This window comes from Acartia tonsa, chromosome 13 (genome assembly GCF_053477335.1).
Source record: "Acartia tonsa isolate MP-2025a chromosome 13, ASM5347733v1, whole genome shotgun sequence".
Lineage (NCBI taxonomy): Eukaryota > Metazoa > Arthropoda > Copepoda > Calanoida > Acartiidae > Acartia > Acartia tonsa.
This window is the reverse complement of record NC_137272.1, coordinates 42,298,239-42,442,417: the sequence shown is the minus strand read 5'-3', so window position 1 is coordinate 42,442,417 and position 144,179 is coordinate 42,298,239. Positions and strand designations below refer to the sequence as shown.

The 144,179-nt window shown below is 34.2% G+C and overlaps 9 protein-coding genes and 1 long non-coding RNA gene across 11 annotated transcripts; 1 reads left to right on the top strand and 9 right to left on the bottom strand.

Annotated features, from left to right (window-relative positions):
* Nucleotides 1-54,434: 54,434 nt before the first annotated feature.
* Nucleotides 54,435-56,827, bottom strand: LOC145335505 (uncharacterized). Its single transcript, XM_080181286.1, has 3 exons — nt 56,374-56,827; nt 56,073-56,140; nt 54,435-55,722 (listed from the first exon to the last, which is right to left on the bottom strand). Exons 1-3 carry the CDS (start codon nt 56,388-56,390, stop codon nt 55,475-55,477), a joined length of 333 nt encoding a protein of 110 aa, XP_080037412.1. The 5' UTR covers nt 56,391-56,827; the 3' UTR covers nt 54,435-55,474.
* A 418-nt stretch (nt 56,828-57,245) lies between these two features.
* Nucleotides 57,246-61,142, bottom strand: LOC145304625 (uncharacterized). The gene is made up of 4 exons (XM_080146547.1): nt 60,054-61,142; nt 59,697-59,828; nt 59,082-59,192; nt 57,246-58,886 (listed from the first exon to the last, which is right to left on the bottom strand). Exons 1-4 carry the CDS (start codon nt 60,134-60,136, stop codon nt 58,802-58,804), a joined length of 411 nt encoding a protein of 136 aa, XP_080002673.1. The 5' UTR covers nt 60,137-61,142; the 3' UTR covers nt 57,246-58,801.
* Nucleotides 61,143-61,165: 23 nt separating this feature from the next.
* Nucleotides 61,166-64,720, bottom strand: LOC145335314 (uncharacterized). The gene is made up of 4 exons (XM_080181049.1): nt 63,532-64,720; nt 63,113-63,199; nt 62,292-62,633; nt 61,166-61,977 (listed from the first exon to the last, which is right to left on the bottom strand). The coding sequence occupies exons 1-4, from the start codon at nt 64,718-64,720 to the stop codon at nt 61,166-61,168; spliced, it is 2,430 nt and encodes an 809-aa protein (XP_080037175.1).
* A 769-nt stretch (nt 64,721-65,489) lies between these two features.
* LOC145304624 (uncharacterized) lies at nt 65,490-67,871 on the bottom strand. Of its 2 annotated transcripts, XM_080146546.1 has the most exons (3): nt 67,068-67,871; nt 66,560-66,757; nt 65,490-66,149 (listed from the first exon to the last, which is right to left on the bottom strand). In XM_080146546.1, exons 2-3 carry the CDS (start codon nt 66,728-66,730, stop codon nt 65,523-65,525), a joined length of 798 nt encoding a protein of 265 aa, XP_080002672.1. In that variant the 5' UTR covers nt 66,731-66,757; nt 67,068-67,871; the 3' UTR covers nt 65,490-65,522. The 2 variants fall into 2 exon arrangements, with proteins under 2 accessions (XP_080002672.1, XP_080002671.1); XM_080146545.1 differs by having other exon boundaries at nt 66,560-67,871.
* Nucleotides 67,872-67,959: 88 nt separating this feature from the next.
* On the bottom strand, nt 67,960-69,491 carry LOC145304623 (uncharacterized). The gene is made up of 3 exons (XM_080146544.1): nt 68,876-69,491; nt 68,425-68,648; nt 67,960-68,217 (listed from the first exon to the last, which is right to left on the bottom strand). The coding sequence occupies exons 1-3, from the start codon at nt 69,082-69,084 to the stop codon at nt 68,075-68,077; spliced, it is 576 nt and encodes a 191-aa protein (XP_080002670.1). The 5' UTR covers nt 69,085-69,491; the 3' UTR covers nt 67,960-68,074.
* A 213-nt stretch (nt 69,492-69,704) lies between these two features.
* Nucleotides 69,705-73,408, bottom strand: LOC145304621 (uncharacterized). The gene is made up of 6 exons (XM_080146541.1): nt 73,299-73,408; nt 72,638-72,753; nt 72,199-72,373; nt 71,179-71,731; nt 70,804-70,959; nt 69,705-70,383 (listed from the first exon to the last, which is right to left on the bottom strand). Exons 1-6 carry the CDS (start codon nt 73,324-73,326, stop codon nt 69,792-69,794), a joined length of 1,620 nt encoding a protein of 539 aa, XP_080002667.1. The 5' UTR covers nt 73,327-73,408; the 3' UTR covers nt 69,705-69,791.
* Nucleotides 73,177-75,488, bottom strand: LOC145304622 (uncharacterized). The gene is made up of 3 exons (XM_080146543.1): nt 75,083-75,488; nt 74,403-74,729; nt 73,177-74,148 (listed from the first exon to the last, which is right to left on the bottom strand). The coding sequence occupies exons 1-2, from the start codon at nt 75,235-75,237 to the stop codon at nt 74,423-74,425; spliced, it is 462 nt and encodes a 153-aa protein (XP_080002669.1). The 5' UTR covers nt 75,238-75,488; the 3' UTR covers nt 73,177-74,148; nt 74,403-74,422.
* Nucleotides 75,489-75,647: 159 nt separating this feature from the next.
* LOC145303948 (uncharacterized) lies at nt 75,648-79,876 on the top strand. Its single transcript, XR_013873876.1, has 5 exons — nt 75,648-76,411; nt 76,810-76,877; nt 77,107-77,174; nt 77,604-77,722; nt 78,508-79,876. It is a non-coding gene; the product is annotated as an uncharacterized LOC145303948 (long non-coding RNA).
* Nucleotides 79,877-91,141: 11,265 nt separating this feature from the next.
* On the bottom strand, nt 91,142-97,049 carry LOC145304578 (uncharacterized). The gene is made up of 10 exons (XM_080146495.1): nt 96,903-97,049; nt 95,807-95,856; nt 95,523-95,600; nt 94,924-94,974; nt 94,468-94,546; nt 93,893-93,959; nt 93,189-93,264; nt 92,112-92,210; nt 91,961-92,018; nt 91,142-91,672 (listed from the first exon to the last, which is right to left on the bottom strand). The coding sequence occupies exons 1-10, from the start codon at nt 97,025-97,027 to the stop codon at nt 91,648-91,650; spliced, it is 708 nt and encodes a 235-aa protein (XP_080002621.1). The 5' UTR covers nt 97,028-97,049; the 3' UTR covers nt 91,142-91,647.
* Nucleotides 97,050-99,721: 2,672 nt separating this feature from the next.
* On the bottom strand, nt 99,722-104,577 carry LOC145335032 (uncharacterized). The gene is made up of 7 exons (XM_080180714.1): nt 104,503-104,577; nt 103,886-103,997; nt 103,043-103,134; nt 102,635-102,773; nt 102,302-102,421; nt 100,531-102,103; nt 99,722-100,336 (listed from the first exon to the last, which is right to left on the bottom strand). The coding sequence occupies exons 1-7, from the start codon at nt 104,541-104,543 to the stop codon at nt 100,194-100,196; spliced, it is 2,220 nt and encodes a 739-aa protein (XP_080036840.1). The 5' UTR covers nt 104,544-104,577; the 3' UTR covers nt 99,722-100,193.
* Nucleotides 104,578-144,179: the final 39,602 nt, after the last annotated feature.

Here is a 144,179-nt window from a genome sequence, read left to right as displayed (position 1 = left end):
AGATACACAGACACATAGACATCCTGTTACTGTAGTAAAAGGATTCCTGAGAAGGACAACATTGTCAGTTCAGTGGTTGCTGAGATCTTAAGCTTCAGACAGACAAAATTAAATGAAAATTAAGCCCCGCGGCTGAATTGACGGCTGAGGCTTGTACTAATTTAGCACCTGCGGCTGCGGCTGGGGCTTACAATATCTCAGCCGCGCGGCTGTGTCAAAGCTGCGGCTGAGGCTGCGGCTTACAAATATCAAGCCGCACGGCTGCGGCTGCGGCATAATCATAACTTTGCAGCTGCGGCTGAGGCTTTCTTGAAGCCGCGCGGCTGAGTTTGGCTGCGGCTTCAAATTATTAACAGCCGCGCGGCTGAGTGTGGCTGAGGCTTCCCCAACTAAAAGCCGCGCGGCTGATTGCGGCTGAGGCTTAGAGGGGCGTTGGCTGAATGAGGCTCAGTGCGGCTGAGGCTTAATGTGGCTGAATTGGAGTTTTGTGGCTGAGGCTTACAGTGGCTGAGGCTTACAGTGGCTGAATGCGGCTGAGGCTTACAGTGGCTTATGTTTTCTTTAAGCCGCGCGGCTGCGACTAAGGCTGAGACTTATTGGGTGGCTGAGGAAGCCGCGCGGCTGATTTTGAGGCTTCTCGTAAGCCGCGCGGCTGATGGTGGCTGAGGCTGAGGCTGCGGCTGCGGCTTCCGAACCCTGCCATGATCCAACTCTACTACTCTATACAATTTATTTAATTTTCTATATTTATTACTTTGCTTCCTGTTGATGTATCATTCTAACTCAATTTGCATAAAATAAAAACTTTACAAAACTATTAATATTAATATGATAAACAACTTTTGAACCATTTAACTTTTATGTATGTCAGTTTTTTGATGAGCTGTTTTTTTGTTTCGTTTATTCAGATGTCATTATATCTTTTTGTCAATGTATGCATGTAATGTAGTTTTCTGTCTGTGTCTGTGTGTTTGTCTGTCTGCGTGTCTGTCTGTATGTCTGTCTGCCTGTTAGCTCGTCTGTCTGTTTATCTGTATGTTTTTCTGTCTGTCTGTTCGTCTGCATGTTGGTTCGTCTGTCTGTCTGTGTGGCTGTCTGTATGTTTGTCTGTATGTTTGTCTGTATGTTTGTCTGTATGTTTGTCTGTATGTTTGTCTGTATGTTTGTTTGTCTGTATGTTCGTCTGTCTGTTTGTCTGTATATTTGTCTTTATTTCTGTCTCCCTGTTAGTAAGTCTGTTGTCTATCTTTTGTCTGTTTGATTTTCTCTCTAACAAACACTTATTAACCTCTTTTAAATAGAAATCATTAGACCCTTTTCGATCTATAAATTTGACAGGGGAATATTTTGAAATCCTGATATAATTGTTTAATTTGAATATGAATTAACTCTCATTAATTTACTGTTTTAAATTGTTCCCCTTTCTTTTGGTATGGAATTTAAGTGGATTTTTGTTCACTAATTTGACTAATTTGAAGAAAAAAATCGCAACTTCACCAAAGCTGAAAGAAAACTATTAAAAATAATATTTTGACACTTTAATGAGGAAGGTTGAAAAAGCACGGGCTAAAAAAACTGGTTTTAATCTTATGATTGTACATTTCTATATTCGTAGAAAGCTGGATATAATACGATACTAAACATAGTTTTTTCGTATGGATGAGAACCGGTTCCTATCCACCGGATTCGAATGAATACGAGAAATTATTATCTTCTATTTAATTTACAAAACAAAAAACTATCAATTAAAGTATTGTACTACTAGCCACTCAAGTGCACAATAGGCTATTTATAATCCACACTATTACAGTAATTTAAATGCTTTTGTTAAAAAGTTATAATCCCTAGTAATTAATGGATGTTTAAGTAGTATCTAAATTAAAAATTAACTTATTTTATTTTAACATTGTTAAATTCTGAAAATATAATCTATATGGTGCTCAAAATAGTTTCAATGTTTCTTTTTCTGAAAATCTCTAAAACTGCTTGCAAGTAAGCTACATAATGAACAAAACACTTTAAAAACTTATATTTGTTTACAACTTTGGGGGAGAGGAAAAATTATATCCTATTGCCCCATCTCTGAGTACTTACAGTATAGAATACTTTTTTTGCTGAATAATTCAAATGATTTTTACAGGTGATTTAATTTTCCCTAATATATTATAATTTTTAATGTTACAAAAAATATAACAAAAAAGTTGTTTTCTATTTAAAAATATGTAAATAGGCCAAAATAATTGCATCTGCTGCTTATTATTTTTAGAAAAAAAAGTATTTATACAAAATAACCATAATTGTAAAGAATATGGATGTTTGTCTGTGTGCGTTTTCGTGTCTAGTGAAATCTTGAAGATGTGTCTTTTCAAAAGGCTTCATATTGGTCATCAAAAGTATGTAGTAGGACAAAGACTATACAGTATACATATACCCATATAAAAGCAAAGATTTTCTATAACTAGGGTCGGTCTGTCTATCCGTTCGTAAAGGTTAGCTTTTGTCGTTAATTAAAGGAGGGTTAGAATGGGGTGCTGCCACTTTTACCACTAGCAAAAATACAACCACTGTGTTTTTGATAAAAATTGGGTGTGTTTTTGTCAATTTCGTTTTTAGCTGTGTTTTTGGCAAGATTTTTTTTTCCACTGTCAAAATTACACCTTTACTACTGTCATAAACACAGTTTTACTGTCATTTTCACACCCATGAAATTCAATGAGCTGTCAAATTCACAGTTTTGATGACAAAAATACACATAAATATTTTTACATTATTATAAGTATTTTAACCAAGTTGTAATAACTTATAACTATTAATGCCTATAGTTAAATTAATTTACACAACAATAATTTTGTAATGTACCTTTCCACTTTTAAAAGAGGCGAGTGGTTTACTCTTTTGACATTGACATAATAGAAATCATACATAATATTTTAAATTATGTTAGTTGTAAAAATGCATAAGGTATTAAGTATAATTATAAAATTTTATGTAAAATTAAAAAAATAACTATTATATACAATACTATTTAATAAAGGATATGAATGTTTATGAATACACTGGTATGTAAACTTGAATGTACCATTCAAGTTTCGCCTCTTTTGAAAGTGGAATGGTACATTTATACAAAAATCATGTCGGCCATTATGATATCATTAACAAGAGAGGGGAAAAATGAAATTATACATTACATTTTTTATAGTATCAATTTCTAACTTTGAATACTGTTTCCTGTAATAGTTAGCGAAGCTTCTCTATAGTTGCCATCAGAAAGTCCTTACGTACAATTTAAATTATAATATAACATTATAATTAGATATATTATATTATTTGTTAAAACTTATAAATCAATATTCTGCTCATTAAGTTCAGTGCTAATGTTCTTTTGTCCTACCGTTTGATTTTAAGGCTTTTCTCAAACGGGAAAGGAGGCAGTTTCAGGTGATATATCCTTGTCCTACCCCATGAATAGATATTCCCACCAAATGTCGAGCATAATTGCTTTTTAATATTTTTAACACTCTTACATTAAAACAATAAATACTTCATGGGGTTTTTGCAGGGATTTAAAAGGATAAGACAATGGTCGATCAAATGTTGTACATCCCTAATAATAATACATAAAATTACCACCTCAGTAGATTACAATTAGTGGTTGAATACTCAACTTAATGAGCAAACCAATCAAAATTCAATAAAAGTCCTTAAAGTTGTTTAGCCAACGAATAAGAAAATTTTATTATAAAACTTTGGGGACTGCTGTAATAAACAGCCCAAAGTCTCCTCCCTCCCTGAGTTTTTGTTTTATTTTAGCTTCTGTTTCATGTGAAAAAAAGTGCTAGAATAACATATCACATGAGGATTGAGGAGTGGACCTATTTTGGCAGAGATCTTAAGGGATAAGACAATGGATTATAAATTGGTTTTCATCCCCAACGATGATGAACAAAATTGCCCATTATATAAATTAGAATTATCGGTTGAAAAGTTGGGAATCAACCAACAATTGTTCAATAAAAGTTACCAAAGTCTTTGGTCCAAAAAAATAAGATAACTTGATTATAAAACTTTGGCTACCAGTGCAATTTATAGTCCAATGTACCCTTCCTCTCTGGATTTATCCAATGATAAGAAGACAAACATACCCCCCCCCCATAAAAAAACATTTTTTTGATAAAAAAGGGATAAAATAAAATGTTATGATGACAAAGACAAACATAACTCTGGGTCATAGACACTCTACCATTGTAGTGAAGATTTATTGGTATTTTTCATATGACACACAGTGGCTTAAAGTCGGTTAAAAAGTTTCCCTAAATTATCCAAAAAGTTGTTTATATTTTCCCGAAAAGCTAAACTTAACTGCATTTCATTTTTCTTAGAAAGCTTAATATTGGTCCCAGGCAGTTTTCAGGCTATTCCTCAAGATATTTTTTCCTGAGAACTTATTTAACACAATTCAAGATTTTTCCAGTACATGTAAACATTAGAAAATATAATAAACAATTTCAATAATTGCCAAAAATTATGTTTTTACAAAAAGCCTTGTGTGGATGTTTTTGGCGGGGTGCTCATGAATGCCGCGGCATAATATATTTGGACTTGATTTATCACATCATAAATCCTGGTATGCTGACAATTTTTCACAATAGATACTCTTCACAGAATACTGGTGGAGTTAATCAGTTGGAAATAGCTGTGAATTATTGTTATTTGTGGCTAGTTCATTAGAACATTGTTTTTTTCATAACCTAAATCACTTTAATTAAACCATAAAGGCTTTATTATATACCCACAATATGCCCTCCCCCCCTCTTATTTTTGAAATAAATTGAAAATTAGGGGTTAGTTTTTGTCTAAGCCTATCCCCTGTGGAGGGGCCTTACCCAACCTAACTTGACCAAAAAATAAACAAACAAACGCCCCCCCCCCCCATTTTAAATTTATCTTAAAAATAAGGGGTGGGTTCAGTTTTCCACAAGACACTTATAGGGAATACGCAAGAAATCAATTGAAATTTTTTAACTTAGAGAGGGTTTAGAAGCAATTTAAAAACTTGATGAAAGCAGTAAATGAATTACCAATGAACTAGCCTATTATAAATATTAAAAAGAATAATATCAACACCTGCTCATAAGTTTCTCTAAAGTGATCCAGAGTTATAAACTATATTTATATAGGTTGTTCATATAATACAACAAGTTCTTTCATTGCATTTTTCAGAAAGTTCAGAATATACATTAAATAATTTTCAACTGTTTCAGTGCCAAAGACTTTATCCTTAAATAATAATAGACCAGAAGAGAGTGATAAAACATTGAACTATAAATTTTTGTATGGTCCAAATTACATTAAATAAAATTATTCCTTTCCCTGTGTGGATTTAAATTATTGGTTTAAAAATTTAAAAACTACAAGTTAAGATTCAACTTAACAAAACTCAATAAAAGTACCCAAATTTAATGAGTTTAGTGGGAAAGATAACGTGGTTATAAAACTTTGGGTACAAATTAATTTACTGTCTATTGTCTTCTCCCTTCTCCTTGACAGTTATTTTGCAAGGATCTTAAGGGATAAAACAATGGTCGATACATTGATGTACATCCCTAATTAAATTTTAAAATAAATCATTAGAACAGCCTAAGAAAATCTGTTTTTCATCTAGCTTTGCTGCCAATTAATTCATTTGGTCATAAATAAGAGTTTTCTGGATCTTGATTTACAATTGTCACATTTTTATTATTCAGTATTTAAGAAGAATTGTCATTTTAAATTAAGAATTTTTTTATTTGTATTTTTTGTGTGGATACCTATTTATGCTAACAACACAACACTAACAACTTTTTTAATAATCTTTCATACGCCAGAATAAATTTCAGTTATACACACACACACACACACACACACAGATGATGCCATAGGGGAGGGAGGGGACATTGGGCTGTTTGTTACACTAGTCCCAAAAAGTTTTATAACAGCGTTATCTCAACCACTTTGTGGACTTTTATTGAATTTGGATTGGTTGGTTCATTAAGTTGAGTGTCTCCAAACGTTTCTATAACCAATTGAAATCTACAGAAGGGATCTTTTTTGTGTATTATAATTGGGGCTGATCATCAATTTATCGGTTATTTTCTTATCCCTTTAGATCCGTGTGATTTTATACACTTTTTTAGGGGCGGGTGGATTGGCCCTGAGAGATATATAAAAAGATAAAGAGGGAGGGGCCAAAATTATATTAGCACTTCATAAAATGATTTTTAAAGGTTTTATCAAACGTTAGTTTTGAATATTAAAGAATTTTAATAAATGTTGATTGGGTTGTACAAACCAACTGTGTCAAAACTTTTCTACCAATAATTGTTATCTGCAGAAGGAGATTGAGCCATCAAAATGATTAAAATGGATACAATCCTTTTTTAGTGACTTTACAAAGTGTCAAAAAAATCAGTTATGTAACGTCATAAAAATAAAGAATGAGAGGAGAAGTGGGAAAGAAAACACTTTAAAAAATCCTTCATTTTTATGACGTTACATAAATATTTTTGTTATTCACTTTGAAATGTCACCTTTTTTATCTTTGCCCTTATCAATAAATATATTGATAAAAGATCCAAAAAATGAATTAAATACATTTTATCCTTTTTCTTTGTAATCTTAAGAATATAAGTATTATTTATTTTTTCCTGTATGTAAATGTGTTGATTTTATCAGGGAGTTAGGGAGGGAACAATGGATCAAATATTAATTAATATAATTATAAGAGGTGATCAAGTTTTATTTTTTTAGTGATTAATTACAGTATGTTTACTATATTGTGATGTACTGGTAACCTTATTTTCATGTAAATGCTTTTTTTTCATAAAACTATCTTTTTAAAATTAGATAACCATGAACACACTATTTTCTTCAGATTTTTTGGATAATTCTGGTTTTCATTGCCTTTCAGCAAAAACTCTCAAACTGAATTTTCCCCTCCCTTACTCCCTGTGATTTTATCCCTTTCAAGAAAGCTGAAAGGACTTCATAATACCTTGACATGTAACATAGAAAATACATTAGATTTGATTCAGCCAGAAATAACATATACATACATATATGTAGGTCAGAAAAGAATGAATCAGGGACCTAAAGGGATAAGACAGATGGCAGATAAATTAATGTACATCCCCAATGATGATTCACAAAATTACTCCTTCTGAATTAATTGTTTTCGAAGCCATACTGGAATACCTATTATATACAGAAAAAAAACAGGGAAAATTAATTTGTATAGAAAACCGGAAGAAAAATGATACAATCATTACTTGGTTATTTTTATTTGGTAGCGAAGATGTTCTATTGTGTACTTTGTCCGTCTGTTGGTTTTTTATTCGTCCAACTTACTAAAACTAATTTGTGTTGTTAGTCATTTATAAGAGTTCTTAATTATTCACTTGCTTCTGCATCGTTAGCTACAGACAAAAAAGCTACTTTATATCATAAAATTTTTTTGATGAATACAACGGCATATTATTTAGATCACCTAATTATAGGAGACATTGGGCTGTAAATTATTGTGGTACCCAAAGTTTTTTCTTTGAGTACCTTAATTAAATCTTGATTTTTAAGTTAAGCAGTGTTCAAAATTTAATTTGCAGAAGGGGTGCTTTTATTTATCAACAATTTATTTCTTATGATCCGTGGATACTTTTGTCCTTGTTTGTCAAAGAATTTAATTAAATACTGTATTCCCTAATTTTAATAGTTAATACAAATGTTTTAATTTTAATATATTACACCAAATGTTTTTGTACAATATCTATCTATCAATCTATCTATCTATCTATCTATCTATCTATCTATCTATCTATCTATCTATACATCTATCTATCTATCTATCTATCTATCTATCTATCTATCTATCTATCTATCTATCTATCTATCTATCTATCTATATATCTATATATCTATCTATCTATCTATCTATCTATCTATCTATCTATCTATCTATCTATCTATCTATCTATCTATCTATCTATCTATCTATCTATCTATCTATCTATCTATCTATCTATCTATCTATCTATCTATCTATCTATCTATCTATCTATCTATCTATCTATCTATCTATCTATCTATCTATCTATCTATCTATCTATCTATCTATCTATCTATCTATCTATCTATCTATCTATCTATCTATATATCTATCTATCTATCTATCTATCTATCTATCTATCTATCTATCTATCTATCTATCTATCTATCTATCTATCTATCTATCTATCTATCTATCTATCTATCTATCTATCTATCTATCTGTCTATCTTTTTATCTATCTATCTATCTATCTATCTATCTGTCTATCTTTTTATCTATCTATCTATCTAAAATATTTTTTCTTTCCCAAACAGCCGGCCTGTATAATTTACATTTATATTTAATTTGAAAATTTCATTAAGGTTGGCTAATGATTTTTTTCTACAGTTAAAAATGATTTAAGTTGAAAGATTGGGGGTAGGACATGAGATATACAATTCAAGTATGATAAACGATCAAATTCGTTGTTTAAGTATATATGATTTTTTAGGGTATATTCAGAAAAAAATATTAGGATCTTAAAGGATAAGACAATGAACAATAAATAGTTATACATCCCAAATGATGTTAAACAAATTTACCCCTTATGTAAATTAAAGTTATATATCAAAAAGGTTTGACAATGAATGTTTAATGAAAACCAACCAATCAGTTTATTATACAAAAAAATATATGATAGTTTTTTAGATTACTAGCGGTTGTGCCCCTAGCATCTAGGGGAAAGATTCATGTGTGATGTCATAAAAATAAGTCTATTATCCATCTCTTTTTTAGGGGTTTTCTTGCCCATCTCTCCTTTCATCCTTGTTTTAAGACGTATTCTTATGACGTCACAAATGACACTTTTTGCTGTCCCACATCTAGCCGCCCAATATTTGAAAGTTTAGGGAAACAAAGAAAAATAGTCTAAAACCATCCCGGACATATGTGAAGCTTTCCAAAAATTCAGAACCCAATCTGCTGAGTAGTTATCGGGAATATAATCTACAGACAAAAAAACGTATCGATCCTATGAAACAATTGATGTAAAATATTCTAAATAAATATACAGAGACATTTCTGTTCTAGATATAAATCTATCTTAGTAATGAGATTTTCATCAAATATTTTATTTTGGATCAAATCTGTTATTCGCCGATATTAGTAATTAATTGTTGTATTAGAATGAGAATGGACTAAGTCTTTTTTTTTAAATTTTACTTAAAGAAAATAATTAAAAAGTAGCAGTAAAAAGTTTCTAGAAAAGTTTCTGTGGTGCGAATGTCGGGGGTGTCAACACCCCCCTTAACATTTGAAAGAAAGTTCTTTTTTGATCCCTATTGGTTTCACCCCCTAGTGGATCAAAATGCACGCCATACGACATAACTAAATGGTCCTAGGACAAACGCAGGGGTCCAAAACGCAGGAGTGGACACTCAACCTAACCCATTTTAGTCTATTGTTTAGATTTTTTTAATGCTTAACCCCGGCGGGGGGCTTATATGTTCATTCATTGCATAACTTATCCTAACCTAGTCTGTATATATAGAAATACTTAATCAAATTAATACTTTAACACTCCTGCGTTTGTCCTGGAACCAATCTAACAAATTTTAACCCCTAAATTGAATTGGATCCCAAATCGGCCAGGACAAAACTTCCAAAATATTTCTATTTGACATCAATTAACCAAATTCAGATCAAAATACACTTTTATTCCGAGTCTTAATTGGTTACAGATAAAAGTATTTAAGTTTATCCTTATATAAAAGTAATAGGATGTCTATCTAAGATTGGGTCTGTCTGTGTGTACCAAAGGATCTTGCTAACCGCTGAACCGATCGGGTTCTCATTAACAAGGTAGTTTCTCATAGGTCCCGGGAAGGTGTATAACTATTTTGGGGGAGGGTACCACCACCCTCTTTAGAGAAATAACAAAAAAATCGATTTTAACAAATATTCTAGAGACTTGAACGAAACATAGACACGAAAAAAAACATTTAAAGTGCCACTAGAGGCCTCTAGGGGGCGTAGCCGCTAGTACCTATCAAAGTTTATCTGTGTATACCAAAGCATCTTGCTAACCGCTGAACTGATATGATTCTTCTTTACAGTGTAGCTTCTCAGAGGTCCTGGAAAGGTTTATAACTATTTTGAGGAAGGGTTCTATCATCCTCCTTTAGAATTTTCTAGTGTAAAAATTAAATAGAATAAGTTTTGTGACTAAAATAAAGAAAAATAAAATAAGTTAATTTGATGGTAATTTTATAATGTATAATAACACATTAAAATAAATGATAATGATAAGTTAAAATTTGATATTATATAAATCCACTTTATACTATAGTACCGTTGTTATCATCCATATAATAAAGTAACGGGATGTCTATTTGTCTATGCATCCGTTTGTCGGTTTGTCTGTAAAAAAAAGATCTCGCTAACCGCTGAACCGATCGGGTTCTCTTTAACAAATTAGCTTCTCATAGGTCCCGGAAAGGTTTATAATTATTTTGGGGCAGGGTACCATCACCCTTTAGTGGCGTAGATGCTAGTATTTTTTAAAGTAATAAGAAGTTTTATCTGTCCGTTAAGATTTTGGTAACCAGAAAAACGATTGATATCTCATTTTATGAAAGCTACTTGTCTTTTAGGTACTTTAATTTTTATTTAAACACTTTGGTATGGTTTTAGACTATTTTTCTGTTCCTTCATTTAGGAGGGGGTATTTACCCCCCCAAACAATTTTAGGGGGGGTAAATACCCCCCCCAAAATAAAAAAATTTCTAATAAAAAAAAAATTTTGCGCGCTTCGCGCGCATTTTTAATACTATATATTTAATAAAATTTAAATTACCCCCCCAAAAAATTTTACCCCGGGGGTAAATTTTGGGGGGGGGGGGGTAAACTAAATTTACCCCTGCCAACAGATTTCAGGGGGGTATTTCCCCCCCAAAGCAAATTTTACCCCCGGGGTAAAAATTTTTGGGGGGGGGGGGTAAAAAAATTTGCGGCGCGCATCGCGCTTCATTTTACCCCCCCTCAAAAAACGAATTACCCCCCCCTTCAAAAATTTTTACCCCCCCCCAAAATAAAAAGCTTGGACGCCCCTGCCCTAGATGACAGTGTCTCAACCACTAGTTTAATTATGAAACATAAAAGTCATTATTAGTTTTAAAACAATATCTAATTCCTTTTGGTCGACATAAAGCATGTTAACACAATGTTTCTAGGTCTAAATTGTTGATTAGTATATATGAATGAAAGTAGAATGAATAGACACATTTTAAATGATGTTCCATATGTATCAAAGTTTTAATTATATTATAAAATTCAAAATTAGGTTATTAATAAAAAAATTTAGTAATATTATTAAAATATTATCTAATCTTCTAGGCGTAGCAATTAAAAAAATAAAACTCTGTCTGTCAGTCTGTCCTAAAGGGAATGTTATAATTTCAGGGAGGGAGGGGACATTGGGCTGTTATTTACGCTAGTACCCAAAGCTTCACGGCCACGTTATTTTATTCGTTGGCTCAAAAACTTTGGGTACTATTATTGAATATGGTTGAATGTCAAAACGTTTCAACCACTAATTGAAATCTACAGAAGATATAATTTTGTTTGTCTTTATTGAAAATATACATAAATTTATCGACAATTGTCTTATCCCTTTAGATCCCTTATTGTTGAGATTGTAGTGAACTGACCAATGCTTTTCTTAAACTTTATTTGTCTGTCTTTTTGTCTGTTACGCTTTGCTAAAACTTGGAAAAATCGTCAAAACGTCAAAATGAGACATAATACTATTTTTAATGTTTTATTTTGTGAAACATACATCTGTAGGTTGTAAAAATATCATTATTTTAAATGTCAAATTTTGCAAAGTGTATCAACATGAAAATAAAAAGGCGTGCGTTCCCGTCCGCATAGTGTTAGATATTTGCAATAGAAAACAGCTTTGTTAGATGTTCAGAGGGTATGTTTTTAAGAATAAGAATCAATAAAAAAAACAGCCGAAAGCCACATTAAGGCTTCAATTTTGTAATTTAATAGTAAAAAATCTTCCTGGAACCAATGTGCAATGGAGAAATAAATCGGTTCATTGGTTACTAGATCTTAGCGTAGTCCAATTATTTCTACTTCGTGTAATATAGAATTGGGTTTGAATAATTTGATTATTTGAAACATGTCCGGAAGTGAATGCGCACCAAATAAAATAAATATGTTTTTGCTAAAAAAAATCTTTTGTGAAAAAAAGGAACTTTGATATTTGTAGAAAATTGTAAACGCTACTCTTTTCCTCGAATACTTCAAGATGATTTATTTTATCAAGGTTTTAGTAGGCCAGAAGGGGTATGATTTGGATCATAAACAGAAATAAATCGTAATAACAAACACAATTGGACTTAAAATTACTTTTAAAAAGAAAAAACAAAAATTATGGTTGTAATTATTTCTAAAGATGATTTCTCATAGTAGGGCGGAAGTACCCTCCACGAAAATAAGTAAAACCCTTCAATTAACTAGGAGAAGCTACATTGTAAAGGAAAACCATATCAGTTTAACGGTTAGCAAGATTTTTTGATACAAACAGACACACACACACACAGATAAAGTAACAAACATCTTGTTACTTTTTTATTAGAATAATTTAATTGCAAAATTTGATTAAATTTTTGTCCCTCGACCTATCACTTTCATCCCTGGCTTAGATGTGGACGTTATTTGCTGAGTGCATATACTTCCGTTAATGTATTAGATTATCATATTATCAGAAACGCAAATTAGCACAAAAGCACAATCTCCGCACTTTGCACTTACATCCTTTCAAAATAAGTCCAAAACGGATAGCCTTATCTTTAATTTGGCCATGTTAGAATTGCCCTATAGATTCCAAATTTGGCATAATGATCCCTGTAAGATTAGGTGAGGTTTAGAAAGCTAAGCATTTCTATAATGATTACCAGAAAATCCGTAGATTAATTTGAAACATATTGATTATTGGACAACAAATATTAAATGATTTGATTAAAAAATTTAAAATTTTGGAGAAAAAAATATTCCTATGACAGCCAGAAAGTCATCTCTGTAATCCATTCTTAAAAATGTAAGTATGTCTTGAAAAAGTATCCTGTATTTAAGCAATGTTGCAAAGTTTGTTTAGACTTTTAGATTTTTATTCATGATAATAAATTATGGCTCTCTAAAAGTTTTAATGTTCATTTGTCCTATCGTCTGATTTTATAATTGTGCTTTAATGGGTGTTTTCATCCTTGTTTATTTACTGCGAATATGAATTAAGCGCGGAATGGAATGCATACCGTTATTTGCAAAATTTTAATATTGTTTTATTACTATCTAATTAATATTTTATTATTTTATAGTACTTTATGACATACATATTATGATTAGTTCTTTTAGAAAAGGTAAAAAACAGATTTAAGCTATTTATGAAATATCTAAAAAAAAAACATAAGATAAAGTTTAAATTTAAACTTCAAACCTTTGATTTATATCATCATTTGTTAGTTGTTTAGGATGAAGGCTTGAGATATACTGACATGGTTTTTGCATTAAGATAGGATGGTGGTGTATAACACCCCTCCCAATATGTGTTTTTGTAGTACCTAACTCTTTAAGGAGTTGATATTCCCCATTTCAAACTGAAGAAGACAGTCTAAAACCTGTTAATGACCTATAGCCATCTTACCGATATCTTTATGGAAAGTTTCAGATCATGGAAAGAAAACGAAGTATCGAGTATCATCGTATTTTCACAATAGCTTTTCTCCTATTTATAGCCCCTGTGGGGCAAACATTAAAATTTACCTAACCTAAAATAACATATCAAAAGCTACTGTGAAAGTACGACGAAACCCGCTACTTCGTTTTCTTTCCATTATCCAATAATTCTAAGCACACACACATACTGTTTCGGTACGCATGCCTTGCCGTACACGAAATCTTAATCTCCAAGCCCTCCGAATGACCAACATGTGAATGTTTACAAATGTGTATTTATTACCATGAAAACGGTGAATCTAAAACAAAAATATAAAGATTAATTACATAGCATTAATGGTTTATTATTTTTGTATATCGAGGTTGCGTGATTTCAATTTAATTAAAAATATAAAATTTCTAAAAAACTTTAAATTGGCACGAAACATATTAAATAGCATCAGAAATTGATAAATTTAGATTCAAATGATCAATAAAATTAAGGAAAATATTCGTATGTCAAAAGTTAGCAGTTAAATGGTCTATTTGTTGAAAAATTAATGTTTTAAATTTCTTCGTAAAAATATACCATACTACACTTATTATTAAGAATTAAGATAAATTCTTACCACATTATGATGTCAAACTAAGCAGGAAGGCTTATTTGAGATCTTCCACGGATTAGAGCGCATGTATATCCATCCAATACATTATTTTTATTCACGTAGCTCTTCACATGGGAATCAACAAGGAAAAAATGTGCGCGCCTTTGTTTGTTTACAAGCGAAGCGCGGAGATAGTTAGGAATGCCGCGTAACACACTCATTCTCTGGTGTAAGGAAAAGGGAATTAATGGGTTCGAACTTGCCAGGGAATACAAGAAAAATCATTCCAACACACACCCGTCTAGTCACTGGGAATCGAACACAATAACTCATCTTAACATCATGCGTGCAGACAGTGTCCACAAATCACAATCTCATAACGCATAAATTACAAGAGTTTAAAATGGCATGGCCATCAGGCCTAAAATTAATTATGGTAACTTACGAACACCACAATAACTCAAACCGACTCCACTACCACATAAGGATAGGAATAAGGAATGGGAAAAGCATTCAACATTCATGAAATGCACATTTACCACTCACACATCTCATTAATCATGGCCTCATAATCTCAATTAAAGTTAGAATTACAGACCATGTAATTGCGAATACATGAATTAATAATCAATAGTACCTAAACTTTGATTAGGTACCTACATAATAATAGGCAAATGATTTTTATATTAAAAATCGCATCAATAATTAAATAATCAACTCAAACTTTTAATCAAAGAAAGAAAGATTAAATAATGACATTTTTTCTACTAAATCTTTTTGCTAGAAAAGAAAAATAGAATTTTCATAAAAAACTTCTCAAAATTAAGCATTTTCTCCAGCGGAAAAATACTCGGGCTTACATTTAGACATTCTTAGATAAAATAGGTAAATCCTTAAATCTAACATGTTTAATAAAATAGATACTTAAATCTAAATAAAGTATGACTGTGAAAAAAAATCATCAAACATCGGAAAATTAAAATCTCATAATTTTAAATCTTCGTGAATCAAAATTGCGTAAAATAAAATTGCAATTGAAATATGCAAATTAAATTACCAAAATAAAACAAAAGCTCAATTATAAGAAAAGAACTTCTCTAAATGCTGAGTTTGCAATTTCTCTCTGTTTTAAGAAGAAAGCAACTTGTACATATTCATACAGTCAAAATTAAGGCAATTTGGGGCCTCAGTTAGAATGAACCCCTCAAGATACAAACTAACCAATCTTTCAAATATTAATAATGCCATGTTCCAGCTATCCTGACGGACGTTATGTCTTTCCATCACAATTTTTTGATACTGCATAATTTCCGACAGGATTTCTGGCGCAGGGCTCCATCAACTGAAAATAAACATAATTAGTGATGTTTAAATCAAATCAAAAATTAAAAGAATCATGAATAATTCAAGAAACTTTAGAATCATCAATCAAAGCAATCAAAATAAAATTATCTTATGCTTTAGTTTTGCCGTTCTGTAGTATGTCTGGCCGAGGTAACAGAGCTAAGATACACTATAGAGCGGTCTTATTAAGCTTAAATCTTTGAACTCAAAGAATCTACTTAATTCAAGACGAAAAAAATCTGCATTTTTCTTTAGGTACATCGGTTAAAAGGTAAATAGAAATAATTTTAATATATATGTAATATTAAATTATCTATGTGATTATAATAAATCTTAAAGAAATATTTGTATGATGTAAAAAATTTCATTGTGTTACTTTTTTATCATATCGAATTTCAATTAAACAAGGATAAAAATGTTCGTATTTGCGTAGGTACCTAGGAAAATTTCCGCGAAAAAATCCCTGGTCCCGGAAAGACTTAAATCATTGAAAAAACTTGCGTAAACGTATAAATAACTTAAGTTTGCATTTCAAATGAAAAATCTTGCGTCGATTTGAAAGTTTAAACGAAATTGAGTCAAAATTTGCGTTTTTTGTCTTTCGAAAAAAAAATCTGATAAATCTACCGTAAAATAAAATTCAAAGTTAAACAAGAACGATACTTATACTAAACTTTGGGTAGATTGATCTTGAGCAGACGTCTTGCGGAAGTCTCGTTACTCGTGGCGGCTGCGTCATCTGATAATTTGAACTTGCAAACCACGGTCCTCCCACCTGGGCGCACTTCTTCCACACGCCCCAATCTGAACTTCTTCATCAAATTTGTGCTATCGTCGATCAGCACCACGTCTCCCGGCTCGAGCAGCACCTTGTTGCTGCGCCACTTGACGGACTTGAGTAGCTCAGGCATGAGCTGCTCCTTGTACACCTGATGGAACTGACGGGTCAACTCCTCCAAGTTCTCCAGCCTCCTGGTGATGGGCTCTTTACAACCTGTCTCAAAGGTGCAGATTGCATCGTTGGTCCTGCCGCCTAACAGATCAGCAGGTGAAATTATTCTCCAGCAATTGACGTCATCTCCTTGGGTGGCATAGGTCAATGGCTTAGAATTCAAGACTCTTGCAGTCTCAGCACACAACACCAATAAATCATTGAAGGTTACAGTAGCACCAGCCAACTTCTTGTTCAACACACGCTTGACCAGCCCAACCTGCCTCTCCACAGTACCCACGAACGAGTGTGCTGCGGTGGGCACCAGATGCCATTCAAAATGCATTCGGGTATCCTTCAAAAGTTCATCCATAATTCGCTTGGCACCGGCCATATTGGTGCCTCTGTCTGTGGTAACCCTTCTAGGCATATTGTAAAACGCCTGAAGTTTTCTCAAGCCGACCAGCACGGCTTCAGTTGAATAATCAGTCAACACATCAACAAACACAGCCTGTGTAAATCTACAGGCCACAATCAACAACCAAACTTTGTACTTGGTCTTGGAACTCCTGGTACCAACGCCAGGCTTCGTAACTTCGATCGGCCCCGCAAGGTCCATATGCACCTCCTTGAAGGGCACAGAGGGCTCGACACGATCTGGCAGAATATTAGCAATTGCGGGACTCGAACGCTTGGCATATTCAATGGAACATGCAGCACAACTCTTGACCACTTTCATAGCCTCCATGCGGCCATGTGTGATCCATGCATACCTGCGGCTTTGCGCCAACGTCTTACGATGGCCTCCATGCCCCAATTCATCGTGGGACTGTTGAAGGATGAGCCGCGCCAGCCTGTTGTGGCGGCTGAGCAAGACAACACCTGGGCTGTCCTTCAGAATCTTCCTGGGGCCTCCAGCAGCGGCCTCAAGAGCCTCATCTCCTCTCCCGGACATTTTCAATATTGTAAATGTCCTAAGAGGATAACATCCATCATGACCCACAATGGGCCAACAAACCTGGACCTTGTGATGATACGGTTGAAGGGAGTCAAATTTCCCCTCGGCGTCCATGGTCATCTCCTCCTCTTGGTTGAAGGAAGTCAAAAACAGGTCACAAACAGAATCCATGTATGTATTTGTGAAAGTATAGTTCTCATAATACTTAGAACTATCATTGTTGCTAACACCATCCTCACTTGCTGCAACGCCACGTTTCTTGATAAGCAGCGTTTTAAAGCAGTTGGCAGCCTTAAGAACTGCGGCCACAGTCCTCCTTGCCTGCCTGTAGGTCCTTCTTGCCAGAGACCTCCAAAAATCATTGTCCACTACCTGTGTGAACATTACCTTGAGCTTCGCCATCTTGGGATTTAGCTCGCTCTCGGGAATGGATGCATTTACCTCACCCGCCGTCTTAACGGGCCACTGGTCCTGTTCCAGGCGCAACCAGCTTGGACCTTCCTGATATGTAGATCCAGGTTGTACATCCTCAATCGTACACAAACCACGCGTTGCCAGATCGGCAATGTTGTGCTGGGTTGGAACCCATCTCCAATCTTCAGGGCTCGTCAACTGTTGTATCTCGGAAACACGATGACTGTTAAAAACATTTAACATAACACTGTCACTGGATAGCTGAGCTAGGGCGCAGCTGCTATCACTAAAAAATACTTTGCCAGAAATGTTGAAAGGTAGGGCTCTGGCAACAGTATCCACAAGTCTTGCCAAAATTAGACAACTAAGCATTTCTAACCTTGGTATAGACTCAATCTTCACTGGTGCGACACGTGACTTGGCGCAACACAAAACTACATCATATCCTCCAGGAACTGGCCATCTCAGGTAGGTGATGGCTGCATAGGCCTGGTTAGATGCATCGCAGAAACCAACAAGCATTGGAAGCCCCAACGGCTTATCAGGAACCATCGAACGTCTGAACGACACATTTCCAAGTGCCGAACGGTCCTGGAGGCTGGACACGAGCTCCGACCTCAACTCTCCAGGTATAACATCATCCCAGTTGCATCCATGTATGCAAACTGAGCGTAGACAAAGCTTGGATTTAAGCAGCAATGGCGCTGCTAGACCCATTGGGTCATAAAGTTGTTGCACAATTCTCCAAACTTCACGTTTAGTTATCAACTCAGGTAGACTTCTCCAGAGGTCCTCCAGATCCAGATCCTCCAGTAACTTTCTACCCTTAATCTTCTCGCCGTGGTTGGCTCTGACAGGTAGGAACAACTTATCCTGTTTAGGGTCCCATACAAGGCCCAGAACTTTTACACTGTCAACATCATCTCCAGAATAAACAACAGATTTAAACTTGAAATTGCCAGGTGCAATCATATCCTCCAGCTCTTGGACCAGCTGGACAGCTTCAGGTTTGCTGTTATGACCGCTCAAACAGTCATCCACGTAAGTACAAGTCTCCAATTTGACCGATGGAGGATCTTGATACAAAATAAATTTGGAACTGAGTGGTTGCTGAACATCTCTCCACACATCCTGCTGGGCTACAACGTCACAACCTCTAATCTTCTCAGATCCATAAACATCTTGAACATCCTGCTGGGAACGTCCACCAAAAATACGACCAGTGAGTCTGAGGGCGGTCACGGCCATATCTCCAGCCAAGGCCTCACCAAAGTTGATGGTTTTGGTAAGGTAGACCTCTGGCTCTCCATCAACTGTATCAGCGAAAAAAACACGTTTCAGCTGAGAATCTTCATAGGTAGCTAATAATGAATTATAGAACTTCTGAATATCAGCCACGAATGCACACTTATAACTTCTGAACCGGATAAGATTGTGCATCAGAGTATATAATGGAACTGGGCCGTCCATCATAATACTATTGAGGCTTAGCCCCTTGCAGCAGAGGCTAGAATTGGCGCATATCCTTAAGGGCGTGGAAATAGACTCTTTATATGCGCAGACTAGGCTCGAATAATACACGGGCTTAGTATAAGCTAGGTCTTCTGGCGAAGCTTTCTGATACACTCCACGAGACACAGCTTCTTGAAACACTTGGCAGAAGGTGCTGTATTCACCTTTTTTAATCATTCTCTGCCGGTCACGTAAGCAGATCTTATAGGCCTGCTCTGAATTGTCAAATAACACACTTGGCGGCTGCTTGTAGGGATATGAGGCCGTCCAAATATGGTTCTCAAGATCTAATGTCAGACCTTCTTCAATCAGCTGCCGCTTACGCACATCCAAGGCGGACTGCCCGGCGGCTATGGCGGCGCAATGACGGCAGTTCTTACAACCGCTGCACATTGATGGCGGCTGTATTCCCAAACTCTCAGTACTCAGGAACTCCATCTTGCTGACCTCCAACTTCACAGCTTTACAGGCGACAGGATTAGCAACAGTCCTGCCATCTGCAGACACAACTAAATAGCCTGTACCAAATAAGCTTCTGTACAGTCTAGAATCACCAACCATTTTATCTGCACACGGGAACATAGCTGGTGTTAAATGGCCGATTAAAACATCAATCTTGCCGTCGACCATAGAAAAATTATCAGGCTTCATGTCGAAAATGTCGGCGGCGGCTGTAGGATCAATAGAACGCAACCCTTCTTCAGTACCAATGCTGGGCACTACCGCCGCCTCCAGAATATGTGAATTCCGGTTGCGGTCAACCAAACAAATCTTGACTGTAGGACATGCTTGGCTCTTTCCATCTGCCAGAGAAATAGTAGCTGTGCGACCAGTTGATGGCAACTCTAACTTCTTGGCAATGCTTCTAGAAATCAACGTCAAATTTGCTCCACTGTCCCACATGGCATTGACGGTGACTTGACGTTTGTCAGCCGCCAACGCCGGGACCTGCTGCAACATCAGCATAAAATTGTTCTTGCTAAACAATTGTGATTCATACACTCCCGCAACTTGTCCACTAGCAACTGATTCATGTAATAATGAATTATGAGGCTGGTTGCAACTGTCAATGGTACAGCTGCCAAGCTTATCGGCTCTGGGACAATCGGCCACCCGATGCCCTTTTTGTAAGCAGAGCAAACAGGCGCCTATCTTCTTGATGAAGACTTTGCGTTCAGGAACAGACATATCCCTAAACTTGGAGCACTTAAACAACAGGTGATCAGAGTTACAACCTTCCGACGGGCAAGGCTGTTTCTTCTTGGTCTTAGCTGGAGACCCAGGTTTACCAACGGCTGTAGCTGCGGCCGCAGGATTACCTTTCTTCTTGGAGGGGGTGTCTACATCGATTGAACACCTCATCAAAATGGCGCCACGCTGTTCCTCTACAATCTTCAACAGCTTAGGAATATTTGGGGTATCCATCGAGCCCAACGCCAGGTTGAGCTTGTCCTGGAAATCACGTGGCAACTTTTTGGATAACATTTCCAAAAGAATAATGGTCAACCACTGGCTTGTGGTGACTTCCTCATCATCATCATCTTTAGTCAGCTGCTCGAGCTGGCTAACTGCACCACCAAACTCTGCTAAGACTGTCACAATCTGGTTGGAGTCCGACGGTTTAGGCTTCTTCTCCCATTGGTTGAAAAGGCAGAGCATCTGACGTGTTTTGGACTTAAAACGTGCGTCGAGGTAAGCCCATTGAGATTCATGTGATTGAATCTGAATTAACTGAAGTCTCAACTCTTTATTTTTGCAGACCTTTTCACTGCTCAACAATAACTGTAAATATGACGGGTCCTGTCCTACGGTAAGCTTTTTAAAATTGTCCTTGAAACTTACGTAGGCTGACTCTGAGCCGTCAAAGCTTGGAAGAAGACGTTCGTCGACACGATTCATATATCCTGGCATGAACATAGAACCGGTGCCGAACTGTGGTGTGCCAAACGGCGACACAAATGGCGATGCTGTCGAAGCACCCGCCGTCGTTGTAGGCGGCTTCACAGGTTCAAGCTTAACCTCGGCCAGCCGTTTCATCAAAGCAGACAAAGTGTTTATAATTGGTTCTGGTAAGGGAAAGTATGACCCTTTAATAACCTTCACAATCTTTAAGCAACGATCATATAGTTCAGCCTTATGGTCAGGCAAATTATCACCAACTAAATCAACAACACTTTGAATGTCACTAAGCTCCTCCATAGCATCTAGAGCATCTTTCAGAGCGTTATAATCTTTTTGCACAGTAATTATATTAGAATAAATGTCACTAAACTCCTCAAGCTCTTGGATTCTCACACCAAGCTTGCTAAAACCGACCATAATGCTATCGAATGTCTCGAACTTGTCATGGACAAGGATTGACTCCTTAGTGAAATGTCTAACATCAAGCTCTGAAGATTCACTGACCAACTTCATCACTTTATCTAGTTCACTGGTTAGGGCCTCGACGGCTGGGCGCAGCCGTAGTCCCAGTTGAGCGCCTTTATTCTTTTTAGGACCCATGATTGTCACAATAATTAACTGTACTGATTACGATTATAATAGTGTGTGGTAAGGTATCACAACCAACACATTCACAAAACTTCACAGATATTTTCTTAGCCGCATCTGTTCTGTCTCGTTTTCATTGTTTCGGTACGCATGCCTTGCCGTACACGAAATCTTAATCTCCAAGCCCTCCGAATGACCAACATGTGAATGTTTACAAATGTGTATTTATTACCATGAAAACGGTGAATCTAAAACAAAAATATAAAGATTAATTACATAGCATTAATGGTTTATTATTTTTGTATATCGAGGTTGCGTGATTTCAATTTAATTAAAAATATAAAATTTCTAAAAAACTTTAAATTGGCACGAAACATATTAAATAGCATCAGAAATTGATAAATTTAGATTCAAATGATCAATAAAATTAAGGAAAATATTCGTATGTCAAAAGTTAGCAGTTAAATGGTCTATTTGTTGAAAAATTAATGTTTTAAATTTCTTCGTAAAAATATACCATACTACACTTATTATTAAGAATTAAGATAAATTCTTACCACATTATGATGTCAAACTAAGCAGGAAGGCTTATTTGAGATCTTCCACGGATTAGAGCGCATGTATATCCATCCAATACATTATTTTTATTCACGTAGCTCTTCACATGGGAATCAACAAGGAAAAAATGTGCGCGCCTTTGTTTGTTTACAAGCGAAGCGCGGAGATAGTTAGGAATGCCGCGTAACACACTCATTCTCTGGTGTAAGGAAAAGGGAATTAATGGGTTCGAACTTGCCAGGGAATACAAGAAAAATCATTCCAACACACATACACAACACATCCAGTTAATTATATCACACAAAATAACCTCAAGTTCCATCGGGCATAGTCCCTTAAGGTGACAACGCCTCTTAAGGGGCGTTTCGTCGTATATTCACAGTAGATTTTCTCCTATTTCTAGCCCTTGCAGAAAGCTCTAACCCAGTGGGCAATCACCTAACCTTACTTAACCTAAAATAACCTATCAAAAGCTACTGTAAAAAAACGACGAAACGCTCCATTAGAGGCGTTGTCACGAAAGGGAATATACCCTTCTATCTTATCCTTTTAAAAGAACCAAGCTTGCTACCCCCCAAAATATTAATAACAAGAATGACAACATCCATAAAAGCGAATCTCTGAAATGGAAGGAAAAACAAACATTAACACATGTAGAGTGTCAGAACTGAATGAACTGAATAATAATGCATATTTCTATACATAATTGTAAGTAAATTTGTTGCAAAACTGATTAATTACATGCTACTGTTTAAGGACATACTGACGTTTTAGGACTTGAATATAGAGATTCTTCGCTTATAACACTATACCTTGTTGTAATAGGAATCAGTATTCAAAAAATCAGATGAATAGGATAATTTTAACATTCAAAAATTTGTTGTCAAATATTAAAAAATCAGCATGTTTAAAATTGACTTACGGACTTACTGGTAACGATTATAGAGTTGATGCGCTTTCTAAATCGTACCTGACTGTTATAGAAATCAGCATGCATAGATTGAAATCGATCAGACAATGTTAACCTGTTTAAATTAACGAAAAGAGTTAACTTTAACGGACGTACGTACGGACGGACGGGCCGAGCCTCATTATAGAAAAGTTTCGCTTTTGGTAAGCATGGTTTCACCATTTAATTTTATTGTGTACTAGTGTATAGATAAAATTTAATACACTTTTTAAACCATAATAGAAAAATGGCCACTATGGTAAAGGGCATTCTAAAAAAATGTTATAATAGTTATTTCTCGCATAGTATTAAAAACAGCTTTCCGCGGATATAAAATGTACAACTGGTTTTAATCTTAATATTGTACATTTTTACATTCTAATGAAAGGGTTAGTTCTCTGTTTAGTACGTTAGTCTTACTAAAACTACTCAAGAAAAGCTTCGCTTTCAGCAAGGTTAAGGGATATTGGACTGTAAATTATACTGGTTGCTAAATCTTTTTTTTATTAAATACGATCTACAATTGCATTGGTTGGTTTAAAACTTTGGGTGCTTATAAACTTGAAGTGTCCAAATTTCAATTTATACATCTAGGATAACATCAATTTTTAATCCATTGTCTTATCCCTTTTGATCCCTGTTTTTTCTAACAAGAAAAGATAATTGTTCCCCGTATTTTTTGTTGGACACCCTTGGTATAGGCATAAAGTTGAAATTGCATGAATAATTGTTAACTAGGCAGAACTAATTTCTAATAGAAAACAACACAAGTTAACTCTTATCTTAAAGTAACAGGATGTCTCTCTGTTTGTACCGAAGGATCTCGCTAACCGCTGAACCACTATGGTTCTCCTTTACAGGGTAGCTTCTCATAGGTCCAGGGAAGGTTTGTAACTTTTTTTTGGGAGGGTAACAACCACCCGCCCAAGAGAAATCACAAAAAAATCAATTTTCTTACGCAGAGAGATTTCAACACAACATAGATAGGTATCGTAGAGACTTTAATGCAACATACATAGATAGGTATCATAGAGATTTGAACCAAAAAAACAAACATTTAAAGTGTCACTAGAGGCCTCTAGTGGCGTAGCCGATAGTATATATATAAAGCAGAGGTCTTAACTATAAATTGAAAAGTTTGTTCACTGGTTCAGAACCAACCAAGCAAATTTTAATAAAGTACACAAAGTTTTTGGTGCAACAAATGAGATTATTAGGTTATAAAACCTTGAGTAATAGTATAATTTATAGTCTATTATCTCCACCCTACCTGTACAGTACATATATCAAGGCAATACGTGAATATTTTGAGAGATTTTCTCATATCCTAATGAAATGTTTCTTCCAGCTGGCTAATCTTAGGTTTCAAACTTTCATAACTTTACAAAGTGTCGCAATCAACCATGTGACGTCATAAAGATGAGGTATTATCCATCTCTTTTTTAGGGGTTTTCTTTCCCACTTCTCCTCTCATCTCCCTCATTTTTATGACTTTAGTCTCTTAAGTTCACTGGTTATATAAAACTTTTTGACCCACACGTTTTATTTGATTAATTAATAAATGAAAATTATAACAAAAAATTCTTAATTATCTTTATATATGAAAAATTCTATATGGTAGGTATAAAATTTTCAACAAAATACTTTCAGAGAAAACGATTTAGGCTTTCTTACAATATTGTCAAAATATTTATTTTATTAAATATTTAGATTTCAATTTTAACAATCATGACCAAAAGCATTTCTTTATATTTTAAATTGTTTTGTAAAGTATTATCTATAATACAAAGTAGCTTGATGTCTGTCCGTCTGTATATACCTTTAAATCTCGGAAATAACACGGTACTAATTTTTATTATTTACCTCTTGGGGCAAAGCCCCTAGAGTCATGGGGCGAATCCATAAAGTCGACGTAAATATTTTAAACTCATATAGTTCTCCTTTACAATGTAGATTCGCATAGGTCCAGGGAAGGTTTATAACTATTTTGGGAAAGGAGTAACCACCCTCCCATTACTTGATCAAGTGTCTCAGAGAGTAGCCTCTAGGGGCGAATAATCTAGACCAATATTCCAACAAGGTGTTACACTTGAGGCTAGCTAAACAAAACTAATTACACATTTTTGTGGGAACACTCCTTGATTAAAATTAGGACAAATTATTGATGTATTAGAGAGAAAAAATAATGAAAATAATTATCCGTGGAAAATTTTCTAATTTTGTATTGGGCACTGGTGTGTATACTATACAGTGTAAGGTTTTATCATAGCAAATTGTGCAGATTTCGTCAGAGAGGTTGGGGACAAAATGGGTAATCTTACTTTCATCATTGTGGATGTATATAAATTTATCGTCCATTGTCTTATCTCTTAAAATTTCTGAATTTTATCTATTTTCTATTACAATAAACTTTTTTTAATATACTGGAATAAATTAGATGAAATCCAATTTATTTTGTTCATTATATACAAAATAAGAGGTAATTTACCTCCAACTTAAAGAGAACCACAAACAAACTTTCTGATAGTAATAGGTTAGGTTTAGAGGATTGTATAACCCCGTAGGGACTAAGACCCATTTATATAAAAATAAGCCAAATATATTTAATGAATTTGCTATTAGCAAAACAAAAATGAAGTTATTTTGTCAAAACATAATTATCATGTATTAGTTAGTAATTATTGATAAATTACAATTATTAAAATCTCAGGGGGGTTATTGATGGATATTTTACTACAAATTTTAGAAATTAAGATTTTAGGAATATATTATATAATATTTAGTTCACATACAATGAATAACAAAAGATTATTTGTAAAACATCATGTTTCATGCAATAAAGTAATCTTCAGTTACAATTATTTTCAAATATTTACAATAATATTAGCATTCATAGATTTTTTTCAATAAAATTTAGAGGATTTTAAAAAAATTCAAACCATAATCATATAATATGGTAAGATTTTGTAACTTAGGATCAAAAAAACTTCAGGATCATTTAGAACATACTTTAAAGAAAAGCTGTGTTAATAATAAATTCCGCCCACAATTTGATGTTGATTTTGTTTATGGTAAATTATGTTTAGTTTGGACAAGTGCCAGAATTTAGTCGATAACCATACAATTTATTCACTACAGATTATATCTACTTCTTTTAGTTATGTTACTTTATTATAAGGATTAGCGTCTTTGCTCCTAGCCTCTAGGGTCTGTGCCCCAAGAGGTAATTTAAAAAAAAATTAAGTACCTCTGGTGTTGCCACCACCACATTATATATTAACTGCCTTAAAAAAAGAAAAAAATATATTTGTGGTCGGGGGGATTTCAATTTTTTTGGGGGGTTGGGGGTGTCACACGCACCAAGAAAATAGCCTAAAACCACCACAGGACTAGTAGGTTCCCTGGAGAGTAGAATCAGATCGGTTTAGTGGTTACCGAGATCTTAAGGGACGGATATACGGACGGACGGACATTATTATACTTTGTATTATAGATATGTGAGCTTTGCTACTTTAAATGTTTTAATTCTTGTTAAAGAAATGCTTTACATGATTTTGGCTATTCATCTTTTGATTTTCTTTTTATTTTTATTTTTAAATTAATGTTTTTTCTTTTGTTTGAAATCTCCAACTCCATATATAATATATTTTAGATATGATCAGTAAATAAAATCACAAATAGAAAAGTATTCATTTAAAACATAGATTACTTTTAAATAGCGAATCTACTCTAAAAGTAATTAAATAAGTCGATTGTTTTAATGCTTTACAATTCGGATAAATTAAATAAAAACATGATTGAATTTTTTTAAGCCGGACCAAAACGAAGCTCTTAATAGTGTCTATAAAAAAATTATGACTTATTAGAATAGTCCATTATTATTCAAATACGTAATAAGGTATTTTTTGGCCTAAAGTTTTAATTTTAGTGCCTTTAGAAAAAGGGATAAATTAAAAATTTTTGGCCGATAAAACCCGAATCATGTTATATTAGAATAATGGACTATTCTAAGATGACGTCATTTTTATAGGCACTATAAAGAGCTTCACTAAAACCAATTCTTTGTCTGGGAGTCCAAAATGTGTTATGAGTTGCTAATATTTTGGACTAAGTCAATTTTTCTACATTTATTATCAATGTCACATCTGACATAACAAGACTTATATAGATTGTTTTTTTTTAAATACCTATTAGTCTATTGTTATGATGCGGTTATTTCTATTATGTAATCGCTAGCGTTAACGCCCCTAGAGGCCTCTAGGGACACAAAAACTTGTTTCTTTTCAATCTATTTTAAAATCAGTCATGTATCAAAAATATATTTTTAGCCGATAAATGGTGTTAGAAAAATGTTTTTAGCTAATTGCAAAAATGTCCGTAGGGCGACGGTTTTTAATTTTTGTCTGTGGAGGGTGGTGGTACCCTCCCCCAAAATAGTTATAGACCTTCCCGGGACCTATGAGAAGCTACCCTGTTAAGGAGAACCCGATCGATTAAGTGATCCTTTGCTACAAACAGACAAATAAACATCCTGTTACTGTATTATAAGGATAAATTATTGTTGGTTTGATTTGACAAACATATCGGAATGAAACAGCAAGGAAGCAAATTAATTGATGCTAATCTATAATTGATTATTTAATAGTTTTTGCCACTGCTTATAGTATTTAAACAAGGCAAAGTGAACCCATTAGTAGGAAAGCAATAAGGGTATATGAACATCATGCAAAGTTTGAATTCGATAGGACAATTTCAACATGCCTAAATTAACTAAAAGAGCTTATTTTCCAATGCGTACGATATTGTTTTAATTTGTCGTTGATATCTCTTTTTTTAAACTAGAAGCAATAATGCATTAATGCAATAATGCTATAATGGCATTTAAATATAATGCTTCCAGGTTTGATTGAGACAATCAGTGGCGTGCACAGAGTTTATGCATGGGTGTAAGAAGCGCACACAAAAATTTTAACATTCAACTTACGCTAAGCTACCATTCTCTATTTTTTTAGATATATAACTCACTCTGACCGTTTATCCATCCATGATTTTTGTGCATCGCTCATGGAATTTGGTATATTTGTTTTTATGAGTGAATATATCTCACATAGCCTTACCCCCATAAATAATATCCAGAAAACAAAGCAATTTTGTTGTAATTTGTTATCTATTGTATGTATGAATACATTTAGACAAAGGATGAAATTTCATAGAGATTCAAAAACCATAAATTTTAGTCATTATTGGGCCTTTTCCCAATTATCGAATTAAATATTCAGTAAACGACATTTTTTAACAAATCAAAACTGAAATAATTTTTGGGTATAGTCCCATTCGTGACAGCGCCTCTTAACCCTTAACGGTCGGGGGGGGGGGGGGGGGGGGGGTCGTTGAACGCATTTTATCTTACCAAAATACTAAAATATCCTCTAGTAGTACATCCTCATATTAAATACAGGTGTTCAAGTCAATTTAAGGTTCCAGGTATGATCCTGCAGGTCCTGATCCTCCAGGTCTCCAGAAATCTTTAAAAGGCTCCTGTGGACGCAATTTTTGACTTAGAGACTTCAAATTTTAAACTTAAGCTTTTCTTATATGTCTACATAACGTTTTAAAATTTCATTTCCCGTTTTCCCGCCGACCGCCGACTGCGACAGCTGGCAGCTGACAAGTACAGCTGCGGCCGCTGAAATTTATATTTTGATATTTCAAATATAAAATTTACATAAAGATAAACATTTTCTGCAAAAAAAATTTTATTCTAGCTTCAAAAATAAATAAATTACAGCCGTTTGAAATTTTTAAGTAAAAAAGGACCTAAAACAAAGGTTGTTAAGTAAAAGGGTGGAGGAAGCAAAAATTGACCTTGACTCACTTTAGGTCGGAAATTTATCATAACACAGGGGACTTGCACAAAAATTTTTAGCCCTCTAGCTCTAATAGCAACTGAGATAATAGGGGGTGGGGGGGGGCATTGACATGAAAGGGAATATACCCTTTTTTCTCTTGGAATTTTAACGTTTGTAGACATGTTTTTTCACCTTTTATCCAGTTTTGATGATTCTAGTGTTATTAAATCTATTAGATTAACATTGTTTGAAATTATGGGCTAGCTACTCGAACACAAGTGAAACCAATTAATCACCATGGTCCATAAATTTTTTTCTTGGGACAAAATCTTTAAATATATTAATAACATTATATTATTTGTATTGCACGGAGGACCTTGGCAGTTCTAAAAATAGAATGAACCATTAACAATCTCGTTTTATATTATATTAGTCCAACATATAGTTACCATGCAGGTAAGGTTAGAGCTTCCCGAAAGGGCTATAAACTAGCCCAACTGGTTACACATTAGTTCGAGGTATTATTACAGATTTCTGATTTTTTCCATTTTATTAAATTTTATAGCATTGTGCGTAATAAATGTAGGCGTATCTTTCTCAAAGCAGTTGAATCAATCAATCTGTGACCAATGGAGAGTTGGATTCTTAAAAATTTGCAAAGTCATTCATTGAAGCCTTTTTACTGTAGTTATTTAGCTTTAGATCCTACTTAGTAGGTAAATTACAATTTTATGCTTGTTTATCCTATGTTTAAACATTTTAAGGCCCCATCTTTGTAACACACTGATAAAAATCTGTTGACTAGTGTTTAAAGTTTAAACCTTCGCTATCTAATATAAGTGAAACAATTTAGGATACTGAATATCAGTTTGTTAAAGCCTTTTTTATGGATTGCACTCCCTTATAAACAAACCGTTTAAGGCCCGAACTATTGTAGCACACTGATAAAAATCTGTTTACTAGTGTTTAAAACCTTCTCTATCTTGTAGTGTGAGTTTAATTAGTAGGCGGAATTCATTTTAAGAGCTTCTTAAAAGTAACTCCAAGACATTAATTTATTTATAATTTTTCTCAAGTTACAAATAGTTACTCTATGAAGCCATAATATAATCACTAGAAAAGTTATTTTCTTGTTGTTTAATGATTTAAAAGGTACAATTTAATATAAATCAATCTTATTTATCAATTACTACTAAAGGATGCGCCTATAAAGGCCTCTAGGGGCACTTAACTGTCGACCCTCTACTATACATATATGATTTTTAGGGTGGAGAGGTGGCTTACTCCTCAGAGTTTTGAGGTACTCTCCCTCAAAATAGCCATGAACCTTCCCTAAGAGAAGCTTCACTGTAAATAAAAACAAAATCAGTCCAGCTGTTGGACTTATAAACATCCTGTTACTTTTATATAAAGATGTATTTACTAAATGAAACTATCGTATAAAATATCAAAATTAGAGAAGGTCCTTTCCTATAAGATGTAAAAGTCAGTTAGTAAAGTAGAATATAGCATCTTGCAATCACTCAATCAATAACATTTATAATTAGCCCTGCAATGTTAAAAATAAAAAAAATTTAGCATCAGATAATGCTATATATTCATTTCATTACTGTATAGCATCATCCCATGCGTTCTAGCAAAAAGACCTTATTACAATATAAGGAAGATTCCAATACTGTATTGAGTAATGGAGTAATATGTAATATTTATTACTAAATAAAGAATGTGCATTTTATAGTATTATCTTACTCTCTATGGAATAAAATTCAATACGCTAGAATTAAGTTTTTAATACTCTGGTTCATAAGTTTTGTTACTCTGTAGGGTAAGAATTGATACTAAAAACATAATATCTCTGTATAGTAATAGTTATTACGGTATGTAGTACTACATGGTGTTATATATTCATTTTGTTAATAAAGCACACTTACGGGTCCAGGTCTAATACAACCCCAGGGTATCAATTGATACTAAATGAAAAAATTATTTTTTACAGTGTGGTATAGTCCCTTTTGTGACATTGCATCTTAATGGGCGTTTCGTCGTATTTTCACGGTAGCTTTTGATAGGTTACTTTAGATTAGATTAGGTTAAGTGATTGCCACGAATGGTTAGAGCCCCTAACACATTTGCATAAGAGATGTGAAGCTTTTCAATTTTGAACACAATTTTATTAGAAATCTAAAAAAGGCCAATTTCCCATGCCTCTTGTTGGGCGTTTCGTTGTATTTTCACGGTAGCTTTTGGTAGGTTACTTAAGGTTAGGTTAGGTTAAGTGATTGCCCTGCAGGGTTAGAGCCACTTACACAATTGCAAAAGAGATGTAAAGATTTTCAATTTTGAACGTCATTTTATTAAAAATTTTAAAAGGCCAAATCACGGAGGGTCCCTTTCCTATAAGATGTAAAAATCAGTCATTAAAGTAGAATATAGCATCTTGCAATCAATCAATAAAATTTATAACTACACTGTTAAAAATAATTTTTTTTTTAGCATCAGATGATACTCTATATTCTTCACATTAATGTATAGTATCAATCCGTACGTAGTAGGAAAAAAACCTCACTACGATACAAGGAAGTTTTCAATGCTGTATCAAGTATTAGGTAAAGTTCTGTGAAGTAACACGTAGTACTAAATAATGTATTTGTCTGTATAGTATTGTCTAATACGCTCTTGGGAATATAATTCAATACGGTAGAAGTAATTTTTCATTGCCCTCCTTCGCAATTGTTGTTACCCTCTATCATAATTTTTGATACTTTGTAGGGAATGAAACTGTTTTACTTTGTATAAAAGATCAGTTTATAATATATGATTATTATATGTACATATACATTTTGTTATATCAACAAACATACCAAGCAGAGCCATAAAACATTAATTTAAATGTAAATTTAGTAAAAAAATTACTTTAAAGATGTTTAGGACTAAACATTATCCTAAAAACTATGGTCAGTCATAATTACAAAAAACAAAACTATAAATCTGAGCATAAATAGTAACATTTCATCTTTGTCTAAAACGACCAAGCATTGAAACACTTCCATGAGAGGTGTGCACGAATGGTGCCTGTTTCAATTATTCTTTACAGTACAGATTCGTACCCTAGAACGAATGAATACTTACTATTTTACTAAACCATTCTCTTGCGTATTGTCTGATACGCTACAGCATATGAAATAGTACTAAATCAAGAAACATTTCTACAGCGTATTTTCCGATACCCTACAACGTATAAAATATTACTATTTTTATAAACTTTTCTACAGCGTATTCTATAGTACCCTAGAGCGTATCAATCGATACTAAAAAAATGTATGGGTTCTGTATAGTAATAATTATTGTGTTATATAGTATTACATAGTGTTATATATTAATTATATAGTTGTAGGGTACTTACGGGTCCAATACTCTCCAGAGTATCAATTGATACTAAATAAAAAAATTATTTTTAACAGTGTATTCCTTGGTATAGTCCCTTTTGTGACATTGCCTCTTAATGTGCCTTTCGTCGTATTTTCACGGTAGCTTTTGATAGGTTATTTAAGTTAAGTAATTGCCCTTCAGTGTTAGGCAATTGGCCCCACAGGGTTAGAGCCACTTACACATTTGCATAAGAGATGTGAAGCTCTTCAATTGTTTTATTGAAAATTATAAAAAAGGCCAAATCACAGAGGGTCCCTTTAATTCATATAAGATGTAAAAGTCAGTTATTAAAGTAAAATATAGCATCTTGCAATCAATCAATAAATAACATTTATAATTAGCCCTACACATGTATGAGATGCGAAGCTTCTATAGTTTATTTTGTTCGTCTCTCTAAAAAAAACTAGCAGCTGAAAATGAAATCTAGAAGCATCTATACGCACTTAAGGTTGGGAGAGGGGGAAGCCGATCCCCCTCAGATGTGATTTTTAATCTTAGTTTTAAACAGTTTAAATTTTTGTTCGGGGCGGTCTCTTCCTCGAAATAGTTTTAAACCTTTTCTGGACCTATGAGAAGCTACATATTATTTGTTGATATTGGTCTTTCTGATTTATTGAGCTTCGCTTTTATATTTTGTCATCCTTGTATATTTATAATTATAGGGCAAATAAGATTTATTTGGCCTATATAATGATAAATTGCAATTTTAGAAGATCTAATAATTTTGTTTTACAGGAAACTGTTATTTTCAAATAAAAATGTGAATTTACAATTTTAAAAAGAAAAGTTAACGTTTAAAGATGTTTCATTATCAAATAAAAATATAAATATGTATAAAAACATATAAAAAATTATAAAAATTTTGAAAATATAAAAGATAAAATAACAAAATAATTTCGGGGGGGGGGGTGGTAATTTTCATTTTTTTCGGTTACGTTCCCCCCAAAAACGAAGGACCACTATCTACATTCCATGAAGAGTAGATTAAATTCGGTTTAGTGGTTATCGAGATCTTAAGCTTCAGAAGGACGGACGGACATCAAGCTACTTTGTATTGATATATTGAGTCAAATAGAAGTCAAAAGAATACAAACATACGAAATAATGCAAGTATAGAGAGCATGCACTTTTAATAAAATGTTAAACATATTCAGCTGAATCTTAGTTTCTGATTTTGTAATGTATAAATCGTTTATACATTATATCGCTTTTCCCTTTGACCGGAGTAGCTAAAAATTGCTTTTGCAATAGTTGGATTATCTGTCGTACAAAATCGGAAATTAGGTGATGATAAACAAATTAACCCTTCATTAGATTAGAATCATTGGATGAAAAGTGTCAGCACTGCTAGGTTGAACCATCCAATTATAATTTGATAAAAGTACCCAAAGTTTTAAATAAAACTTTTGGTACCAATATCCCATCCCACCCTGACAAAATGTAATATACAGGATACATGGCTTAATGTCTAAGCATTATAACGTGAAAACATATCAAAAGGGTTTCTGATCATGGATATGGGGAATGCTAAATGGAAGAAAAACTAATAATGGAAAACTATTATTCAATTTAATTTTAAAAAGTGCAATTAATCATTATTGAGACAAAATGTATTGTTTTTTTCTTGGTGATATTTATTTCTTTGTATTCTATGTACGATTTAAGGAAGACTAGACTAATTTTAATTAAATATATATGCAGATAACTACCTCCCCCCCCCCCTCCTTTCAATACCTTCTTCAGCTACTCGGCTGTATTAATATTCCCGTTACCATTGGTTTATTTTAAAAGACCCAATTAAGAGTCGGTACAAGGTCATTGTTATAGGAAAGTAAAGTTATTTAACCATTTCTCCCTCTAGTGTTTTACTTTAATCTAATTTCCATTGTTCTATTCCTTTAACCCTGGTATTTTTCTGGTTTGTTTTGATTTTCTCATTTATTGAAAATTATACTTTTATTTGATACGAATAGGACATGTTACACAGTGAAATATTTGTGAATTTTTATATTTTTAATTATTTTTATATGTTTTTAACTAGCGGCTGTTCCCCTAGCACCAAGGGTGGTTATGTGTTCAACCAGGGAAGGGAGGGACAATAAAATAGTCTAAAACACTCCCATGACCTATTGGAAGCTTACTTTTAAAAAAACCTTAAATTGGAACAGTAATTGATTGATTGAATTAATTGGTTTTGAGTCTATTTTGGAGTAACGAGAGCTCTTTAAAGCTAAAGCCCCACAGGGTAAAGATGCATTTGTATCGTTAAATTAGGCTTTTTCAATATTTTTGAGGGGGGAAAGAAGGGGTATTAATCAGGGCTGACTAACTTAGCTGTATTGAGTTGCTATTATATTCATAAGCCAGTAAATAAGCCTCAGCGGCATCTATTGCGCTTGGAAGAAGGAAAATCCGCATATCTTAAATTTTGTCGCAGTTATATCCGCGCAATGTGTCTACCATTAATAGATCTTTAGTATAGATGTATTGTATATACAGACAACTACCTCCCTTTCTTTTTTAATTACCTTTTTCATCTGCTTCTAGTTTATTTTCTGCTTCTTGGCTGTGTTAATATAAGCGACACCATTGTTTTTGCACAAGGTTGGTGCGATTGGGAGATACAGTTATTTAACCCTTTCTCCCTCTAATGTGTTTTACTCTAATCTTTCATTCATGTTAAACTTGAAAAATTCTTAAATTATACGTTCAAATTTCTTGTTTCAACATTATTTGTCCACTGTGTGGAGTAGAATGGTAGAAGAAGGAACCGTACACAGGACAAGGATATATAACCTGCCACCCAATCATTGCGACATGCTTTAACATCCGCATTCAACTTATAACAAAGAGAATATTTACTTTAACCTCTACTTTGTCAATGTTACATGTCAAGTAGTTGGTTAAATAGATAGAGGTATTTTTAAAAGCGAAGCTTTTCTATATTAAGGAATGGTCCGTCCGTCCGTTACGTTTGGCTCTTTTCGTTAATTTAGACATGATAGAATTGTCCTATATATTTCAAATTTTCCATGATGATTCCTATAGGAGTTAGGTACGAGTTAGAAAGCGAAGCAACTCTATAATCGTTACCAGAAAGTCTCTACGTCCATTTTAAACATGTTAATTTTTAACTTTTTTAACATTATGATTTTATGTGATAAAATTATCCGATTGGTCTGATTTTTGGATTATTGATTCCTATGACAGCAAAGCACATTGTTATAGGCAAGTCATCTCTATAATCAAGTCCTAAAAATGTTAGTATGTACTTAAACAATATCTTGTATTCATTTTCAACAGATTTACTTACAATTTTGTTGTCAGAGCTTCGCTTTTATGGATGTTGTCATCCTTGTTAGTTATACATTGTTTTCTTATGGAACAAAAGTATTACTAAATTTTACTCATTGATAGAAATTAAAAAGCAATGTTGAAAATTGCTAAATATTTTTTCTTGTACATAACTCCCCAAGACATTAAAGAAAATAAGACAAACTATTTCTGTCAATGGTAAGTGGGTTAAATAAAGCTATACATCTGTTCCATTAAAAAAAAAACACTGTAGAAAAATAAAGAGAAAATCCTTATAATAAAGATGTCTGTCTGTTTGTCTGTGTGTTTATGTGTATGTTTGGACCGAAGAATCTCGCAAACCGCTGAACCGATGTTGAAAATTGCTAGATAATTTTTTCTTGTACAAAATTCCCCAAGGCAATGAAGAAATTAGACATAAAATTTATGTCAATGGTAAGTGGGTTAAAAACACACTGTAGAAAAATAAAAAAAAAGAAACCTTATAATAAAGTAACAGGATGTCTGTCTGTTTGTCTGTATGTTTGAGTGTATGTTTGTACCGAAGGATCTCGCAAACCTCTGAACTGATGTTAAAACTACTAGATAATTTTTTTCTTGTACAAAACTCACTAAGCCAATGAAGAAAATAAGTCAAAAATTTCTGTGAATGGTAAGTGGGTTAAATTAAGTAATATACTTGTTCCATTACAAAAACAAACTGTAGAATATAAAGTGAAAATAGATAGACAATAAGAAATATTACTATTATCTATAATACAAAGTAGAATGATGTCTCTTTGTCCAACCGTCTGTCCGTCCGCCTGAAGCTTAAGATCTTGGTACTGAACCGATTGGATTATACTCTTAGGGAATATCCTACCTGTGGTGGTTTTAAGCTATTTTCTAGGGTACATATCTATTTTTTTAGATACCTATTTGTCTGTTTGTTAATTTATACATCTTGGGGCTAAGCCTCTAGAGGCTACGGGCTATGCCACTAGTATACAAATATAGAAATGGATATATAAACTTATAGAGAACTATTCCCAGGTTTATTGAATAAATTTCGTTTAAATGTGACCATAAGTAAATATTTATGTTCACATAACTAAAGATAGGGAAGGGACAAACCATTACAGAGTTGCCAAATATTTATGCTAAAAATATTTATGATATTTAAAGAACTTAAAACAACAAATAACACTAAATAGTGAAATTCTTTGTAAGATAGTTAAGTTTTCATTTTCATTAAAAAACAATTAATAAATGCTACATATAGGTAATTCAAAATTTGGGGTGCAATCAACATTGTCAAAGTTGGCGACCATGTTCCTCTCTGTGTATCTTCTCTGTATTGAATTTATGCAAAGTATTACAATTCAAATATACTGGGCTTATTACAGCAAATACGAATTTTGCTCAAATATATATTTTTACAGCTTAGCTACTTGTTAATTGGGATTTGTCGGCAGAGAGAGGCAAGAAAAAAGTTTTAAACCCATACCATGTTTTAAATCTAAAAAGAGTATGGCCTAAAAATATTTCAGGAGCTTTAAAAAAATTCCATTCGTTTCAGTAGTTATTGATATCTTATTATTAGATAAACAATATGAAAGAGCATATTGTTTTGTTATGGTTATTTACGTGAATTAGTTTTAAGACATCATTTTTGATAAATGCTAAATGTTGTCAAGCTTTGGCAAACCCAGACCCTCGACCAAAATTTGATAAATTCAATGCAAAATCTATTTGAATGGGAGGGAAAGAGGTACAGAGTTAAAAAAGAGTTTCTGATCTTTCCTATCCTATTTGTGTTCAGATTATATGATGAAGAATTGGTTAGATTTTGCCAGTTTTAATGGTATGGAACAGGGACATCCATGCTTTTTATTCAACTGAAAAATGAATGGTTTTGAGGTTTGAAGGGGGTAATCTAATATATTTTTTAGATCTTTGAGCAGGTTAAAATTAGAGTTTCAATTTTTATTGGGGGTAAACATCACTTTACCCCTATCCTTGGACGTATATGGCATTGAACAGTCAAACGGCGTTAAAAACTTAAAAGTGTGCTCAATGTATGTTAATATCATAATATTATAATTATGCGTTCAGAGTTACAAAGTATCTCTAACCGTCAAGATTCTAAAGTTATTACGCAGTCTAAATTCTTTAGTTGACATCCATACCGCTTGACTCCACACATTATCAAATTCTCTTGTAAGGATGAGGGTAACTCTCCCCTTAATAATTAGTCATTTCCAGGACCTATACTTCAATACAAAGGAGAACCATATCAGCAAGATCCTTCGCTACAAACAGACATCTAGTACAGATATCTTCTAATAGGGCTATGAGAAGTCTATAATAATGCGTCTACATAATGGTTTAGTATGATAATAAACTCTGGGATTAAATATTATATTTAGGGGATTCTTCATAACATTACGAGGAGCATACCAACTCTATAATCATGATCTATACGTACAGATACTTGTGATAATAGAAACTACTTACTAAACCAAATGGGCTCCTATTTACAATGGAGCTTTATCTCATATTTGACTATAATCAATTTCAGCTTATGTAGTTATTTATTTTTTGGTAAGTAGCTTAAGATTTTACTTACTACTTAACAATTTAGTCCTTCGTTTTAGGTAAAACCTCTTATAGGTCCTGGGGTGGTTTTAGGCTATATCCAAGTCTTTAGGTTTTTTATACACTATACTACCCCTTTCAATAAAGAATACATGCTAAGGGCGAATCCGCTAGTACATATTAAAGCAAAAAAAAATTAGTGTGAAGGAACCTTTTAAGTTTTAATGCAAACCTACTAGTATATTTGTAAATATTGTTTAGTAGTTATTTGTATGTATTTACTTGTCCTTGTTAAAATATTCCTAAACAAATATCATATTCATAGTTTACTTTGCAAGGGTCATCAACTTTTAGGCTCATTTTTTTGGAGGAGAGGAGGGGAATTTATAGCTTTTTTGGCCACAACTTTGTTTTGTTTTTATGTAATCGAGTATGGGAAGTAGAAATATTCTGTTACGTATTCATTCGAAACCGATTAATATCCGGTGGATTACAACCGGTTCTCGGTTATACATACGGAAAAATTATGTCTAGCATCGTTTTTTACAAATATGTATATAAAAATGTACAATCACAAGATTAAAACCAGTTTTTGTACATTTTATATCCGCGGAAAGCTTTTTTGTTTTCTCTTTAAAAACTCGCTAGCCACAGAACTGATTGAGTTCTCCATGGAAGCTTTAGATATGTCACGGGGTTATGTTTGGAAATCTATAATTTAAATCTTGGTATGGTTTTAGGCTATAGTGCCATGTATTCCCTAAACATGCAAGAGGTGAAGCTGGCTACTAGTATTTCTATACGTTTAAGTTTTAATTATTTCAAATAAGATATAACAGACACATCCTATATTATCTTTTTTAAACATATTAATTTTTACAAATTAAAAAAGTTCGGGTCAAGCGCAGTTCACGGTTAAATGCTCCTGTAAAGACTGCTAGCTGCCAAACTGCTGAACGAACTTATCATGCCCACACAGCGTTTAAACAGCATAATATGACCTACAAATAATCCTGAATAGCCAAGATCCAACGATGTACAGGGAAAGCTTCACTGAAGAAAAAACGCGTAAAGTAAGTCTTGTTGCGCATTTATGTGCAATGCGAGATAACTGTGCATTTTTGATTAATGGCTATTCTAGATTATATGTAGGCCTTCTTTTCTCGGTTATACGTTCCACTGTTTGGCCGTTAGAACTAGAAGCCTTTAATATTCATAGATTTTTGAAGATATTTCTTACCAGAATTAAATATTTTACTGTGAACTGCATTTGACCCAAAATTTAATTTAATCTAAAAACTAGATTAAAGAAAAGCACGGCTCCTAAAACAAACAAATTTTATTTTGGTATGCTACTTTTAAACAAATAAAACAGACATATAGCTTCAGTTTCATGTATTTATTTTCAAAATAAATAACACTAAAAATATACGAGTGACAAAAATGTGTTATTTTTAGTAAGGAAAGGGATAATATTCATGAAAAAACGCTAAGTCATTTAAATTTAGATAGATGAAAGTAATAGGATGTTTAATTGTCTCAATACCTGTTTGTTTGAAAACAGTAAAAGTGTCTGACTATGACGTCAGAAAAAAATTAACAATTAACCAATGAGAGGCCGCTATATATTTTACCATTGTGAATACTGGCTTCTCATTGGTTAATTGTTAATTTTTTCTGACGTCATAGTCAGACACTTTTAGTGTTTTCGTTTGTTTTTTTAAAAGCCGTAAAATCGCTAGACCAATAGGGTTCAATTTACAGTGAAGTTTCTGAAAAGACTCGAAAAGATTTTTCTTGTTCTTGTGGAGTGTTGCTCCTCCCTCCCCCCCCCCCCAAAAAAAAATTATTTAGGTTATCTTTAAAAGAATAAATCTAATGAAGTGGTTTTAGGTTCCACAAGATCCTTTTTCCCCACCTCCGTTTTGAATTGGATACTATTAAAAAACTAGAAGAAGGTTTTTAACCATATTTTTATAAAACCATTTTGTAGATTATTTTTCCTTTTCCAAAGTTGTATGTGTTGATATTTGTATTAAAACTACGTCGTTCAATCCTTAATTTAAATTCTTTTCTACTTTTAGTACCGAAGCTAATATAAAACTTCATGTATTTACGTCCGTCCGTATGTAAAGTAAACGTGATTTTTGTTATTTGACCAAGCATATACTTCACGTTGTTTTTACAATGAATAGTTGTAACTGGACAAAGTGTCTCAAAAATTATCCATTTGACGCCATAAAAATGAGGGAGATAAAAAAGAGATGGATAATCCCTAATTTTTATAACGTCACAAGGCTGATTTTTTGAGTTATTTAACGCATGGTTTTGTACAGTTTTCTGCTGATAGTAAAATTAAAAGTTATGGGATTGATTTAATTTTTGATACTTTTTTTTCTTTTAAAAATGATGATATAAATGATTTTTTAGTTTTGCTCAAATCAGTTTTATTCCAGAGTGGATATAAATCTGATTCGGACCCATACTGGAAAAAAATAACATATTTATAATGAAATGCTAATTAGTTTGATGATATTAGGATAGACTTTTCCTAAGACTTCTGGAATAAAATGTAAAGATTCCCTCCTATTAGATACTTTATATAACTTTTTCATAATGTCAGTTTGTTTTCAAGTATCATTTATGTATATTTCTCGTATTCATTCGAAACCAATTAATATCCGATGGATTAGAAACAGTATTCATTCATACGAAAAAACTATGGTTAGCATCGTATTATATTCAGTTTTCTACGAATATAAAAACTAATTTTAACCTTATAATTCTACATTTTATATTCGCGGAAAGCTGTTTATAATACAATGCGAGAAATGACTATTATAAGCTTCGCAATGTGCATGTGTTATCATCCTTTTACAGTTCAATCCTTAATTTGAATTCTTTCCTACTTTTTTACAACTTTACTTTCCTATTTATTTTTTGCATTTTACAATTCATTAACTATACATTTTCAATTTCTGTTGATTTTAAAAGTTTTTTTTTACTTTTATTTCAAATTAATTTTTTTTCTATAAACTTTCGATGTATTTATTGCTTCAACTTTCCTATTAATTCACAAAATTTTTTCAACAAACATATTCCTATTTTCCAGTCAGATTTGGTACCTAGTGTAATGGTGAACCCTTCAAATGACCCCCCTCCCCCCCCCCCCCCATTCAAATATTTCATATTTAAAACCTAATCACAAGGACACTCCTATATATCTTATTTAACCCAACCTATCCCAAAAAGTATTACAAAAATTCTTTTTTTTAATCCTATTATAAAGATAAGGGTGGAGGGGGGTGTTTTTAGCAGCTCAATAATTGACTTTTAGAGGGACATTGCTCTGTAACATTTTTAGCTGTTACAAAAAATCTCTTTGATCTATACGTCTTTGTTTATAAAATTATAGAGTAAGGATGTGTCAAATATGTAGGAAAGGATGTAATTAGTAGCGCAGCTACTCTATAAACATATTAGTTTGTCTGTCAAACTAACGTCATCTTAGTTACAATTCAAGCAAGTTCAACAAATTATACATTATAACACTAATAGGTGCTTTTTCATAAACCTACTTCTTGACAACCGAACCAACTACCATTCAGTTTCTTTAAAAACTCCTACGGGGTAATGCTAATAGCCTATGGTGTTCTAGTCTTTACTTAACCTAACCTAACCTTAAATGAGAATCTATAGTATGATTTATAAAATATGTCATTTGTGGTCAAAATACATTATGAGGATCACCGTCAATAATATTTCCATTTAATATTTAGTTTAATAATACACATAATATTTTTATTGTTGCGCTTCTAATGGCTTTTATCATCCCTGTTGTAACAATGTTGATGTCAATTAATAGAGATATTTTAATATGATAACAATATGGATACATATGTTCATTCAATTCCGCAAAGGTACAACATTATCAAATCATCATAATCAAATATTAATATTATGCCTTGAAACTTGGTTTTTCGATGGCCTTATTTTTGAAGATTTAATTATGGATTTGCAAAAAATGCGCAAATTTTTAAAATTCAAACAACGAGTGTAATGATAACTAAGAGAGCCCTTCACTCTAAATACTGTCCAAACATTTAGGGTATTAGGTTTCGTAATATCCAACAGATTACAACCTTTGTCTGGAAGTCCTAACTGTGCATGGTAATGAGTTGCGCCTGTTTTTTGGCCAAGGATTTCTAATAATTTAATATCAATGTCTAGCACCTGACAAAGAAGCAGTAAGGAACCATTTTTAAAGTCTTTAAATAAACAGCAGTTTTGGAAAGAGATTTGAATTCATCACCCTCCCGACGACAGATAAAAAGCGGACGTGATATTTAGCGGATGTGAATATACATCTAAGGTTGCATATGCCCCTTTCAAAAATTTCAGCAAAATATGCAACAAAAAATATTTGTAAAAATATCTAAATAATAAATGATTGACACATTTATATTGTTTCCGAAAAATAAAAAAAACATGATAGATTTTTAAAGGCGAGGCTTTTCTATATTTAGGTCAAAATGTTGATTCTCAGAACGATTAGACACAATTTTTTACAAACCTATAGCCCTGATTCTCTGAAGTTAGGATTCAGATGTACAAAGTGAGATTTCTTTTTTTCCATTTTTAGATTGGTAAACTTCGCACTTCTCAAGGGATATAACAATTGCTTATAAATTAATGTACTTCCCGCAATGATGATACACAAAATTACCCCTTCTATAGATAAAACCCACAAAACAAAATTTATTTAAGTACTCACAGTGGCAAAGTTGTTAAGCCATCAAATAAGAAAACGTTATTGTAAAACTTTCGGTACTAGTGTTATAAACATCCAATTATCCTCTCTCTTTCTAAGGTTAGATATATTTATATGAAATATATGTATAGAATATTATCTTCCTTCCTGCTTATTTACCTCTATTCACAGAGATGTCCTGCTCAGTATCTTTTATTAATGGTACAGAGATAGGTAAATACATGGACCAGGATTATGACAAACAATTTTAAAAGAAACCTCCCACAACCCACTTCTTTTTAACCCTTCTTACCAAATTCCCTTTAGCTATAGCACAAAGCAAGTTTTGCTCAAAAATTCGCCACAAAAATATTCCAATTTTTAGCAATTTCAATTCGAATAAATTTGCTGAATCACAGCATCTGAGTATATAGAAGAAAATTTTTGCAGTTCAGCAACTCTATAAGTCTGTATACCCAGAAATATTCAATACAGGGTGCTTTTATACTTTCAAAAATCTTACTAATCATTAAAAATAATTTTAGGGTACAACTAATTTATCCTCCATAAACTAAACCCTGTATCCCTGTTATACTATGAAATATGATTATTGTCCTCCCTAGGAACTTTGTCATCTTGGGTATGCCACGTGCCTTACAGTGTTTATATAATACACCAACTTTTCATATTTTAGACAGCAATCCGCAGATAGTAAAATGAAAATGTATAAGATTAATTCCAGTTTTGTTTTCCCAAAGAGTTCTAATCCAGTGAATAAAAGACAAACTTGAAAATATAAGGTACAATATTTAATGTTCTAGAGGTTGCACTCATAGCCTCTAATGGAATTAGAAATGGATTTAGGCTATTTTGTTAAAAATTTTAACATCGAGTTTGCCTTTCTGCCATCTTCCTCTTAATTCGAATCACTCAAGTCTTAACTAAACACATTTGGACAAGGGAATTTTTGTCATAAATTTAGGTTGCTAAAAGATATTGGTCAATTCGTTCCTCCATGATGAGGGGAGGGTTTTGGTTAAAGTCAAAAAGGAATGGGGGTACCGCTATATTAGCCAGCTATTAGAGTAAAACACTAGAGGGGGAAAGGGTTAAATAAATTTATGTCCCAATCCCAAGGATGACTCTCAATTGGGTCTTTGAAAATCAACCAATAGTGTCGGGAATATTAACACAGCCAAGTAGCAGAAAACAATTTACTAACAGACGAAAAAGGTCCATTGAAAAGGGGTGCAGTAAGTTATTTGTATATACATCTATACCATAGCCAGATGTAAGAAAATTATATGATCAGGGTATCTGGGAATCTGTTACAATATCCATGTATTCTATATCAATTGCTGTATGGAATAAACACCACACGTGGCCAAGATCATATTTATACTATAGCCAGGATAACTGGGAATCTGTCACAATATCCACGTATTCTATATCCATTGTTGTATGGAATGGAAAAGGGGGGCAGTTAGTTATCTGTACCATAGCCAGATGTAATAAAACTATATCAGGGTATGTAAGAATCTGTCACAATATCCAGGTATTCTAAATCCATTGTTGTATGGAATGAACACCACACGTGGCTAGGATGATATTTATAGTAACCAAATCTGTCACAATATCCAGGTATTCTAAATCCATTGTTGTATGGTATGAACACCACACGTGGCTAGGATGATATTTATAGTAACCAAATCTGTCACAATATCCAGGTATTCTATATCCATTGTTGTATTGAATGAACACCACACGTGGCCAGGATGATATTTATAGTAACCAAATCTGTCACAATATCCAGGTATTCTATATCCATTGTTGTATGGTATGAACACCACACGTGGCCAGGATGATATTTATAGTAACCAAATCTGTGACAATATCCAGGTATTCTATATCCATTGTTGTATGGTATGAACACCACACGTGGCCAGGATGATATTTATAGTAACCAAATCTGTCACAATATCCAGGTATTCTATATCCATTGTTGTATGGAATGAACACCACACGTGGCCAGGATGATATTTATAGTAACCAAATCTGTCACAATATCCAGGTATTCTATATCCATTGTTGTATGGAATGAACACCACACGTGGCCAGGATGATATTTATAGTAACCAAATCTGTCACAATATCCAGGTATTCTAAATCCATTGTTGTATGGGATGAACACCACACGTGGCCAGGATGATATTTATAGTAACCAAATCTGTCACAATATCCAGGTATTCTATATCCATTGTTGTATGGAATGAACACCACACGTGGCCAGAATGATCTTTATAGTAACCAAATCTGTCACAATATCCAGGTATTCTAAATCCATTGTTGTATGGTATGAACACCACACGTGGCTAGGATGATATTTATAGTAACCAAATCTGTCACAATATCCAGGTATTCTATATCCATTGTTGTATGGAATGAACACCACACGTGGCTAGTATGATATTTATAGTAACCAAATCTGTCACAATATCCAGGTATTCTAAATCCATTGTTGTATGGAATGAACACCACACGTGGCCAGGATGATATTTATAGTAACCAAATCTGTCACAATATCCAGGTATTCTATATCCATTGTTGTATTGAATGAACACCACACGTGGCCAGGATGATATTTATAGTAACCAAATCTGTCACAATATCCAGGTATTCTATATCCATTGTTGTATGGAATAAACACCACACGTGGCCAGGATCATATTTATAGTAACCAAAGATGATTTACCTCAGGGATCTTAAGGGATAAGACATTGGACGACAACTGAATGTGTTAATCCCCCATGAAGATTTACAAAATTATCCCTTCTTTAGATTAATAAAAGTTATTTGACAAGTTTAGAAACTACTTATAGATCGAAATAAATTAAGATGTAATACTAGTACCCAAAGTTTTTATCCATATAATTTATTAGCAAATATCCCACCTCTCCTTGATTTTCTTTAGGGATTTAGTGACAAGACAAACGAACGTTTGAATATTCCAACCCAAAGGTGTTAGATCAGTAATATTTTACTTTTTAAACTCTTATAATATTGTATAATCCAAATTGTAAGGGATATTTTTGACAGCTTCATTGAATTTTATGGTTGTAAAATGACAAGATGGACAATTTTACATAAAAAACACGAGACTGACAAAATCTCACCCCCTTTTTGTCAAAAACACAGTAACTATACTTTTGCTAGTCGTAGAATTGGCAGCACCCCAAATAATATCCTGCACTACCTCTTCTATATAAGGGAGTTTTTTTACAATTTACCTATCCTTATAAATCTTGATTTACTCACACTCAAAGATATTCTCTTATTCTTACTGCTGTGCAGAAGTGTTCAAATTATTACGCAAACTTTATTGATTTAATACATACTAGCAACTACTTCCCTATTATCTGGGGGATCTATTTCAGATAAGCTATAAAATTAAATGAGAGACTTAAATAGAATAATACATAACCATCCTAGACCTCTGTGAAGCTGGCCTAAAAAAAGATTACTCAATCGGTTAATTAGTTATTGAGATCTTAAGTTTTAGACAAAAAACTCTTACTATTTTATAGAACCTAGCAACGGTAAGGCCCCAAAAGAATCTAGGGGTGGGTTAGAGATTGGTAGAGAAAAGTAAAGATTCTCTTGGAAGGTTGGTGGTGCCCTCCCCCAAAATAGGTATAAACCTTTCCAGGACCTATCAGAAGCTACACTGTAAAGGAGAAACATATCGGTTTAGTGGTTAGCGAGATCATTTGGTACACACTGATAGATAGACAAGTCAAAGTCAGCCTTCCTGTTACTTTTTTATAAGGACAATTCTTTGCAATAATAATTGATTTGTTGAGTTTCAATATCAAGGGTTTTTGTCGAATTTATGGTATTGATTAATTAAAGGGATATTTGATTACAAATCATCACTTCATTTTTCGGATCAAGTCAAGCTGAATGTGCCAATGGCAACAAGTAAAACAGAGCGTCCATAAATAACAAAATAAATTAAACTTTTAATATCATATTTAACGTTTATAATACGTTTAAGTTAGTTTGTCTGTGGGTTTGAGCTTTTTTGCTTCGCTTTCATGGATGTTGTCATCCTTGTTATTGATATAAATATATGTATGTCTTAAAAGGGGGCGGAGATGAGAATTATTAAGAGATTAGGGGATTAATGTTTCCCGTAACTGAATGGTTAAAAAAGGCCGAAAAAATTATGGATAAGGAAATGGAAATTTAGAAATTGTTTTATATAACAGATTGGAATTTATTACAAAGGATTATATTAAACAGAAATAAGAATGATAATATTTATAGAAGTTCTGTCTAAAGTCAAATAACAACATGTAATATTGTCATATTTAAAGGTATAAAATCGAAAGTACATTTATTTAACATAAGAAAATTGGCTACTTAATGGACTGACTCTAAATGTGGGGGAAAAAGTTTAAAATGATAGACTGCACGATTAGAAAAAGTTAACTATAGAGTAGCTTCGCTACTTGTATGATCATGACTCAGGATTTAAGAATATTCATTTAAGTCTAATATTTATTATATAGGTTGTCATCTAATTCAAGCTACAAATTTACTACTTTATGTACGCATAATATATGAAATAGCAGTTGCGTCCCTAGCATCTAGGAGCTCTCTATTCCAAGTAGTAGAAAAGTTACGAAAATTAGCCTAAAACCATTAAAATTTCAAAATAAAAGATCTCACTAATCGATGGACTGTTATGATTCTTCTTTCAATGAAGCTTCTTATTGGTCCTTCAAAATACCATGATTTTGTTACATAGTTTGCTTTTTAAAACTTAATGTAAAGGAGATTTTCAGCTCTCTCCTTCCCTCAAATGCCCCTAGAGACATCGAGAGTGGGGCGGGGGTGAAGCCGCTAGTATATATACATAAATTATTTCAAAATTCTAGGAAAAGCATATCTTGATAAGTAAAGCAGAGTATGCCAATATTCCCCCTAGTAAAGCAGAGTATGCCAATATTCCCCCTAGTCAAGTAGAGTATGCCAATATTCCCCCAAGTTAAGTACCGTGTGCCAAAACAGGCTATTGGCATACTCAGCTTGACTTGATCCCATTTTTCTAATTTCAAATATTTATCGTTAGCAAAAATCCACCATGTCCACAGAAACACCTTTTTATTAGAGTGACTCACAAACAAACAAATTTAAAATAAATGTTTATTTGATTCAAATTTTGTATATACATATTTACATATTTGCAGGGATCTCTAGGGATAAGACATCGAACCATAAATTGATTACTTCACATAAAACATTATTATAAACAAAATCACCCCATCTGTTGATTGAAATAAATGGTTGTAAAGTTTGAACACTGCTTAGTTTGGAACAAACCAATCAAAATGACAAAGACTAAATTGTGTCAAAATGATCCAAGTGACGTCATAAAAATGAGGGAGATGAGAGGAGAAGTGGGAAAGAAAACCCCTACAAAAGATATGGATTATCCCTAATTTTTATGACGTCACATGGATAATTTTTGACACAATTTGGTCAAAATGGTGTAGTTTTTATGATAATTTTAGATATTCCTTATTTCTGTGTAATGTTAGTAGAGAATGTATATATGTATGTCTGGTAAATGGCCAGAATGAAAAGTCCACCGTCAGTATAATTATTTGAGAAAAAGTTTGAACACTTCTACCTACCTGGTACCAACCAATCCAGGTTTAATTAAAGTAACCACATTTTTTGAGACAACAAATAAGAGAAAGTGTTTGTAAAGCAGTATAATTTACAGTCTAATATTCCCACCCTTCATGGAATTTTGAAACTTATATTTGGCATTCATTTAGTATTAGAGTAAAACACTAGAGGGAGAAAGAGTTAAATAACTGTATCTCCCCATTGCAAGCACCTTGTGCATTGCAACCTTTCTATTGGGTCATTGAAAATCAACCAATGGTGTCGTTTATATCAACACAGCCAAATAGCAGAAAATAATTTAGAAGCATACGAAAGAGGTCTTTGAAAATGGAAGGAAGTAGTTGTCTGTATATACATCTTTACTATAGATCTGTTCATTTAGTAATAAAATTAAACCTATTATTTGTTTCTCATGAATATGTACAAAATCAGAGGCGTGCAGTATTTAATCTCCTGGCAGAGTAAAGAGGGGTAAATAAATCACCCTCAACAAGGGGATAGTAGACCAAATAATGTCATTTCTCAAGGTTGTACGCCGTAATGCGTCATGTTGGAAGGGTGATGTAAATTTCAGAGCTCAGTTTTCGCTATTTGATTTACTACTTTTCTCTATAAGATAATAGCGATACTTGCAAGATTATTTTAATTCGCTATAATATAAAGCTAAATTTTTCTCAACTCACGAAATCTGAGATCTGAAATTTGCGTCACCCTTCCAACATGACACATTACGGCTTACGACCGGGAGAAATGACATTAGGTGGTCCACTATCGACAAGGGACTACACCAAAAAATTTGCATTCTTCGTGCACTCCCCCCCCCCCTCGCATAATTCTGTACACTCCACTGTACAAAGTGTATTGGCATAACGATTGTGTACACTACGAAGCTACTCTATCTAAGTATAATCAGGGGTTTGTCGTCAGTTCATTATTTGACAATACAAACAAAATACTGGCCAGAAAAAATTGCTTTTAAAATTTTTTTGGCATTAATCAAAGACATGTAATATTCGCTACAAATTATGATAATTGTCCTTGTTATGAAAAAATAGCATTAATATTTAAGTGGTTAATTTTTGTAATACATATTTAAGTAAAATGATTATGGGTTATTTCCTAAAATAACACTTCCTTTCGTGTTCAATATAGCAAGGTTTTAGGATAGGTTTAGTTTTACAATGTGTTCGCTCGACCATTACGAATATGAACATATTTAGTGATATTTGATGCCAATGATATGCCTTTTCCTCTTTTTGCGTAAGAACATCAATGAAATCATTTTAAAAAATACTCTTACAATCACACCTCTAATAAAGTAGCCGTGGTTTACAGTTTTTATATTTCAAGTTTTTAAGACTAAACCTTATATTATGGACATGGTTATATTGGTTTGATAGATTTTTAGCAAAAGCAAAAAATTAGCATCTACTTTTGTAGCAAATCTATCTATAATACAAAGTAGAATGATGTCTGTCCGTCCGTCCATTCGTCTGTCTGTCCGTCCGTCCTTTCGTCTCTCTGTCCGTCTGTCTGTCTGTCTGTATGTCTGTCTGTCTGTCTTTCTGTCTGTCCGTCCCTTAAGATCTCGGTAACCACTGAACAGATCGGATTCTACTCTTCAGGGAATACCTAAGAGGCTAGTGGCGAAGCCCCCAGCAACTAGATAAAGAATGGGTGGCTAAAATCAAAGACATTAAAAAGGTATGTTTAAGTTAATATATTAATAATAAGAGTAAGGGGAATGCATTAGCTTAGAAACAGGTAACAGATTCTGATACCATCATCATCACTATTGCCATTTATCTAGCTCTAAGTAGAGCATAGGCCACTGGTCTTTAGAGGGGGTATCTTCTGAGGCAACTCTGAGAGATGAGATTTGCTCTCTTTTCAGTTGATGTAGAAGTTCTTTCCTCCAGATTGTTTTCAGTCTAGCTGATTTAATTTTCATAGGGATTTCACATCCAGTATTGATTAGTAATATATATTATGATCTTTACTAGCACTTACAAAAACCAGCTCAAAACTCAACACTTAGCGCATCCGCTCGTTATTGGGGAGGGGATATGTTTGAACATCGGCGTAACACCGCGTCATAACTAAAGACGTTAAAATAGTTCCTACTGATACTATGTCAGGTGCGAGGCATTAATATTTAGAGTAGGGGGAATTCCTTGGCCGAAAACATGTGCAACTCATTACCATGCACAGTTAGGACATCTCAGACAAAGGTCATGCTATCAAAGATTTGGTTGTCTGGTGGTTGTTATAAGGTAACCCTTACAATTATTTACATTTTTGCTGTTTTGTAAAAATAACATATTTGATAGTTAAAATACCCATGAAAATTGCAAATTAATGTTTACGCAAAAAAGTTGGCGTGACATCAACCATATTTTGGTGTTTTCTGAAATTTGCGAATTTTAATTAAAAATAGCAAATAATGATCTTCAAATTTTTTTGAAGTTCCGAAAACATGAGCCTTGTGACGTCAATAGATACATCTATTTTTAAAGGGTTTCCTTTCCCAATTCTCCTCTCATCCCTCGTTTTAGTGTCGTCACAGGGCTAATCTTTCCTTACACTTTGTAGTGCTTTAGTTATTCTATTACAGAAATTTCTTTCGGAAAATCAGGGATCTTAAGGGACAAGTCAATTAAAAGGCGATAAATTGACGTATATCTCCAATGTTGATCAACAAATTAAAATTTTATAAATTAAAATTATCGGTTGTATAGTTAAGACACTGACAGTTTAATCCAACGATTCAAGAATAAATAGAAGTGCCAAAAGTTTTTGGACAGTAAATGTGAGATTAGCCTCTAAAAAGGAAACTAAATGTATTTTTGCTGTAACATATAAACATATTTTTTTGCACATATAAGTGTTATAATTTAGGGCTATTAGTATATTTTATAGGAAAAATCAATAAATATTTTAAACTGACTGGTACTAATTTTATATTATTAGGATGTTAAAATAATATGTTGTTGTTTTTAAGAAACTGTTTTCAAGCTTTAGGGGATGTTTTAAATGAATTACTGGAATAATTGAAACTGTTTACAATTAATTGGTTTATATCGACATATGGCTTTTTATTACTTATTACCAAATTGGAACGGGATTCTCCTTCGATTTTAAGTGATCATCTAGAGAACTCAACGGGATAATCCGCTTGTAATGGGATGCAATACTCAAACGTTCACTGATAGATATTAGGTTAGGTAGGTAACATATAACAGAACCAACCCTTTGATTGTACGACCTTTGTGTGGGAAGTCCTAACTGTACACTGTAATGAGTTACAGGCCAAGGCATTCCCCCCTACTCTTACTATTAATGTCGTATTAGGGTTCTCCTTAACAGGGTAGCTTCTCATAGGTCCCGGGAGGGTTTATAACTATTTTTTAACTGCCCCCCCCCTCATGTTTCTCTAGAGGCCTCTAGGAGCGTAGCCGCTAGTATAATAATAAAGTGAAAGGATGTTTGTCTATTTGTCTGTTTGTACTGAAGGATCTCGCTAACCGCTAAACCGATAGGATTCTCCTTAACAGAGTAGCTTCTCATAGGTCCCAGGAAGGTTTATAATTATTTTGGGGGAGGATACCACCACCTTCCCAGGAGAAGTAACCCCTAGAATAAAAATTACCCCCACAAAAAAAAATTTCAATTTAAGTTTTTAACTAAAATAAAAAAAGAATAAAATTTCTCCCCCCACCATTTTTTTTTACTGTTTCTTTTAAAATCTAAATTAAGAAACTGGGTTATACAGTTCAATTCTCCCCTCCTCAAGTGCCCCTAGAGGCTTCTTAAGGGGGCGTAGCCGCTAGTGTTTCAATAAAAGAACAATAGTATTGAAAGTTTAAAGAAAGAATTCCAATAAAGGCCACCGAATAAAATTGTGCTTAGAATATCAAAATACAAGGACGATTTCTAATATAAGTAGTGCATCAATAACATCCTTAATCTATAATACAAAATAGAATAATGTCTGTCTGTCTGTCTGAAGCTTAAGATCTCAGTAACCACTTAACTGATTGGGCTCTACTTTTTAGGGATTATACCTAGTGGTCCTGTGATGGTTTTAAGCTATTTTCTTGGGGAGTGAACACCCCAATCCCCCACTCCCAAAAAAAGCCCCTAGAGGCTAGTGGAGAAGCCGCTATAGTTTTAAAAAAGTAACAGGATTTCAAACTGTGTGAAGCCAATGATCTTGCTAACTACTTAACCGATGTTGTACTAATTTACAGTGAAGATTCTTATGATCCTAGGGATAGTTTTTTGGGAGGGTACCTCCACCCTCCAAAGAAAATTCGTTGCTAGAATTTAATAATTTCAACTTGCGTCTAATTGCATTACTTAAAAAGTCAGTCATGAATGGATTTCACAAAAAAATGAGGGAAGGGCATTTTAGGTACTGGTAAACCTATAAAATGGTTGATAGAAAAGCTTCTCTTCGAATCTAGCAACCGTGTATTCAACGAAGATGTGTTAAATGATATATTAGATGTTATTATACAAACAATAGGACAATCACTATTAGATAAAAACAAGTGTTCACAAAAAAAAACAAGGATGACAACATCCATGAAAGCGAAGCTCTAAAACGGTAGGACAAACGAACATTAACATTTGTAGAAGATAAATATATAAAAATAAAAACAAATTTTATGCAGGATAATGTTTACATTTTTAGGACTTGATTATAGAAATTCTTCGCTTATAATAATTTACTTTGTTGTCCCAGGAATCAGTATCAATTGGATAATTAGATCACATAAAAATTTGTTTTTAAAACGTAAAAAAATCAACATGTTTAAAACGGACGTACGGACATTTTGGTAACGATTTCTGAATTGTACCAAACTACTACAAGGATCAACATGCAAAGTTAGAAATCAATAAAACAATTCTAACATGCCTAAATTAATGAAAAAGCTAACCGTCTCGGACGGACGGACGGTCGGACGGAATGATCCTAATTATAGAAAAGCTTCGCTTTTAATAACAAGAATAGGTATTAACTATTGGAAAATAAATTAAAGGCTTGAAAGCTATTAAGCGATTCTTACATATATGGATGAACAGGGATCTAAAGAGATAAGACAATGGAAGATAAATTGATGAACATACCCAATGATGATACACAAAATTATACCTACCTTCAGTATATTTAAGATTAGTGGTTGAAATTAATGGATACCAATCAACAATTTAATAAAAGTACCCAAAGTTTTTAAGCTTACCATAACCTGATTGTAAAACACCAGTTTCCCAGGACGGAATTAATACCATAAAAAAACCTAGTTTTTACCACTTTTACGGTAAAATTTTACCAGCCTATACGATTTAAAAGGTGGTAAAATTTTACCGTAATCGTGGTAAAAACACTTTTAGTGGTACTTTCTCACGCTTTTTACCATCGATTTTTACCACAATTATCGGTAAAATTTTACCAGATTTCCGGTAAAATATTACCATTTTAGGACGCAAATTTATACCAGATTTTGACCAATTTTTACCACTTTTTTGGTAAAATTTACCAGAAATTTGCGGTAAATTTTACCAAAAAAGTGGTAAAACTGTTCAACACCTGGTAATATTTTTGCCCTAAACTGGTAAAATTTTACCAGAAATAGGGTAAATATGGTAAAAATTTACCAATAATTGTGGTAAAAACGGGTGGTAAAAATCACGAGAAAGTGGTAAAAAACGACCTTAATTATAGAAAAACCTCGCTTGTACACAAAACGCAAAAATAAAAAAAAAATTGTTTTCATTATTAACTTTATTGATTGAAACACTTAAACATATTTTTTTACATAATGATTTACATAGGTACGATAGCGCGATACTATATAGGTATATATTCACAGAAATTTTCTTAATTAGTCTATAATTCTAGACGTGGTTTAAATGACCAAATATTACATAGTTTTACAGATAATATAACTGCATGTTTAATCGGTTTAAGCTGAGAAATTAACACAAATATACATAGGTTTTAATTGCTGAGATCTGGATTCTAATTGTACTTTATACTAGAACATTTTTATACAAGAAAAATATATTACGAAGTTACTTTCCATTATTAAATTTTCAAAAATTTTGCTATATAGGAATAGCGGTTTCAAATATAATATTATATGAATATTTTCATCGTCAGAACAAAACTGTCAAACTGTCATATAGATTAATGTACGTACAAATTAAAGGTGGTTAAACATATTTTTGACTCAAGATATCTTGATATATATCACTTTTTTATCACAAATAGTTTATATATGATCTGACTGGAAGGACTATTATACATCAGCTTACTTTTGTCCTTCTTTTCTTTGTTTTTGCCTCTTGTGAAAGAAGACGCGGCAGTCTGGGCACATATAGGTGCATTCGATGAGTCTCGTGTTCAATGGCAGCTCGCTTCGGGGACTGCGTCCATGGGCGCAGGTCTTGATTTTCCCCGGTGTTGCACTTCTTTTGCGCCTACTCAGTTTTGATGCTGGCGTGATTGTAGGAGGGGGTGGTTCAAACATCTCCTGCTCATCATCTGACACCCCATACACTGAAATTAAAATATTTTTTAAAATTACTTTTTTTTACAAAAAAATACTTCAATTTTACAATAGTTTTTTTTTCTAGCCTAACCTAACCTAGTGTATTAATAGAAAGAGTAATATTTCTAGTTTTAACCTAGCCTAGCCTAGCCTAGCCTAGCCTAGCCTAGCCTAGCCTAGCCTAGCCTATTCTAACCTAACCTAACCTAACCTAACCTAACCTAACCTAACCTAACCTAACCTAACCTAACCTAACCTAACCTAACCTAACCTAACCTAGTGTAATAATACAATGTAGTACAGAAATGTTTCACTATATGCTTTGGGCACAGTCGCTAGTATAAATATTGTACTATACCTGGGCTTTTTGGTCCTGGATTCTTTATGTTCTCATAAATTATATCAAAATCCGGTTGGTCTTTCATCCTGAAATTAAACAATCTATACTACAAAGTAAAACGATTTTTGTTTGTATGTAGCGAAGGATCTTGTTAACCGCTGAACCGATCGGGTTCTTCTCATAGGTACCGGCAAGGGAAGGGAGTGGCAAAAGAAACTTTAAGGATATACTTCATATTAGAGGGTTTAGCGTACAGAAAAATCATTTACAACACAGTCGCCAGGATAAAGTAGTAAAAACAATTTTTTAAAAATCTTACTTTGCTGGTGTTTCCATAACAGTGACTTCCTTAACCTCGTTCTCATCCGAATTTTCTGGAGAGCCAGCTGCAGCTGTTTTGTTCCTGAATTAAACAATATATATATAATAATCTATTTAAATTAAGTAGTTAACTTTTTGGTTCCACATTTACCCCTTCCACCTTACCCAGCTAGAGGCGTACTTGCTAGTACTCGCTTTTAATAAATAAAGGAACACGTTGAATTTGTCTTTACAGAAAAATCATTTACAACACTGTCGCCCGGATAAAGTATGAAAAAATAATATTAAAAGAAATATCTTACTTTGCTTCTCCTTCCATAACAGAGGCTTGTCCGACCTTCTGGTCATCCTTTTGTGCCGCCGGACATTTCTCGGATTGCTCCCTGAATTAAGCAATCATATTATTATTAAATAGTAAACTTTTTATGGTCCACATTTACCACTCCCACCTTACCCCTAGAGGCATACTTGCTATAGTTTTGTAATATATAAAGGTGAATTTGTCTGTACCGAAAAATCATTTACAACACAGTCGCCCGGATAAAGTATGAAAAAAGATTATTAAAAGAAACTAGTGGCTACGCCCCTAGAAACCTCTAGGGGCACTTAAGGTTGGAAGGGGAAAAATCAACATCTTCCCATTTTCAATTTCAGTTTCAGAAGAGTAAAAATATTTTTTGGGGGAGGGGGTGAAGACACCCTGCACAAAAATAGTTTAAAACCTTTCCAGGACCTATAAGAAGCTTCACTTTAAAGGAGAACAATATCGGTTTAGCGGTTATCCTTCGGGACAGACAAAAAACGCTTACTACTTTATATAATAGGATATCTTACTTTGCTTCTCCTTCCATAACAGAGGCTTGTCCGACCTTCTGATCATCATTTTGTGCCGCCGGACATTTCTCGGATTGCTCCCTGAATTAAGCAATCATATTATTATTAAATAGTAAACTTTTTATGGTCCACATTTACCACTCCCACCTTACCCCTAGAGGCATACTTGCTATAGTTTTGTAATATATTAAGGTGAATTTGTCTGTACCGAAAAATCATTTACAACACAGTCGCCCGGATAAAGTATGAAAAAAGATTATTAAAAGAAACTAGTGGCTACGCCCCTAGAAACCTCTAGGGGCACTTAAGGTTGGAAGGGGAAAAATCTACATCTTCCCATTTTCAATTTCAGTTTCAGAAGAGTAAAAATATTTTTTGGGGGAGGGGGTGAAGACACCCTGCACAAAAATAGTTTAAAACCTTTCTAGGACCTATAAGAAGCTTCACTTTAAAGGAGAACAATATCGGTTTAGCGGTTATCCTTTGGGACAGACAAAAAACGCTTACTACTTTATATAACAGGATATCTTACTTTGCTTCTCCTTCCATAACAGAGGCTTGTCCGACCTTCTGGTCATCCTTTTGTGCCGCCGGACATTTCTCGGATTGCTCCCTGAATTAAGCAATCATATTATTATTAAATAGTAAACTTTTTATGGTCCACATTTACCACTCCCACCTTACCCCTAGAGGCATACTTCCTATAGTTTTGTAATATATAAAGGTGAATTTGTCTGTACCGAAAAATCATTTACAACACAGTCGCCCGGATAAAGTATGAAAAAAGATTATTAAAAGAAACTAGTGGCTACGCCCCTAGAAACCTCTAGGGGCACTTAAGGTTGGAAGGGGAAAAATCAACATCTTCCCATTTTCAATTTCAGTTTCAGAAGAGTAAAAATATTTTTTGGGGAAGGGGGTGAAGACACCCTGCACAAAAATAGTTTAAAACCTTTCTAGGACCTATAAGAAGCTTCACTTTAAAGGAGAACAATATCGGTTTAGCGGTTATCCTTTGGGACAGACAAAAAACGCTTACTACTTTATATAACAGGATATCTTACTTTGCTTCTCCTTCCATAACAGAGGCTTGTCCGACCTTCTGGTCATCCTTTTGTGCCGCCGGACATTTCTCGGATTGCTCCCTGAATTAAGCAATCATATTATTATTAAATAGTAAACTTTTTATGGTCCACATTTACCACTCCCACCTTACCCCTAGAGGCATACTTCCTATAGTTTTGTAATATATAAAGGTGAATTTGTCTGTACCGAAAAATCATTTACAACACAGTCGCCCGGATAAAGTATGAAAAAAGATTATTAAAAGAAACTAGTGGCTACGCCCCTAGAAACCTCTAGGGGCACTTAAGGTTGGAAGGGGAAAAATCAACATCTTCCCATTTTCAATTTCAGTTTCAGAAGAGTAAAAATATTTTTTGGGGAAGGGGGTGAAGACACCCTGCACAAAAATAGTTTAAAACCTTTCCAGGACCTATAAGAAGCTTCACTTTAAAGGAGAACAATATCGGTTTAGCGGTTATCCTTCGGGACAAACAAAAAACGCTTACTACTTTATATAATAGGATATCTTACTTTGCTTCTCCTTCCATAACAGAGGCTTGTCCGACCTTCTGGTCATCCTTTTGTGCCGCCGGACATCTCTTGGATTGCTCCCTGAATTAAGCAATCATATTATAATTAAATAGTAAACTTTTTTTTTGGTCCACATTTACCCCTCCCACCTTACCCCTAGAGGCATACTTGCTAGTTTTGTAATATATAAAGGTGAATTTGTCTGTACCGAAAAATCATTTACAACACAGTCGCCCGGATTAAATACCAAAAAAAGAAGTGAAAAAAATTTCTTACTTTGTTTGTGTTTCCAAACAAGCGATCTCCTCTTCCAAAGAAGCAATTTTTTGCTTTGCTGCCCTAAGGTCTTGTTTTATTTTCTGCATTGTCTCCCATCCATCGTCGTCCCTGAAAAATAAAAAAAAATAATACTAAAGTAACAGGATGTCCGTGTTTATGTACCGAAGGATCTCGATAACCACTGAACAGATCGGGTTCTTCTCATAGGTACCGGCAAGGGAAGGGAGTGGCAAAAGAAACTTTAAGAGATATACTTCATATTAGAGGGTTTAGCGTAGCTGCTAATTTGAAATATCAGGGGTGTATATCCTATATGGGATCCCCTGTTCAGGTGGTGGGGGGAAAATAACTAAAATATGTGTGGTAGGACCAAAAATTTTAGTTCTTTCAATATTTCTCCATTTCCGTCCCTACTTGGTGAGATAAAAATAGGTGGGAAAAAAATACAAAATTTTGTACCATGGGAACAAAATAAATCTTGTGCGTAATGTACACCCCTGAATGAAACTATAATTATTCGCCATAACAATAATGTTTATCCTACTCTTTTCAATCCGGCTACTACCACCTTCCGAACAGAAATAGAATGGTAACAAAAATAAATAAACTTACGTAGTGCAATCCAAAGTTAGGTTCAAATCTTCTGTATCAGACGATTTAGGAGGGGTATCAGGCAGGTCATCCAGCTTAGCAGGCAGCTCAGGCTCAGACACACTCATTTCGTTCTTCTGTTTTTCGCTATCACTGAAATATATAAATATATATTATATATCCCAGGTAATCGGACCTTTGCCCAAAGAAGTAATTACCAAAAAATATGTAATATGTATTTATGTAATTATGTTGTGATGGATTGTCGAATCCGATTCGATGAATGGTTACCAAAATATAGCTAGGGACGGACGGACGGACAGACAGACAGACAGACATCATTCTACTTCGTTTTATACATATTAAAATATTACTCACCCACTTGTGGTTTCCGGCTTCTGTTCTTCGTGCTGTTCGTCTCTCTCTAAGTCGGCTGCTGCTGTGGCTGTCATGTCGGACATTCTATATTAAATTTGAAAAGAAACAAATTATCACTGGTATTAAATTTTCATTAATAAATGTCCAAAAAACTGACGTAGGGAATTTTAATATAATAGGGTGGCCAGCAAGATCACATATTGGTATATCTTATATTGTAAACAAGTATATAGACAAATTTAACATTTACAAAAAGTTTATACAAATTTGAAACGTTCTCTTTTTTAATTACAGCACATAAACATTACGCATTTTACCATGGAAATCTACCACCGTATTAATTAAAACATTCCCTACGATAACTGTCATATATATAATATTTTTATACAAAATTAAACAAATATATAAAATTAACAAAAGCTAGTTCTGAATACTTTTTTTCCTTAGTTTAGGGGGTAAACTACAACTGCTATATACTGAATTACAAAAAATCGCGACAGATTATACAACAAAAAATTTTCAGTTTAAGCTCTTAACTTTAAGCTCATTAAACTTAATTGGTGGAAAGGGGTAGTTTCACAAAATGCATTTGAACTTAATTTTGTGAATTGCATATTTTTCTTTGTTAAGATGGTAAAAGTACGTGGTAGAAAATTTAACTTTCTTCAAATTTATGCCATATAAATAGAGTTTAAACACATTTAAACAGGTTCAAATATACGGTTCACTAAATTAACTTCAAATGCATTTTGGGAAAAGACTCCTTTCTAGATATTATAAAAAAAAATTGAAGATGAAACTTATGAAATCAAAAAAAATTACATATAAATATATATATACGTAAAGTCCTGGAATTATTGGGATTGACTGCGACCTATAATCAGGTCTTCGTCTTGTTCTTCGTCTTGTTCTTCGTCTTGTTCTTCGTCTTGTTCTTCGTCTTGTTCTTCGTTTTCAGACGAAAGTTCCGACGGATAATACTTGTCTCCATTCTGCCAGGGATGTATATTCTACATGGATCGGATGTATAATATTTTTTCCAAGTCTGCTCAGGGATGTATATTATATTTCATTAAATATAAATAGATGGAGGTAAGAAAAAAAGGTAATAATTAAGAAAACTGAAAACATTTGTAAATTTTAAAAATTTTTAGCCGTGGACAAACAATATTTCTTGTGCAGAATATACACCCCTTTCCCGAATCAGCTGTAATGTAGCTGCCAAAGATACCGTAATTGTTTATGTTTTGAGAACATTGTTGAGAACTTGCTCTCTGTGGTGGTCTGGAGCTTGATCTTTTCTTCTTCTCTAACTCATCATCTTCAGGCCTGTGTCCCTGTTCCCACAATCTTTGCTTCTTCATGTTGTCCTTTACTCGTTTGTTGGCATCTCTTCTTGTCCGAGCCTCACCACGCTGGCCGAAATCGGGCAAATGTGTATTTGTTCTGTTCAACATTTGCTGCAGCTTAATTTGGTTAGGTTGCTCACTGAGTTGACTATTACTACAACCTTGCTCTGGACTGAGTTGACTATAACTACAACCTGGTTCTGGGTTTACGTCTTCATCAGGATTTGATGTGCCTGCGCTTTCAGCATATTCCCGGCTTGAATTAATTTGTGCTGTGCTCGTGCTTGCTCTGCTCTGGTTTCTGTACAACACCGCATCAATTTGATTCGTTGATGGAAATGTTGTTTGTTTTCTGGGACGTTTAGGAGCTTCTTTGGTAGGCTTTGGCTTTTGGGCCACTTTTGCTTTTGGCCTGCGTTCTTCTTCTTCTTCTTCACTACTACTACTACTGCCAGTTCCAGTGTCTGGGTCTGATTGATGACCTTCATCTGTATCATCACTCTCTGGTGCTTCTTCTTTGATGTCAGAAAGTAATTCACCTTCTTCTCCATCTTTTTTCCACTTTGCTTTTTCTCCTACAAAGAAATAAAAAATGTTAAAGCAAATGTACATAATTGTAGCTTCAATATTATTTCCATACCTATATGAACATTAGTTACTATTAATCAGATTCAAATGAAAACAAGCAATATTTTTTACCCTATATTAATATGCCAATCAAAGATAAAAGGGGGAATTTTGCATTGGCAGTTGCTTTATAGGGGTACAATATGGAACTGTGAAGAAACGGCGTCGCCACCGCCGAGAACCGCCAATAAAAGCCCCAAAAAAGTGTCACTTTCGCCCACCCCCCCCCCCCCCATTTATTACATTAAGACCTGTAACTTACCGTCAATGTTGATGAGTTCTAAAATTTCCATTTGGTTGTATATAGAAACATTTGAGCCTACTGCAACAACCTCATAATGACCCGTGTGGTTGTGAATTATAATGCCAAGTTTGGGTAATATTATTCCACATGGATGTATCCGAATTTCCTTACTTGCATTGCCGTCATTCTTGCCCTCATTGTCCTCAACCTCCACAATTTCGTCACTCTGGTTTCCGTCATCTTCGTTATCCACCTCGAATGATGGTTCATTGTCCAGCTGTAAACTTTTCTTGGTTTTTGCTTCGGCTTCCAATGCGGTTTGCCTTCGCTCCCGGTTCTTTGGAATGATCGCCACATCATCTAAATAATTATTATAGTCATTATTTCAAATAGTATAAATGTTACCCAACCCCCCCCCCCCCTCCAAGGAAATAGCTTAAAATCACCGCAGGACCAATACACAGAAGAGTAGAATCCGATCTCCAGGATACAATTAATACCATAAAAAACCTAGTTTTTACCACTTTTATGGTAAAATTTTACCAGCCTATACGATTTAAAAGGTGGTAAAATTTTACCGTAACCTCGATCGATTCAGTGGTTACTGAGATCTTAAGCTTCTGACGGCCGGACAGACATTAAGCTACTTAGTATTATAGATAGCGGCTGCGCCCATACAAATTTTAGCCTAAAACCCTGTCAGGGCCTGTACGAAGTTTCCCTTAAAACAAAATTAATCCACAGGGTTTTTATCTAAGACTACTTCTCAACTAAAATATTAATAAACTTAAATTTAGGTGATACAGTTCCTACGTTTTTCAAACTATAAATAACAATACCTTCGGCATCCTCATCATTCTCATCACTGCTGCTTTCCTCCACGACACTTGTTGCCTTTCCAGTCACCTGTCTCTCGTTACTGTTGCCTGTAAATAATTAATTTATACATTAATTTTATACGTTTCCAAACAAAAAGCAAGTACTGAAAACATTTTTTCCACCCCCCCACCCCCCCTACTTGGTTGAAAAAAAAATTTTAAAAGGAAATGTGTTGTAGGAGGGATAGAATAAATAAATCATAGAGTTCTTTAAATATTTTTCAATTTTCCCCCTACTTGGTGAAAAAAAACTAGGGGGGGGGGGGAAGAAAAATTTAAAAAAAATTAGTAGCAGAGGAAAAAAAATCTTGTGCAGTATATACACAATACGAGGAAAGATAAAACTTATAAATAATAATTAATGTTCAACAAATATGTACCTGTGATTGAATTATTTCGTCCATAAAATTCTTTCTGTCTTTGCAGTGGTGGAAAGTTTGGTGGTTGTTCATCATCTTGCATTGGGACTGTATCATCAAGATTTCCCACATTTTGGCCCTCATCGTCTGTTTCAGAAATAATTATCTTCTTCGACTTTTTCGAGCCCTTTCCATGCTTCTTCCTTTTGGAGCTTGTGATGTTTTTAAATACATTTACTTTGGGTTTATTATTGGACTGGCTGTTGACAATTGGATCTTCATATAACCTACGTGGCTTTACTGGGTGCTTTACTGGTTCTGGAGTTACTGCTGGATTCTCCGCGGGTAGTATGCGTAAGTCATTCCCAATCTGATCATCATTTGAATTCATTTCAACGTCGTCGCCTCCGTCATCAATTACAAGCTCCTCACCATTGTTGCTTTCTTCATCAGCAATGTTTTCCATACCATTTTCTTCAACAGCATTGCCTTCAGCTTCATTGTCTTCAACAGCATTGCCTCCATTGTCTTCACCATCAGTGGATACATCAGCAGTGGAATCATCAGCAGTGGAATCATCAGCAGTGCAATCATCAGCAGTGGATTCATCAGCAGCATTCATCTTTCTATTTTTTGAAATTCTAGTTGCTTTCTCACTGGCATTGTGAATCTTTGTCTGTTCTTCACTCATTTCTGGTTTCAAATTGGTTGTGGCGTACGAATAATACATTACAGCTCTTTGTATAACCTTCTTATTACTATGGACTGTCTTGAAAAATTGCTTGGGGTTCTTTGCCATGTCTGCATAATTTTTGATCTGAAATGAATTTCTCGACCCGTCATTGTTTATTCTCAAGTAAATCGGGTTCTTTCCTTGAACTTCGTGGGGTAAGCAACCCATTGAGTGGGCACCTAACATGTGGTAAAATTTCTTGTCTTCGGCTGTAACACCTGGTGTTGAAGTTGTGATTGTCTTCGGTTTAACACGCCGCTTAATTCTTTGTATCTCTGCAGGGGCCAGATAAAATTCACACATCTGTAAGGCTGATCGTTTCTGTGCCTTTTCCTTCTTGTCTTTCTTGTCTTTCTTGTCTTTCTTGTCTTTCTTGCCTTTCTTATTGCTTGTCTCCTTCCTTTGCTTGATTTCAAAAACCGGTTCATACTTGTAGTTTGGGGTTGACAATGCGCGTTCTTGTTTTCGCGTTACCATCCCTCGAAATAGCCTCCAGCAGACAGGATCCTCATTAGCAAGCATATAATCTTCGGCCCTCTTCTTATTTTCACAAAAACCAGTCGCGTCCTCTTGAAAAGTGTGTTCGAAATTGCGCAAGAACCTAGATAAAAAAAGGGTTTATATCAAAACAGTCTCAATATATAACATATAACATATATCAAGAAAAGATGAACTAAAAGTCTTGCCACATAAAAAAATACATGGTACAAAATTGAAATTCTTTGAAACATATGCCATAGAAATGTAGTTTAACAATTTAACAAGAATACAATATGCAGTTAACATTTCGTGAAACTACTTTTTTAACTAAAGAACATTGAAATGCATTTTGTAAAACTACCACTTTCACATTTAATAGACGCGGAATAGATGCGATAAATAATTGAATTACCTACAAGCTTGTATGTGGTTCCTCACTAGAAAAAGGTCGCTTGAAGACACATAGGTTCCTGTTCTCCACAAATTTGGTGGGATAGCTTCATGTAGGTACGTCTCGTTAAGCACTAACTTACAATGATCCAAGAAACGTTCCACTGAAATAATAATGAAATTTTCAATTAACTCTGCATAGGTACATGTTTATTATTGTACCAGGGGTGTATATTCTGCACAAGATTTATTTTCACAAATAAAATATATATATAAAAAGATTATTGTACATGGTCACCTGCTAGCAAGAATAGGAATGCCCCTTTTATTCGGTTTATTTCCCTTGCCCCCACCTCCCTTCTCCCTGTTTTAAACGTTTTCTCATCATGTCAAATTTACAAAATAATATTTACTTACCAGTTTCGTCATCAATAACTTCCGGAGCAGTCCAAAAGGCAGCTGTGATGCGGGCGTCAAAGGTGAACTGCTCGAACACGACATACAAAAAGGTTATGATGTCTCGGCATACTTTCAGTAAGGTTTGCCAGCCTATATCCACTTTCCGTGAGTCTTCGAAATTTTCGATGAAAAAGATAATTTCTTCTCTTCTCATATAACCATCTTTTTCCAAGGGGTCATGGTTCTTTATTCTTTCTCTGTAAAAATCTGGTGAGAAAATCTGGTCCACGACAACATCCTGATTCTCACTAGGCCCTTTATTCGCCTCCTCCTCATCAAGCTCATCCACATTGGTCAGTCTTCTTAGATCAGTCACCAAGGTTTCCACAATTTGGCCGGTTTTCTTCATTTCTGTTTTCAGGGTTTTAGTATTTTCAGCCATATCTCTTGATACACTGTCTTGCAGGTCTTTGATTTCATTCTTCACTAACTCATGGTTTGTGGACGTTTTGTTTACCAAGTTTCTGATGGACGCATTAATGGGCTCTAGTTGATTTTTCATTTGTGAGGTCAAGAAAGTACGTAGCTGCTGAAATTGGTTCTGAATTTGGTTCATAACGGCCCCGGTGAACAAATCCTTAAAATGAAACATATTAAACCACATATTTTCAAGTCTTGGTATTTTAAAAACTACGTGGTAGAAAAGAAGACTATCCACAAACAAGAGCAAGTGATCCTAAGCATCTTCGATCATTTTTGGACTTTGACAAACAAAAAAACTTGGTAAAATTTGACCAACTTTTTGGTAAAAATTGACAAGGTAAATTTTTAGGCTAAGTCCAGATTTTTGGACTTTGACCAAAAAATCAACTTGGTAAAATTTGACCAACTTGTTTGTAAAAATTTACAAGGTAAATTTTTATTGGTCAATGTTTACCAAAAATTTAGTCAAATCTTACAAGTTATTTTTTCCAGGCTAAGTCGATATATATCCTAAATAATTGTAATTTGTATCCTCTGGATGACAAAATGAAATAAAAATAATACCTCGCTTTCTTCCATCTCACCAGAAGGGCCAGATGATCCCTGGGGTCGTGATGACTGGGACTGGGATCGTGATGATGTTGCAGGAGGAACTACAACTCTCGCGGTCCGTTGACTCGCGGAGTGGTGCCGTGCCCGTGGAGATGGAGGTGGGGTAATATTTATTGGCCTCATTGGAGATGTTGTGGTTCTAGTTGTGTTCTAAAAATAATATAGATAATTATTGTAAAGCATTACTTACCGAGGATTATAGTTTTAAACAACACCGGCATTATCCTAATTTTTTTCTTCTATTTTTTAAAACTTTACCCTCCCCCCCCCCCTCTCCCGACAAAATGACTGTGTTAGGTTAGGCTAGGTTAAGTTATATGGTTAGAGGGACCCAATTTGTTCAACGGTTAACGAGATTTGTTGGTACAAACCCACAAACAGACATCATGTTAGTAAGTTTAGTTTAACAACAAAACACCAACAAACCAAAAACCGATAACAATAAAACTTAAAACCCTACCTTTGCTGTTGTACCTTTGCCACCTCCAGTAGATTTGTTGCTTCCAGTTTTGGCACTTGGAGCTTTGGCACTTCCACCTCTGGCAATTCCATTAGGTTTGCCACCTCCAGTAGGCTTGTTGTTCTAAAACAAGAAATAATTGTTGTATTTACAATGCATAAAAAGATATTAGATAGCAGTGGCTACGCCCCTAGAATTTTAATTACTAATATCAAATGTTAAACACACTGTGGAAAATTAATAAATAATTATACTTGGTCAATAATCTTTTGTGGTCTGTTAAGCATGAACCGATAAGGTTTTCCTTTCGATCCGGTAACATGCGAATGTATAAGTTTTTTGAGCGAAGGGTAGCAGCAATTTGTACAATAGTAAATTAGGCCTTAAATATAATTTTTACCTTTACAGAACTAGCACTCTTTCCAGTCCTCGTCATTTTGGGATCTAGCTTGATCAATTGCCAGTCGAAATTACGCTGTTGGATCCAGGTCGTTGGCATGGGCAATTTGCATAGTTTTAAATCTGAAATGTGTAGACAGAAATTAAAATTTTATGTAAAATTAAATTAAATTGCAAACATGTACTCTTTCAAATTACAGACTAGACTTATAACACTTTAACTTCATACCCATCGATGGCCAAAAAGGTAGGGTTTTGCTAAATTTAGTTGAAATGCCTTTTTTAAAATTAGCTATAAAAAATAATTTTAATGAAAAAAATATTTTAAAGTACATTTCACATAAATTCCAAATAAAGAGGGAAGGGCCTTCAGTTGAATTTTACAACATTTTACATACATATTATAACAAAAGGGGGGGGGGGGGGGGGGGAAAGTGACACTTTTTGAAACCAAAACTAAAAGTCAAAGGAACTGAACTAAAGAAACAGTTACAGATCTGTCATTTTGCATGGCAGTTGTTTTATAAGGGTACAATATGGAACTTTTAGTTTTGGTTTCAAAAAGTGTCATTTCCCCCCCCCCCCTTCTCTGCTTTCAATGTACAAAATTAAATTCCGATAGGAATTACGATGGAGACATCTTGATGCAACAGGTGTACGGAGATATGTGCTACTCTGTACTTCAGTAGGTTGGAGGCTAGTTGTGTTGGAGGATGGCTATAGTCTTCGGGATCGTCAGTCTTGCCTACTCCTAATACCAGGGGTGTATATTTTCAGTGTTTAAAACCATAAAACTTAATTCATATTTCCTAGACCCCCCCTTTACCACACTCTCCTCCTGGCATGATAAGAGAATTACAAATAAATTGTGGTAGGTTAAAAAGGAATTAGATGAAATGTATAGTTCATGAAATATTTCTATACAACAATTAATCATGTGCAAAATATACACCCCTACCTATTATTCTGGAATCTTCAGGAAAGGTGTATGCCGGAAAAAATGTCCTCACTTTGTGGACCAACCATACTGTTTTATCACGACGGCAGTCTGGGACAAAGTAGAGGTCTTGGCAGTCTGTATAGAATTGATTACTTTCGAACTTTCGTTTGTTGGCATTCCTTTTTCCCCTGACAGCCAGCTTTTCATTTATGTACGGTTTCACTGTGTGAAATATCAACAATCTAAATATGTCATTTATGTCATTAATGGCTGTTAAACGGAAAGGTATGTTGCTGGTGAAATCGTTATAGCTTAAGTGTTTGATCAGCAATACACGGAAAGAAAGTTATGTTACATTTTTAAAAATTACATTAAAATTTGTAAAGAGTGGGGGGGGGGGGGAGAAGTGACACTTCTTGAAACCAAAACTAAAAGTCAAAGGAACTCAACTAAAAAAAAATAGTATTACCTGTTTGAAACCTCTTTAAGGCCAAAATTATATCCTCGGATGTAAGTTGATATCACATGATTGGCACTTTCGAAAGCATAACAACTGAACGCCATGGATGGTCCAAATCGGCGGACATGTTCCGGCATATGGTAAAGCATGTGAGTATTGTAACTCAAGCACGATTCGCCGTACATCTCCGCCAATTTTGAGTTCAGGACCATTATCATGGTCTTGAGCTCAGCCACACGTTCAGTTGTTATATGCTCTTCGAGACTGCGCAATATGTGGAATAAAAACTTGCATATCAGACGTTGTTCATCTTTAAGATTTGCCAACTGGAAAAAAAAAACATTGTAATAATTTAAGGGAAAACTAGCTCTTTCGCCCCTAGCCTCTAGGGGCTTCGCCCTATATACTTATTGGAAGTCCACCCTCCTCAATAGAAATATATATATAATATAGCACACGTGCGCAAATTTAAAAAGAATGTTATTGCTATACAATATAATGAAACTGAAATAAGCTTTAAATTCTAAAAAGATTATAATATGGTAAAAACCTACCTCTGCATAAAATATCATATGGTAAAAGCCCAGTACTTTGAATTCAGAACTTTTCAAATTGAGGGCTAGCTTCTTCTCTGTCAGGCGCATGATGGACGTACGGGGAACGCGATCAAAATCGCCAACAAGCTTCAATTGATCGTTGATTTCATCTATAATTGGAGTTACTGCAGTTCATGGTAAAATATGGGTGATAAGGAGAAAATTTTCAAAATTTAAGTTCTTTAAACTTTTCAAACTAACACTCTTTTAAGCGGCATAACAAGGCGTACAAATAATGTGTAATAGACATAAATCTAAAAATGCAGAATTTTATCGCAGTGCCGAGAAATGCGCGAAGAAAACACCTATTTTACGCGTCATTTCTTTAGTCAAATGCAGTACATCCCTGTAATTCTCTCCATTTGAACTAAGTCTTCTTCTTCCAATTCTGGATAACTATTACGTCCTTTCTTCAGGTACGTCATCACTTTCTTTACATAGCCCAGGTGCAACGCGTGCATCGGATCACTGGGGGTATCTTGTATTAAATCCAAGCTCGGGTCAAGCTCAGAAAAACTGGTTTTCATGTTCTGATTATTTTCCTCTAACTTGCGGAATTTCTCGTCAGACCTCGGCGTACCCATATTTTGACTGTCACTGGGGTAAAATACATTCATTGATTCGAACAATACCAAGTTCTTTTGACGGAGATAAGTCTGTGAAAAAGTCATCCCTGGAAGGTCACAGTGTGGGCATCCATTTTTTGATCCATGGCCAAGAATGCCGAATACATCGGCTCTCGCAACGGCATCGTGGATGATGGTTCTACATTGAAAGGTATGTCCAGGTAATCCTTCTTGAATTAGTTTGTTGATGAATCGGGTAACATTATCCAGAAAGTTGTAACTGTAGGGACGCCTCCTCGTCTTCTCAAATATGCTGACTGGCAATATAACACTGAAATCCTTGTTGAAGAATAACCTGAAATAATAAAGAAGAATTAATAATAATAGCATTTAATACCTTAGACTTAAAATTGTAGTCACTGATTTATAAAACGTAAAGGCTGGTAAAATTTTACCGTAAAAGTGGTAAAAACTAGGTTTACTTATGGTATTAATTAAGTCCTGGTATACAGTAAGACAGATTTTTATATATGTATGCAATAGAAAAAAGTATCAATTGTAAACTTAGTTTTCTTTCTTATTTGTTTATTGAATGGTTTCCTAAACTTTGGCTTTAAAAATCTGGGCTGTCAATTGATGTAAAACAAATATTTTGATATCCTTTGAAATATAGGCTGCCAATCCTAAAAAATATTTTTTCGAGGGTCATGCTGTATATGAAAAGAACTTTATCCCAACCCAACCCTTTCAAATCCACAATATATTAATTACTTACCTAATCCAGACAGTATAATAGGAGATATGAGATCCCTGAGCTGCTTTCACTCCGTCGCCCGAGATGTCAAAAGTTATATGATCATCAACGGCCTGTTGTCCATTCAACCGTTTAAAGTCTGTGATGGCGTCTTGGAGGATCTCATAGGTAGGGAATCTGGAAAAAGAAATATATTTTTAACTAATAATAGCTTATAATATTGTTCTCAAGTTGTCGCAGGAAGCAATATACCAAAGAATGATCAAACTGATAATTAGAACACTTGAAAGTTTGTTGTTAAAAAAGGAGAAAAATCGACATGTTTAAAATGGACGTACGGAAATTCTGGTAATGATTATAGAAATGCTACGCTTTCTAAATCGTATATAAACATACCTGCACTCAATCAGTGAACCAGGAGCATTTGTAGGATTATATTTGTTTTCTTTGATTTCAACTTTGTATTTGGGTTTGAATAATGTATTATATGACGGAAATTTGAAAATACACGAGCGTTTCAGAATTGCCAGGATGATTCTAACTTTGTTGTGAGAGATGGGGTTGTCTAGAACACAAACGCTTCTGAAATCATTAACAATTTCTTTCTCAAGTTCTGTAAGATGTTTGAAGGGATCCCCGTCATGATCGCCATCAGGTTCGCCATCAGGTTCGTCATCAGGGTCATCGTCATCATCTGGGTCAAAATCATCTTCAGGTATATCAAACAATTCGACGTGTTCCCAGTCCTCGGCATCTTGAATGCTGTCATTGTCTGCATCATTATTATCGTTGGTATTATTGTTGTTAATATTGTCTACAACAATATTAATGTAGTTTGTTTCTTCAGGATTGTTATTTAATCGCTCCAAAACTTGGTTTGCGTAGCATTGATAACATATACTTTCGGTTTCCTTTGTGAAGTTGGTATTGCAGCCTGTACAAACTTTACCTAAAAAAATACGATGTTAAACATGGTGTTTTATAGTTATAAACCTTCCCGGGACCTATGTGAAGGTACCCTGTAAAGGAGAACCCAATCGGTTCAGCGGTTAGCAAGATCCTTTTGAACAGACACACAGACATCCTGTTACTTTAGTAAAAGGATAATGCCGTAAAGAAAAACTAGTCAAATTAGAAAGTTAAAAAATTAAAAATTCCAGAAAAAGTAGATAAATGTAGAGAGTGGGTGAAGGTGGGTTAGGTTAAGGGATCCCATGTAGAATATACACCCCTGGAACAAGGATATCTTGAGACAAACTTAACTAACGTTTGATCAAACCAATTGTTTGAAATTTAGATTGAAAGGAAAATAAAAAACAAAAATTGGGAGACAATGTTTGTGGGAATTTGGACAAACAAACAACAAACAGACAGACCGACATCGTTCTACTTTATATTACAGATATTGTAGGTTACCTTTTGACGATGCAGTTTCGTTCTCATATTCCACATCCATCAAATCCTCCTGCTGTTCTTCTTCTAGTAATGGCTGACTGTCTTCACTTTGTTTATGTTTCTTGCGCCAGTATTTACTTCTGGCTCTCGTTGCATTACAGAAGAGTTTTCTTATGGACCTCAGTTTATGCTGCAACTGGAAAAAGATTACATAATTAGTGAATTACTTATTTAAAATAATATAGGGGAGTTGTTATGGATCGTTATTTGGGCAAGCTACACGTGTCAATTGATTACAGTAAATATGACTATACTGGTGTAAGAGCAAGCATGTTTATAGTGCGCTGACTGCAAGTGAAAAATAGAAATTAAAGTCGAGCATAGATTATACTTTAAGTACAGTAATGAAAAGTAAGGTCTCATCTTAAATATGTAGAAATAATTAGTTGTAAAAAGTCACCTGTACATTTTTCGTCTTATCTCCACTTCTTATACGCTTCAGTAGAGCTTTAGAGAGTGTACCAATCAAATTGTCTCCCATTGCAATAACGTCTAACAGGGGTGTATAGGTAACTCCTGAAATAAGAAGTATATGTTATAATCAGGGATGTATATTCTGCATGGGATCCCCTGCTCAGGGGGGGGGGGGGGGGGGGTGGAAATAAAAAATAAGTGGTTGGAGGAAAAAAAAATGTAAAAATTAAGAAAACTGAAAACATTTTTTCCATTTCCCCCCCCCCCCCCTCCTTGGTGAAAAAAAACTAAAGAAATGTGTGGTAGGAGGGATAAAATAAATGAAGTATAGAGTTCTTTAAATATTTTTCTATTTCCCCCCCTACTTTTTCAGAAAAATCTAGGGGGGAAAAAAAATAAAAAAATTTGTAGCAGGGGAAAAAAAATAAATCTTGTGCAGAATATACACCCCTGGTTATAATAATAAGGTTATTACTTGTTTACATATAACGAAAGAAGGAGAAAGTAAAAAAGGGGGGGGGGGGGAGTGACACTTTTTGAAACCAAAATTAAATGTCAAAGGAACTCACAAAATAAAGAGTTAGAGTTACAAACAAGAAAATACCCTTATTTATTCTTTGATTGTCTATAAAATTAATTAAACTTACCTATCAAAATTGTGATCCAATTATACATACGTCATCCAGCGTTGGTCTGACATTTTTTTACTTTGAAAAAAATAACTATATACAATATATACATAAAATTTTGTTTGTTCCAGTCCTGACCTGGATAATACCTATATAAATTTCCTGCCTTCCCTGAAAAGCCGACGAACGCATATATAATCGAGCCCCACTGGTCGTGACTTTTGCAGAATTCTGCAGTTGCATGGAGTTTTATTATAACAACAATGTTGAACCCAGATAAATTTGTTAATTTGCTATAAAATAAATAATAATAAATAATAAAAAACAACATAACAAAAATATCAAAAAACAAAAACAAAAAATAAAACATATCAATTAAGATCTCCTAGAGAGCTATAGCCAGAAGCTTAAAAAACTGTACACGTGCATACGTAATCGTCGGCTTTAGGGGTAAATAATGTTTATTAATGTTTATATGCAGGAAATTATATATCTGCACGACCAGTGGGGCTCGATCACTGTCACCATGGGTACTTAATTATAAAATATATGGGCGCTGCAATCAAAGAGAGGTTAACGTAAATGTTCTGAAAGAACAAATTGATGTTATCCTCTTAGGAAATACCCCCCCCCCCCTAGAAAAACGGCCCCTGGCCTCTACCTAGCCGTATAACTTAACCTAGCCTAACCTAACCCAGCAATTTAGTTTGGGGGGGGGGGGATGGGGAGTTAAATAATACAAACAAAATTTTCTAAGAGGATAACGCCACAAATTACAATTAAAATTCGCTTTCAGCATGGATATCCGGAGGCTGGATGAAATCGCCGGCGGCGAGCTCGGCTTCTCCTAGCTTCTCCTTTCTCTTCCCTGAAAGGAAAGAACATTGAATTAAAAATGAGAAAACTAAAGCGTTTTTTAATGAAGAAACTCAAAGAATTCTGAAACATTTTTTGGTTAAAAACAATTTTTTCCCCTGCTACAAAAGACAACTAGCCATGAACAAGAGCATGTGATTTGAAGCAACTTCCATCATTGATCCACTTATTTCTTTTTTCCCCCTCCCCTCCCCCCCCCCCCCCGGAGCAGAATATACACCCCTGCAATAATTTCGTAGTTTTTACCTTGTTACTCTGGGTTTTATTTAGAAAAAAGGGCTGACGTTGGTGAGGAAAGGTGCACAGTCGGCTTCATGGTCAATGACACGTCTCTCGGTATCATCCAGGCGGGGTCTCTCGTTCTCGTAGAGATTCTCGGGCATAGGTTCAATCTTCTTTAAGTGTGTCTCTACCCAACCGTGATGGTATAAGAGTTTTACTATTTCAACAGCGTCATCAATGCCACATGATTCTTCTTGAACTCGAATATTTAGCTTGGAGAAGAGTCTCAACATCCTAACCATGAGGGCGTCCCATCTGTCATGCAGCTCGTGGTATTGGTATGGATCCATCCTAATTTGAGGAATGATTATTTTGTTTGTCTTGTTTATTTTTGGGAGGGGTGTGATTAATGTTTTTTAACTTTCCGGTATTTTATTTGTCCTTAAACAAGGGGGGGGGGGAGAAGGCCTGGAGCTCCGGAACCTGGAGGCCTATCCAAAAAATATTAAAACTTGGGAAAATTCATCATATAAGAATGATTTTATCCCTAATAACCTATACTCTCAGTCCAAAGATAAAGCCTATACTCCCTGTTTACGCAAATGTGTCAAAACTTCCCCCCCCCCCCCCCCCCTATTTATTTAGAACAAATTTTGTAGCAGGAGAAAAAAAATAAATCTTATACAGCTAATATACACCCATACCTGTTATTATGATGTACGCGTACCCAGGTGATTAACTTGAATAGCCTGTTATTCAGAACTATCTGAAAAGGTAGAATATTTAAGAAATAAAAAATTACAAAATAAAAATAGCTCGTATTCATTCGAATCCGGTGGATAGGAACAGGTGTTCTCATTCATACGCCAAAAAACTAGGTAACTAGCATATCGTATTATATGCATGGTTTTCTACGAATATAAAAATCTAAAAGCATAAGATTAAAAACAGTTATTTTTAGCCAGTGCCTCCGGCACCTCTGGGCCAAAAAAGTAGTTTCATTCTTATAATTGTACTCCTATATTTGCGACAATCCGTTTATACTACGGTGCAAGACATATATTTATTAATTTTACATTTAAAAAAGTCCTGTATATTACGTAAGCTAAAAAGAGTCCCAAAAATGGGAGAAAAAACGAATACGAAGAATATTTTAGAAAGAATTTTCAATAATTAATGATAAAATTTGAATTATAAAACAGAATGATACATATTAACGTCTTAATTCACTGTACTTTCACTAAAAATGATTACTAAAATACAAAAATGCACCGTAGTCATATAGTCCAGTTGAATTATTGCGCCGATGGAAAGTTACGGTTGCCAACATACAGATTGAATAGGTGGCAAAACACTTTGCAAGACAGTTATATTTTTAATCGTAAAATTGCAACGAATAATAACATTTCATGAATTATATAAGTTATGCAGTTTTAATTAATTAACCGGTAAAATATTAAAATGATATTATATACATAAGGTGTTTTTTAAAGTTTGGCAACTTTGTCCAGCACGTTGATTTTATCATCTGAAAACAGGGTTACGAAAGTTAAATAAATGTAAATTTTTTTTAATGTGAATGTAATATATTTTTGGCAATGACTTAAATGAAATATCATCGATAAAATATAAAAAAATATATTGCAATGGATATAAAAGAAATATTTTTCAATATAAAGTTGTATACCTGTACAGAGCATGTGCATGAATGCCGCTATACCGATTGAAAACTATTGTAAACAATGAGTGTTATAGTTCAAGTCTCTTAGAGAAAATACGTGTTATATCCAAGTATGATTGACAGGAGATGGTCCATGTCACAAGATTTATATGAATGTCAGTTAAGAACTCCTAGAGAGCTATATATTCAGAAGTTTAAAAAAGTACTTGTCTACCAGTCTTGGCTGTTAGTGTTGATATATGGACCCTGCAATCAAAGAGATGATAGTCAGATGTTTAAAAAAGTACGTGTCCACCTTCAGTCTTGGCTGTTAGTATATGGACCCTGCAATCAAAGAGTGGTTTGCGTAAAAGTAAGTGTTTAAATAATTTTAATATAAAAACATTAATAATATAGGACCTTGAGCGTACGGTTTTAGGCTGCCTTCGATTAACGGTTTAAGTTTTACTAGCGGCTATGCCCCTTAGAAGCCTCTAGGGGCACTTAAAGTAGGAAGAGAAAAGTCGAGGCCTCATCCTATTTTTAATTTGAGTTTCAGCTATAGATTAAAATAAATAAAAAGCTTCGTTGTAAAAGAGAACAATATTAATATATATAATAGGATAATTGTTTTAAGCCTTTTTTAAACCTTTTTGATTTGATCTAAGAAACACTTTTTATCCTATTCTTAATATTAAATAATCCGGGTTTAATATATATGAATGTAAGAAATATTAATAAATTATATTTAAATTGAATATTGTTTTTCAGGTTCAGCAACACTGATTCATCAGAAATAACTATTTGGGCGCTGCAATTAAAGAAGGGCTCACTTAGTAGTAAGTTTTAAATAATGTAATAAAAAAATCAATATAATTTAGGACCTTACGCATGGTTTTAAGCTACTTCGATAAACTGTTTGTTTTATAATTTTTTAAACCTTTTTGATATATGATATAAGAACGACTTTTTATCCTATTCTTAATATTTAAAGTATTCTACTATTAATATATATAAATAATAATAGAAATATTAACAAATTATATTTCAATTAATATTGTTTTTCAGACTTAACCAGGAATCAGATTCGTGAGAAAATATATGGGCGCTGCAATTAGTGAATGGTTTACATAGAAGTAAGTGTTAAAATAATTTTAATAAGAACATGGATATTTTAGGCCATGTTATTAAGACTATCCTTTAACGAAACCTTTTTAATTCAACCTTGCTACGAAGCCTTGTGTGATACCGGTAGAGTGTTTGAGTTCTTAGGGAACCACACTAATTACATAATATTATCTTGAGTTAGACAGGTTTTATAAGCTGTAAACAGACTAATACAATTAGATATGTCATTATCTTTAAATTATTTATTATAATTTATATAATAGCACCTTTGAAATAAGCTCATATTATATCCAACCTATATTCGCCCTTTAAGGTTTATGATTGTTTTAAGCGTAACGAAGTTTTATACCCTTAATAGAAAGATATTATAAGATGTGTTTTGTAAAATAATATTAAAAATATATATAAATTATATTTCAATTAATATTCTTTTTCAGGTTTAGCTTCGCACACAGCTGGGTGTATTCTCTGATTATAAGCTGACCGCAATTCGACCGTGGAACATTTCTTAAGCACCAACATGAAGCTGTTGCCATCAGAAATTCATCCGTTAAAAGTAAGTGTTTAATTATTTGTAATAAAAGATAGTTGGAATAATCCTACACGCAACTACGGCAACACCTCGGCCCCAAAAGGTAGTTTCCATGTATACAAGCATAACAAATATGAAGTTAATATACACAGACACACATCGAACTACCTTTATGAAACTGTATACTAAATTATATTAACAATTAAGCTATTATTAAATTTATTAGATAGATATTAAACTGGTTAGACAAAAGTTAATACATAAAAATAATGTACTAGATAGGTAGCTATTTAAAATTAGATTTTACTACTTTATATTATTGAAACAGTACATTCAGGATATTATTAAAATCTAAACAGCATTACATTCATCCTCGTGCATGTTTACTTCGTGAAGAACAGCTGCCAGTTCGGCAGCCTGGGCAGCGGCGGGCAGCAGAGGGGAAGGACGGCAGCGATTAAGATGTGTAGTAATCCATCCATGTTGATATAACCTCTTACAAACCTCCCTCTGGATCTCAACATTGTCAGTTCTGGCTCTAATCTCTAGACTCTCTCTTAGTACTAACATACGACTATTTAATTCATACCATAACTCCAAATTCCCGTTATAAGACATTCTTAGTTTCTCTCAGTCTGGTTATGTATTGATAACTGAATTAAACTTTCTCTAATAAGCAGGCACATACACAAGCTGTATCTACTTTCTCCATGAAATTTTCCCAAAACCGTTAACTTTCCTTTTTGTAAGGCCTTTTTGATTTGTTAATCCTTTAATTGCTTAATTTAAAAATGAATATTCTTTTTCAGGATTTTGGAGTTGAACCAGTTTTGAAGTACGTGGAGCTTTGCAGTTCCATGGAGAACAACGAGAGTTCCATCTCAACATGTAACAGTCACAGATTATACAAAAAATTTCATTATTTATTATAACGACAATGTTGAACCGAGAAAATATGTTAAAATATGTTAGTCAGTTAAAATTAACAAATAATTTACAGAACGATACTAATAAGTTTTATTATGACGATCAATGTTGAACAGAGAATATTCTGTTAGTCAGTTAAAATTAACTTAAATAAAGCGTATTGATTACAATCAGTGTTTATTATGACGACAATGTTGACACCTAACATTCCACAGCTAAAATTCTAAAAAATATTGACTTTAACATATAAAGCGTATTGATTACAATCCGCCCAATCGGTGTTTATTAATTAAGTTCTACTCGAGAGCTCCAAACATTCCACAAGCTAAAATTCTAAAAAATGTTATTTACAGAAACGATACTAGTAAGTTTTGTAGTTTCAGTATTGACCTGGATAATATCTATATGACCTGTTATGTTATAATATGAAATAAATTCTAAATAAAATCATTATCATCATTATATTTTATTTGCGATTTTTATCATTAAGTAGAAGGATGTTTGTTTGGAAAAATCTGGACTTAGCCTAAAAATTTACCTAAAAATATTGACAAGAATTTAATTAACAAGTAAGAATGGAAAAACCTACCTTAAATACTGGAGATCTTGAGGCAAGTATAAACTTGTGCACTTTTAATTTGGAGGTACTAGTTTCTATCAAACAATCAGTAAACTCTGGATCCTCAAAACAATTCTCCAGGTCACCAGAGAGACAGGATACTGCACTTTCAGGTCCAGGTTTTATAACTTCCAGCCAAATAGTCAGAGTACCTCCAGGTAGGAGACTTGCCTGATTGTTCTTCAGTACATTAATCTCCATAAAAGCAGCATTACAATTTACCTCTCCAGGTGGCACTGTTATCAATCGACATTTAGGCATCAGTAGTAGACTGTTGTTATCTTGGATGCCAATCTTTTGTAGTTTCAGTATTGACCTGGATAATATCTATATGACCTGTTATGTTATAATATGAAATAAATTCTAAATAAAATCATTATCATCATATTTTATTAATTTCATATTCCATATAACGAAAGCAAATAGTGCTGAGTAAAAGGATGCTTTGTTTGGAAAGTATTAGGTCTGAATATTTCCTCATTATATTTTATTTGCGATGTTTATCATTAAGTAGAAGGATGTTTGTTTGGAAAAATCTGGACTTAGCCAAAAAATTTACCTTGTCAATTTTTACCAAAAAGTTGGTCAAATTTTACCAAGTTTTTTTTTTGGCAGAGTCCAAAAATCTGGACTTAGCCTAAAAATTTACCTTGTCAATTTTTACCAAAAAGTTGGTCAAATTTTACCAAGTTTTTTTTTTTGGCAAAGTCCAAAAATTTGGACTTAGCCTAAAAATTTACCTTGTCAATTTTTACCAAAAAGTTGGTCAAATTTTACCAAGTTTTTTTTTTTGGCAAAGTCCAAAAATTTGGACTTAGCCTAAAAATTTACCTTGTCAATTTTTACCAAAAAGTTGGTCAAATTTTACCAAGTTTTTTTTTTTGGCAAAGTCCAAAAATTTGGACTTAGCCTAAAAATTTACCTTGTCAATTTTTACCAAAAAGTTGGTCAAATTTTACCAAGTTTTTTTTTTTGGCAAAGTCCAAAAATTTGGACTTAGCCTAAAAATTTACCTTGTCAATTTTTACCAAAAAGTTGGTCAAATTTTACCAAGTTCATTTTTTTTGGCAAAGTCCAAAAATCTGGACTTAGCCTAAAAAAATACCTTGTCAAATTTTACCAACTTTTTGGTAAAAATTGACCAAATTGTGTTTTTTTGTCTAAGTCCGAAAATTCGGACTTAACCTGAAAAATAGAGTTGTAAAATTGACCACATTTTTGGTAAAACTTCCAAAAGTGGTAAAATTGAAAAAAAAAAAAAAAATTTAAATTTAGGCTTCATTGTATAAAAGTCATTATTTTAAAGTACTACAACTGATTATGAAGAGCTGTTTTTTATTTAAAACACAAAAAACGGGTTTTTTTGTTTCGTCAAATTTTACAAAAAAAATGGTAAAATTTGACTAATTTTTTGGCTAAAATTTTTCCTGGTAAAATTTACCACGAAACTGGTATATTATACCAGGTTGACCAGCTTTACCACTTTTCTGGTAAAACGACTCTTTTTTTATGGTATTTCGTAGAACCTGGGTTAATTTACAGCCAAATGTCTCCTCTATCCCAAAAAAGGTTTATTTAAATAAATTTTGGTGTGACACATATACAGAGTTGCTACGCTTCTCAGGGAAGCCTATTTGGGCCACACATCCCAAAAAAAACCTTTGGTACCTGTCTCGAAAGAGTTTAACTAATTTGTATTCAAAGTTTATGTCTAAACCTGACATTTTGATTTACAACTAGTCCGCGTATTTTTTGCCATTGTTAGGACATCAAAAGGTTATAAAATTAGTAGGGATATATTATCTAAAGAATAACTATGATGAGTATTACAACCTTTGTCTGTAAGTCCTAATTGTGCATGTTAAAGACTTTTAATAAAACTAGCGACTACGCCCCTAGAGGCATCTAGTGTCAATTTAAATGTTGTCTATAATTTTTAATAATTTCTATGTTGCGTTCGAGTCTCTACGTAAAAAAAATTTTACCCTCCACCAATATAGTTATAAACCTTCCCAGGACCTATGAGAACCCCATCGGTTCAGCGAGATCCTTCGGTAAAAACAGACAGACATCGTTTTACTTTGTATTATAGATAATGACTCCATAGTTTTAACACTTTTACTTTGTATAAACCAATCTCAATTCAATCTTTATATAAAAGCAACAGGAGATATTTAATTCTGTCTTTCTGTTTGTACAGAAAGATCTGTCTAACCACTGAACTGTTTTGGTTCTCCTTTACAATGTAGTTTAAATGAAAGTTATTTATGTTATCGAATGGTATAACAAGTTATCAAAAGGGATGTGTGATGTCATAAAATACTATGTTGCGTAATAAATAAGTATTTTTGTGACGTCACACATGACACTTTCCGCATATTCTAGCAAATGAACTTCAAAACCTTTAATAAAAAATTCCTTGACACACACTAGTATTGAAAGATGGATGGTTCCAACCGCAGTTTATTTGAATATTTAAAGATGGGCGGTTCAGTTCAGTTCAGTCGCGTCTCTCTTTTGGACTGTGGAGTCCAGAGAATACGGCCACCCTGCTCCTCCATGAATTCCTTTTTGTGGCAAGTGCTTCAGCTTCTCCCCATGTTAATTTCAAATTAAAGAGGTCCTTTTCAGTGCTCCGCCTCCAGGTCATTTTTGGTTGTCCCCGTTTACGTTTACCAGTGGTGGGGTTCCATTTTAAGCACTTTTTTGGAAACCTATTTTCTTCCATTCTGAGCACATGTCCTAGCCATCTTAGTCTTTTAAATTTCACTTCTGCTTCAATACTATTGCACTTGGTCTTAGCATACAGCTCAATGTTTGACATTTTGTTTGGCCAGAATATTTTGCAAATTCTTCTTAGGCAGCTATTGTGAAATGCATTAAGTTGATTTGTTTCAGTTTTCACAGTTCTCCAGCATTCAGCTCCATAAAGAAGAACTGATTTTACATTACTGTTGTAAAGTCTGATTTTTGTTTTCAGAGCAAGTTTCTTTGAATTCCAAACGTTGTGTAGACTGTTGAAAGCAACCCTAGCCTTATCAATCCTGGTTTTAATATCAGCTTTTGAGCCATTTTCACTGCTGATAACACTCCCCAAATAGGTGAATTTGTTGCTTTGTTTCAATTGTTCACCATTTATTGTTATAGTTTGATCAGGGTTTGTAGGTATATTCATAATTTCAGTCTTCTTGACATTAACAAAGAGCCCGACTTGTCCTGCGTATTTGACTAGTCTATCTGTCTTAGCTTGTAGATGTTTAATTGTTTCTGAAATCAGTGCCAGATCATCAGCAAAGTCCAGATCTTCTAGGTGTCCTAGTATGCCCAGCTGGAGACCACGTTTTTTGTCCTCTGTGGTTTTCTTCATCACCCAGTCAATGACCAATATAAATAGAATAGGTGATAAAATGCATCCCTGTCTAACTCCAGTGCTTATTTTAAAGAAATCAGATGTCTTATTGTTTCCAACTGAAACACAGGCTTGGAAGTTGTCATAAAATTTAGTTATCATAATTATCATCTTTTCAGGTATACCATAACTTCTTAGTATTTTCCAGAGTTTTTGTCTGTGTATGGAGTCAAAGGCCTTAGAGAAATCAACAAAATTTACATGGAGTGGCTTGTTAAATTCAACACATTGTTCAATAACTGTCCTAAGGGTGAAAATTTGGTCAACACAGCCTCTTCCAGCACGGAACCCAGCTTGTTCTTCTCTTAGTTTATTGTCAATTTTCTCATCAATTCTGTTTAAAATAACTTTACATAGGACCTTGCTTGGGATAGAAAGCAGCATAATTCCTCTCCAATTATCACAATTGTTCAAATCTCCCTTCTTAGGTAGTTTTATGATTATACCTTTAGACCAGTCAGTTGGTATCTTTTCTTGTCTCCAAATTTTATCAAAGAGATCAGTCAGAGTCCTAGCAGAAAGATCTATGTCTGCCTTAAGCATTTCAGCAGTTATCAAGTCAGGTCCAGGTGCTTTGTCGTTCTTTAGACTATGTATAGCAGCTTTAACTTCTTGAATAGTTGGTGGTCTTGTGTCTATGTCTATTTCATGTCCTGGTTCTGGTTCAGCAGTAATTTCAGGTTCAGGTCTGTTCAAAACTTCTTCAAAATGCGATTTCCACCTTTCAGCAACTTCTTTTTCTGTAGTGAGTAATTTACCATCTTTAGCCTTGATAGTTTCACCACTCTTTTTGTTATATTTGCCACTTAATTGCTTGGTTATGTTGTATACTGTTTTCATGTTACCGAAGTCAGCTGCTCTCTGGGCCTTTTCAGCCAGATTGTCAATGTAATCTCTCTTGTCTTTCCTTGTGCGCTTTTTGACTTCTTTGTCTTTATAAGTATATTCAGCTCTTAAATTGCCCATGTCAGCCAAATGTTGAGCATTATGAATTTTGTTTTTAAGATTCTTTCTCTCTTCTATTTTGTTCCATGTTTCTTCAGAGATCCAGTCCTTTTTCTCTGGTTTCTTGTGTCCTAGGATTTCCTTAGCAGTAGATTGAAAGTTTTCTTTAATTGAAGTCCAAGTGATCTCAGTCTCGTCATTTAGGTCCTCTAAGACTTGAAATCTATTTCTGAGTTTTAAGACAAATTCATTCTTTATCACTGGGTCCTTTAATCTTGAAGAATCATATTGTCTGCCAATCTCACTCTTTTTATCATGGCCAGTACGCTTCAGCTTTAATTTAATCTTACTGACAACTAGTTCATGGTCACTGAATATGTCGGCTCCTCTATAGCTCCTACAGTCTTGCATTGATTTGACCCATTTTCTATTGATCATAATATGGTCAATCATGTTTCATGTTTGTCCATCAGGTGTTGTCCAGGTATATTTGTGAATGTTTTTGTGTTGGAATAATGTACCTCCTACGACCATATCATTATTTAAACAGAATTCAAGTAAAAGTTCTCCATTTTCATTTCTTGTACCTATGCCAAAGTGTCCCATTGCATTTTCCACTCCAGTCCTGTCAGTTCCTACTTTAGCATTCATATCTCCAAGAACTAGACACATGTCATGTTTGGGTACTGAGTTTCTGATTGATTGCAGTTGATCATAAAACTCTTGTTTTACTTCTTCACTTTTGTGATTTGTTGGGGCATAGCATTGGATAAGGGTCAACTTGCAGTGCCTTGATTGGAATCTAGCCTTAATTATTCTGTCTGATATAGGTTTCCAGTCTATTAGTGAATTGACATGTCGTTTTTGGATAATTATAGCAACCCCATACATATGTTGACTTTCATGACCAGAATAAAGTATTAGGTGGCCATCTTTGGTTGTGGTTTGTCCTTGTCCTGTCCATCTACATTCTGCAATTCCAAGTATTTCGATATTGTAACTTGTCATTTCTTCAACTACTTGGGCTGTTTTAGTTGACTCATACATTGTTCTAACATTCCAGGTTCCTATCTTACAGCTTTGCTTAGAACTTATTGGTCCTGTCATCAAGTTGATAGCTTCCTTTCGGGTTTCACCACCATCTTTCATATTCTCAGTAAACTGAGCATCAGTTCCAACAGTTCTTGTTTCATGCACACCTCTGGCTGTGTTAGAGCCATAAGTGTTTGAGGTTTTGTGGGTGGTTTCTGTAACTGTGATGATTTTTACAGGTAGGATAGTTAGTCCTACGCAAACCTTTCATATCCCTGGAAGGAAGGGTGACTGGTAAGGGGAGGGACGTCAATATCCCCCAGTACTTCAAGAAGTACCTCCTGCCCTTAAAGATGGGCGGATTTATGCTTTATTTTCGTAGATTTTTTATTACAATTTTTATGAATTGCAGACCAATAAGGATTTTTTTCTCTCACTGTTGTATAAATATTTGGTCTACTTAAACCTTGCTTAATGATTAAATCATTTTAGGCACATTGAAACATTGAGACAACGAACCTTTTAATTTCACTACCTTTGGTTAAAAGTTTTTTCTTATGTGCATGATATGACATATTAGAGTAAAACACTAGAGGGAGAAAGGGTTAAATAACTGTATCTCCTCATCGCAACCACCTTGTGCAACCTTTATATTGGGTCATTGAAAATCAACCAATGGTATCGCTAATATTACACAGCCAAGAAGCAGAAAATAATTTAGAAGCAGACGAAAGACGTCTTTGAAAAATGAAGGGAGGTAGTTGTCTGTATATACATCTATACTATAGATCTATTTTTGGTACATTAAAACATTGGAGACAAAGAACCTTTTAATTTCACTACCTTTATTTGAAAGTTTTTTTCTTATGTGCATGATATGACATGACAATTATTCCGTCACTACTTACAAAATCTACATGTACGCCCGTCAATACCAATACCCATCTTTCAGCTAACGTGCTTGCGCATCCCAGTATGTCCTTACAATACCATTTCCAAGTATAGATAGTCGAACATAATCACGCCTCTAGCAAAAATGAAACGTGTCATTTTATAGTTAGTTGTATCCTTATATACGAGTAAAAGGATGTATTTTTGTCTTTGTGTGTGTCTATCTAACTAAAGAATCTCATTAACCGCTGAATCGATATGGTTTTGCTTCACAGTGAAGTTTCTCATATGTCCTGGGAAGGTATATAATCATTTTGGGAGAGGATGGTGGTACAATTTATTAACTAAACTTAAAAGAGGAGGTTAGTCCCCCCCCCCCCCTCAATATACCTTCAAATGCCCCTAGAGACCGTAGCCGCTATAAAGACAAAAAGAATAAAAAGTGGTAATAACTGATATTTTATCGACATAACTATTATTATGACATTATGATTTAATTCTCATGATGACATTATATGTTGTAATGTTATACAGCGTTACTAAGGTTTTTATGGAACCAGGCTACAATCTGTCAAAATAGATTACAAGTGCCTTAAAACATCTTAAGAATGTTTAGCCCCTTCCCACCCCACCATCCCCTTCTAAAAACTCCTGACAATGACATAGATAATTATTCTCTATATACTGTTATAAATGGTTAGGTTTTGGTCTTTTTTTTATATCATGCTCGTTTACTCTCCTGATTTAAATACAATAGAATAGTATTGCTACTTTTAATTTTAAGAAGAAGTAGTTTCTTAAAATACAGGTTTTATTCCGAAACATTTTTGATCAGTGGTCCTTTCAGAGATCTAAAATGATAAGACATAGGCCGATAAATTGATGTAAATCCCCAGTGATGATGCACAAATTACCCCATCTGTGGATAAAAGTTAGTGGTTGAAAGTTTAAACAATCAACTTAAAAAACCAACCAATCATAATTCAACAAAAGTCCCGAAAGTTGTTGAGCCAACTAATAAAAAAATGGTATAAAACTTTGGGGACTAGTGTAATAAAAAGCCCAATGTCCCCTCCCTCAATGGGTCATTTAGAAGATCGAATCATCAAATATTCTATAACATAACTTTGTTTTTAAAGTATCTTCTGAATTTTAGTCCCTAAACGGTCCACAATCCCGAACAGGTCTTCCCTTTTTTTCTGCACTCCTTTTTAGTCACTAATCTACACCTCTTTTTATACCCTCAAGTATCTTTTTTGGGATGGTCCTACAAACCAAAAATAACATTCACTTTTTTAACTTTCAAGTAAAATTAGTACAATTAAGGAGCTGGTTGTCTGCTAGAGTTTTGATCTAGAATGCCTTTACCCTTCTGATTAGAGTAAAAGAAAATTGGTAGAAAGGGTTAAATAACTGCATCACAACCGCCTTGTGCAATCTTTCTATTGGGTCATTGAAAATCAACCAATTGTGTCGCTTATATTAACACAGCCAAGTAGCAGAAAATAATTTATAAGCATACGAAAGAGGTCTTTGAAAAAGAAAGGGAGGTAGTTGTCTGTATATACATCTATACTATAGATCTGTTCCCTGCTGTAAAAACCTGGCTCTATTTTATTCGTAACTAATATGGATTGAAAAGTAGCTTAAAACCTTTCCAGTAACAATCCAAAACTTTCCTTCAAAATATGAAATAAAATTATAAACTCTTATGTACATGAAAACTTTAATTTTCCTTAAATTGATTTGCTTTTTAAGTTTGAAAATTGTAGCACCATTCAACTAATTTGTTATGTCCTTGTTTGTAAAGAATCTTTCAACTATGTAGGTATCGTATGGTACAAGATTGTCAACAATAATTTCAGATAATTGTACATAGCTTTACAAAGTGTCTCAAATTATTATGTGACATCATAAAAATGAGGGATTATCTATCTTTTTTTAGGGGTTTTATTTCCCACTTCTCCTCTCACCCCTTATTTTAAAGACGTCACATGGCGGATTTTTGAGACATTTTCCGAAAAATCCTAGAAGTGTGAAGGCATAGTATACTAGTACCCAAAGTTTTATAAAGCTGTGTTCTCATTCGTTTGCTTTAAAACTTTGGGTATTTGTTGATAAATTATTTTTGATCTAGAGAAGCTGAAGGGGCAATTTTCTTAATCAACAATGAAAATTTACATCAATTTATCGTCCATTGTCTTATCCCTTAAGGTTCATGTACCTGGACCTGCTAATTTGTAAGAGCACTATACTTCTTATCTATAATACAAAGCAGAATAATGTCTGTCCGTCCGTCCGTCTGAAGCTTAAGATCTCAGTAACCACTGAGCCGATTGGGCTCTACTCTTCAGGGAATATCCCTACTGGTTTTAAGCTATTTTATTAGGGGATGGGACACCCTCAACCCCCCCCCCAAAAAAAAAAAACCTCCCCCAATTTTTTTATCTTTTCTTTTTAAATCTAAAATACAAAAATTGGGTTGATCAAACCTAGTTCATTACCTTTTGGGGCAAAGCCACTAGAGGCTACGGACGAAACCGCTAGTTTTGCATAAAGTACAAATATTGCAATTAAATACTGTCAATTTTGTTGACAATTTTTAATGAATGGTCTTTTTTACCCAATCTCTCAACAAAAACATTAAACTTTTGTTAAATTGTTAAACTCCATGTGTTTTTTTGAGGGGTTCTAATTGACTTGGAATGTATGTTATTCCTGTCAAATTAAATTGTCATTAGAACAACTTTATGTCGATGATATGTCAGCCACGACCACTTTTATTTAAGGCCAAATAGTCGATAATTTTTTCAATTTTGACTGGCAAATTTTTGACATATACAATTTTTATTGATTTGCTATGTTTTATGTCTATCCTATAATATAAAGTAATAAGCTTTTTTGTTTGTAGCGAAGGATCTCGATAACCACTGAACCGATATGGTTCTCTTTAAGAGCGAATCTTTGTATAGGCCCTGAGAGGGTTTTAGGCTATTCTATTTTTATAAATAAGTCTGGGTATGCTATTTAAGCTATTTTTCTGCCCTTATTTAGCTGTTTGAATATAGAGCCCTAGATGCTAGGGGCGCAGCCGCTAGTTTGTAATACAAAGTAGAACGATGTCTGTCTGTCCGTCCGTCTGTCCTTTAAGATCTCGGTAACCACTGAACGATCGTATTCTACTCTTTAGGAAATATACCTACTGGTCCTGTCGTGGTTTTAGGCTATTATCTTGGGAGATAGGCCAAAGCCCCTAGAGGCGAGGGGCGAAGCCGGAAGTGATTTAAATTTGAGAATGTCTTCCAAGCATGGAATATTAAAAAAGGTCAGGACTCATAGATATAAGGGATAAGACAATGGACCATAGATAATTTTGTACATATCAATAATTTTGTAGATTTAAACGGCTTGAGTTTCCAATTATGGAAAGCTCCACATTGGTCCCAAGATTGTTAAAAGGTTTTTTTTTATTTTTAGATTTAATTCTATGTAGTTTTATGCTATTATCCTCCTTTCTCTAACACTTCAAATACACAGCTAGCCGCTAGTAACAACAACAGAACATAAGTTTGACAGGGATAGATAGCGCAATGCCGCGAAAAGAATTAGCAAAGCTCTATAAATCCATAATAACACTGGGCTTAATTTGAATGGCTCTATAGGAAGCTTTGTTCATGAATGTAGGGATAGGACAATTGATTATAAATAAATCCTTTCATTAATTCCCATTAACAGAGAGTAGGAAAATATCTTTTTTATTAGTATTTTTGTAGTTAAGAAAACATCTATAATATAGATGTATATACAGATAACTACCTCCCATCCTTATTCATTGCTACCAAATTTTTTCCTGCTACTCGGCTGTGTTAATAAATTGGTTGATTTTCAATGACCTAATTTAAAGACTGCACAAGGACAGTGCGAGTTATTTACAGTACAGTTATTTAACCCTTTCCCTCTCTACTAATGTTTTAATGTTTTACTTTAATGTTAAGAACTAGAGATTCCTATAAAGTTTTTACCTCCCCCCCCCCAAAAAAAAAAAAAATAAGATAAAAGCCTTGTGAAGACCCACCGGATTTTTATGTCAGTGGAGGCGTGGTGAAGGAACAAAATTGGAAAAATTTTGATGATCCTAATTTTTCTTCAATTAACCTATCCTTGCATCTATGACTTTTAATCAGATGTGTGATAAATAAAATTTCTGATTCTCTGCGGTAAGGTGCAAAGTAAAATACAGAGATATGACATTGGAAAGAAAAACTTCTCTGTCTACATATTTTAGACCTATTGATAATTATGATAACAAAAGCATATTTTAAATCTTCTAGGGGTTTCCCAGAGGGTGTATTTCTTGAGAAGGAAAAGGGGGAAAGCAGGCCTTCCTAATTTAAATTTTAAGAGCGGTGTTGACAACCTTTGACCATAATACGGGATCGCTTCACTATCTAAACTCAAGCTTATAAACCCTAATGGATGCTTAAACCTTGCTGTAGCCTAAATACTTCTTGAGGCTTACCCAACTATGATAAAGCTTTACTAACACAACATAACCCTAACTTATTTAAAGGTTATTTTTGAATATGATTAAAGTCCCTCAACAGATTATGACGTCATACGATAGAATAGCCAATGAGATGCCAGTATACAATACATTGTTATTGACCAATGGTAAAATTTATGCTGGCCTCTCATTTGTTATTTATCGTATGACGTCATAATCTGTTCAGGGACTTCAATCATCTTATTTTTCAATATGGGTACAGTGCAGTTTTGCGTCAATTTCGTGTTTACCATTTGAAAACAAAAGTTAATTTTTGAACGACAAAAAATGTAGTGATTTTTTTGTATCACTATTCCTGAGAAATTTTGGAGGCAAAAAGTAATTGTAATAATTTTAATTTACAACCCTTTCTCCTCCCAATAAATACAGGCTTGTAAAGTCATCTTATCATACATTAGAATTGTAAGATTATCAATAATTTATCGTCCATTGTCCAATACATGTAACCCTTTTATATCTAAGTGTTAAATATTGTCGTATTTTGACATTAAATTTGGTATGCCTGCTTCACGCATAATAGTTGATATCCTAACAGTGCTGTTTCTGCATTATTACCAAATATAAACAAGGATGACAACATCCATAAAAGCGAAGCTCTGAAACAGTAGGACAAATTGTTTAAGGACATACTTACATTGTTAGGACTTGATTATAGAGATGCACCGCGTATAACATGGTACTTCGTTGTCGTAGGAATCGGTAATCCAAAAATCAGATCCATCAAATAATTATATCACAATAAAATTTGTTGTTAAAAATCAACATGTTTTAAATAGATTAACTGACTTTCTGGTAACCATACAGTTGCTACGCTTTCTAAATCGTACCTAACTACTACAGAAATTACCATGCAAAGTTTGAAATCGATAGGACAATTCTAACATGCCTAAATTAACGATTAAAGCTATCCGTTTTAGACGTACGGACGGAGCTTAATTGTAGAACTGACAGACTCGTTATGATTGGAAAAACTGACAAATCTTGCAGTTTTAATAGATCACGTTTTTAAACTAATGTAAATTTTCGTGCATGCTAAAATTAAATAGACAAGACAAGTAGGGTTAAAAATATTTATTTAATAAATAAAATTTCATACTGTTTTAAAAGTGAGGCTTTTACACAATTGTTAGTTTGTCCGTCCTTAAATAATGGGTTTTATCTTATATTTAAACATGCTATAAACAGTTTTAGACATTGCATGAGGATGCAACAACAATTTCGTATAATTTAAAACTGAAGTAACTCTATTTTGATAATTAAAAATGTAAGTATGACCAATAGGTTATTAATAACTTTCGTGACAACGCCTCTTAGGGGGCGTTTCGTCTTATTTCTATAGTAGCTTTTGATAGGTTAGGTTAGGTGATTTAGGGTTAGAGCCCCCCGCAGGGGCTAGAAATAGGAGAAAAGCTACTGTAAAAATGCGACGAAACGCCCCCTAAGAGGCGTTGTCATGAAAGGGACTATATTCAAATGTAAACTAGAATTGTTAGGCTTTGCTTTTTTGAATGAGTAATCCTTGTTTTAATCAGTTTTATACTATATTATAGTTTTTATTTATCTCATATTTCACAAAAACATTCTTTTCTGAAAAAAATATCAATTAAATTAAGCTTTTATATGAATAGAAACTCTTAGCATTACCGAAGGATCTCGCTAACCGCTGAACCGAACGGATTCTCCTTAACAGGGTAGCTTCCCTAGAAGGTTTATAACTATTTTGGGGGAGGGTACCACCACCCTACCAAGAGAAATCACAAAAAATATTTTTTTTTACGCAGAGACTTTAACGCAACATAGCTAGGTATTGTACATTTAAAGTGCCACTAGAGGCCTCTAGGGGCGTAGCCACTAGTAAAACATAACATGTTCTACCTGATTTTGTAAATTTTTCCATAAACATCCTCAAAGAAAACTTCTATACCCAAGAAAACTGAACATACAAAACATAACTTTTAAATAATCTAACTATATATATTTATCTATCTATGTATCTATCTATTTATTTATTTATCAATCTATATACCTGGATCACAAGTACCATCCAGATTAATATCTTGATCTGTAGGTCCCACGCAAACACAAACACTTTCGTCCTTGTTATACAGACTCCATTGAGAACAACCTGTTCAATAAACAGCGATAGTCTACAGAGGCTGGATGACACCACAAGAGCTTATGTTTGTGTATCTCTGAACCAAATATTACTTATTGATGTGCAAACACTCTTCAGACAACCAACCATTTGATTGCACGACCTTAACTGTAAGTCTGAACTTTGTATGGCACTCCAGTTTTGGACCAAGGCATTCCCCATATTATAACTAAGTATGTCGCGTTACTGCATAGCAGCAGAAGGAACCATTATTTACGTCCTTAGTTGCGATGCGGTGTAGGACCTAGATTCGAACTTATCACTCATCCGACAAAGAGCGGATGCGCTATATGTTACGTCACTATCGCAGGTTGACAGCAAGGATGATAACATTCATAAATAGCATAGGAAGACAAAAGAAAGTCCCTAAAAAATCAGCATGTTACGTCATAAAAACGAGGGATTATACATCTCTTTGTAATGGGTTTTCTTTCCCACTCCTCCTCTCCTCATCCCTCATTTTTATGACGTAATTGAGGGAGTTTCTTCGTCTTTATATCATAGCTATAAAGGACAATAATAAGGACAATAAAAACTATCGAAAATGTAGGGCCAAACAAGGATTGCAACATCAAGAACAGGGAAGCTTAACAAAGCAAAAAGTCAGACAAACGAACATTTACAAATAAAGAGTAACAATGTATTTGATACTCAACAATATTGAGATTTTTTGTACAATATTTCATATAATTTTATCCCAAATTTAATTAATGTGAAAATACTTACATTTAAAGACTTGATTATAAAGATGCTTCGCTTATTATACCTAATGGCCCTAGGAATCCAAATTTTAAAATCAAGTGGGTCGTTTAATAATGTTTTTAAAATGTTAATAAGGGGTTTCTATTTACAACTATTACAGGAACCATCCTACCAAGTTCGAAATCGATAGGACAATTCTTAGGAGCCGACCCTTGAATTTAGAAAAGGTTTTCTATAAAAACAAACCTGTAGTGATTAAAGATTTAACTAATTCTCCATCCTCTATGTAATCATCACCAATGTACACACTGTATTCAATTCCCTGATATGAAAAAAATAACTTGTTATAGTCAGAGACGTCCAATTAGGGGGTAGGGGGTATAGTGAGATTAGCCAACCCCCCCCCCCCAAAAAAAAAAGTTTTTTTTTTTGTTATTTCACTCTCAAATTGTGAGTTTTTATCCCCACTAAAAACGTTTGGGAGTTAATATCTCCTAGCAGGATCATACCTGGAACCTGAAATTTACTTGAATATCTGTATTTCATATAAGGATGTACTACTATAGGATATTTAGAAAGGGGGGAGGGGCCATTAAAGTTGATATTATTATTTTTTGAAGAAAATCATGTTTAAGCACACTACGAGTGTTCTATAAAGCTTCGCCTTTCGTTGATTAAATGCTAAGATAAAATTTTATAAAAGTTATTTCTCGTATTCATTCGAATCCGGTGGATAGGAACCGGTTCTCTTCCATACGAAAAAACTATGTCTAGCATGGTATTATAAACAGCTTTCCATAGACATAAAAATGTACAATTATAAGATAAAAACCAGTTTTATATCGTAGAAAATTGGATAATAAGATGCTAGACATGATTTTTTAGTATTGCTGAGAACTGGTTCTAATCCACCGGATAATGATCGGTTTCGAAGCGATGCGGGAAAATACCTCATAATATTCTCTATTAAAAAAATTTATAGTATCTGCATTCCAATCATCTTGCAATCCATAAAATCTATCAAACATAATTAATCAAAAAATGTAAAGTAAATTTGATTATTATTAAAATCTTTAATACCTATCCTAAAATTATAAAAAAGTAACTTATTTTTGTCTGTCCGTTTAGATCTCCATATAGGCTAAACTTTTTTTAAGTTTAAGTCTCGGGATGGTTTTAGGCTATCCTACTGCCCGCCATTGGTTGTTAGGACAACTAAGCTTTATAAGGAGAGGGGTGGGTGATTCATCCCTTTACTCTTCAAACCCCTTGCACACTAGTAAATTTTAAAAAAAATTTTAACTTTATATAATTGAAAAAAAGTGCGATGCCTTGGCCCGTAAATCAGTCATAAATCATAACAACCTTCCATTAAAGAATTAAGACAAATGACTTGAAATCTAAAGGTTGATCATCTATGGTTGTTTCTTTATCATTTTTTACCTATAAAGGCGAAAAAGCTTAAATATATTTAAGTACACGAAATGATAGTTAAAATCAAATATTTTGTAAATGTCAAAACAACCTCAAACTAGAGACTTCATTGTACAGCCACAAAGGTAAATCACCACAAGTGTTTTCTCCAAAGGCAACGACAGCATCTCCTGTAAAGTTGACAATTCTAGCATTATAAATAGATGCATGAAGAAGAGGGGTTGATACACAACTCTCAATTCTTCCCTCTATACCCCTTTGTCAATGCTCTTCACCCCTCTAAAACAAACCCTGTGCACGCCACTGATTATCAATATAGGAAGAAATAAAAAAAATCTAAATTTACATTTTCTCTGGATTAGATTAGATTCAATAGTTCACAGGAAGGTCGATCGCAGCTGAAGAAAATGCGCGAAAATTTTCAATTCTATGCAAGTTCATTAATTGTAAGTTAGCTAAGTTAAGATTAAGAAAATGATCACAATTTGTTATGTTTGATTGGCTACCAAAGTCAAAATTTTCCATTAAATACCTTAAGAAATCATACCTGAAGAGTTAAATTCATTGAAGAACTCGTGCTCATACATTATCCAGTTTCCTGCAAATTTAAAAATTATTTATAATCAACAAGAATAGCATATTCATTAGTAGCAAAGCTTACAAGTAATTTTGCAAAAAGAAAGCCGCAACAGATAGACGGACATAATGAAATAAAGAGCTAATACACTTTAAAAGCGAAGCTCCCAAATTAAAGGGTAGGACAATCAAATATTAAAACATTAAGTGTCAGAACTTAATAAGCAGAATATTAAATTATCTAATTCATTAAGTATAAACAAAATTGTATTTAAATTTGTTGCAAAATTGTTAAATGCAGGATACAGTTTAAGGATAAATACTTGATAATAGAGATGTGTCGCTTATAATATTGTACTTTGTTGTCCCATAAATTGATTTCAAGAATTTTTTTGTCAAAAATGTTGAAAAAAACTTATCTAACATGTCTAAATATTAAACGATAAGAGTTATTTGTTACTGACTGACGGACTCTAATTATAGAAAAGCTTCGTTTAAAAAAACATACATTATCTTTTTACCATATTTGAAGCTACAGTGAAAAAAAAAAAACAGGAAAAAAAGTGTCACCTGTCAAGCAGTAGGATGAAAGTCTGTCGTCAAAACCATATTCAGATAATTGAGGAATAGTTGCATTAAATCTGTAAACTAAAAGATTTAATAATTATCTTAATTTTAAAACTTAATTTATGGTCAGGTTTTCAGCCATTTGTCGACTATATTAAATAAAAAAGTTCTAAAATTTGAAATCTATACATTTTTCCTTGCATATTGAGAAATTTTGTCATAAAAAGACACTTGAACAAAGTTTATTTTTGTATTGTTATAATACTAGAAGCATAGCAACTCTTTACCTTCATCTCCTGTTTGATGTCCACCTTCATAGCAATCAATAAACTGAGGTCTGAAAACGTATTAATATACCTTCTAGTGGCTTCGATCAGTACTTTTGATTTTCATATGTATAAGATTTTAAGGGGGAAGTGTTCTAAATCAAATTCTATTGGGGATATACAGAGGAGGAGGGGATGGTGTTAAAATACGTCCTTCCCCGTACCCCAGAATGCCTATAACCTGCCTGTGACCAATATTAGGATATGAAATTTGTAGAGATGTCCTGTTTTTAGTAGTGAAGCTTCTCTATAATTCGAAAAGTCTGTCCGTCTGTCCGTCTGTCAGAGACAGAAAGGTAAAACGATATTTTCTCGGCTCCTATAAAAGATAGAAGGCTGTAATTTTTGGGGATTAAATATGGTAACATTCTTCATATTTACACCAAGCTTCGTTAAGATTCGTCAATTAATTGTGGTGCTAGATCGATTCCTACAGAAATGAAACTGCTCTATAGTTATTTTTTACGATAACCATCAATGTTTGAGCTTCGCTACTTATGGATGTTGTCATCCTTGTTATAAGTTGATAAACATAAGAAAAAGAAAAATAGATTGCCCTATAAATGAAATATGTAATTAAGAACCTAATACAGAACAACTTTTTATCTCGATATAAATTTGATATTTAAGAATTCAAAACCTAGTTTATAGTAATAGATTCACATTCCTACCCTAATAATATTTCTTTACACAATGAGCAAAAAATGTTCAAAACCAGAATTATGGATAAACAGACTCAAAAATAGAAAATGTAGATATAGATAAATGTCAGTCAAGATTAAATGAATTCCATTTGAAATTGCTGAAAATTTTGATATTTTAGTATTTGCCACTTTGCAGCAAAAAAACTTGTTTTGTGCTGTAACTAAAGGGAAGCAGGTAAGAAGGGGGGGGTGGGGGGGGGGTAGGGAAGAAGAAAGTAGATCAAAGGTAGATTTCACTAAGAATCAATTGTTGGAATCCTGGTCACTTGTCCCTGATATTATTGAAGATTAGCAGTTATGAAAAAAAAGTCTGAAAATTTCACATTATTTCAAATTTTTTTGTAAGATACTACCTGTCCTGAGCCAAATTGAGACCAAAATGACCAAAAATCAAAAGACTAACTAAAAACAGCATTTTTGGCTTGACTTTTTTATTTGATTTGATTAATGTTGAATTACAAATAACAAAACGCAGCATTTATGCGCATGTTTGCTTATCTTTTGTATTAGATATTACTTCTATAGACCAAACAAAATTATAGATATAGATTAGGGTGGGTCGATTTTGGACATTTTTTTTCTGAGGCCAAAGCGGGGATCTGCACTCAATTTATATAGATATAATACACCTCTGGATGATTTAAAAATTATCCTAAGTCTTAAAACCGCTGACGACCAGACATTCAATTGTATAACTATTTGTAAATGGGAGTCAAAAATTTATTGAATCAGAATTTTAAAAATTCTTTTTCGGTCAGAAATGTTTTTAAGGTTAATTTTATCTGTTGCATATCCCCGCTTTGTCTAATTCCGATATGAACCCACCCTAATATAGATACTATTATTAATGTTAGATACAAGGACGTCCAAACGACCCTGTACCTCCTCCCCCCCCCCCCCTTCAAAAAACAAAGACAAATGAAAATATTTGGAAATGCATTAGATTCCCCCCCACAAAAAAAAACTATAAAAAAAAAATTTCTAACATATAACAGGCAACACAGTTGTGACATCCTCTATCCCTTTTTGGACGTATTTGTTGATTTTTTTCACCTTTTTTGCGCAACCATGGCTTAAGAATTTTGTCTGCGAGGAAAAATCTAGTAGTAAAAAATACACAATACTGGACCATGGTGTATTTTTATCTCACAACCCCATCTCTAATATGGACTATTTAAAAAAAAGTTTCAGGATTTTGTAATGAGGAGGAAAAATTAAGGTTTAACATGCGAAAATATATGAATAGATAAAGTATATCTAAATGGTCAAACACCTTTGTTTGTTTTTTGTCTATACACGATTCTTTCCAAAAATACGAGCGAAGAAATTTTTCAACGATATAATTTCCTGAAAGTTAGCTTTATCCTAGAAAATTAGACTATTTATAGACGGCTTAATCCTTATACTATAAGTAACAAGATGTCTGTCTGTGTGTTTGTACCGAAGGATCTCACTAACCGCTGAACTGACATGATTCTCTTTTACAGGGTAGCATCTCATAGGTCCTGAGAAGGTTTTTTAACTATTTTGGGGGAGGGTACCACCACTCTCCCAACAGAAATAAAAAAATCGAAATTTTTTACGCAAGAGACTTCAATGCAACATAGAGAGGTATCGTAGAGACTTGCGCCTAACAAAAACAAACATTTAAAGGGCTCTAGGGGCGTAGCCGCTAGTATGCGGATAAAACTTCAGAGCAATAGATATCTTATTGTAGGTATCACATTCAACTTGCATTATTGTGTGAACGTCTGAGTACCTTTAGGTTAAGTAAAAAAAAACCACAATCACATGGCTACAAATGCCACCTTGTATATCAACCTTGTGAGGTTACCTCATTATGATCAATTATTGTAGAATTATATTGCTAGCAAACAAATGGTCAAACCTCAACAAAATCTTGTAATTGTACCACGGATATGGCACCTAATTAAAAACAGTTTTGCCTTTAATTTTTTCCATTTCTAAAGTTAGATAAGATTAAAGCGACTAGTCAATCATTATTATCTAGATTTAAATATTAAAAATTATTTTAATTTCAGAAGCCTCAACCCTGTACTACGAACTAAGGAACAGACAAATAGCACAAAATTGAATTATTGCAGAGCCCCTAGCCTCTAGGGAGTTAGCCAAACAAGTTACAGAGAACCTAATATTTCAAAAATACAACAGTAAGGATTTACTGTTAACATTCAGCTTAAGACCAAAATTAAGCGTTCCTGTATGATAATTTGTAAGATCTCTATATAAAGACATACAAATATACCTAATTTATACAAATACAATTATTTTGAAAGTTAATCTATCTCTTTCTGCATGAAACAGGGAAAATATTTGATCCTTTCCACAGATAAGATTCCATTTGGAGGTTTAATGAGGACTTTTAAAAATATTGGGGTCATTAGTTCCCTCTTCTAGCATAGCTACTCTTTTATATAATTTGTATGCTTGTTTGTCCATTCTCAATATAACAAGGATGACAACATCCATAAAAGCGAATCTCTGAGACGAACATTAACTCTTGTAGTGTCAGAACTGAATATACAAAATATTAATATACAAGTTTTGACAAAAGTGTACGTAAATTTGTTGTAAAACTTCGTAAATACATAATTCAGTTTAAGGACATAATGACATTTTATGACTTGATCATAGAGATGCTTCGCTTAAAATATTGTACCTTTTTGTAATAGGAATCAGTAATTCAAAAGTTAGATCAATCGGATGATTATACCACATACGAATTTGTTGTTAAAAAAGTTTTTAAAATCAACATGTTTAAAGTGGATGTACGGACATTCTGGTAACGATTATAGAGTTGCTACGCTTTCTACCTACTACAGGAATCATTTCTAACATTTCTAACAGGCTAAAATTAATGAAAAAGGCTATCTGTTATGGACGGACGTACAGACCGACCCTAATTATACAAAAGCTTCGCATATTAAAAATAGGATAAATAAATCAAATATCTTAAGGAAAAAGACAATTTATGATTTATTCATGTATTTTCCCTACTCTAGATTAAAAAAATTATTGACAGAAGAGCTTGGACATTGATACTTTAAAACAACCAATAAAAGCACCCAAAGTTTTAAGCTAGAGACAGGGAAAGCAGGATTATTAAACAACTTTGGGTACCATTATAATTTAATATTTAAATAAGGTGAACTATTGAGTAGTTTTTTTTATTAGAATTATATAATAAATATTTATATCTTTATGATTTTTTTATAAATAAAATACCTATAACTATTTTACATTTTGATTCATTTTAAATCTAAAAATTATGTTATTTATATCACAGAATTGCATTTTATGACAAAGAAAAATGTAAGAAAATCAAATCGCAGAATGATGATAAGCCATCAAATTCTTGCTGAAATATAATTCTTATACATTTAAGGAACTATAATAACTTGCATTTATTGCAATAAATTAGTATTTAACAAAAAGAAAATCATTGTGTCTGTTATATTTTGACAGTAAAATATAATCATTTTTGTGCGCAGATTTTAGGGAAAACTGAATTCTGTCTTAATAATAATCATTTTGTGTTGAAAAGTGTTGGAAGTGTTGGAAAGTTCAAAAACAGAATATAATTCTTCATACTATCGCATGTACAATTAGCTAAGAAAAAACAATTAAAAATCTTTCATTTCATTCCACTGGTCTTTGTACTTCTTAGATTTCTTGTTATGATTGTAGGGCCAGTCATCAGCTGCCAATACCCAGATACTCATGGGGAAGAACAGCAACAGGCAGATCCATCCAAGTCCTGTCCAGGCTGAAATAACACAACATTTAAAAAATACAACTATTTCAAAGTGAGGATATGATGATGAATCATAAGATTTTAATTAAATTAAACTGTTTTTAATAGAAATTCTTTTAATGTAATGGTCTTTATATAAGAAAAAATATATAATAATTTTTCATTGTGTAATTAAGATAATAAGCAATAACATTATAAAATCATACCTAGATTTAGTGAATCAACAAAGGCATCACAGATTACAGAATCGAGGGCTGTTATCATATTGTTCAAAGGTTTTGACCTACCAACTCTTGTATCAAGACTGGACACTGCAAAATCCAGGTATGTCTGAACAACTCCAAGCAACTGTGCTATAAAATCACCAAGAAAACCCTCCAGCTCTGCTCTTCCATCGCCACCAATGTAGTTAAAAGCATTGTCAAACTCTGTACTGATGTTTGTAGCCCTTTCATTTAGGTTAAAGTCATAGCTACCCGATCCATCATTGAAGATACTGATAGCATCAATTACATCTGATTTGAGACCATTAAAGTCTTCAACAAACTCATCAATTTTTTGTTGTACTAGGGCAGGAAAATTTGGTGGAATCATTTCCATAATATCAGTTTCTGTCACTTTTTTGATATTGTCTTGTAAAATATCTTCAATCTGCTGAGTTACATCGCCCAAAATGCCATTTATGTCTGGAATATTATCTTTCATTGCAAGGGTTGCATCAATAGCATCTTTTAATGCAGTCTTTGCTTGTTCTTCATATGTGTCTATTTCAAACTCTTTTTGCCAATTTCTTCTTAGGTTATAGACATCATAGAGATGATACAGTTGCAGTAGAGGATATATTGATTTCTCATCTTTAATACCTGTCAGGACATTTGTTAGAGTAATGTTAAAATCTTTCATCTCAGAGTCTTCAATTTGATAGGCATCTTTAAGCACATTTCTAATCATGTCATCAAATAAAGGAAGTACTTCAGATTGTGAGGGTTCCTCCAGTGATGTACACACAATTTTATCTCCTAATGAACCAACAGCAAAGAATATTGGAATGATTAAAAAGTAAAGAATTCCAACTGTCATGTAGATAGCAGCCCCAATCTTGGCAATGTTCCAACCAGGCACCAGGAATAGGATAACAATTAGTAGCAGGAAAGAAATGAAAACTGTGGCTCCAATGTAAAAGTAGTTTGTATAGTCATCCCATCCCTCACCCCAATCAATGCGCTTGATCTTGATTTCTTGTAGTGCCTTTTTAATTTCAGTGTTTTGATCAACAAGAGTTTTGCGTATCTTTTCAATTTGAACATTGATTTCAGCAAAGTACTCATCTTGAAAATCAGTCAGAATGTTGTCAAACTCAGATGAGACTTGGGCCAAAGTACTATCAACTTGAGAAATGACATCTGTGACATCTGATCCAAAGTTAGCTTCAGAAATTGGAGCCAATATTGGTCTAATGGAATTTATAAAATCATCACATTGAACCCCACATTGGTCTCCTATGGTATCAATCTCTGTTACTAGCGTCTGAACTTGGCTGGCTATATTGTTGTAGTCTGTAACAAAGACAGAAAATATTTGTACAGTTTCTATAACTTCATTGTAGTGAATCTCTTCTTTTGTATGATCCAAAATTGTCTGCATGTCTTTTACTGCATTGTTAAGAGTTTCATCAAAGTCTGTGATAGTTTCATTGAAATTGTTCTCAAGGAGGAAGTCTAGTTCAAGCTCTATATTCTCTACAAAAAGTTCAAAGTCTCCTACAGTATCATCAACAAACTAAAACATGATAATCAATTAATACTCATTTAAATTCAATTATATTCATGAGTAATGCCGCATTAAAAGTTTTTATTACAGGAAATAGAAAACGAACTTTTTTTGTTTATTGTGACTCAATTAGACCTTATTTATTAACATAAAAAATTCAAATATACATATATAGATTTAAGTGCCATCAAGATCTAATGTTCTTACCTTAGGAATATCTAGTTCTGTGGAATACATTCTGTTGATGGCAGCAAAGTTCCAGACAAATCCTGCACATGCTATCAGGCCAAGAATAGTGATTCCAGCAACCCTCAGTGGTGATCTTCCCTAAAATATAAATTATATGCTTATAATTTTACATGAAAATAAAACCTAAGTAAATCCTGAGCTTAAGTAAAACAAGTCACATCCCCATTAAGGTTAAAGGGTGTGTATAAAAACTTGTGCAACTACTAATCAATCTAAGAGAGCTTTGTGCACCCTCTAAAAGAACCCTGTGTACACCACTAAACACCATGTATAAATATTACTGACAATTACCTGTCTCTTATTTGTGAAACTTCCAGTGCAACAGCAGCTGCCACCTTTTCTACAGCAACAGCTGACGCAGCAGCAGATTAAGCCAGTTAGAGGAATAAGCACAGCTATCACAAAGCCAGCTATCACTGCAGCAATATAACTAAATAAAGTCAAACTTAAATTATCTTGAAATTTTCTCAATATTCCAGCTAGATCATACTGACTTTCTTCATTATAAGAGTTTAATACATTTGGAATGGTTTATCAAAATGAAATTCCAGATATTCTAATATCAGTAATTTGTCTGAAATCCTTAATTATGCACAGTTATAACTTGCACCTGTCTTGAGCTATGGAATTTCCCCAGTCTATTGTAATAACACTGCTTGGACATGATTTTGCCAGTTGCAGGTTTCAATTTATCTTTACCTAGAATGTTGTTCTATGATTTCTTGCAGAGCTTCTTCATCACTGAACTTGTTGATAATGTCATCAAAACTTGAGTCCCCATTTATATCATCCTGTTTTAAAAAAAATATTTGTCATTGAATGAATTTCAATGTGTTTAAGTTTTTAATATATTATATAAAGACTAGTTATGTCTGTTAGTATGTCTTGAAAGCATTATTCTCTCCTAAATACATCTGTGTAATGTAAACAGATTGTCAAGACAACAATACTGTGGTTACCTTTAAAATTATCTAGAAATTTCCATAGAAAAAGATGCTGTGAGTATTGGTGCAAAAAATGGGGACATGATTCCAGTGACGTCATATTTTTCTTTCCCGAAAAAGGGAAGGGGGGAAGAAAAAAAGAGATGGGAAGAAAGGGGGTTTTCTCCATCTCTTTTAAAGAGATTTTCTTCCCCCCTTCCCTTTTTCGGGAAAGAAAAATATGACGTCACTGGAATCATGTCCCCATTTTTTTGCACCAATACTCACAGCCACGTAGAAAAACTATGTTAAAGGTTTGACAATACTGAATTATAATCATTTTTTTATAAATGATTTGTTTTATATTTTCTTTAGTTAATCAAATATTCATTTATATTCTCTGTATTTACTTTTTATTTAAGACTTATGTCTTATGACCATATTAAGTTTATCTCTAAAGAAGTTGTCATACCAATATTAGTTTTACTTATTTCTATCAAAATTTCCTAAATCCTTCTGTAATGTCTAATCTAAAAGACCCCAAACACCAAAAAAAGATATAGGAAACTTCAGAGAGGAGATTTATCATTCACCCATTATTCCTTAAGATCCCTTATACCTGAAAACTTGGTGGAAGTATATCACCAGATAGACAGGAATCAATGACAGCTCTTGGCACTTCCAGCAGGCTGTCCAAGGTTGTGTCTATTTCAACACCTTTCAGCTTATACCTGAAATAATTACAGTGTTAGTAGAATAAAATCGATCTTCTTCATATCTCAAATAAACGAGCTTTTGGTGACTATTTGAGGATTTGTAAGGATTAAGAGGGGCTGGAAACAATGCTGTCAAGCAAGTTAAAAATGTTTTGGACGTATGGACTTTCTGATAAAGATTATATTGTCACCATTCTTTCTATATCATAAATAACTGTTTCATGATTCATCATGCAAAGTTTTAAATTGATAGGACGATCTAACATGTTTTGTTCGGACGGACTGATCAAATGTTTTATCTTCCTATGAAACTTTCTAGAATTTATGATAAATAAATGTTTTTTTCTTGTTATCTTTTTGTCGTAATTCTTTAGTTATTTTCAAAAAATGTTCATTTATTTTAATCATAACATGGGCCAAATCCTATTAGTTTTGATGGATCCTAAATGATAAACTATATCAATATGTATCTTAAGGAATTTTATCTGACTTGGTCCAATGTTCTTCAATATTGACTTACCCATCGTTCAGCTGTGGCTTAGAAAAATCAAAACTAGTCATTTTTATTTTTATATACAAATAAAATTCACAATGACATCTGAAAAAAAACGTAATTGTTAATTTTTGGCTTTATAGACATATTCGTTTTTCTTAAGATAAAAAACACAGGTCTTACATTGGGAAAAAAAATTGCACAAGAATTTAAATTGTCAATAAATGAGACGGTGCTTTCCCTTAAAGTGCATAGCGGGCACAGAAGCCCCCATCCTTTGCTTTCTTAAATAAATTATAATAAGGGAAGGATATTTTTTTTCATTGTGCATGCGGCAGGTGCTCTAACCCTTAGGAGCTACCCTGTACTCAATATACCCTAACCTAACATAAAATACTAACACACAAAAACTACACCCCCTCCTAACTTTTTTTTTCGAAATAATGAGGAGGTTAATGAGCTCAACTAGGCATTTTGAGCGAAACCTCCAACTATACAATAAAACAACATAAACAATTAAAAGAATGATACATCGTATCATTACAAGAATCTCCACTTTCTGCATGATTTTAATTGTTGAAATGAACATACAGACTTTCTGATCATAATCATAATATTTCTACACTTTACTTATTATTCTTTATTGTCACTGAAATCTCCACATCCTAGTTACGATTAATACTAAATAGAATAAACTTTTGTTGAAAGCTTTATTATGCACTTATCTTTTTATTAAACAGAGCATAAATAAAAGATAAGGTTTGATTAAAAGCGAAGCTTTTCTATAATTATGGTCGGTCCGTCCATCCGTATGTCCGTAACGGTTAGCTCTTTTCGTTAAATAAAACAGGTTTTGCCTTATCTATTTTAAACTTTTAAACTACAACAGTAAGGTACGACTTAGAAAGCGTAGAAACACTATAATCGTTACCAGAAATTCCGTACGTCCATTTAAAAAAGCTGATTTTTTAATACTTATTTTAACAATAAATTTTTGTCTGTTAAAATTATCCTATTCATCTGATTTTTTGAATACTAATTCCTTTTACACCAAGCGAAGCATCTTTATAATCAAGTCCTAAAAACGTTAGTATGCCCTTAAACATTATTGTGTATTTAATTAGTTTTACTATAGATTTGCTTACAATTTTTTATAGACTTAATATCAAATTTATTCAATTCTGAAACTCTACAAGTGTTAATGTTCGTTTGTCCTTCCATTTCAGAGCTGTGCTTTTATGGATGTTGCCATTCTTGATTTTGTTTATAAATGAAAAGGGATTAAAGTGGTATATTAATCAACATTTTTTTTTTGGGGGGGGGGGAGGGTGATTTTTTTATGTTTATAAACTTAAGATTTTAAATGAGTTTTTGTGCTTATGGTTTTGCTTATAATTAATTTTGCAAAAATACATTTTTAATCAGAAAAATTGTAATTTTTCTCGGGATTAGGTTCATTGAGTCATTTTTTAACGTCATAAAGAAGTAATAAAAGACGTTTCAAACTTAAACAAATATTGTAAAAATATAAAAAAGAATTACGAAATTAATAACAAGAGCTGTCGTAGACAGCCTTCCCCCCCCCCCCCTGCCTTCGTGGGCATAGCAAGTATGACAAGATCCATAAAAGTGAAGCTCAAAAATCAGAAAGAAGAACAAACGAACAATAACTATTGTAGAGTGTCAGAACTTAATAAACATAACATTAATTTCTAACAAAATTGTACCTTACTGTTATAGAAATCATCATGTAAAGTTTGAAATCGATAGAACAATTCTAACCTATATTAACGAAAAGAGCTAACAGTTATGGACATACGGACGGACCGACCCTAATTATAGAAAAGCTTTGCTTTTAAAAGGAAAAGGGGGGGGTCTTTTTTTACATGACCCGTTTTTGTATATATTATGCATATAAATGTTCTGGAGTACAAATATTTGTTAAACTAATTTATCAAAAACTGTCTTTTAGGGTTTTTCGCACTTAATTTTTTCAACCTACTCTCAGCCCTATATTAACTGATATAAACGTACGGATTGACGATGGTCAAACATATATTCCCTAATTATAGAAAATATTTGGTATTTATAAACAGATGTACATATATATAAACAGAAATATTTAGTAATTAAGACTTTAATGAAATAGCTGAAATATTTTAGAGTCGAGTTAGGTCAAATTTATATTCATTTATAAACAAGCGTTTATATAATGAAGTAAACTTAGAATCGATCCCATGTATTTGAGTATTAAGACCGATAAATTAATATACATACATCCCCAATAATGATACACTAAATTAGATTAAAATTAATGGTTGCAACGTCTGAACATCCAACTTAATTAATCAACCAATCTAGATTCAGTAAATTCCCCAAAGTTGACAAGCCAACGAATAAGAAAGCATTATTATAAAATTTTGGGGACTAGTATAATAAACAGCCCATTGTATCCTCACTGTTGCACGGCCAGATGCAAGAAGTTTATTTTAGTGTTAACCCATTAGTGCCGAACCAAAACCCGGTTCCGAAAAATGGAAAAAAAACCGGTTTCCGGCTTCATAATTGCATCATTCTCAGAATGAATCCCCCCTCTACTACCCTGACTTTCATTTCCCCCTGGAGCAGGCAGTTTAGCTTACTTCCGTTTGCTGGTATAGCTCAACAAAATTTGAAAATCATGAAAATTCAAAATACCCCTTCTAACTTTTTTGTTTTTATAGTAAAGTCGCTGATTTTTTTTGTGAAATCTAATGTTTATTGACAAGTACATCTATTTGTGAATTCGTTTTATTCCAATTATAATTTTTTATATGATTTTTTTATCGTTTTTTTACGCCCTATTATGACCCGGTTCGGCTTGGCCATAAATACCCGAAAAGTTTAAAACCCGGCTCGGTTTCGGTTTTTATTACCCGGTTTTAACTTTTCAACCAATAAAAATAACAGTTTACGTCATTAGTAAGGGTTTGAGCCACCCTAATAACCCTAGTAATCTCTATAGGTGTCACCCAATAGTTTTATGCTCGTTTTCTGATGGAGACTAGGAACAAATTGTATAAAAAAAATTGTGTCAAAAATCATCCATGTAACGTCATAAAAATGAGGGATTATCCATCTAGGGGTTATCTTTCTCACTTCTCCTCTCATATCCCTCATTTTTATTACGTCACATGGATTATTTCTGATAAAATTTGGGCTTTGTCAAAGACGCATCATAAAAATGAATATATAGAAAACCCTCATAAAATGTTTCTCCCGGCTGGCTAATAAAATGAAACTCCCCATCACCCCTCTTATGACTTTGCCCCATCCCATCCCCTGACTATAGAGAAACATATAGACAAATATCTGATGACTATATTAACAACCTGAATTGCCGACAATAATTTCGTATTCTATATCCATCTATAATACAAAGTAGAACGATGTTTGTTTGTCTGTCTGGCTGTTTGTTTGTAGCGAAGGATCTCGCTAACCGCTGAACCGATCGGGTTCTCTTTTACAGGGTAGCTTCTCAGGTCCCTGGAAGGTTTATAACTTTTTTCTTGGGGGGTGGGACACCCCTAACCCCCCCCCCAAAAACGAAAAATACACCCCCCCCCCCCAAAAAAAAATATTTTTTTTTTTAAATCTAAAACACGAAAAATTAGTTTGATAAAATCTCTTGGGGCAAAGCCCCTAGAGGCTAGGGCCGAAGCCGCTAGTTATCATAAAAGTGCTTTAATATAATGCGATTAAGACAATATGTGGAAGGGATAGCATACTAAATAATTAAAAGGAAAGGTTGATAAAATTGATAGGGTTAAGTAACCCCCTCTCCACCACCCCTCACCCCCCCCCCCCCCCACTCATACACAATCATTAGCAAAGTTAAGGTCTGTTTAGGGATCTAAAGGGATAAGCAATGGTCAATATTTTATTGCAGACCCTCAATTACGATAAATAGAATTACCCCTTCCGTAAATTAAAATACTTGTAATAAGGTTTAGACACTGCTGATTTGTACTAAACAATGAATATCTAATGAGTTATTTAAGCCAACGAATAACAGTTATGTGTATAAAACTTTGGTTATTTAGAGCCTAATTTTCCCTCCTTTCAGTAGTGTGTTATTGTAAGATGAACAAAAATTATAAGTAATAACAAAAAGCTTGGTTATTGATAATCTATAATACAAAGTAGAATGATGTCTGTCCGTCCGTCTGTCTGTCTGTCCGTCCCTTAAGATCTCGGTTACCACTGAACCTACTGAATATACCTACTGGTCCTGTGGTGGTTGAAGGCTACTTTCTTGGGGGGTGGGACACCCCCAACCCCCCCAAAAAACAAAAAAATCCCCCAGTTTTTTTTTGTTGATGAAGATTTCCTTGGTCCTTTTACGAATTTCGCCTTAATTTTTTTTTATCACTTCTTGGGGCAAAGCCCCTAGAGGCTAGGGGCGAAGCCGATAGTTCTCTTATAAAGCAGACTACTTTATAAGGTATGTTTAATTATTCTTAATTTTCTTTGCTTATTCTTAAACATGATTTTTCTTTGCAGATATGACGGCACACCATAACTTATCATTAATTAATCAAATTTTAAAATCCATCAACTATTTGTCTTTTTAATTTTCTCTCCCTCTCTCTCTCTACACTTTCTATCCCCTTTTTTTCTCTCTATCTTTCTCCTTTTCTCTTTCTTTTCTTCTTCTTTGTCTCTCCCCCCCATCTCTTATTACTTGATACAAAATTTCTAAGCAATTTGTAAAATATTTCATTAAAATTCCGTGAATATATGATTAACCTAATACCTTCCTTGGGTAACTTAAATATGGGTGTCATAATGGAGGGAGTGGACAATGGGATCTAAAGAATTTAAATCCCCAAAGTTTCATAAAGAAGTTTTCTAATTTGTTGGACACTTCAACCAAATTATGATTGGTTGGTATAAATTAGCAGTATCATTTGTAAAAGGGGTAAATTTTATTATCATAATTAGGGTAACATATCTATAGTATAGATGTATATACAGACAACTATCTCCCTTCATTCTTCAAAGACCTCTTTTGTCTGCTTCTAAATTATTTTCTGCTACTTGGCTGTGTAATATAATCAATACCATTGGTTGATTTTCAATGACCCAATAGAAAGGTTGCACACGGCGGTTGTGATGGGAAGATACAGTTATTTAACCTTTTCTCCCTCTAGTGTTTTACTCTAATATTTGGGTGCGTAAAATTTATTATAACCTACTATAGAAATCCTTTACTTTAATTTTGCTTTTTTATTTAGTCATATAAGTCCTTTACATCCGTGTTTTAAATATTATCTTCTAGTTTTTGATTTGTTTTGCTAAAAATTATGCAAAATAACAAGTAAGTAGCATTTTAGCAAAATAAAAACATTACGTCATTCATAATGACTTTAAAGATAACGTTAAACTTTAAATGAAAATTATTAGTTTTAAAATTATGAAAAATAAACAAGAAAATTTATGTCCACGAGCAGCGCAACTATGACAAGATTATAAATAAAAAATTTTCTTTGTAAGATTGTGTAAATAAATCATTCTTAGATAGTGATGGGTTAATATAACAATTTCTACCAAGACTTTCATTTAGTACTTTTCTAGATTTAATCAGTTTGTCCGTCCGTCAAACACGGATAGCACTTATTGTTAATTTAGGCATTAAAGTATTTCAAGCTTGGCAAAAGAATTCCTGTAACAGACAGGTACATTTTAAAAAGCTTAGCAACTCTATTATCATCTTATCATAAAAAGTAGTAAAGTATTTTTTTGTCTGTACTGAAGAATCTCGCGAGCTGCAAAAACGATATAGTTATCCTTTACAATGTAGCTTCGCATAGGTCCTGGAAAGGTTTATAGCTATTTTGGAGGATAGTACCACCACCCTCACAAGATGAATCGCCCCTAGAAAAAAATGAAATCTAACATTTTTATATTATTTATTTCTTTCTTTTCTTATAAATATTAAGTCAGTATATTCATTGTATGATATAATTATCCTATTCACTTGATTCTTGAATTATCGATTCCTGTGACTATGGAATGTAATGCAATAAGCTAATTTACGTTTGTATTGCCATCTAATTTTTTAAGTTTCACTTTTATGAGTGGTGTCATCCTTGTTTATTGAGATTCAGTGTATTTAAATACATTATTTCAATATATTAAAGCTTAACTTTGTGTTTGTATTCATTAAATAAATGTGAATATTAATTTTTTTCTCGCATTCATTCGAATCCGGTGGATAGGAACCGGTTCTCATCCATACGAAAGAACTATGTCTAGCATCGAATTATATCCAGCTTTCTACGAATGTAAAAATGTACATCCATGAGATTAAAACCAGTTTTTTTAGCCTGTTCCTTCGGCACCTCGGGGCTAAAATAAACTGGTTTTAATCTAATAATTCTATATTCTATATCCGCAGAAAGCTGTTTATAATACGATGCTAGAAATAACTATTCTATTGATGTACTCCTGAATAGGCCCGACCAAAGTGATTATCGTTAATGATTTAAACAATCACACAGCCCAAACCCCAAAAACCATAACATCAACCTCAGAAGACACTTTAGACTTTGAGTTATTGAATAATAATGGATGTAGAATACATGGATATTGTGAGATATTCTTGCATACCCTAATAAAATGTTTCTTCTAGCTGGCTGAAATAACTATACCTTCCCGTCCCTATGACTATACCCCATCCCCTCCCCTTACCATGGAGGAACGAATTGAACAAAATCAGAGAACTATATTTGCAAACTAGAGTAAAACACTAGAGGGAGAAAGGGTTAAATAATTGTATCTCCCCATCGCAACCACCTTGTACAACCTTTCTATTGGGTCATTGAAAATCAACCAATGGTGTCGCTAATAATAACAGAGTCAAATAGCAGAATAATTTAGAAATAAACGAAAAGGGTCGTTGAAATAGGAAGGGTGGTAGTTGTCTGTATATACATCTATACTATAGATCTGTTATTTGCAACCTAAATTGACGATATAAATTCCCATGTCACAATATCCACGTATTCTATATCCATTTATAAAAAAGAGACAACTACAGCAGGGCTATGGGGATAGGTCTATAGAAGATTATCTTTCTAGCCCAAAAGAAAGAATTATAGTTATATTATCTAGGGTTTGGCCTGATATCCGACCGTAAATCCGGCCATTTTCAATATCCGTCCGGATACCGGATATTGAAACAATCCGGATACCGGATATCCGGCTGATTTCTTATGCCGGATATCAGGTTATCCGGGCGGATATCCAGTAATTTGCCGGATATCGGGCTATTTTTAATATCTGGCCGGATACCGGATATCCGGCATTATAAATTAGCCGGATATACGGCCCAACCCTAATTTCAACGTACCATTGTCCATTCCCTTCCTGTACACAAAGACCTGGTTAAAGTAGAGGCAGGAGTATAGCACCTAAGTAAAAAATATTTTGCCTTTAACAATATGGCAAATAGACATAATCAATATTGTACGAATTTTTCAGAATTTTGATCAATATAATCCTTATGATAAAGTAACAAGATGTTTGTTTGTCTGTGTGTTTGTATGTTTGTACCGAATGATCTTGCTAACCGCTGAATCGATCGGGTTCTCCTTAACAGGGCAGCTTCTCAAAGGTCCCAGGAAGGTTTATAACTTTTTTTTCTTGCATTCAAAATGATCATTATTGAGACAAAATTTAATATTCAATTTTCACTTCTAATATATTCATATTGTTTTATACATAGAGCAAAAAAGTTTTCAAGAGTTGTTTTATCCTCTGTGTTTATTATCTTGAACCCAGAGAAAGAAAGACAATTTTCCTAATGTAAAACTATGATTTATTGGCTAACCATTTGACACTCAGACACCTAGTAAAACGACATAGATATATAATTTATAGATTGATAGAAAGATAGATAGAGACAAACAGAGAGAGAGAGAGAGAAAGAGAGAGAGAAAGAGAGAGAGAGAGAGAGAGAGAGAGAGAGAGAGAGAGGAAGAGACGGATAAATAGAAAAATCCTTATAATAAAGTAACAGGATATAAATATGTCTGTTTGTCTGTGTGTTTGTGTTTGTACTGAAGGATCTCGCTGAACCGACATGATTCTCATTTACAGGGTATATTTGTGGTATCCGCCTAGGGTAAATGGCAGACACCAGAGTTCGGATAAAGACTACGGCAGTGTGAACAGACGTGGACACCTATACTATAGAGAAGCTACGCTTCTCTAGCAATCACTAAATAATAAACATAGTCTATTCAGTTGTTTCTTTATTGCAGGTCTAAGGATAACTAAACTTGTACAACATAATATAAATACATATGGATTAGGAATAAAGATAGTTAAAGATAAATCATACAGTAAAACATAGATAATTGCAATGGTTAGGTAGATGGCTATCCCTGTCTGGGGCAGGCAGGATAGCCCATGGAACAGCACAATAGGTAGATAAGCATAGAGGGGCTGAGTGGTAGGTCTGGGTACTAAAGAGGGAAGGTTTGATGATTACTTGTGACAACAACAGTCTGTGTGGGGGTGATTCTATCAGGTGAGGGAAGGCTTAGATCCTTTATCCTCAGGGTTGAGGTGGTGCTGATAACTTGGTGGTTGAAGGGGAAGGTTCCGGTGCTTAAGATGGGAGAGGGAGGGGTAACACCCCTCCCTCCATTTGCAGGACAACTGAGAGATGAAATCAGTACCGTTATCTGCCATATTTTCAGGTGGCTTTACAATTGTAGAATAACAGGATTTAGCTGGGTGCGTAGCATCACTATAATGTCTTGGTTTCTGCATGGTCCAGAGCTGCCGCATACCACAACTCTCCCCTCGGAAGGCTGGGAGGGGTTGTCTGCACCGCCAGACTTCCGACAGTGGTTGCGGCCTTCGGTTGGTTGTCCTTGTGGAATGGGTCCGCCAGGATACCAGCTGCTGAACGGTGGTAGACTCCAGCCCTCCCCAGGTCGAACGGAATCTGCTTGAGTAGCTGGTCCTGTTGGATATTCTGGCCGTTGGATGTGTACCTCTGAGGCCACCCTGGCACCCTCCAGGGGTGGCACAGCACATGAGGGGGCTTGGACCAACAGCCGCCTGGTATACACCTCTTCAGGTTTCTCTACTGGGCTGGTGGTCTCCATCATGTTGGTCACCTTGCTGCTGGCAGGCTGGCTACTGGATGCAGGCGCAGCTCCTTCGCCCTCGGGGCTGGTCAGGTTCATTCGGCTTCCAGGGTCTCTGTCAACGCGGGCAGGTGGTGGTTGCCATACTGTAGGAGCGTTGCCTCTCTCAGGCTCAGCCTGGACATTGGCAGGGTGGTACATGGCAGTCAGACCTGCAGGGTAGGGGAAGGTAACAGTCCATCCCTTATGCCGGAGGCTGGCTTGGATCTGCAAAGGTGGCTCCGCTCTAGTTGGCTGGGAGACAGGCCCATCCACGGCCACTGCTGCTGGTGGACTGGAGGCACAAGGCTCCGGATTTCCTCCCCTAGCCTGAAGGTGTCCAGGCACATCGTCTCCATCTTGGGTAGACATAATTGCTGGGGATCCTCTACTTCTATGGTTAGGCTCGGCACTTGGCGCCTCTAGTTGAGTTACTCCCCAGGCAGCGGTCAAAGCTTCTTCAGTTTGGCTGGTAATGGCTGATATCCTGGTTCCTGGGGCAGATGCAGGGGGCGCAGGCAAGTTTGACCCAGCCCAAACTTCCAGGTACACCAGTGCAATACAATTACCCTGGCTTGGTTGAGGGAGGTAGACAGCTGGATGCAGTTGAGGGTGAGGGACAGCTGGACTCTCCCTGCTGGCTGGGGGCTCTGGCTGACTGGGGGTGACGGGTGTCACCCCTTCCTCTGGGGCTGCGGGCTCGTTCCGGGGTCCAGGTATCTCGGTGGCGGCGACGGTTGTCGCCCCAGGCACCAGCGTGGGGGCGCTGGATAGCACCCCCCAGTCTTCACAGGGGTCCAGGTCTCTCGGTGGCGGCGACGGTGGTCGCCCCAGGCACCAGCGTGGGGCGCTGGATAGCACCCCCCAGTCTTCACAGGTGGCGGCGACGGTTGTCGCCCCAGACATCAGCTTGGTGGTGCGGGGAAGCACCTCTTGTTCCTTCCAGGTGGCGACGCCGGTTGGCGTCCCATACATCGACTCAGACTCGCTGGCTAGCGCCTCTTGCCTCCCCCGCTCAGCGGCCGCCCGGGCCTCCCCGTACACCGTCCCGGTGGCGCTGGGTAGCGCCCCTCGGCTCTTGCTGGGGGTGACAGGGGTTACTTCCTCCTTCGGGGGACGCGGTCTGACGGGTACCATCATGTTGAGGCCGACCGGCAGAGGCCGCAGGACTTCTGGCTCCGCAATGTTGGTTGGCTGCACGAACACCGGTTCCATGTGGTTGAGGCGGAGGTCCAGGCCAACCCGGTTGGGTTCAGCCGCTCCTCCCAGCACGTTGATCCTGGCCACTATGGTCCCAATCTGAGACACAGACTCCTGGGTAGCCGCGGCCCCAGCGGCGGCAGCTGGTTGGGGTGACAGCTGGGCATCTCCCTCCAGGTGGACCTGGGTGTCAGACTGGTTGCATGCAGGTTGTTGGGCTGCCTGGTGTTTCTTCATTGCCTGGTCCCAACCGGTTCTACACTTGGCGGCTGTGTGGCCGTTGAAGCGGCAGCGCCCCTTCGTCCAGCTGGGTCCCATCAGGCCGGCTTCCCCTGGGTGTATCAACCTGCCAGGTCTCTCCTCCTCCAGTTGGGGCACCAGCTGACAAACAGGGTCTCCCCTACTGATGGTAGCCTGAACTGCATTCTGGACTGCCAGCAGGCTGTTGGTAGCCACCTGAGTTGGGCCAGAGTTGCCAGCTGGTATTGCGTCCCTGCCAGGCTCCGTCAGCTGCTGGTGGGGAGCCCCTGCGGTGGTTCTGGTGTTGGCAGGGGGTGCCCTTCCTATTGACTTCCCTAGTTGGAGCTCTGCATCCTGGTGGGCCTCCATCTTCAGCAGCATGGGGGGACTTGGCTGGGACGTGTGCAGTGGTTCAACAGAGTAGAGGCATCTGGTCTTGGAGTGTGGGGGAACAGCCTCACTGCTGCTGGTCAACCCTGCTCCCTCCGTGCTGGGTAAAGCCTTCCACTGCAGCAGGTCACCATTCCCCATCCTTAGGCCGGTCCCCAGTCGTTCCATGCCTGGGGGCTCCCAGGGAGGCTTGGGTGGCGGCTCCCCCAGGTACGCGTCGGGCATCTGGGTGAAGAGCCTATTCCCCTGGGACAGCTCCCCATCCTCCAGCTTGGTGAGGCCAGCGCCAGGGAGGACCTTTCCACCCCAGAAACAGGTGGTACTGGCCCTAGGGCTGGGCCCCCTTGGAGTCTCAGTTCTGGTGGTAGTGTCCATCTTGGGGCTGGCCACTAAGTCTCTGAAGCTTGTCACCTTCTCATTAGGCTCAGTTGCATCGTTCAACACCCCCAGGAGGACACCTACAGGTTCAACAATCCCCAGTCCAGTATCGCCATTTCTCGTGCGTTGAGCACCAACTGTACAGGAGCTGTGCAGCAGACATTCGGTCACCCTTCCAGACAAGGGCATCTCAGGGACCAGGGGTCTGTGACCTGGCATGTGTTTGATGTTTACTGTACTCAACACAGTAGGCCAAAGTAATAACAGAAGCAGTATCTTGTATGAAGAAGCAGAGAGTGGTGGGGTACAGATGTTGGTGGTTCTGGTCCAAATGAAGACTTCTGTCCACCACAATGCCAGCAGCAGGCCTAGGCACACAGTTAATGCCCAATCAGGAATGTCTTCTATTGCCGCACGTCGGGCTAGGGGCTGACAATTTCTTATCTTGTAGATATAGGAGCAGAGTAGAGTAGCCGCGCCGCAAGGAGGTTCGAGCCGGCTCACCCCTATTATAAATACTATAGCTGTGTAATTAGGGTGGTAGTCCACGTAGCCGTAGGCTCGGTCCTCCTGGCTCAAGAGTTCCTGTGGCTGGCGCGTCCCCATGATAAGTAGCAGGGGGTTGGTCTGTTGGTGCCAGCGCCTTGTTTAACTGTTGAGCCTGAGTTGTTCTCCTTTCCAGTATAGCTCTTGATTTCTGTGACAACCAGCGGATCTTAGCTTAGAGATAAAAGGGAATATGTTAGGTATCCATAGATGTCTCTAGGAGCGTATCTGCTAGTAGATATATGGATAGGTAGGCTCTCTATATATATATGGCTACACTCCCATATATATATATACGTGTATAGGAATATCCCCAGAGCTAGCTAGCTTTCCTCCTTGCTCCAAAAAACCACGCTTCCTCTGTATATAGTTCACAACTATGAGGGTCGATGGTCCAGGTACACACCACCACTGCCCAGTGTGGGGCATCAAGTCAGGCTAGATCCACAGGGTGGGCGTACTTTCGTTCAGTTACCATATCAGTTTTCCAGTGTTGTATGGTGAGGTTAGTATTCACTTACTTGCATCCATGATACAAAAACAACACTATTTATCACTTGGGTATTTATATATATACATATATTTGTTTCACTAACCACTCAGCTTTGAAGTAGGGTCGGCAGGGCTAGGAAGATGTTGAGGGTCTGAGCGGGTTTAAGGAACTGGTTTAGTTTTCCTTATCACACTGTAGATAGGGAGGGGGGAGCTTGCAAGTTTTTCTCCTAAAAAAATATCTCTGTTGTATGCTATAGAGTGGCCCCTCTCCTGTGTGTGTGTGTGTGTGTGTGTGTGTGCGTGAAATCTCCTTTCCATGCAGCGCGCTTACGCACCGTCAATCCGCAAACACAGGTAAAACGCGCACTTATCCCTCAACTCGCTCTCTCGTTGGTCCGCTTTGTCCGTTGAATTTTATGATATTTCCGCACTCCGTTGCGCTACCCGTAAATGGCGCTCTGTGTTCCCGGTCACTAGCTCCACACCGTGGGCGGACTTAGTCAAGTGTGGGTAGGAGGGGGGAAGCGCGTGAGGGGACGGGGTAAATCCGTCCGTTCCCCCTGTGAGGAAGGGGGGAATGCTGTGGGTTTGAGATAACTGTGTAATGAGGTAATGTTGCCCTCTCTCCTTAATCCTAGGTTTATTGTTATATCACCTTGTTTGTATTCTCTTCAATGGAGAGAGAGCCCCTCCCTTTCCTCTGAAATAAGGGGTGTATTGTTGTTGTGCTGTAGGCTTGAGGTGATTAGATTGTGTATCAGGGCATTTGTTATGTTACATCTAGCTTCTATTTTTGTCCTTATCACAATTACATAACAGATTTGTTTACCAACCCTGTTCTATTTTTAGTTGTTATCACAATACACAGTAAATCCAAGCCTGTTCTATTTTTAGTTTTATCACAACACAACAAATTGTTTGCCAATCTTTGCTCATAAATCTATTGTTTAACCATCACACCAGGGTGGTAATCCCTGCAATGTGATATAATATCTGTTTTTCTAGATGGGTGGCTGCGTTGTAGCCTCTCAGGATACTTGGAGTTGACGTAGTTTTCTCTGCTTTGGTGCACTACACTCGTATGTTGGCTCGCAGCTCGCAGCTATGTGGCGTGTTTCAGCCTATCGGCGGCAGGGAATGTCCCGTCCTGCTAGCGCCGCTTGCAGCTATGTGGCGTGTTTCAGCCTATCGGCGGCAGGGAATGTCCCGTCCTGCTAGCGCCGCTTATCCAAATCCGGCTGATGGCGGCAGGGAATGTCCCGTCCTGCTAGCGCCGCTGGTTCGGATCCTGCTATCTCTTGCAGTAAGGTTGGCCTATTTTCAGCCGTTTGCACTTATTTGGCTTGTTTCAGCCGGTCCGCAGGCCTGTTTCAGCCTTTTGAGCGCTCAATTCTCCGTTAGATGGCGGCGCTTCTCGCGGTTCTTCGTCAGGTTTCGCTGTTTCACTTCCACAACTGCCGGATGCAGAGTTAGACCTTGCTATCCAGGGTGGGTAATTCAGGTTGCTTGTGTCAGTTTTGCCAGTTTCACTGCTGGGAGTACCTTAGCCTCAGCTGCGCGTCTGCTCTACACTTGTGGTTTGCCGTAATCTCACACAGCTGTCACCAAAAGTTGTGGTATCCGCCTAGGGTAAATGGCAGACACCAGAGTTCGGATAAAGACTACGGCAGTGTGAACAGACGTGGACACCTATACTATAGAGAAGCTACGCTTCTCTAGCAATCACTAAATAATAAACATAGTCTATTCAGTTGTTTCTTTATTGCAGGTCTAAGGATAACTAAACTTGTACAACATAATATAAATACATATGGATTAGGAATAAAGATAGTTAAAGATAAATCATACAGTAAAACATAGATAATTGCAAGGTAGATGGCTATCCCTGTCTGGGGCAGGCAGGATAGCCCATGGAACAGCACAATAGGTAGATAAGCATAGAGGGGCTGAGTGATAGGTCTGGGTACTAAAGAGGGAAGGTTTGATGATTACTTGTGACAACAACAGTCTGTGTGGGGGTGATTCTATCAGGTGAGGGAAGGCTTAGATCCTTTATCCTCAGGGTTGAGGTGGTGCTGATAACTTGGTGGTTGAAGGGGAAGGTTCCGGTGCTTAAGATGGGAGAGGGAGGGGTAACACCCCTCCCTCCATTTGCAGGACAACTGAGAGATGAAATCAGTACCGTTATCTGCCATATTTTCAGGTGGCTTTACAATTGTAGAATAACAGGATTTAGCTGGGTGCGTAGCATCACTATAATGTCTTGGTTTCTGCATGGTCCAGAGCTGCCGCATACCACATATTCTCTTAGGTCCAAAAAAGTTTAAACTATTTTTGTGGGGGGTACCATCACCCTCCCAAGAAAAATGTGTAGTCGAAATCAACCCCCTCTCCCTCTTATGTGCCCCTAGAGGCCTTTATGGGCGTAGCCACTAGTAATAGATAAATACAAGACTGACAGAAAAGACAATTTTCGTAATGTAAAATATGATTTATGAAGAAAGTACTTGACATAGTTGACACTACATACAAAAGGGCAACGAGGATTGATTTATTATTACCTGGATCTAACACCAGATTTTCAAGTTCTATAATAAAGTGAGCTTTGTAAAGGGCTAAAATAACTATCTCCCCCATTCCCCCTTTTACCTAATCCCCTCCCCTCCTACTGGATAAACGGACAACCTATAAATACAAGGGTATTTGCAACCTATATTGACGACAATTTTTCTCCTGTCATAATATCCATGTATATTATAAATCCTTTGCAACCAGGAATTTTTAGGTGTGAGGTTTCTTTTCAAGTACGTATGGCATTAATTTTCTTAAATTTGGGTCTGTCTGAATGTCCTTGGCGAAAGAACGTCTAAGATTTTTATTTTTTGGGGGGTAAAAGTTCTTTATTTCTTTTATGGAAATAACACATATTTTGGGAGTGAAAGGCAAGAAATTTAGCAGATTTTTTTTAAAATAAGGGAACAAAACAAATTTTTTTTTGATGTTTCAGAGTTTTTTTTATAGGTGAAGGGGGGGGGGTAATGATTCTATACCGACCTCTTGTACGTCTTTGCTCGGCGGATAGTTCTGCTAGTTAATTTAGGTATGTTGGAATTGTCATATCGAATTAAATTTTGGCATAATTTTACTAAAGTGAGGTAATTCACGTCCCCCGGGACTTAATTTTTTTGCCTTGCCATGGGGGACTGAAAGCTTCACCCCCCATTCTCCATACGAAAGTTTTGTACCCCCCACCAAACAAATGCACGATCTTGGTATCAAGTTCAGATATTATTTGTTATTGCTCCCTTTAACCCTGGAAATAATGGCTTTACACACTACCAAAATTATTTGTTATTGCTCCCTTTAACCCTGGAAATAATGACTTTACACACTACCAAAATTATTTGTTATTGCTCCCTTTAACCCTGGAAAAAATGGCTTTACACACTAACAAAATTATTTGTTATTGCTCCCTTTAACCCTGGAAATAATGGCTTTACACAATACCAAAATTATTTGTTATTGCTCCCTTTAACCCTGGAAATAATGGCTTTACACACTACCAAAATCCTTTTCCCACAATCAGAAGAATTCCCTGGGAGGAAGGGGACATCCGATTGTTTATTATAATTTTAAGTACCCAAAGTTTTCTCATTTGTTGGTTTAAATCTGTGGGTACTTTTATTAAATTTTGATTAATTGCTTCATTAAGTTGTGTATCCAAACGTTTGAGCAAAATTTTCGTGGGTATACACATCAATTTATCGTCCATTGTCTTATTCCTCAAGTTTCCTGAAGAATTCCACACACATACACACACAAACACACACACACACACACACACACAATCACACAGAGACACCACACACAAAAGATTATTTTATTTTATTTAAAATCAATACAACAATTTATGTGAATATACATCCAGGGACTAGGGAAAACAAATTAGATTTTTGATTGTGAAATTCAAAGAGAACGCAGACAAAATAATAACTAGTGAATAGCTATTTTTGTCTATGGCACAAACCAGTTCTTAGTTTTTTCTGGCATATACTGGTACTGTAGACATATTTCGCGGATAGAAAAATAAAAATTTATTAGATTAAATCCTTTTTAGTTGGCCCCGAGGGGACCAAGGCTCAAACTAACAAAATTAATGTTAATTTAATGACTTTTATTTTATTATTCTTGAAAAATTGTATATAATTTAACACAATACATGAGTTTTCAGTATGGCTCAAATCCAGTTCTGAAAATTTTAAACTTACTTCAATAAATTATAAATGAATAATACAGACAAACTTTAATTTTTGACCAACGGAAAGTTAAAGGCAAAATAGTTTTTCATAAAATGACCTATCCCTTGTCCCTGGAATATTTTGTGTGTGTGTGTTTATGTAAGATAATCCCTATTTATTGTGAGTGTGTCTTCAATAATATCCTCAAAATGGCCTCGTAAATTGGAATACTTTTCAGTCAACGCCAGGGACTTGGGTACATCCAAAGTGGCCAAAAAAAATGCATTTCATAAGGAAGTCTTAAAAAGGTGTTTTAGACCTTAAAAAATATAAAAATACATTTTATAAGGAAGCCTTAATATAATGACATTCTCATTAAGAATTTAAATTCCTTTTAGTAACAAAGCTTCTCTAGAATTCGATATGATCGTATGTCTGTTCGCTTGTCTAGAACATTTAGGAGGTAATATGATTTTCTCGACTCCTATTTGAGCCAGAGTGCTAAATTTTTTTGTAAGAAACATCTAGTGTATAATATAGATATTCCGTTAGACTGTCGGTCATACTTCAAAAGACATTTATAAAGAAGGTGTCTTAACTTTTATTTTTATAGCTAGCCGGTCCTTTGGGAAGTAGTAGATGTTATATTTTTCATAGAATTTAGATATGCAATCGGTTTTTTTGTAAACCTCTTATTTTTTAAGTAATTTAAGTTCTTTAGAAACAAAATTAAGTCGGTTTTAAGGTAGTAAAACACAACAAAAAAAAGGAAGAAAATTGCCATTATGAACAAGAATAGTAAGATCTTTAATTTGACACCTTACTTTTTAAATTCTGTTGAGTAATTATTTTAAAAATCGATTTTTTAAATCTCGGTTTAATTAAAACTTTAAGCATAAATATATTCTACCACAGGCATAAAAAATATGGGTTTATATATACTTTTAAAATCAGAAAAATATTACAAATCGATTCTAAGCAAAATTGAAATAAAAAGTTTACAAAATAATAAATAAACTACAATAAAAGAAATTGTATGAAAATATTATATTATATTATACAGGCAACCATCTTAAACCTTGTATAGAGGGTAAAAATGGGAAGGGGGTAAAGAGCGGGTAAAAAAAGTGTTGCCTGTACAAAATAATATGTTAGGCCATTTTTATTTTTTATTTTTTTTCCTTTTTTTCAATTTTGCTTACAATGGATTTGTAATATTTTTCTGATTCTAAAAGTACATATGAACCCATATCTTTATGCCTGTGGTAGAATATTTTTGTTTAAAGTTTTGATTAAACCGAGATTTAAAAAATTGATTTTTAAAATAATTACTCAACAGAATTTAAAAAGTAAGGTGTCAAATTAAAGATCTTACTATTTTTGTTCATAATGGCAATTTTCTTCTTTTTTTTGTTGCGTTTTAGTACCTTAAAAACGACTTAATTTGGTTTTTTAAAAGCTTAAATTACTTTAAAAATAAGAGGTCTACAAAAAAAAAACGATTACATATCTAAATTCTATGAAAATTTTTACATCTACTACTTACTAAAAGCTATAAAAATAAAAGTTAATACACCTTCTTTCTCATATTTATTCGAAACCGATTGATATCATGTGGATTAGAAACGGTTCTCATACATAAAAAAAATATGTCTAGCATTGTATTATATCCAGTTTTCTACGAATATAAAAATGTACAATTGTAAGATTAAAACCAGTTTTATAATTGTATATTTTATATCCGTGGAAAGCTGTTTATAATACGATGCGAGAAATAACTATTCTCTTCTATCTCTCACTTTATGACCTCTTACTAATTGTTGTTTGTCCACCCATCCAAAGAATTTAAAAATCTAGATTATGTTTACCTAAAGATATACAAATATTTTTCAAATCAATATACTTATTCCTTTATCTCAAATCCCCACCCACCAATTTTCAGTTTTATTGTAGGATGGTTAAAAATAAAAAAAGATATTTTCCTTTAAAATTAAATAATATTTTTTTTTTATAGTTACAGATGTCATATTATGTAGTTTTATTGGCGTTTTCCCTTAATGTGCCTTGTTGAGCACAGGAAACCTTCTCCCCTTAGATTTAATATAATTCGAAAATAAAAAAAAAACGTTGTTTATTACTTTAGATCAGGTTAGGTTAGGTTAGATTTTATCGACTACAGGGTGGTCCCATAGTGTTAAGGCCCCTCACTTTCCTTATGCTTGGTTCAGGGGAAATTTTACTTGAGGGAGGGGGGGGGGGGGTAAAATGTATAATTTTTCAATAAAAAGGTTTATCTCTATAATAAAATGTGGCACCCTATTTTATGTATTATGCTGAAAAGTTTAAATATCATAAAATCTGGAAGCTTTTTGGCTTTACTATTATCATTTCAATTCTACTTTTTACATACAATATAAATAAAAGGAGGATTTAAAAAGCATAAGTTGGTAATTTCAGATAAACCGAAAGTATACAAAAAAAATGATTATTTTAGTTTATTTTCAGCTTATACCGACAACGAAATTAATTCGGGAAAAATCACGAAACCTATACGTGATTTTTAGCTGTCGTTGAGTGGCATTGTAGAATTGACGACCTTTCCATCTGCCCCCCAAATTTTATTTTTGGTTTATTTCGCTTGTTGGCTATATCTTATTCCTGGTTAAGTTTAGGCAAAGTAAAGTTCATGAAGAGTCTAGAATGATAGTGGAAGGGAACGAACTGAATTTTGTAATATATATTATGAGTAATTTCACAAAGTAATTTAAAAATATTACATTTTTTACTATTCAACAGTAAATTAATTAATGAACCTGTACTTGAATATTTATTTGGCCTGTTCTATTAATTACTTTCCTCCCCTGGCAAAGCATAACAAGGGTAATTATGTTCGTTATGAGTGCAGTAATTTTACTTCAAATGGAAAACAGTAAAAGTGTCTGACTATGACGTCAGAAAAAATTAACAATTAACCAATGAGAAGCCAGTATTCACAATGGTAAAATATATAGCGGCCTCTCATTGGTTAATTGTTATTTTTTTTCTGACGTCATAGTCAGACACTTTTACTGTTTCCCTTCAAATGCTGTTTTAATATACCAACATAGAATTCCTTTATGTAAATATCATGTGAGCCACGGCTATGGAATACACACACACACACGAAAAAATTAATTCATTTGACTATCTATAATACAAAGTAGAATGATGTCTGTCCGTCCGTCAGTCCGTCTGAAGCTTAAGATCTCAGTAACCACTGAACCGATTGGATTCTACTCTTCAGGGAATATATCTACTGGTAATGTGGTGGTTTTAAGCTATTTTCTTGGAGGGTGGAACAACCCCGACCCCCCCCCCCAAAAAAAAAAATATTTGAAATTAGTGGTGAAAGCTTCAGTAGTACTTTCTTTTTTTAAATAACCTTAAGCCGCTAGTAAAAGAATAATGGAATTACACTAATGTCTAAATAGATAAAGTGGATCTAGATGGTCAAATTGGCTCCCATAATCCGTCAAACTTATAAAGAGATTCCAAGCAGACGAACCCGTATGTTTATTTATATTGATATACGATTTATTTCAGTAATACGAGCTATGAAATTTTTCGACGATATAATATCCTGAAAACTAGTATAAGAGTGTATTTAGATTATATCTATTAATATTTTTAAAAAAGATAAAAAAAAACAGTCAGATTGAAAACTGACTAACGATGTTATGTTTTCAATAAGTTATGTCAATTTACACAAAAAAAACTCATATAAAAAATTCGTACAAACTTGACTAAATCTTTTTTCTAATGTATTTTCCATAATAATACTGTATGATAATATACTGTTCTTTTGTCTTCCTTACTATCAATTACCCGGATTGGCTTTGTTACACTTGAATACTATTATGCTCATAAAGACGGACTGACTTACGGACAGACAGGCTTTAATTGTATAACAGCTGCGCCTCTACTTAAAATCATTAATTAACGGAAATGCATAAATTTCTAATTTATTATTCTGTGTTGATCATTATTCTATACAGGTGTTCATTCTCTGTCGCACATATCATTCATTAAAAAAAACAGCAAAATTGTATATCATTACAACAGCACAAAACATTTCTTGGGTATAGTTTCTTTAGTGACGACGTCTTTTAAGGGGCGTTTCGTGGTATTTTCCCCGTAGCTTTCGATAGGTTATTTTAGGTTAGTTGATTGCACCGCAGGGTTAGGCAATTGGCCCCGCATGGTTAGAGGCCTCCAAAGGGGCTAGAAATAGGAGAAAATCTACTGTGAAAATACGACGAATGTACCTCAAAGAAGCGTTGCCACGAAAGGGGCTATACCTTAATCCCCTTTCTGCTCTCATCATTATACACATGAGTTATATATATGCTATTTATGATTTTGCTAATATAAATATGTAATAATTTGCAGAACTGAATGCACACTTTCCATACCTTATTCATCACCGCGAAATAAACAAGTCAATTTTGGAATTTAGGAAATTATAAAAATCCACTTTAAAATTTTAGATGTCCGTTATAATGATAAAGACCAAATTGCTGCAAAATTGTGTTAAAATTTATCCATGTGACGTCATAAAAATGAGGGAGATGAGAGAAGTGGGAAAGAAAACCCCTAAAAAAAGAGATGAATAATCCCTCATTTTAATGACGTCATATGGATGATTTTTGACACAATTTGGCATCAATTTGGTCTTTGTCCGTTATAATGTACTGCAATTTTTCTTCTGCTACTTCACTATCTCTCCTCTATAGCAACTACATCCTTATCTTTCTTTCTTTGTATTAACTCCCCCCCCCCTAGCTCTCTCTTTCTCTCTTTTTTTATTTTTTCCCTATTTCTCTCCTTCTCTCTATAGTTTGACATAATATTTCTCGGTAATTTACCTATTTAAAAACTTAAGAGAAAAATCTGCAATATGACTTTAAGTTAGTTAAAGAAAATCTACCCTGAAACAAAGAGACTTGCAAAAGGGATGTGTATTTAACCCCCTGGTAAAATAGTTACACCCCCCTCACAAAACCCTGTGCAAGCCACAGTTCAGAAACCCAACCTTAACAGACATAAATATACAGTAGCTGTGCTTCTAGTAATATCCAACTGTATCCCCATAATTTCCCCCACTATTTCCCCTCTCGTGAAAACAGACGTTCTTGTAAGTATAATATTCTAACTAGTGTGCTTTAACTTCCGCACATGTAACGCATTATTCTATCATTCAAACTTAGGGATCTTAAGGGATAAGACAATGGACGATAGATTGATATTTATTCCTAATAATGATAAACAAAATAAACCCTGCTGTAGATTAAAATTGAACTAACCAATCAAAATTGAACGGGAACCATAAATAATGAATAAGATAACGTAATTATCAACATTTGGGTACTAGTGTAATTAACAGCCCAATGTCCTCTCCCTCAATGCATATTATTAAAACAGCGCAAATTATCTTGTCTCGTCTCTCTCTTTATTATTTGATTAGAGTAAAACACTAGAGGGAGAAAGGGTTAAATAACTGTATCTCCCTATCGCAACCGTCTTGTGCAACCTTTCTATTGGATCATTGAAAATCAACCAATAGTGTCGCTTATATTAACACAGTCAAGAAGTAGAAAATAATTTAGAAGCAGACGAAAGAGGTCATTGAAAAATGAAGGGAGGTAGTTGTCTGTAAATACATCTATACTATAGATCTGTTGTTATTTGCGTCGTTTTGCCATTTAGTACAGCAAAGCTGATGTGAAAATATGCGGAAATGAACGAACATCAAATTGTTCTTAATGATAAGTTTTGGTTTTTCTATTTATGACAATTTTGGGTTTCCACTTGTCATTAGCAAACTGTTACGGACTGACGGACAGACAGACGGTGCGACAATTACGGACAGGGATGGTATAATGGTGGATTAACAAAATTTATTTCCAATCAAGAAAATTATTTTGTGCTCAAAACCTCCCCCTTGTAATTTAAACCAGATGTGAATTCTTAAAAAACTTTTTTGGCTCACTGACTCACTAAAATAGTGAGGCAAAATTATTAGCGAGCCTTACTAATTAGTGAGACAAAGAATTTTTAGTGAGGCAAAAGTTTTTTTTTAAGAATCCACCTCAAAATCTAGTTTTAAAACTTTGGGGTTGATTTATGGTCCCTGAAGATTTAGAGGAAAGGATGTTTTTTCAGGTACATTACCCTGTGTCCCTGTGACAAGCGACAATTTCTGGCGACTCTTTAATTCTTTATATTTTACAGGTAAGGAAACAATTAAGGTACCAGATTTAAAAAAGAAAGGAGGAATATTTATTCAGAGCATTTAGTTATCTACTTCAATTATATAAACAAATCTAAAAACTATTTTAATAATAAACTTGTAATCTAAATGATTTAACCCTAAAAGAACGGGTGGGGGGATTACTAGGACGATAAGGGATATAAACAGGTGAAATTTTTGTTTAGACTTTTAAATTTCATCTAATGACCAACGTGTTTTCTTTTCTCTTTTCTCATAAATTAATTTTTCTAGAATATTGCAATACAATTTTGGGTTAATTACTCTTACTTAATCTAATTTAGCCTTAGAGAGTAGCTCAAATATAGTTTAAATCCATACCAAGACTAAAATAGTCAAAAGCCATCACAGGACCTATGTAAAGCTATCCTAAAATAGAGAACCCTCAATCGGTTTAGTAGTTATATCACTATAAAGAGCTATCGTATTAAGTTGGGGCCTAAAAAACCTTACTACATCAAATAATAGAATATAAGCAGTAAAACATATTTTAGAAGGAAATAATTTAGAATTCTTGTAACTTTATTTTATTCAGAATGAAAGGATATATTTTTGAATAATGATTTAGGGTCATGTTAAATAGTTTGTGAAATTTCTCTTTCCTGTTCTTCCCAAATAATTATGTCTATTGGTGTACTTTCCCTACCACGTAAGGTAACTAAAAAACAAAATATTAAATAAAACCAGACCGATATCGGTCTTAGAGATATAGATGTTTATTGTTTATATGATTTAACATCAAATGAATAACATATCCTTACACTTATAATAAGAGAGTTTTAAATTGAATTTTCATTGTCATTTGCCTTCTGGGAAATTAAGAAACAAAAATTTATACAATTTATTAAAAGAACAAAAAAGTAAATCTATTCTGTCGCTGTCATTATTCTACTTAAAAAGATTTAAAGGTTTGTTATCAGGAGCTGCTATTATGCCAATTAATTCCATTTAAAATTGCCACAATTAAATAATTTGTTGGAGTAAAGTTGGAGTAAAACTTGTTTTTTAATGTAACTGAAATGGAAGTTGGTAAGAAGGGGAGAAAAAAGGGAAGGGGATTGAGGGGTAATTTTCACTTAAAATTATTTGTCCCCTTTCCCTAGGTTTGTTATAATAACTTATACACTATATAACAGCTATGACTATGGGGGAAGTAGATACATATAGAGATACTATGCATATAAAAATTGGGGTTCTTGGATAATGAGAGTGTTTCAAGTCGGAAATTGCAGTTTGAGCTGTTTTAATAATATGCAGTTCTAATGATATTTATAATTAGTTTGTTTTAAGTGGAACTAATCGCACACCATGTCTGTTTGAGAATAAGGCTGACAACATTCATAAGCACAGCAATATCCAGGTATAAGGTATGGCCAACATGCGAAATAAATCTAAAATAATATTTGGAGGGTAGATATAGAGTAACAGATATAAGTTTTCCGGAATTTTAATGTAGGGAGTAGATTTGAAATCTGCATCAAATTTTAAGGATTTTTTATAAAATTCGTTTTTTGTAAAATTCTTTATCTAAAAGCGAAAATATATTTTAAGTTAATTAATTTTGACCAATAGGATAGGTGGATTTTAAACTACCTGCGCTCTAATTGGTTGAATGATGTACGACATTCAATCAGAGCGCAGATTTTTTAAATCCACCAATCACAGATGCCAAAATTAATTAACTTGATTTGTATTTCCGCTTTTAGATAAAGAATTATACAAAAAACGAATTTTATAAAACATCCTTAAAATTTGATGCAGATTTCAAATCTACTCCCTACATTACAATTCCGGAAAACTTATATCTCTTAATGTAGAGGTCGTCAATTCTACGATGTGTTCACCCCCTATGACAGCTAAAATTACGTATAAGTTTCGTGATGTTTTTTTCGAATTAATTTCGTTATTGGCATAGGCGCAGCAATTGCATACAGACAGGGACAAAGCTGTTCTAGGGGGAGTGTAAAAAGCTTTGACGTCCTTGATTATTATAATATTTAATATTAGATTATATTGGTTTTGATAACCATTACAGCATGCTAATATACAGAAAAATAACCCAATGGTTATTCAATCAAATAGTTATGTTATTATGTCACCATAAATATGATATCATTAGAATATTGTTGAATCGATATTATGTCAGTCATTAACCACCTTTATTTGATAATATATGGGACAGCGGAAAGTGTAATTTGTGACGTCATACAAATAAGTCTATTATCCATCTTTTTTTAGGGGTTTCCTTTCCCACTTCTCCTCTCATCCTTCCTTTTAGAATCATTTTTATGACGTCACACATGACACTTTCCGCTGTCCCATATCATATAAAATATCATATTGACAAAAATTGTTTTAAAAATCAAATATCTTTTTTGTGTTAGCAACGACCACTTTTTATTGAAGCCATATAGTTGACATAAACCATTTAAATAGCATATCGAAATTTCAGAATTTTTATGTCTTCATTAACCATGTAAAATGTATATGATACAGTACACAATTGTTCAGCCCAATAACGGTCATTGAAGCCAAATTTCTTTCTTCAAATGTCATATCCTTGTCGCTATTAAATTTGAATAATGATATGAGAACTAGGTTTGTTAATTAATCACCAATAATTCATAAAGGTTTTCAATACAATAGAAATTCATGTACATAGAAGTATCGAGCTAGAAGGGTAGAAAAAAGCCCCTTTCGTGAGAGTGCCTCTTAAGGGGCGTCCCGTCGTAGTTTCACATTAGCTTTTGATAGGTTAGGTTAAGTTAGGTTAAGTCAATTGGCCCCGCAGGGTTAGAGCCTCCCGCAGGGGATAGGGGAAAAGCTACTGTGAAAAATGACGAAACCCGCAACTTCGTTTCCTTCACATGACCCAAAAGATCTGTATTACTGATTTATGCTTTCAATAAAAAAATTCCATAGTTTAAAGTAGTAAGGTTTTTCTGTCTGAAGCCAAATATCTCGGAAATGGGGGGTCTGATTAAGTTGTGATTTTCTGGAAAATACTTTTGGAAGGTTTTATGCTATTTTGTGACACTTTCCCTTTGTCCTCTGTAACATTTTGGCGAAGTATCTAGTTAATAAAAAGTAGAACGATGGCTGTCAGTCTGTCTGTCTAAAGCTCAAGATCTAAGTAACCACTGAACCGATTGGGCTCTACTCTTCAGTGATGGTTTTAAGCTTTTAAATCTTTTTAAACTAAAATTAAGAAAAGGGGCGTCGACTACCCTCCACCCACAAGAAAATATAACAATTAATTGATTCTAAAATGAATACCTAAAACTCTATACCTTAACCATTCTAAGTAATTATATTTATTTTCCATAATTCATTAAGGTTTGAATTATTATAACATATGAACTTAAATCAATACCAGCTCAGAGGGTTGTTTTCAAAGGAAGGGATAAGACTATGGACGATAAATTGATATACATCCCAGGAATAAGGTATGGCCAACAAGCAAAATAAATCTAAAATAATATTTAGAGGGCAAATGGAGAGGTCGTCAATTGTACGATGTGTTGTTCACCAACGACAGCTGAAAAACACGTAAAGGTTTCGTGAATTTTTTTTCGAGTTAATTTAGTTATTGGTATAAGCTGTATACATCCCCAAATGATAATAAACTAAAATTACCCCTTTGGCAAATGAATTATTTGTTAACAGTTTCGGCACTTGTAGATTGGAACCAATCAATAAGATTTTACTAAATAGGATCCAAAGTTTTTAAGCCAACGAATAAGATAACGAAGTTATAAAACTGTGGATACAAGAGTAATCTACAGTTTAATGTCCATGTTTATCTCAAATAAAAATCAACAAAATTTATGTAGATAGAAATAATTTTGTAAAAATGTAGGACAAAGACCAAAGTGTGTTAAAAATCACCCATGTGACGTCACAAAAATGAGGGAGATGAGAGGAGAAGTGGGAAAGAAAACCCAGAAAAAAGAGATGGATAATCCCTCATTTTTATGACGTCACGTGGATGATTTTTAACACACTTTTGTCTTTAAATCTTTTGTCTTATAATCAATTTTTATAAAAAGAAATAGCTTAATTTTGTAAGCTAACGTATGAAAGAACGTGTTTATAAAACTTTGGGTACTATTACAATTTACAGTCCATTGTCCCCTCCCTTCCTAAATTATTTTATAGTAGCTGTGCTACTCAAAAGTTGTAAATATTCCCCATGACGGACGTAATAACCCTTTACTCCCCCCCCCCCTCTCTCTAGCTAGAAATAACAAATGCTATTTTGAAATCAAATCATTCCAAATATTTGACGTTTTTACAATGTAACCAAATTATGTAAGATCTAAAATAGTGGAGTAGCTACTCTATGGATAAATAATTTCTCTTGGGAGGGTTTACTTCCCCACCTCAAAAATAGATTGAAACCTGAACGGCACTTATGTAAAGATTTCTTGTAAAGAAGAACCTAATTGATGGAGCGCAGTTAGAGATATTTTTTTTAAAGACAGATAAACGTTTATCTTCTATTTTTTAAACAAGCTATTCTAGAATTTTAAAATGTCCGTTTTGTCTATCTATCAAGAACTATTGTGATGTAAATTGAATTTCTCAATTACTATTTAAGATAGACGGGAGATTTTTGTGTGAAGATTCCCCCATTCTGATAAAATCTAACTTATTGCTATTTTGATCTGTTGGTATGTCAATCATGTTCTTAATAATACGGTTTCCTTGTGCTTCATCACTTGTGGATGTTGTCATCTTTGTAGTATAATCTTCTTCTTGCATGCATTTTACTAGATAAGCTAATATTTAGCTGGGCTTTATTGTACGAACTTATAAAAATCAGAAACATCAGAAATCTGGGTGGAAAATTACCCTTAATAGCCAACATTTGTATCTATCAACAACAAAGTTTCCGCACAAAGACAGCGAAGCCTTTTTTGATTTGATAAATCTGCGTTAGATACTTAGTTATAGACACTGGTTTTAGCCTAAACCAAGTGGGGTTCTTATAATATTAACTTCAATGAAAAAATGAAATATTGCAACAAAAAAATTGTCATAAAGTCATGATGTTATTTTAATTACGGCATAAGTATATATAATATGTCAGTCATTAATTCTTTTGAATAAGCAGGAATTCGGGAGGAGGTACATTGGGCAATGAATTAAAGTGGTACCCAAAGTTTTATAAACATGATCTCTCATTTGTCGGCTTAAATACTTTGGGTACTTCTTAAAATCTTGTTTGGTTGGTGGTTAGAGACTTTCAACTGATATTTTTCATCTAAAAAGAGGCAATTTTGTTTATCATCATTTGGGACATAATTTTATCATCTTATCCCTCAAAATCCATGAAAGAGGGAGGTAAAGGAATGAAGGTGAGTTTTAAAAGTATACAGAAAAGTTGAACTTGTAGAGTGGCTTCGCAACTATAAAATATTCAATTTCATAACAGTTTAACAGTTTAAATTCTTAATAGCGATATTTTTCAATAAAATCATATCAAAACTACTGACATACAAAACAAAATATTTTTGGGGTTCTCCCAGATTAGGGTGCGTCCGTCCGCATGTTAAGGCATGTTATAATTGTCCTTTCGATTTAAAACCTTTTATGTGGATTCCTACAACAATATTGAAAGCATAGCAATTGTATACAGTATACATAGTACATACTCATAAAACGAATGTCCGTACTTTCATTTAGAATATAAGAACATTTTGATTTTTTTAACCAAACAAATAAATAATAAAATTGACCACTTTGTTAAACTTTTAAGATAGTGTTTCCTTGGACGACTGGGAAAATTGGTAAAAAAAGATTTTGCTAAGAATCATATTAATTTTTAAAACAATTGTTTATAAAATAATGAGTCACTCTATTATAAAAACACAAAAACACTTGTGGCAAATCACACCTTTATTTTATCACTTTTTAAACATAATGAAACGCAATTAAATATTAAATAATTCGCTGGTTCACTATTTATCTATGATACAACTGACCAAAATATTGCGAAACCAATCAATTTTAAAGATAACAAGAATTAATATGTCCATATGATGTAGTGGGGCAAAAACAACAAATAAACACTACTTACTTAAATTCCACCAGTTTAGTTTTTATATACCAAATTTATTTTTATAGTAGATTTCTTAAAAATCTCTAAATCTAAACTGACGTACGGATATATGCCACTGGTAGAGTAGCTTCGCTTCTATAAACTTGTTTTTTTTCTAAACTCATAACAAGCAAAGTTTGTTAAGATCATATGTTAGCGGGAAGAAAAAGTACATTGGAGTATAATAATTTATACTGGTACCAGGGGCGTCCAAGCTTTTTCATTCGGGGGGGGGGGGGTAAAAATTTGAAAATTAAAATTTTTTGGGGGGGGAGAGTAATCCTTATATAAAAGAGGTAATTTTTAATTTTATTTGGGGGGGGGGGGGGTAATCACCTCTTTACACCATCCCCCCTTGGACGTCTTTGACTGGTACCCAAAGTTTTATAAACCCTTTCTCTCATTCGTTGTTTTTAGAACTTAGGGTATTTTTATTTAATTTTGATTGGTTGATACAAATTGTCAGTGTGCAATTCAAACTTTTCAACCAATAATTATAATTAATCTACAGTACAGTGGTTGATCTTCAATGACCCGGTCAATTGAGAGTCAGCACAAGGACAGTGCCATGGGGAGATTTTCTACATATAGGGTCAGTCCGTCCATATATCCTTTGATTTTAAACTTTGCAGAATCAATTTATGAAGCGTTGAAACTCTATAATCAATACCAGAAAGTACGTTCATTTAAAACTGTTTTGAGAACAAACTCATGCATACGTAATATAATTGTTCTATAAAATTGATTGCTATTACTAATTCTTAGGACGACAAGTCATAATGTTTGATTGTTGGACTTCCCTTCTATGGACTTTGTCATTCTTGTTGAATGTTTAAAAATCTCAGTTGAAAATATTATACAAAAAGGTACTTGGGGGTAATTTTAGACGTTATTTCAAATAAATGGGTTGACATACATCAATAGGATTTGTAGTAGCGCAGCTTCTCTTCAAGTAGACACCCTGGCAAATCTAATAGCACTACAACATAGTATAACACTTATTCAACTTTTGAATGGTTACATACAAATAATGATTGTATTTTAGACATCGTTTCCGCGGATAATAAAATAAAAATTTTAAAAATTTTTATACAATATACCTGGAACCGAAGGGCCTGAGGCCCAGGAAATATAATTTCTCCGTGTGGCTCAGAACCGGTTATAATCTAGCAGATATCAATCGGTTTTAAAGCCATTCTGGAATAATCATTATTAATTGTAACGCAGAAGTAAGGCATCACAAAGTCCCCTGTCAAAATATATGCAGTAACTATATGTCGACAGAAGTATTAAGTTATAGGACGAAGACCAAACTGCATAACTTTTGCACCACTTTTAACGTCATATTCTTTTTTAGGGGTTTTCTTTCCCACTTCTCCTCTCATCTTCCTCATTATATGACGTCACAGAAATCAAAAGTGACACAAAAGTTATGCAGTTTGGTCTTCGTCGTTATATAGTGTTATCAGAACATCGATATGTCTATATTATGTCAGTCAGGATCATATTGAATCAATAAGTCCATAAAGTCAACGTAAATATTATCAAAATTTATTTAAAAATAGAATGTAAATTTTTTTAGCCATGTACACTTTTTATAAAAAAAAACCATATCCTCATAATAAAATAACAGGATGTGTGTTTTTCTCTTTGTCTGTCTGTTTGTCTGTAACAAAGTATCTCATTAACCTCTGAACCGATTGGGTTCTCCTTAACAGGGTAGCTTTTTATAGGTCCCGGTAAGGTTTATAACTATTTTGGGGTAGGATACAACCACCCTCCCTAGAGAAATCGACAAATGTTTTTAAAAAATAAAAAAACGTCGCCATGTTGACAAATTTGAAATTACCTAAAAATATAACTAACACCATCTATCGGCGAAAAAAATATTATTGGTAAATCGCTGATTTTAAAATAGATTGAAAAGAAACAATTTTTAAACTATTAAATTGCATATCAATAGAATTCAAAAGTTTAGAAATAGCTGGGACAAAACTGTCCTTGTTTTTTTTCAAAAATATGCTGCTGATTTTAGTAAATGTTATCCCTTCAGAAAACACATCTAATTGATATCTCACTGTGCTTAAAATTAAATAATATTTTAAATGATGTTTTATATTATGAGTTTTTTTAAAGGGTGTTGATATCTTAGGAAAGATATGTTCGAAACCCTATCTCCCTCTAGTGTTTTACTCGGTCCTAGGACAAACGCAGGTGTCCCAAACGTCGGAGTGGACAAATGCAATAGTGAAAACTTAACCTAACCTAACCTATTTTAAACCATTTTTTATGTTTTAAATGTCTAACCCCTGCTGGGGGCTTATTTGTATATTCTTGTCTTAACCTAACCTAACCTGAATAGAATTACTAGATTAAATTAGTATTTAAACACTCCTGCGTTTATCAACTCCGATGTTTTATACTCCTGCGTTTGTCCTGGAACCTTTTACTCTAATATGTCAGATGCACAACAAAAATATACATAAATTCATAGTTTGTTTCATGTTTAACTCGAAACATGTTTATAAAAACAACCTTTAAGTTAGGGATAATTCTTTGACCCAAAGACAAAGTTCGTGCAATCAAATGATTGGTTGGAGCGTTTTGCCTGGTAATCATGAACTCAATTAGCAAAATTTAACAAGTAGAGTATCAAAGTTTAATCAGTAGGATATTAATTTCAAATTATAAACAAAATAATATTTAAAGTTGCTATAAAATTGCGTACAAACAGGATTCTGTTTGAGGACAAACTTACATTTATAGGAATCAGTTAAAGAGATGCTTTGGTTTCAACATTTGTACATTGTTTATCTAGGAATCGTGGTTCCAAATTTCAGAATAATAGGATAATTATAACATACAAAAAGTTAAAAATCAGCATATTTCAAATGGACGTACGGACTTTCTGGAAACGGTTATAAGGCACTCCATAAACCAGAGGTGTATTAACGATTAAAGAATTGCTAATTGATACGCATGGACTGACGTACAGACGATAATTATAGAAAAGCTTTACTATTAAAAAGAAGATGTATGGAAGTGTCTTATTCTTTATAGGGTATCCTAGTGCAAAGTATTGTCCCAAAATATCAACTCCTACTAGGAGTATTTACAAGGAAAGATGATCAAATGTAAAAATGAGGGTAATATGTCAAACAGTCTTGTCTGTCTGTTGGGGCAGATAGACACCGACAGACACAGATAGACAGATTTAACAAATATTCAAACTGAAATAAAGCCAAAATTGTGTTAAAATTGTGTCAAAAATGATCCATGTGAATAAAATGAGAGAGATGAGAGGAGAAGTGGGAAAGAAAACCCCTAAAAAAGAGATGGATAATTCCTCACATTGATCATTTTTGACATAATTTGGGTTTTTGTCGTTTTAATGTAATAACTTAACTTAAATATTTCTCACAATCATCCCTATATAAAAGTAACAGGATGTCTATCTTGTCTTAATTGTCTGTCTGTCTGTTTGTACTAACCACTGGACCAATATGGCTCTTCTTTACATTTAAGCTCCTTATATGTGCTAGAAATGTTTTTCCAGTATCGCTTCGAAACCGATAATAACCGGTGGATTAGAACTGGTTCTTAACCATACTGAAAAATCATGTATAACATCGTATTATATCTAGTTTTCTACGAATATAAAATGTACAATCATAAAATAAAAACCAGTTTTTTAACCAGTGCCTTCGGCATCTTTAGACTAAAAAACTGGTTTTAATCCTATAATTGTACATTTTTATATCAGCGGAAAGCAGTTTATAATACGATGCGATGAATTGAATAACTATTATCTATTTTAAAGGAGAGTATGTCCATAAGCCCTATAAGAGAAATAACACTAAAAATTAAGGTGGTGTTTCGATTTCCCCATGTAACTTTACAAAGTGTCTCAAAATCAAAATCATATGACGTCATAAAAATTGAGAGAGATAAAAGGAGAAGTGGGAAAGAAAAACCCAGAAAAAAGAGATTGCTATCCCTCATTTTTACGACATCAAATGGGTAATTTTTTTAAACACTTTGTAAAGTTACCTTTCCCATCCCCTCCCCCCGAATTTGGCGCGTATTTCTATTTTCCATCTGGATTCAATATTTCCATCTTAATGTTCAACAATTTTTCACACTTTAAAGTTGTTATTATTATACGTGCGTAGCAACTCTACAATTATTAGTTTTTATGTTCAGCAATTTCCTTCTTATAGCATCTTGAACACAACGTAAAAAAGTAATTTTGATGCCCATTTTAGGAAGTCCCTCCACAGATTATGAGGTCATACGATAGAATAGCCAATGAGAGGCCAGTATACACTGTCATTGACCAATGGTAAAATTTATGCTGGCCTCTCATTGGTTATTTTATCGTATGACGCCATAATCATCTTCCCATTTTAGGTTAGGTTATGTTAAATTTAGAAGAGCCCAGCGGAAAAAGTATTCTTTCGGAGTATGGCTCTGTAAGATAAATTAAAGCAATGCAATGTCTAGATTTTTTTCTGTGGCCAAGAAGTAAGTTTTAGTAAATGCACACTTGATTATTATATTAACATTTTATATTGTAAGATAATCTTTTTTAGTATCGCTTCGAAACCAATTATTATCCGGTGGATTAGAACCGATTCTCAGCAATACAGAAAAAGTAAGTATAGCATCGTATTATATCCAGTTTTCTACGAGTTTAAAAATGTACAATCATAAGATTGAAACCATTTCTTATCTGCGGAAAGCTGTATATAATACGATACGATAAATAACTATTCATCACTATAATATAAAGAATTATCTTAAACTTTTCTAAAAATTACAACGTTTTTCTGTGGAATGTTTGATCCTTGTTAAATAATTAGTTGTATATTTTTAGGGCGGCTGCTGAGATCTACCAGAGACACGGATTTGCCATAGAAAGAATAAAATATGTACTTCATAAGGCTCGTAGGAAAATTAGACACAATGTTTTAAACGAAGAATCGCTATAACCAAGCAGGGATCTAAAGGGATAAGACAATGGTTGATTAATTAATGTCAATGTACATACTCTATGATTATATACAAAATTACCCCATCTGCAGATTTAAATCATTGTTTGAAAAGTTTGAACACTCTACTTGATAATTCAACAAACCAAAATTTACTAAAGACCCCAAAGTTGTTAGGCCAACGAATAAGAAAACGTTATTATAAAGCTTTGGGGACTAGTGTAATAAACAGCCCATTGTCCCATCTCTTTCTGATAACCTAGTCTTTAAATTTAAGTCCAAATTAAGCACTAGAGGCCTCTAAGGACACGTAAAATTGTTTCTTTTCAATCTACATATTTTAAAATCAACTATTTACCAAAAATATTTCTTAGTTATGTTTTTAGCTAATTGCAAAAAAAGTCCGCAGGGCGGCGTTTTTTATATTTTTTCTATTTTTGTCGATTTTTCTGATGAGGATGGTGGTACCCTCCCCCAAAATAGTTAAAAATCTTCCTGGGACCTATTAGAAGCTACTAAGTTCAGGAGAATCTGATCGGATTAGGGGTTAGCGAGATCCTTTGGTACAAACATACAAAACAAACACATAGACTTCCTGTTACTTTATTACAAGGATATAATAGTTGAATATCAAATTTAATTTTTTATATTTAATGAAACACGTATCTCTATCCTCGGGGTTGAAGTTAATGTTGCTCAATAATGAGAAGTAATAATATTTAAGCTTCTTTACTGATTGAATTTTCCTCTAGGTTTTTTTTTGGGGGGGGGGGGAGCGAGGCTTCTTTACATACCATGTCGGTCTGTTGGTCTTATTTTGATTCCAATATATGCAGATGGTATGCTAGTACGTTTGGTATGAAAGGCATCTTTACATCACTAACATACGAACATTTTACAACGAAAATATGAATTTTGAAGGATAAGACAATAGTGTATTAATACCTAATGCTAATAAACAAAATTACCCTAATCTACTAATCAATGTTTATTCCCAAAGTTTGGTAATGAGAGAGAGCGATATTTAAAATTACATCAATGTTCCATCCCTCCCTTAAATACGCACAATATTGGATTTTAAAAAATCTTCGCTGCTTATGGAATTAATCATTGATTTCTTTCTTGGAATTAAACAACTTCATTTCAACTGAACAAAAAATATATATATCACAATAAAGTGTAAATTAAGAAACAGATACAATAATAGTTATTTCTCGCATCGTATTATAAGCAGCTTTTCGCAGAAATAAAATGTACAATTATAAGATTAAAACCAGCTTTTTTAAGCCCCGAGATGCCGAAGGCTGTACATTCTTATATTCATGGAAAACTGGAAATAATAAGATGCTAACCATAGTTGTTCAATATGGACGAGAACCGGTTCCTATCCACCGGATTCGAATGAATACGAGAAAATTTTTTCTATTATCATAATTTGCAGGGATCTTTAGGGATAAGACAATGAATGAGAAATCTGCAATGACAATATGTTCTTTACATTAAAAGCATAGGTTTGAACCCACCAATTAAGATTTCATAAAAGTACCCAATGTTTTTAAGCCAACCAATCAGAGAAAATGTTCATAAAACTTTGGGTACTAGTGTAATTTACAGTCCCATGTACCCTCAATATATGATAATTTAGCAGATGAAAAAGTTTGATCTAACTTTTGAAGATTTTTACAGATATTAAAAAAAGCAAAACCTCTGTTGAATAGAAATACAATTATATTTATGTATTATACGTCAATGACAAACATAAATTATTATTCTAATAAGGAGTATGGGATAGGGAAGTGTTTTTTAACGAATTTAAAGAAAGTAAAATTTACTTACAAGGGAGCGGGCGGATAACCACCGCAATTATCTTTTTAGGGGACAAAGTTAAAACGTTAAAAATTCCCCTGATTTGTAAAAACCAGGTTTTCATAGAAGTTTCACATAGGTCCCGGGAAACTTTTAGTCTGTATATTTGTTAGATATAAGACTAAGGATGGTTTTGGGCTATTTATAGAATACAGAATCCCTAGATGCTAGGGACGCATTCGCTAATACACATAGCGTTGTTAAATAACATTTTCCACATGAATTGGAGGATTTTTTTTATAATATTTGTCTCTTCGGCATAACTAATGACCAGTGATAATGACCAATTCCTAATGATTTTTCATTAAAGGGAAACTCTGGTACATAAATAAAGTAGACAAGGATCAGATAAGGTAGCTGTACGAAGTGTCTCAAAGGTCAGCCATGTGACGTCAATGAAAATGAGGGAGATGAGAGGAGAAGTGGGAAAGAAAACCACTTAAAAAGATGTGGATAATCTCTCATTTTTATGACGTCACAAGGCTGATTTTTTGAGACACTTTGACCAGCTACCAGATAATAATTAGCCCTAGATTTGTATTGTCATTTTACCTTTTTAAGTTCGATGATACCCAGGGATTAAAAAATGGACGATAAATTGATGTTCATCCTCAATAAAAATAATCAACATTGCCCCTTTTTCTAAGTTAAAAACATTATTGAAAAGTTTAAACACTATTAGTCTGGAACCAACAAAATAAAATTCACTAAGAGTTCCCAAATTGTAAAACTTTGGGTACTAGTGTAATTTACATTCCAATGTCCCCTCCCTCCCTGATTGTCTTTAGCTTTAAATAATCATTTTTATTTCATGAGGCAGACTAAAAAATATCATTACAACCCCCAAAAATAAAATAGTCTTTTAATAAAATCTAATCTTAGAGTTTCCTTTATATGAGGGCATATTGGCTATAATAATAGTATTGAAAGTTACAAAAGACCAAAACTATCCAATACAATGAATACAATTTGTGTGACTATTTAGTTACATATTGGTTAAGTATGTATATTGATTTTATACTTACTAAATGGCAAAGAGGAAGGGGACTACGGGCTGTTTATTACACTAGTCCTTAAAGTTTTATAATGTTTTTGTAGGCCTAACATCGTTGGGGACTTTCATTAAATTTTGATAGGCTGATTCATTAAGGTTAGTGTCCAAACATTTCAACCTCTAGTTGTAATCTACAGAAGGGGTATTTTTAAGTAATATCATTGGGGATGTACATCAAATTGTCGGCCATTGTCTTCTCCCTTTAGATCCCTGACTAGTTAGTCAATGAGGCGTCGAGTTCGATATTCAGGATAATTTGGTTGATTTTAATTATAAACAAACAATTAATAGTTATTTAGAATAGGGTTTGTATTCTATTTTTGTTTAGGTAAAGTAACAACTAACATACAACTATCTCTTTGATTGCAAGTTCTTTGGCTGGAAGTTTTGAGCATTTTAAAGGAAATCCAAAAATATTAAATTCTTTATTTACTTCAGTTATAAAACAGAAACGAATTAGAAGCAATATTACATTTAGAGGCATCTAGGGTCACTTCAGGTAGGGGGGTTGGGTGGGAACAACCCCTCTTCCCATTTTAAATTTTCATTTTAGGTATAAACGTTTCTAGGATCTATGTGACATAGAACCATATCGTTCAACTGTTTGCAAGTTTAAGACAGATAAAGGCGGAGACATCCTGTTACTCTTATAAAAGGATTTCCGAATAATTATCAGTGTCCTTGTGGTCTGAATAATGAATCAAGTTGACCTGATATTTAATAGCTTGGGAGAAGTAAATCAATTTGCCACACCACACATTCACAAGTAAGAAAATCTCAAAATTGGCACCTCAGAAAAAGTGCTAGTCTATAAATCGGCCAACAATTTTTATGACACCTTTGATTATACGGAAATTTAGTCAAAATATAGACCACATAAAAGCGCCTGTCTAAAAATTGTTTTTTCGACGTTATAATAATTCCATGTTAAATTTGTGGCCGAAAAACATTTGCAATTTACATACACAGATTGTTGCTGTATTTAAGTTACTAGTGGCTTCGCACCTAGCCTCTAGGCGCTTTGTCCCAAGAGGTTTAATCAACCTATTTTTTTTTTGTATTTTAGATTTAAAAGAAAAAGTAAAAATTTTTGGAGGTTCTGGTTGATCCCCCTTTTTAAATTTCATTTATATTTTTTTAAGGGGGGGGGGGTGGATATTTTTAATTTTTTTGATGGGGGTTGTTGGGTTTGTCAAACCCCCCAAGAAATAACTTAAAACCATCACAGAACCAGTAGGTATATTCCCTGAAGAGTAGAAACCATTCGGCCCAGCGATTACCGAGATCTTAATCTTTAGACGGACAGACAGCCATCGTTCTATTTCGTATTATAGATAATGTAAATTGTGGGGGTCAACAAAAAAAACAGCTAATTTTGAGTCTAACCCCTGAACATCATTAAAGTAAGTGGTATAAATAGAGAAAACCATGTTCATGTAAATTATTCTATATATAATATACAAATATATTAATAGATTTACAAAGTAACCATAACAAATAGGTTTTTGTCTAATAGATTAATCCTCATATACAAGTAGTAGGATGTATGTCTGCCTTTTTATCCATTATGATCTCTTAGACTTCAAATACAATAATAAAAGCTAGACCAAGAAGTTAAGTATGTCATTTTTACAAAAATTTTGCGCAATTTTATTTAAAGAACACATTTTATTTATGCCTTCATTTAACACTCTATCTATCTTTTTATCATTGAGCCTATTCAGCACTGATAACCCCAACCCCTCCCATATACCCTTATTTTTAAAAAAAAATAAAAATAATAGGGGTTGGTAGTTTTTTTCCCTATGACTTACCCCTTTGAGGGACCCTTGCCCTGAGGAGTTTATAGCCGAGGTGCACTAACTTGGATGTATGTCTTAAGAAGTTAAGTATGTCAAGTTTTAAATTTTTAAGAAATTTTGTTAATGCAAAACATTTTATTATATGCATGCCTACGGGCGAACTTTACCCTGCGGAGTCAATAGACGAGGTGCCCTAACATTGCCCAGTACCTTTACGTAATACTCAATATGGACAAAGCAAAATTGTGTCATAATAGTGTCAAAAATAATCCATGTGACGTCATAAAAACGAGGGATTATCCATCTCTTTTTTAGGAGTTTTCTTTCCAACTTTCTCTCATCTCCCTCATTTTTATGACGTCACATGGATCATTTTTGACACAATTTGGGCTTTGTCTCAATTTGACCTACCTTAACACAAACTAAAGTGCTAAACTTACAAAGGAAAATATACCACTCCCTCCTCATTTTCAATTTATTTCAAAAATAATTGATGGAGGGGGTTTATAGCTCAACCGGGAACTTCTCTATTTATTTATCCATTTATCTATCTCTCTATCTACCTATAATATATTTATGATCATAAAAAGAGTATAAATCATTATATTCATTGATTTATTGCCTCTAGGAACTAAGCGATTATAATGCTTGGCCATTAGACTAGAGACTATTAGATTATCTGTATACATTGATGTATAGTCTCAGGAAACTAAGCGATTATAATGCATGACCATCAGACTAGAGACTATCAGATTATCTGTATTCATAGATTTCTTGTCTCTATGAACTAAGCGATTATAATGCCTGGCCATTAGACCAGAGACTATTAGATTACCTTTATTCTTTGATTTATTGCCTAGATATTGTACCGAAGATAATTAGACTTCCTGTATTATCCTCCAGACAATCAAT

Bases quoted from the DNA above. Each gene is read 5' to 3' on its own strand.
- LOC145304578 (XM_080146495.1), bottom strand. From the start codon at position 97,027: ATGCTGCGTTTTGTTATTTGTAATTCAACATTAATCAAATCAAATAAA. The intron at 92,211-93,188 runs GTTTGTTTTTAT...TTTATTGAACAG, and splicing joins TAAATCTTTAATCACTACAG to GTTGTTCTCAATGGAGTCTG. The intron at 92,019-92,111 runs GTATATAGATTG...TTGTATGTTCAG, and splicing joins GGATGGTACTTGTGATCCAG to TTTTCTTGGGTATAGAAGTT.
- LOC145335314 (XM_080181049.1), bottom strand. From the start codon at position 64,720: ATGGTAACGCGAAAACAAGAACGCGCATTGTCAACCCCAAACTACAAG. The intron at 63,200-63,531 runs GTACATATTTGT...AATTATTTACAG, and splicing joins ACGAAATAATTCAATCACAG to GCAACAGTAACGAGAGACAG. The intron at 61,978-62,291 runs GTAAGTTACAGG...ATTTCTTTGTAG, and splicing joins AGAACTCATCAACATTGACG to GAGAAAAAGCAAAGTGGAAA.
- LOC145304623 (XM_080146544.1), bottom strand. From the start codon at position 69,084: ATGATAATGGTCCTGAACTCAAAATTGGCGGAGATGTACGGCGAATCG. The intron at 68,649-68,875 runs GTAATACTATTT...TGACATATTTAG, and splicing joins CTTAAAGAGGTTTCAAACAG to ATTGTTGATATTTCACACAG. The intron at 68,218-68,424 runs GTAGGGGTGTAT...CCCTGGTATTAG, and splicing joins TGAAGATTCCAGAATAATAG to GAGTAGGCAAGACTGACGAT.
- LOC145335032 (XM_080180714.1), bottom strand. From the start codon at position 104,543: ATGACTAGTTTTGATTTTTCTAAGCCACAGCTGAACGATGG. The intron at 103,998-104,502 runs GTAAGTCAATAT...TAATTATTTCAG, and splicing joins AAGCCACAGCTGAACGATGG to GTATAAGCTGAAAGGTGTTG. The intron at 100,337-100,530 runs GTATGATTTTAT...GTGTTATTTCAG, and splicing joins TGTTGATTCACTAAATCTAG to CCTGGACAGGACTTGGATGG.
- LOC145335505 (XM_080181286.1), bottom strand. The intron at 55,723-56,072 runs GTATAGTACAAT...TTTTAATTTCAG, and splicing joins TCCAGGACCAAAAAGCCCAG to TGTATGGGGTGTCAGATGAT.
- LOC145304622 (XM_080146543.1), bottom strand. From the start codon at position 75,237: ATGAGAACACCTGTTCCTATCCACCGGATTCGAATGAATACGAGCTAT. The intron at 74,730-75,082 runs GTATGGGTGTAT...TCCTCAAATTAG, and splicing joins CGCGTACATCATAATAACAG to GATGGATCCATACCAATACC.
- LOC145304625 (XM_080146547.1), bottom strand. From the start codon at position 60,136: ATGTCCGACATGACAGCCACAGCAGCAGCCGACTTAGAGAGAGACGAA. The intron at 59,193-59,696 runs GTAAGTTTATTT...TTTATTTTTCAG, and splicing joins CTAACTTTGGATTGCACTAC to GGACGACGATGGATGGGAGA. The intron at 58,887-59,081 runs GTAAGAAATTTT...TGCTTAATTCAG, and splicing joins TGTTTGGAAACACAAACAAA to GGAGCAATCCAAGAGATGTC.
- LOC145304621 (XM_080146541.1), bottom strand. From the start codon at position 73,326: ATGTATAATTGGATCACAATTTTGATAG. The intron at 70,960-71,178 runs GTATGTTTATAT...TTCTTTTTCCAG, and splicing joins GGTTCACTGATTGAGTGCAG to ATTCCCTACCTATGAGATCC. The intron at 70,384-70,803 runs GTAAGTAATTAA...TTATTATTTCAG, and splicing joins TATTATACTGTCTGGATTAG to GTTATTCTTCAACAAGGATT.
- LOC145304624 (XM_080146545.1), bottom strand. From the start codon at position 66,730: ATGAGGCCAATAAATATTACCCCACCTCCATCTCCACGGGCACGGCAC. The intron at 66,150-66,559 runs GTATTATTTTTA...TTTCATTTTAAG, and splicing joins GTGAGATGGAAGAAAGCGAG to GATTTGTTCACCGGGGCCGT.